At 57.5% G+C, this 116079-nt stretch overlaps 3 protein-coding genes across 8 annotated transcripts; 1 reads left to right on the top strand and 2 right to left on the bottom strand.

The window, feature by feature from the left end:
- The first annotated feature begins 8379 nt into the window (after positions 1-8379).
- STXBP1 (syntaxin binding protein 1) lies at positions 8380-33447 on the top strand. 2 transcript variants are annotated; one of them, XM_054220799.1, is made up of 19 exons: positions 8380-8483; positions 20601-20650; positions 20790-20871; positions 21638-21714; positions 21956-22034; positions 22149-22252; positions 23101-23249; positions 23669-23753; positions 23952-24082; positions 24483-24590; positions 24709-24769; positions 25352-25417; positions 25603-25683; positions 25808-25946; positions 26161-26270; positions 26445-26546; positions 27704-27789; positions 28561-28715; positions 31633-33447. In XM_054220799.1, exons 1-19 carry the CDS (start codon positions 8447-8449, stop codon positions 31713-31715), a joined length of 1785 nt encoding a protein of 594 aa, XP_054076774.1. In that variant the 5' UTR covers positions 8380-8446; the 3' UTR covers positions 31716-33447. The 2 variants fall into 2 exon arrangements, with proteins under 2 accessions (XP_054076774.1, XP_054076773.1); XM_054220798.1 differs by lacking the exon at positions 31633-33447 and adding an exon at positions 29801-30191.
- Positions 33448-34011: 564 nt separating this feature from the next.
- On the bottom strand, positions 34012-51265 carry AKNA (AT-hook transcription factor). 4 transcript variants are annotated; one of them, XM_054221065.1, is made up of 22 exons: positions 51131-51265; positions 44781-45083; positions 43679-44652; positions 43020-43094; positions 42392-42542; positions 41668-41825; positions 41525-41584; positions 41328-41428; positions 41072-41234; positions 40812-40939; positions 40541-40714; positions 40139-40346; positions 39934-40040; positions 39452-39705; positions 39048-39225; positions 38447-38620; positions 38088-38191; positions 37764-37922; positions 37578-37679; positions 36389-36550; positions 36028-36193; positions 34012-35693 (listed from the first exon to the last, which is right to left on the bottom strand). In XM_054221065.1, the coding sequence occupies exons 2-22, from the start codon at positions 44950-44952 to the stop codon at positions 35411-35413; spliced, it is 4053 nt and encodes a 1350-aa protein (XP_054077040.1). In that variant the 5' UTR covers positions 44953-45083; positions 51131-51265; the 3' UTR covers positions 34012-35410. The 4 variants fall into 4 exon arrangements, 3 of the variants coding, with proteins under 3 accessions (XP_054077040.1, XP_054077038.1, XP_054077039.1); XM_054221063.1 differs by lacking the exon at positions 51131-51265 and adding an exon at positions 45902-46264; XM_054221064.1 differs by lacking the exon at positions 51131-51265 and adding an exon at positions 45902-46263 and having other exon boundaries at positions 36389-36514.
- Positions 51266-52099: 834 nt separating this feature from the next.
- Positions 52100-109585, bottom strand: WHRN (whirlin). 2 transcript variants are annotated; one of them, XM_054220896.1, is made up of 12 exons: positions 108868-109585; positions 91799-92014; positions 79964-80089; positions 67409-67611; positions 66996-67032; positions 65409-65621; positions 64863-65075; positions 57830-57901; positions 56827-57424; positions 54575-54910; positions 53594-53716; positions 52100-52853 (listed from the first exon to the last, which is right to left on the bottom strand). In XM_054220896.1, exons 1-12 carry the CDS (start codon positions 109471-109473, stop codon positions 52738-52740), a joined length of 2859 nt encoding a protein of 952 aa, XP_054076871.1. In that variant the 5' UTR covers positions 109474-109585; the 3' UTR covers positions 52100-52737. The 2 variants fall into 2 exon arrangements, with proteins under 2 accessions (XP_054076871.1, XP_054076872.1); XM_054220897.1 differs by having other exon boundaries at positions 54732-54910.
- Between the last annotated feature and the right edge of the window lie 6494 nt (positions 109586-116079).

Genomic DNA, 116079 nt, shown 5'->3' with positions numbered 1-116079 from the left:
GGACAGGCTCCGCTGCTCCAGCTTGGGTAAAGGGAGTTTTCTGAAGGGGTTTGTCACGACAGGAGGCGTTTGGAAGCTCAAAGCTCCGCAGTGGCATCACCTTGAGCACTTCTCCACGTGCAGAGGAGATTGTCCCCGACACGGTCCTGGGTTTCCTCCATCCCCGCTGGCTGCCCGAGGAATCATAGAATCACAGAATGCTTCAGGTTGGAAGGGACCTTAAAGATCATCTAGTTCCACCCCCTGCCCTGGGCAGGGACACCTCCCACCAGCCCAGGTTGCTCAGAGCCCCATCCAGCCTGGCCTTAAAACTTCCAGGGACGGGGCTTCCACCTCCTCTCTGGGCAACCTGTTCCAGTGTCTCTACCACCCTCATGGTGAAGAACTTCTTCCTAACATCCAGTCTGAGGATGGAGGATGCTGGGGTGATGCTGCTCCCAGGGCTGGAGCTGAGCCCCTCGCTGGGTTTGGGAGCCCTCAGCAGCCCCGAGCAGAGGGAATCCAAACACAGCAGCTCTGGCGTCGCAGATGATGCTCAAATGGGTTTATCAAGCTCAGCCCCAGGTCTGCCCCATGTACCGGGGCTGCGAGCGGACCCAGGCATCCCTCCCGTTAGAGACCGTGCGGATACAGAGCTTTAAAAAAATCACACCGTGGTAAAGTCTAATCATCTCACATCTCTAATTACATCTCACTAAACAGATGGAAATAATGTTTATCTGCCTGGAGCTGGGCTGAATTATCCTAGCTTCGAAATGAAGGATTTCCCTCTGAATACAGGCGAGGAGAATAAACGCTCTCACGGTTGCTGGCAGCTGCCTGGGGACCGCAGCGATGGCAGCAGAGATCCGGGATTGTCCCCAAATTGTCCAAACCCTCAAAGTGCGTGTGAAGCCTGAGGCTGGTGCAGAAGTCCACCACGAGAAGTACTCCAAACTTCTCCTTCACCCTCCCGGGGACCCAGCACACCTCCTGGACCATCCTGATGCCCCAATCCATGTCTGTGAAGTAGCGTTTTTTTTTTTTTAATTGATTATCTGGGATATTTTTATACTCACAGCAGGCAAACCAAGCCTGCCAGCTTCTGTGTGCTCAGCTCCCTGCCCCTCCGGCCCCTTCAGCTGGTCCCCCTGGGTTCGGTACCCGTGGGGAGGATCACCCCTGCCGTGCTCCCCTTGGATTTTCCACGCAGTCATTACCACGGCGTAAAATCTGACCTCTCGGCAGCAAAAGTGGTTGATGCACCTGCAGAGCTTCCAGAACAGGCTGTTCCTTATCGCTTACCACCTCCAGGACCTGCTGAATTCCTGCAACCACTAAGCGCAGGAGTTAAGTCTCTGGGTAAAGCTTTCAGCCCAGTAAATATTTAATTCCCTTTCTCCCACGAAAGGAGCAATCAGTGGAGTTTTCGTTTCACTCTCATTGACCCCAGGGCCGAGGATCTGTTTTCCACGTGAGCCACATCACCGGGAAACCAGATCTTTGGGGGAAGAGCCCGGGGGTGTTTGCGGGCAGGAGGTGCAGCCCGGGGGGGTTTGAGGGTGTCCCTCACAAATAGAGCCACATGTGTTCCTCCGGTGGGCCTGGCAGCCAGCGCAATGGGGCTCAGGTGCCCGTCCATGGGGAGACACCCATGCAAACCCAGCCAGGGTCACCTCTGAGGCTTGGGAGGTGGACAAGCCTTGTCCTTGTTACGGGACTCTGCTGCGACGCAGGGTCTGAACACGCCAATGTTGGGCAGGAGGGAAAAGCACCCGGCAAACAAGGGCGTGAACGTGGCCTGGGGGCCGCTCGCCTTCATGCGAACCGGCCTTGGGTGCAATTAGCAGCCGTATAATTGCAGCCGTAAAACTTCCTCCTGCTGATAAAGCCCAGGGCAGCTCTGCCGGGCCCCGCAGAGCTGCGGCTGCCGTGCCCCATGGCTCCGGGGACGGGCCCCGTGGCTTGTGGCACCCTCAGTCCCACTGACTCCAGCGGGATTTGCTGTGTCGGAGCAGCGTTCCCAGATAAGGAGGTGATTAAGCAGCGCTGAATCAGGCCTGCCACCACCCCGGCTTTTGCTGAATCAGCAGCAATAACCTCCAGCCCCACATCACCCCGCCTGGGCACGCAGCCCCCGCGCAGAGGGACGGAGCGGACCCGCTCCAAGCCCGGCCTTGGCTGGGGAGCGCTGGGGACCCTGCAAAAACCCCCAAGCCAGTCCCACGGGGGGGTGGCAGGCGGCACAAGGGGTCGGGGCGTGCCCGGGAGGGTCACACACACACACACACACACCCCCTCCGTGGGTGAGCGCCCACCCCTCCTGCGAGCCCCCCGCTGCGGCGTCAGGGGACCGGCAGGGCCGGGGGACCGCAGCCCCCCCCCTCGGGGCTTGTAGAGGGCAGGGGTGGGAGGAGAAAGGTGGCTCGTGTGGATCACCATTCCCCTCTGCTGGTCGGGACTGGGATAACTGGTCGCCATCAGCCAGGCCTTGGCAGGGAGGCGGGGAGGGAGCGGTGCTGCCTGCGGAGGGTGCGACAGCCTGGCTGCCCCCACACTGCCACCGGCATGGCATGGGCACCAGTATGGCATGGGCACTGGCATGGGCATGGGATACCAGCATGGGCACCAGGATGAGCACACAATATGGGCATGGGCACCGGCATGGCATGGGCACCAGGATGGCATGGCACTGGGGGCGGCATGGGCATGGTCATGGGCACCAGCACCAGCATGGGTATGGGGTACTGGCACCAGCATGGGCACCAGGATGAGCACACAATATGGGCACGAGCACCAGCATGGCATGGGCACTGGTAGCAGCATGAACTTGGTCACCAGCACCAATATAGACATGGGATACTGGCACCAGCATGGGCACCAGGATGAGCAATGGGTATGGGCATGGGCACCCGCATGGCATGGGCACCAGCATGGCATGGGAACCAGTGTGGCATGGGCACTGGCAGCAGCATGAGCTTGGGCACCAGCACCAGTACATGGGATACTGGCACCAGCATGGGCACCAGGATGAGAACAGGGTATGGGCATGGGCACCAGCATGGCATGGGCATGGGCACCAGTGTGGTCATGGGGTACTGGCACCAGCATGGGCACCAGGATGAGCACAGGGTATGGGCAGGGACACTGTCAGCAGCATGGGGAATGGGAATGGGAACGGGAACGGGCATGCGCATGGGCACCGGCATGACATGAGCGTGGCAGACAGTCTATCTGCCTCGTGCAATGGCACCAACATGGGCAGAGGGTGTAGGAACAGGCACTGGCAGTGTCATGGGCAGAGGCAGGGGCATGGGGTACCAGCCCAGCATGGGCACGGGGTACTGGCACCAGCACGGGCCCTGGGATGAGCACAGGGCATGGGCATGGGCACCAGCATGGTGGGGGACATGGGAATGGACACCGGCACGGGGCATGTTTGTGGGTACAAGCCATGGGCACAGGACACAAGCATGGGACATGGGACATGGGGATGGGAATGGGAATGGGACACGGGCAATGCCTCCCCAGCCCCCCCAGCTGCTTGCAGGCTGCTGTGGGGAGCCAGGAGGGGCTGGGGGCTCTGCCAGCTGCCCGCCTTTCCCGAGGAGCCTACGCTGACGGGCACTGGACACCGATAAACACAGGAACGATGGTCTCGGCCCCTTTGGCTCCGGTGGCTCTTCCCGGTGTGGATGAGGGCAGGATGCGGCCCTGGCTCTGCCCCTCGCTGTGGGGTGCTCTGAGGGGTGGTTTTCTGACCTGTGGGTCCTGCCCCGCTTCCAAACCCTGAGCAGGGACCGGGCATCGCGTCATGCAAGACCTGGTGCTGGGACACCGCAGCCGCCGCTCCGGCATCTGCACCGGGGAAAGGAAAAAAAAAATATAAGCTTGAGCAATGCTGAACAGCTGGAAACAGTGGGAAAACCCAAAGCCTGGGCCCTGCTGGCACCCAGAGCAAGTGTCTCTGCTCAGCCACCCCCCCCCACACCGCCTCCGGGGAAAACACCGGACACCTGGAGATGATTAACCCCGAGTTTCACCCCAGGCAGCTCATGGGGACGAAAGCCACATGTGACGCGGTGCCCTCCCTGTCCTTGCAGCCACCTTCCCTTGGGACACGTTCCCGGCCTCGGGGCGAGTCGTTTGCCTTGTCCACACCAGTGTGGCTCTGCTGGCAGCGGCACCGCGGGTTGGGTGGAAGTAGCCTCCCTGTTTCACGCCCCCCGCCCCCGATGGATGATGGGGTCTTTTTAGTGTGGAAAAAAGACGACTGAGGGGGGATCTTATCAACGCTGATAAATACTGAAAGGGGAGGTGTCAGGAGGATGGGGCCAGGCTCTGTTCAGTGGTGCCCGGGGACAGGACAAGGGGTAACGGGCACAAACTTGAGCATGGGAAGTTCCACCTCAACATGAGGAGGAACTTCTTTGCTGTGAGGGTGGCAGAGCCCTGGCACAGGCTGCCCAGAGAGGTGGGGGAGTCTCCGTCTCTGGAGACATTCCAACCCCGCCTGGACGCGTTCCTGTGCCACCTGCTCTGGGTGACCCTGCTCCGGCAGGGGGTGGGACTGGGTGATCTCCAGAGGGCCCTGCCAACCCCCACCGTTCTGTGACACATCCCCCAGCAGGAGGAAGCCTGGGCGGGGGGGGGGATGGGTCCCTTCCCCTGGAGGAGAGGACATCCCCAGGGCTCACCCAGTTTTGCAGACACCCTGCCTGCGCGCCAGCAGCCCCAGGGGATCCAGGGATACGCTCACACTCTCCCACCGCCATCCTGAGCTCCCAAATGTACCCGGAGGGGGCCCAGTCCCCAGGGGAGGTGGGCAGGACATCAGCAGGAGCTGCTGGTGTTTCCCCCCAAGCCCCAGCCCCAGCACTCAGGGGCGTGCGGGCCATGCCCGTTTCTCCCAGTTAAACACATTTCCAGCACCTCGACAGTTTTCAACTGAACTTTTTGGGGTTGAAAGGTTGAAAAGAGCGAGGCCTCCCAGTTCAGAGGCCTTAGGAGAGGACCAGCAAGGAGGGATCAGGATGTGGAAAGCTTCTCCCTCGGTGCCACAGACATCCTCAAACTTGCCTTTCAGGAAAACCAGCTCCAGCCAGCTCCCTCCCATTTCTTGACCCTGGGACCGGTCTCTCGTCTTGCCTCCCAGCTCCCTCCGTTATTTAGGCGGGGATAAACCCCACGCCAACCGTCGCTACTCTCCACGGAGGTCCCAGCTGCCAGACCCGGCCCCCCCCCCAGTTCACATCACTTGGGCCAAACCAGCACGGGATGGAGCGGGAGGAGCAGCCACCACCTCTCTCCGTTCACCCTGAGGTTCCTTCTTGGCCCTACGGTGGAAAGAGCCAGGTGAGGAAATGCTGCTCCCCCTTCCCTTCTCTGTGTGCGGATGTTCCCACCGCATTCCGCATCCCCCCACCAGGGGGGTCCAGGCTGTTGGGCTCCAGGTCCTCACCCGGAGCCCCTTGCAGAGGAGGCAGAGGATCCTGGTGGTCTCCAAGGGTCTAAGGCCTGTGGTCAACAACTCATGGTCCCTGCTTGGAGGACCCACCATCCCAAGGTGTTTCGCGCTCCCAGTAAATGCCTTCCAGTGGGAAGCAGCCTCCAGCCCCAACGCCAGCAGGACCTGGGCTCACCCGCGGGTGGCGGGGCCGAGCCCCCGCCACCAGGAGGGCGATGTCAGAGCATCCTTCCCACAAACAGCCCCCTCCCCACCCCACCGTCTACAGGACCCTTCGGTCCCTGCCCTCCCAGCACCTGCCTCCGGGTCGCGACAGTCCCAGGTTTTGTTGCTTATTTTGCAAATAAAGCAAGTGTCACCCTTTATTTCTTTATTATGGTTTTTTTTTTTTTTTTTCCTTCCAGATGTGAGGGATGCAAGAGAACCACCCGCCTGCCGGGGAGTCGAGTGTCCCCGAGGGCGGGGAGGGGACACACGGCGGGGTCCCGGCTCACCTGCGCCCTCCCTACACGTATTTTTTACGGACAGACAAGCGATGCTCGGCCTCACCGGAAAGATTGACAGGGAGATGGGAAAGCAATATAAATACCTCCCTCTTAAATAGCCTGCTGGTATTTATAGCCCGTGGTTGGCAGAGAGTCCGGCGGCTCTGACAAACTCCACTCCGGCTTATTTTTAAGGAGAAGAGGTTTGAAAGCCAAGGATGGAGACGCGTGTCTGCCTGGCCGGGGGGCTGCAGGGATCCCAGGCGGCCGAGCCCTTGTCACCCCGCCGTCCCTCCAGACACTCCTTTGCTGTCCTTTGTCCCCAGGGACCCCCTGTCCTGCCTCGAGCGACGGGGTGAACATTTATATGGCCATATATATTATATACATATATCCATATATATCCATACCTGCGGGCAGAGTCCGTCTGGAGCCCGCAGGAGCTCAGGTTCTGCGCCAGCATCGCGCCCTTTCCCACCTCCTTTCCCATTTTTCCCTCTTCACCCCATCGCACCCTGCCCGGGATTTGGAAAGGGGGGAGCACAGAAGCCCCCACACACCCCCTCAGCGCGGCCCCACCCCCTCAGCGCGGCCCTGGGAGCCAGCTCGGGGGGGGTGGGGGGGTGGGGGGTGGCGGCCCCAGCATGCCCCCTACACCCCCGGTATGCTCCCTGCACCCCCGGCTGAGAGGAGAAGCCCCCCCTCCCGCAGCAGCGCCCGGTGCCAGGGTAGCCTTTAGCCCGAGATTGACAGCCCCGGCCGTGCCCGTCCTGGGTGGGTGGCCATGGGGTGTCTGCGCGGGGTGGGGGGATATTTGTCTGCATCCCCTGCATGGGGCAGGGGGGGGCATATTTTGCTGGGAAATAAGCCTGAGACACCATAGGGACACCCCCGCAACGCTGTTCCAGGCATGGCCTCTTGCCACAGGCCGATGCTGCAGTGCTGGCGGGGGGGGGCAGGTTTCCTACAGTCCCATGGTGGTGGTGGGGGGATGCTGGGTGCAGGGGGGATGGTGGATGCTGCAGTCCTGGCGGGGGGGGGAAGGTTTCCTACAGTCCCATGGTGGTGGGGGAATGGCAGGTGCAGGGGGGGGGTATGCTGGGTGCTGGGGGGGGGATGCCAGGTGCGGGAGGGGGGCTGGTGGATGCTGCAGCCCTGGGGGGGGGGGCAGGTTTCATACAGCCCCATGGGGGGGGTTGCTGGGTGCAGGGGGGTGATGCTGGGCCGGGGGGGGGTATGTTAGGGGTGTGTGTGTATGCTAGGTGTAGGGGAAGGATATGCTGGGTGCAGAGGGTTGTTGCTGGGTGCAGGGGGGGCGTATACTGGGTGTGGGGGCTATGATGGGTGCAAGGAGGGTGATGGGTGCTGGGGGGGCATGCTGTGGGGGGGGTATGCTGGGTGCGGAGTGGGGTTGCTGGGTGCGGGAGTGTATGGTGGGGGGTATGCTGGGTGTGGGGGGAGTAGGGGGGAAATGTTGGGGGGGCTATGCTGGGTGCAGGGGTAGTGCAGGGGGATATGCTGGGGGGGCTATGCTAGGTGTGTGTGGGGGGTGTGCTGGGTGTGGGGGGTATGCTGGGGGGCTATGCTGGGTGCAGGGGGGTATGCTGGGTGCGGGGGGGTATGATGGGTGCAGGGGGGGTTGCTGGGTGTGTGTGGGTTGCTGGGTACAGGTGGGGGTACGCTGGGGGGCTATGCTGGGTGCAGGGGGGTGTGCTGGGGGAGGTATGCTGGGTGCAGGGGGCGTTGCTGGGTGCGGGGGGGTATGATGGGAGGGAGGCTATGCTTGGTGCTGGGGGGGGCTGGCTAGGGGGCCTATGCTGATTGCAGGGGGGGTTGCTGGGTGTGAGGGGGTATGCTGGGTGCAGGGGGGGTTGCTGGGTGCAGGGGAGGTGTGATGGGGGGTATGCTGGATGCAGGGGGGGTTGCTGGGTGCGGGTGGGCATGATGAGGGGGGGCTATGCGGGGTGCAAGGGGGGGGTATATTGGGGGGGTTATGCTGGGTTCAGAGGGTGGTTGCTGGGTGCGGGGAGAGGGTGTGCTGGGGGCGGGGGGGGTATGCTGGGTGCAGAGGGAGTATGATGAGAGGGGGGGTTATGCTGGGTGCCTTGGGGGGCTAGCTGGGGGGGCTATGCTGGGTGCAGGAAGGGGGGGGTGTTCCCGGGTGTCGCTGCGCGGCGGCGGGCGGTCCCTGCGCTGCGGCGCGGGGCGGTGCGGGGGCGGTGCGGAGTGACGCGCGTCCCGCCCCCTCCCCGCCGCCGGTCCCGCCTCCCCTCCGCGCAGTCAGCTGAGCCTCGACGCGGCCGACCGAGCCCGCCGGCCCCCCCCCGGCTCCCCCCCGTTCGTGTCCCCCCCCCCTCCCCTCCATCCCCATCCCTCCCTCCGCATCCTTGCGCCGCCCGGCGCTGCGCCCGCCACCCGCAGCCTCGCCCGGCTGTGTGTGCGTGTGCCCCCCCCCCCTTCCCCCCCCCCCCAATATCCTTCCCCAGCCGCTGCGGACCCCCCCCGGCACGGAGACATGGCCCCCATCGGACTCAAGGCTGTGGTGGGAGAAAGTAAGATCCGCGTCCGGCCGCGCTACTCGCGCACCCCGCGGTGGGGGGGGCTGAAACTGACCGGCTATTTGCGCACCCCGCGGTGGGGGGGACTGAAACTGACCGGAGGTGTGTGGGGGGGTGACACTGCCCAGGCTCCGGCTCCCCTTTTCCGCGGGTGGGGGGATGCTGCGGATGCGCAATACGGACCCTCGGGGCGGCATCAGCGCCCGGCGAGGGGGGGTGGGACAGGACACAGGACACCCCCCACCGTGGGTCAGGCGCCAGGACGTGGGGACAAGCCGGCCCGGTGGGCTGGGGGGGGAGGGGGGGGGGTTTGCTGTCTCCCACCGGGTTTTATTTGTTTGGGCTTTTTTTTCTTGGGGGGGGGGGGTGTTGAGGCTGTTGGGATTTTTCTGCAGTGCTGAGGGGAGGGGAGGAGAAGGGGGGGCGGTGGAAAAAAGAGGGGGGTAAAGAGGAAAGCAAGAGGCGCTCGAGTCTTCCGCCCCCCCCCCGCCCCCGGCCTCTGGCTCCTAAATGACCGGGGGGCGATCGCCCCATCGCAGCATAATTAGGAAAGCCCAATCGCCCCCCCGCCACCACCCGATCGGGGGGGGTCTGAGCCCGGGATGGTGTCCGGGGGGGGCGCAGGGATGTCCGTCTGTGCAGAATTCCCCCCCCACACACACCCCCAGCGCCGCGGCGGTGACAGGCCGGGCGCCGCTCGGCTTTGTCTGCAGCAAATCCCCTTTTTAATGGTGGTTTGGGTTTTGGGGGGTTTTTTGTTGGTTTTTTTTTGGTCTTTTTTTAATTTTCCCGGATGTGACTTCCCTTCCCCGAGCCCGGGGCGGCCCTGTCCCGTATCGTCGTCGTCCCCCCCCCACCCCGATCCCCCCCAAACACACACACCCCCCCCTCCCCGGGGGGGTATTTCTGCGCCCTTCGGGGTGCCGATCCGCCGCGCTATTTCTGGCGGCCAAGCGGCGGGGGAGCCCGGGGGGGGGTGTGGGGGGGGGGAGGGAGCAGCCCCGGGTTCGCTTCCTCCTTCCCCCGGCTGTTGCAAGACGATATTTTCAACGTCTTGATGGCGGGTGTGTGTGTTTGGGGGGGGGGGGGGTTGGGGGTGTTCTCCGAAACGCCTGAGGCTAGAGGAAGGAGGGGAGGGGGGGAGGTGGCGGCTGCCTTCCCCCCTAGGAAAATTAAAGCGAAAAACTCCGCATTAAAAAAAAAAAATAGTAACTAAACCAAGAGGAGAAACGGCGGAAACTTCCCCCCCGGGCTCCCCGCAGCCATGAAAAGCCTTTCTCCTCCCTCCCCGCTCCTCTCGCATGATTTATTTCCGTGGCACCGTGGCTGGGGGGGGGGGGGGGGGGAATCTCTTTTTTTTTTTTTTTTTTTGTGGGGTTTGTGTGTGTTGGTGTGTAATATTTGGGGTGGCGGGGGGGGGGGGGGGGGGTGTCTCCGGCAGCCGCAGCAGCGGAACCCTCCCTGCGCTGCAGATGGTGCGGCCGGGGCTGGTGGTGTGATCGGGTGGGTGGTGATGGGAGCTGGGGGGGGGGGGGGGCGGAATATCCCCTCGGATGGATGTCCCTGCTTTTGTTCCCGCTCGTCACCTGCCCCGGCGACGGGGGGGGGGGGGGGGCTGCGCCATCCCTGGGGTGCTGCATTGGGCGGGGGGGGGTGGTTAGAGCCCAGCCCGCTGCAAAATGGGGGAAAAAACAGGGAAATGCCCTGTTGTTTCTGTGCTGCAGGGGTGTGTGTGGGGGGGAGGTTGGTTCTTGTGCTTGGCTGGGTTTTCGTTTTTTTTGGGGGGGTTGTCCCTTTGCCTCCGGAGTGGGGAGAAGGGCTGCCCCCAGCCCAGCTTGGGGGGGGGGGGGGGGGGGAGCTTGACCAGCCACCCACGCACCCCCAGGCAGGGCCCCATCCTGCTCATCCAGTGCCCTCGCCAAAGAGGGGACAGAGCCCAGCGCCACTGCGTGTCCCTTATTTTCATTCATTGTCTCTGCGCTGAAATGGGCTGGCAGAGAGCACACACACACACAGACACACACACACACCCCCAGAGGTTCCAGGCAGCATCATGGAAATCTGGCTCAATCCTTCCCTTCAGGGTTTAGTAACAAACTGCTCTTGCTCTGCTCTTCCCTGAAAAAAACATCATTCCAGACCGAAAATGGTAACCGGTAGCTGGGCATCAGTGCCGTAGCGGGGCTCTGGGGGGAGCGTGGGTGTCTGGAAGGAGGGAGCTGGGTTTGTGCAGGCAAAATGCTGCATAGAAGCGAGGGACGGGGCCCTCGGAGGAGCACCCTGCGGGGTCCAGCCCTCCCCTCCTGCCGGGGCTGGGGGTGCTCCTCAGGCTGCCATGGGAAGCTCCTGGTCTTGGTGGGTCGGTTTCTGCCTTGAGGTGCTGTTTTCAGACGGAGCTGCTCCCCTGGAGTTAGGAGCGATCTGCGGGGTGGCCACCTCTCCTTCCCTGGACACCAATGCGGCGAGCACAACATTTCCCTGGCTCTCCCTCACTGCGCCAGCCCGCTCGCGGGCAGGCGTTCCCTGAAGGTTTACCTGCGGGAGAAGATGCTTTTGCTCTTAAGGAGCAAGAGGTCCAAGCCTGGGGCTGACCCCGGGGCAGGGTATCTCGCCTGGGCTCCCCTCCCGAGGAGGGAGGGAGAGAGGGAAGGAAGGATGCTGCCGCGTTGCCATGGCTCGCTCTGCCAGGGCCCCCCCTCGCGGAGCTGCATTCTGCCCTGGCTTCCCTCCAGACCCGGATTATTCTTCTGACCAGCTGGTGCCATAGCAAGGCAGGTTTTGGAAGCCCCTGGAGAGGTGGGAGGAAGTGGGCAGGGGGACAAGGTGGGCGAGTGTTGCAGGAGATGGGCAGAACCGGATTGTCACCCCCGTAGAGCCGCGGGGTGCGTGCTGGGGGTGGGGAGGGGGCTGTCCCTGCACCTCCCCGCAGTACCCAGCAGCGATGGCTGCATCCCTCCGGGACTGGCGTTCATCTGGCTGGGGTTGGAGCTGAGTGCGCTTGGTCCCGGAGGTGCTGCCCGAGGAACAGGTCCTTTTGGGGTGTCTTCTGCTGCCTCCATGGCCACCTCCCAGGGCACCCCACTGGAGAACCACTCGATGGTTAGAAAAATCTCACCCAAGCGTGGGAGCTGGTCCCACCTCTGAGGAGCCCCATCCCCAAATCTTCATCTAACCCCCCCACCATGTGGACATTCCTCCCATCCTCTCTTGCCCCAGGGCCTCCTTGGATCTTCTCAGGGTGGTTTGCCCTGAGCTTCCCCTGCCCAGCCTGGTCCCTGCTCTCCTGCAGCACCCTGCAGTGAGGAGGAGGAGGAGGAGGATGGGTTTACTTCATTGAACCATCACCAGCGAGGCAAGATGGGCTGTGCTGCAAGGGTGACACCTGTGCAGCGCCAGCCACCATGGCGGGCTGGTGCGGGACACGGAGCTGGAGCATACGGAGGTGATATCCATGCTGGATCTGAAAACCCTTGGACCTACAAAAGGAGAGAAACCTCCCCGAGGGCTTCCTTTTGCTCGTGTCCCTGTCACGGACAGACGGGAGAAGCAGAGCAGCCCCGGGTTAAGGGAGCGCCTTGCTCCCTTCCAGAGACAGCAAACGAACACCTTTCCCCCAGGACACCAGCTGATCCTCCCACGGACCATCCTCGCCTGTACAGCATCCCGCAGAGCTGACCTGCGCCCTGCCTGCCTGCCAGAGCCACAGCGGGGAGCCCCGCGCTTAAATCCTGCCTAGATGAGGTCTGGTGGCCCCTCAGCACCCACATACAGTGCTCACTGCCGTACCGTGTCACTCAGCGTCCCCATCTGTACCTCCTGAGGGTCCACCCCTGCCTGGCCCACGCAGGGATGTGATGACTCAGGGACTCAGGTTCGCGCCGCACCTCCAGGGACAGGCAGGAGGCACAGGCAGGGCTGGTGGCCCGCTGCCAGCCTCGGGGCACGGCCAGGGGCCACAGGGACCTTGCTGCGTGACTCACCCAGGCTGCTTGGGGCACCTCACCGCTTCCACCACCCCTGGGCTGAGGGCACAGGGAGGCTTCGGGGGACAGATGCTGCCCGTTGAGGATGCTCCGAGCCCACCTCAGGGCCCAGGGTGTGATGCTGCCCCAGCGCCAGGCCTGGCAAGGTCTCTGCCAAGCAGAGGAAGAGGAGGGCACGAGCCCAGCTGGTCCTGGTGGGACCATTGCAGGGATGCTCGTTGCATCCTCCTGCCTGCACGGGGGCAGAGCCTCCAGCCCCACCATGATCTCAGCGTGCTGGCGAAGCGGATGGGTGAGGAGGAGAAGGTCTCTGCGCCCTGTCCCCCATGGGTGGGAGCAGACCCTGAAGCCAGTTGCTTCCTGGGCAGCCTACCCTCCCAGTCCTCAATTCCAGGGAATCCCAAAGGCGGCACAGTGCCACCTGCCCAATGTGTGGGTCCAAGAACGGGCGCTTGGCAAAGCCTCTGCTGCGGCCTTTAGCCCCATCACCAGGGTCTGTCTCGCCTCCAACATCGGCTCCAAGTGGGAAAAGCTTGAAAAAATACACGCAAAATTCAGGACTCGTCTTCACACACACCGCAGAGCAATTTCAGTCTCCAAACCGTGGACTGCGTCAGGGGCTGAGAAATACTTGCCCATACGTGACCGTGGAAGGTTACCAAGAATGACAAACCTCACTTTGGCAGCTCTACATCCACCCACCGGTGTCCGCGTGTGCAAGAAGGTTGAAAAAGCCACAGATGTAGAGGCCTCAGACTCTTTTCCCTTTAAAAAAAATACAAAAAAGAAAAGTAAGGTCTGGGTCTAATTCTCTTGCGCCTCTCAGGAAAAATGTCCCAGGAGAGATTCCCTCCCTCTGCCCACAAAATCGACACATTTCAAAAGAGAATCATCGTCACGTGGCTTTTGGTTGCACGCTGAGCAGCAGATGCTGCGGCCACCAACTCACGGCACGGGCAGGAACTTGGCTGCTGTGTTTCGGAGAGTGGAAAAATAGAGCAGGCTGAAGGTGCGTTAATTTGCGGGCTTCCCCATTGCCCAGGTACACACACACAACACAAATGTGTACACACACACGTTGACACCTGTGGTACAGGGTCATTTATGGAGCCCATCAGATGGTTTGACATTGTGCCACGAAGGGAACGGCAAAGACCACCCAGAGTTGGACCGGCTCAGCCACATATCAGCTGCCCTCCAGCCTGTCCCGGGTGTCCATGTGGACGTGGGGGACCAGCCCAGCCTGGGTTCCCACCACGCCAATCCTGAAGAACCCCAGTTTCTTAGTGTTTTGTTCCGTCTTGCTTCAGAGCAGAGAAGAACCAGCTCAGAAAGTCACAGCCACGCGTGTAGGAGAGAGGGTCACCTCCTCTCTGGGACACTGTGACACCCTGTGCGTGCCGTCCTGCTGCAGGAAAGCTCTTGGCTTCTCTTGGTATTGAAGCACCGCCAACGTTGGCGACACTGACAGCATCCACAGCCAGGTACACCACCTCCACTGGGGATGGAAACGTGTGGTGGAAGGGGACACGCGTTAGTGAAGGGTGATGCCCTCAAAAGTGACCTGACATGGTCTGTGGCCCAGTGACTCTACCCAGATGAAGAAGCTCTGCTCAACTCCTGGGTCCTTGCGCAGATCGGAGGAAACTCTGCCAGGAGCGATCCCACAGTGAAAATCCCTGCGAATTTTACCCCATTTCTCCATTCGTGGGCCCGTTCATGCATTTCATCTCCCTTGTTTCCTTTTGGGTGTGTTATAAAATTTCTGAGGAGCTCAAGATCTCCGTGTCTCTGTCCTCCTCCTCTCTAGGCTACGCAGGTTTTGGCCGGCAGGTATAAATACGTACATCCTTCACGAGAGCAGTGCAAATAGGGAAAGGAGGAATTAATCACGGGTTACTACGATTACCGTGACTAATCCGTGAAGCTCAAGCCCCAGCAGCGCCGCGCAGCTCCCCCGAGGAGCACAAATACCACTCGGCGTGGCTTCGACACGTGGCAGGTTTCCTCGGTGGCCGTGAGGGAGACGTGTGGTGCGGCTCTGGATGCCAGAATATCAAAGTTCACCTTATCCAGGGTTGGGGAGGAAAGGGTAAAGCCGAGCCTGGGTGATTCTGGCCATGCAGGGCTTATTGGAGCTGGACGGCACCTGGGTTGCACCACCAGTAGGTTCCTACTCGGGGAATGTGTCCTCCAGAAAGGCCGAGATCTTCCAGGTGAGCACCAGAAATAATCCAATGAGAAAAATAGGTGTTCAGGACATGAACTGCTGGAAGGCAGATGTTTGAGATTTGTTTGGTGTATGGACACAGTGGTCTCCAGACTCAAATCATCCCTGAAATGACTCTTAGCCACCCTGAAGGACATCAGCTGGGCTTTGTGTCCTGTAAATGGAGTTATTCTGTCGGAGCGGGGCCAGAGGAGGCCGCGGAGATGCTGGGAGGGCTGGAGCCCCTCTGCTGGGAGGACAGGCTGAGAGAGCTGGGGGGGTTCAGCCTGGAGAAGAGAAGGCTCCGGGGAGACCTTCGAGCCCCTTCCAGTCCCTAAAGGGGCTCCAGGAAAGCTGGGGAGGGACTCTGGATCAGGGAGGGGAGCCATGGGACGAGGGGGAACGGTTTTAAACTGAAAGAGGGGAGATTTAGATGAGATGTGAGGAAGAAATTCTTTGCTGTGAGGGTGGTGAGCCCCTGGCCCAGGTTGCCCAGAGAAGCTGTGGCTGCCCCATCCCTGGAGGGGTTCAAGGCCAGGTTGGACGGGGCTTGGAGCAACCTGGGCTGGTGGGAGATGTCCCTGCCCAGGGCAGGAGGTGGCACTGAATGGTCTTTAAGGTCCCTTCCAACCTGAACCATTCTATGATTCTCTATGTCCTGAAGGGGTTGATGGCTTCCCTGCCATCCTCTGGTCCATGAAGCCTATTTTATCGGGGACTGCTTGGGGATGGTCCACTGGCACCTAGAGATCCCTGACTGAGGATGTTCAGAGGTAGATATGTGCTCCACTACATTCAAACGTAGTTGTATCTATGTAACATTCACACTGTCTTAAGCAATTAGTTAATGAACCAGCACAAAAACAGTTGCCAAGCCAACCCAAAGCCAAACACGTTCGTCTCGGAGATGTGGGGTGACAGCTTTTTAAGAGAAGTGGGGTCTCGAGCAAACCTCACCGTGGATTTCTGTGATCCAGCTCTCCAGAGCTGCTCTGGGGGTTTGGATCCCAAAACGGAGGGCATGTGAGGAGAGGGAAGGGACTGAGCCCTGCCTGTGACAGGGAAAAGCCTACGGTTAGGGCCACCTGTCTCCTGTAGGACCTTGGGCAATTCCTCCCGCCTGTTGCCCATCCGTAAAGCAACTCCAGCTTCAATACCACATCAGGCCGAGGTGCCCGTGCGGTCCTGGGATGTGGCAGCAAAGGAGCATTTCTGAGCAGCAGGAGTTTGGCCTCCTGCGTTGCTCCAGGAGGGAAGGGCTAGAGCCAAAATATTCCCCGGTTGCAGCATCCCCCGCCCATCCTGGTGCTCCAGAGTACGGTGGTGGCCAAGACAAGGCTTTACTGCTTCCACCGACTGCTGGGCTGCTCATTGGGTTTCAGGATCTTTCTGAAGCAGGATAACGGGCTCGGGGCATCCCAAAATGAGTTTGTCTCAGCACAGGCTGCACTTGGCTTTGTTGGCGTGGGCACAAGCCATGGCAGGGTTGGTCCCTCTTCCCCCAGAACCAGTTGGAGGCATGGGGCTGGTTGCGTTTGCCATGAGCAAGCGAGGCAAGGCAGGCTTGGAGAAGGGCTGCCCGGCCAGCTCGGTGTAAATAACGCAGGCTAAGCCTCTTGGAGTGACGTATGGGCTCAAGTCCTACTAGGCCACCGTGTCACCAGCTTCTGGCCTTGCTTGAAAATGATGCAGTGGGTCATTTTCATGCTACACGTCACCCCGAGAACAAGCCTCACTGCAGGTGGTGGGCTGGGGGAGGGGGTTGTTCTCAAGCATGTCATCTGCATGGTTGCGCTTTTGAGACCATGTTACCCAAGAGGTATATATATATATACTGGAGGTCCTTTGTGGGCGAGACGTGCTTCCTTGTCCATAGGCACTGATGTTGTCTCTACGTTGGAGGATAAGTCCAGAGCTGTCTGTATTGTCTGTTCTCTGGTAGAAATTGTAATTAAAATTCTTCCAGCCTGAAGGAAACAGATGCAACGTGGTAGGTCCAGACAAGCCAAGTGCTGGAGGCACTGGATGAGAAATGCATATGCATTTTTTTTTCCCCTGAAACCTGGTTTATCTCCAAGATGAAAAGCTTGACTGTTAAGCGTCACCGACTGACGTTAGAGCCCAAAAGCTCTGTCTGGCCAGACCATGTGGAGACACGGGTGGCAACATCTGACCTGCTAGTGTGGGGATGTGAGAGCACCGCTTCCCAGGAGGTGTCCAGGCTTGACTTGAGGACCTGGGGGAACAGAGCTGCCATTTTCCCCGAGGTCTCTTGCTGATCCTATAACTGAGTACAAAATTGGCTCGAGGATGCCTTTTGTGCCATTGCTCATCCTGGAGAGCTCGTACGTGCTGGCTTCCCCTCTCCTGCTTAGACGTGTCCTTGCCAGAGAGGCTGCTCAGAAATTGCCCTGCTCTGAGGATGGGTCCGGGTGTCTTCTCAGTTCTGGCCTTGGCCAAGCCCTTGATCATATTAGCCAAAACAGCCCCAGGAGCAGCTGTATCGTCTTGGACTGTACCTTTTGACCTCAAAATTCCCACATCCTCCCCCTTTCTGTGCCAGCCCTGGCACCCGCAGCGCTTAGTGTCACCCTCCTGGTCCTCCCAGGTGCTAACAAACCACTCTGCCCTAACCTGGGGGTTCAGTGGCTGCTGCAAGGACACTTGGGAGATGCAGGTCGTGGCCACGGCTCCTCCAGACAGGACAGCGTGATCTCAAGCTTTTGCTCGTGGTTGTGTCTCTTCCCCTCCCACGCTTTTCCAGGGCCCCAGAGCCTCTTTGGAGGATGCTCTGTGGATCTGCCTTTTCCATGACCCTGCCTGGGCTCTGAGCTGGTTCTGGCACCCAGTGCCAGAGCAGACCTGGAGGCTACTTAACGTGACAGCCAGATCACAGAATAGAATCACAGAATGGTTCAGGTTGGAAGGGACCTTAAAGATCTTCTAGTTCCAACCCCCCTGCCCTGGGCAGGGACACCTCCCACCAGCCCAGGTTGCTCCAAGCCCCGTCCAACCTGGCCTTGAACCCCTCCAGGGATGGGGCAGCCACAGCTTCTCTGGGCAACCTGGGCCAGGGGCTCACTGCCCTCACAGCAAAGAACTTCTTCCTGATATCCAATGTAAATCTCCCCTCTTTCAGCTTGAAACCGTTGATCTGACCCATGGTCAGATATAGGATCAGCAGGCTGGGAGCAGGGCTGGCTCCTGGTGCCAACGGGGACCCGTCTCTGACCAGGGGATGGACACCCTAAAACCATAAAGCTCAGATCAATCGCCCGCAGAGGTGCCCAGTTTCTGCTCTGGGAGGCCCATCTTGGTGCCAGGATCAGCCCGGGGGACATGATGGCACTCTTGGCAGCCGGGGAGATGCCCCCCCCATCGCACGCATCCAGCTCAACCCCTACACACGCAAAAGAGAGACGGAGTTCCCACAAAGCCAGACGCTGAAATGTCCCCTGCAGCGGCTGCCACAGCGAGGACAACCTCAGGGGTGGCTGAGGCAGCATTTTGGGGAGTCCTTTTTGGGCTCCGCTGCCCCGGGTCCCCGTTTTGTCCCTTGCTGCTTCGAACAGGGGGGTGCCGGGAGCACCGCGGGAACCTTTGCACCGACAGCTCCTTCCCCTGGGCCCCAGGACGCTCATTCCCAGCCTCCTTCCTTCCTTCCCCTCCCGGCCCCGGAGCAAAGCGATATTTCCATTTCAGGGGCAGGATTTCTTTTCTGGCTGCTCCCAGCCAGACCCTGACCCCTTCCCCGCCGGAATCGCCATGCACCGGCACAGCCTCCCCCCCTCCCCGGCCCTGTGCTTCGCTCCCCATCGGTGGCGATGGCGGTTGTTGGCGTGGGACGGAGGGCGCGTGCGTGCCGCCTTGTAAACAGCACTGTTATTCCTGGATCCTTGCTCCGGGGAAGGAGCCAAACGTGAGTAATGAAAGGAGGAGGAGGGATGCGCTGGCACCTCCTGCCTTTCCCGGCCCCGCTCCTACGCCACTGAAGGAGCGGAGAGCAGGACCCGGGGACGCTGCCCACGGTGGGGGACAATTCCCTATCCGCTTTTTCGCTGCGTGGGCGACCTGGATTCGGACGGGCAGCGCCCATGGGTGCAGGCAGAAAGCCTTTCCCCACCAGCAGCGCCCAGCTCAGGTGCTCACGGGGTACAGACCCCACCCCAACTGTACCCAGTCACCCCCCATTCCCTCCCCATGGCCCTGAGGTGCCACACACCCCCTTTACCGATGGAGGGGCTAAGGGCAGGCAGGACCGCGAGGTCATGGCAGCATCCTTCTGCCCCGAGGCAGCCGTCCTTGGGAAGGAGATGGATGTGCAGCGGTAGGAACGGCTGCCTCCAAGTTGTACAGCAGGACAGACAGACCGGCGATGCTCGCAGGCTCCCCAGTTTGTCCCTGCTGGCGCCGGTCCCCATCCCGGTGCTGTGGCTCTGAGCCCCATGGGCAGCACCTCGGGGGGGGTGTTACAGCCCGGCTCAGCCCGTGACATCCCCCAGGGTGTTTGAACACGGTGAACGAGCCCAGTGGTGTGGGGAGACCACAGGGAGCGTCACCGAGCCGAGCCCGGCAGGGCCCCTCTGCTCTCCCGGTGAGGATGCTCCATGTGGCACAGGGTGGCCGCGAGGTCCCATCTGACCCCAAGCCACCCGTACCCATGCACATCCCCAGCGGGTGGGAGAGCTGGGGAGATGGGGTGGTTTGCCCAAATTCAGCATCACCCAAAAGCAGGCTGGGTTCTCCCAGGGCAACCCCCTCTGCCTCAATCCCTCAAGCCTTGTTCTAAAAAAGGGACAAATTTGGGCCCCAAACTGGCCCATATAAACCCAAGTCGAGCTTTACGTGGGGGACCGGCACCCTCGGGGTCAAACCCACAGGGAAGGGTCCCATGGCAGAGACTGGCAGGGTGACACCCTCACCACCGTCTCCCCACGCCTTTTCTAGTTTAGAACCATTTCTTAATTGGGTTTTAATAATGGGCATTTCCATCCCTGTCCCTGGCACCTGAAGGTCGGAGCAGAACCCTCCAGGGGGGAGAGAAGGGGGACACACGGCATGGCTGTTGGCAGGCGCAGACCCGTTCCCCTGGGCTTGGCCAGGCCGTTCCCCGGCGTGTCCCTGCTCTGCGAGGGCTGGTGGTTCATACACCAGGGCAAAAAGGGGACTTTTGGGGTTTTGGGAGCCCCTCATGTCCCCCACACCGGTGTTTAGGCAGCACGTGTGTCTGGCGGGAGGGACAGTACCCATTCTGGTGAGGCTCAAAACCATCCTCCTGCAACCCAGCCCCAGAAGGTGACATCCCCGTCCCACCTCCTCCACCCTGCACCCCACGGGAGCAGCCCGCAGGCTGGCCCCAGGTGAAAAAGGGGTGTCTGTGCCCGGTGCAGGGTGTCCCCAGCCCCACGGGGTCCCCAGGCGCAGAGGGACCCGGCGGTGCTGCCGTCCCGGCTGCTTGCATAAGCCCGGCAGCCGCGGGAGGCGAAATGGGATTGCGGGGGATTACAAGGAACAGGCTGAGGCCGCCTGATTCTTGTTTCTAAAAGGAGCTCTTAAGCCGCTGTTGTTTTCACGGTGCCTCAGATTAGGGCCGAGACGTGTGGGGTGGCCCCCAGGCTCCCCAAGGGACCCCCCGACCCTCTGCCAGCCCACAGCTCCCCACCGGCATGGGGTCCATCTGTTAGTGCCAAGCACAGGAGACGAACGGGGCTGGGGGGTGACCACCCCTCCCTGGGTACCCCAAAACATCCGACATCCCCAGGAAAGGCACTGGGGGAGCGGGGCTCGATGTGGCCCCACATATGGGTGGGGGGTTTGGTGCCCCCAGTGCAGACCCCGCCGATGGGGGCACCGGGGTGCTACGGGGCTGGGGGGGGAACTGGGGTGCTCACCCCCCTCTCCACGCTCCCTCTTTTGCAGAGATTATGCACGATGTGATCCGGAAAGTGAAGAAGAAGGGTGAATGGAAGGTGAGCGCCAAACCCTCGGCGGGGGGGCCAAGAGAGGAGGAGGGTGGGGAGGAGGGAGCAGGGAGCCCCCAGGGCTGGGGAAGGGCAGTTTCCTGGCTGTCCCCCCCCCCCGCCCCCAGCTGACAGCCCCTCTCCCCAGGTGCTGGTGGTGGACCAGCTCAGCATGCGCATGCTCTCCTCCTGCTGCAAGATGACCGACATCATGACGGAGGGCATAACAAGTGAGTACCGGCTCCCAGCCGCCTCTCCCAAACCTCGTTACAGGAAGGGCCAAACCTCCCTCTGTACCAGGGGACCCGCACAAAGGCATCTCCAGCCTGGCACAAGCCAGTCGGGATGGCGGCATGGCCCCCACCCAGCCCCGGCCCCCTTGGGATGGAGACACGCTGCATCCCATTGCTCCTGGCCGACTGTCGCGGTGCCAGGCTGAAGTTTCGCAGCCTCCCTCCCTGCCTGCTGGGAACACCTTGTCTCCTGGCAGTATCTCAGTCCGAGGAGGAGAGCAGATGTTGGTTTATGTCAGCCCTATAAATGGCTCCCTGCGGCACCGGGAAAGGAGAAGGAAACCCCAGGCCGTGCATCGGGAGGTGTGTGGGGTGGAGGGGGTTTGCCCCAGCCCGGGTACCACCAAACCGTCATCTCGGGGTGGTCCTCTCCAGTGGAGGGATGTGAGAATAAAGCAAGGCAACAGCAGTACTGGAGCACACAGACAAATCCACCGCCCCCCCCGCCCCCAGGACCTTGCCAGGCACCCACCCACATACGCAGCCCCAGTGGGGCACCGTGGGGCCGGGATGGGGTGGGATGAGGACAGCCCCTGCCCCAGCTCCTGGGTGGGCAGAGGCAAGGGCTGGGGACATTTTGGACACAGAGGGGTTTGGCGGGGCTGGTCTTATTTTGCCATGGGATATCCAACAACCCCACGTAGCCGAGTGTCCCTGCCCGCACCCATCCCTGCCATGGTCCCTTTTTTTTCCCCCCCACTAGTCGTGGAAGACATCAACAAGCGCCGGGAGCCGCTGCCCAGCCTGGAGGCCGTCTATCTCATCACCCCCTCCGAGAAGGTGAATACGCAGTGTGGGGACACGGCTTGGGGGAGGCGAGGGGATGCCCACCGGGGGGGATGCCCACCCTGGGGGATGCCCACCCTGGGATGGCATCTTGGCTCCAGCGAGGCCAGCGGTGCCGCCGGGGCGGCGGACCAGAGGTGCAGAGCTTCCCCCGTGCCAGGAGGGGGGACCCGGGGTGACCCTGCTGGGATGCCCGCGGTGCCACCCTGCCCACCTGGTCCCTTCTCTCTTGCAGTCCATCCACTCCCTCATCAACGACTTCAAGGATCCCCCCACCTCCAAGTACAGAGCTGCCCACGTCTTCTTCACTGACTGTGAGTACCCGGAGGGGAGGGAAAGTCCTTGTCACTAAAATGCATGCAAGCCAGCGGGGATGGAGGGATGCTGGGATGCCAAGCGCTACCCTCCTCCTCCTCCTCCCCTCGCAGCCTGCCCTGACGCCCTCTTCAACGAGCTGGTGAAATCCCGCGCCGCCAAGGTCATCAAAACCCTGACGGAGATCAACATTGCCTTCCTCCCCTCCGAGTCCCAGGTGAGGCCGGGCTGGGGACCGTCCCTGCCAGGGTGGTCCAGGGGATGGGACAGCTGGGGGGGGATGCTCCGAGTGCTTCTCCAGCCCATCAGGGTCTGTGTAACGGCCTCACACCCCTCTCCCCCGGCTGGCTCCTCGCCCCCTGCTCGGCTCTGCCTCCCTGTCTCCTTCGATTACTTCTCAGGGCTGATCTGCTGCAGATTTAGCCGGCGCCCGCGCCTTGGCCCCGTGCCAGCAGCCGCATTGGCCAGCCCTGTGGCGGCCAGCCCCCCCCCCAGCACGGCCCCCAGCCAAGGTCGCCGGGGACCCGGCCCCATGCCATCTGCCTCTGCTGGGGACATGGGGATGAGGGGTCAGGGAGGGACAGATGGTGCCGGACCCACTCGGTGCCATTAACCCTTCGAGCCTCAGCATTTCTGGGGGGAAAAACAGGTGGAAGATGAACTCTTGGCATCTCCACACACAGACAAATCAGCTTCTGGTCTTTGTTGGTGGCACGGCCAGAGAGCAGCGTGTCCCCACTCGTCCCCGGGTCTCTGGGTCCCTGCCTGGGAGCAGGTGACTGCTGTGGGCAGGGGGTCTCCTGCCTCCTCTGGGGGCTACGTGTGGGTAGGGACCGTGCCACGGAGCCGGGGCTGGGGAAGGCATCAGGGACCAGAGCTGGCAGCCGAAAGCCCAAGGGATGCCCCGAGCATCACTGAGCTCCAGCTGCCCGGTCCCAGGATCAGCTGAGGAACTTCAGCTGGGGCTGAATCTGGTTTCCAAAACCACCGGGGTGTCCCGTGGGGCCGCTCTCCTCCGGATGGCCCCTGCACCCCCTCTAACCTCCCTCCTGCTGCACCTCCCAGGTTTACTCCCTGGATTCAGCCGACTCCTTCCAAAGCTTTTACAGCCCCCACAAGGCCCAGATGAAGAACCCGATCCTGGAGCGCCTGGCAGAGCAGATTGCCACGCTGTGCGCCACGCTGAAGGAGTACCCAGCCGTGCGGTACAGGGGGTAAGGGCAGCGCAGTTGGCACCCCCCCCGGGGACCTGCCATCTCCCCCAGCAGCGCCGCGGACCTGGGGCCGTGCCAAGCATGGGGCATGGATGAGGCCCTGCTGTGTCCGGTGCTGGTGAGGGTGTGGGGATGGAGGAGGTGGTGGGATGGACAGGCACCTGTCCTCAGTCTAAAAACAGGCTCAGACTTGAAGATGCTCTATTGAGTGGGGGAGGTTGGGACCCTAAAATCCAAGTGGCACCAAGACAAAGCGGAACACCCCAAGGAGAGGTGGAAATGGGCACCAAAACCTGCTCAGGTCCCTCCTCTCCCATGAGCCAAGGACGTTGCATAGGGAAACCAGCAGCTCCTCCCCATCCTGTACTGGTAAGAGCCAGCTGCCCCAGGGATCTCACCTCTCCTCCTGCCTCCTCCAGGGATTACAAGGACAACGCCATGCTGGCACAGCTCATCCAGGACAAGCTGGACGCCTACAAGGCTGACGATCCCACCATGGGCGAGGTGAGCAGGGACGGTGCCGACAGCCCCGGGGGAGGATGCTCGGGTGACACTTCGCTCCTAAAGTCCCTCTCGAGCTCTGCCACGCGGCCGTTGCGGACCCCAAGTGGGGACCCCGAAATGGCCCCAGCTTCTCCTGAGCGCCTGCGGGGCTGGAGGAGCCCCTGACCCCGCTGCTGATGGCTCCCCCTGGCTCTGCAGGGTCCGGACAAGGCTCGCTCCCAGCTCCTCATCCTGGACCGCGGCTTTGACCCTGCTTCCCCGGTGCTGCACGAGCTGACCTTCCAGGCCATGAGCTACGACCTGTTGCCCATCGAGAACGACGTCTACAAGTGAGTGTGGTGCTGCTGTCCCCACGGCCCGCCCTTGGCCCCCCATGGGTCCAGCCCTCGAGTGGGAGTTGGAAGCTCAGCCGTGAAGTCTGAGCCTCAGCATCCCTCCATCCATCACAAGCCATCGGTTGGGAGAAACCATTCCTGCCTGCAGCCTGGTGGGCAGGATTGACGCAAAAGGGGCTTTTCTCACCTTCAACCCTTGCCCCTTCCCAACATTTAGCAGCTGAAGGGCTACAAGAAGGCGAGGTGTGAAACCGAGCTGAAATAACTTCACGCCGTTGCTAGCAGAGCTGAGAAGAGCACCCATGTCCCTCCATCTCCCTCAAGCCCAGGCAGCGAGGGGACCATGTGCCCCCCAGCCCCATCCCCACCGTGACGCTCCCTGTCCTCTTCCCAGGTACGAGACGAGCGGCATCGGGGAAGCCCGGATTAAGGAGGTTCTCCTGGACGAGGACGACGACCTGTGGGTCACCTTGCGCCACAAACACATCGCCGAGGTGTCCCAGTGAGTGTCCCTGCAGGCGGTTTGCCAGCGGGGTGGGACACTGGGCTTGGCGTTGCCACTCACCCCGCTGTTGGGGTCCCCCTCCCCGCTGACGGCTGTGCCTTCCTCCTCTCCCCAGGGAGGTGACCCGGTCCCTGAAGGAGTTTTCTTCAAGCAAGAGGATGAACACAGGCGATAAGGTGACCTGACTGTCCCCACCGAGCTGGGGATGGGCACCCGGGGGCTGGCACATGGTAGAGTCTCCTGGGGACACCTGATGGGGTCCCTGACAGGGGGCAATGACGGTGGGGTGCTGGCCCCACACCTGGGGCTGGGGAAGTGGGGTCCCCTGGGAGAGCACCACGCCACGGGGGTCAGTTTGCCCCCGGCACGGGGTCGGTGCCCATCCCACAGCGGCTGCCTCTGTCCCCGGCCGGTTCCCTTGTGGAGACCCCGAGTCGGTGGCCGGGAGGGGACCCTGGTGGAAATAGGATCCAGAAGTTGAAAGCAGCATCTCAGCCTCAGCCAGGAGCGCGGGGGTCCTAGAGGAAGGTCCTGGGTGGGATTTCTCCCCCCGGCACTCCGGTTTACAGAGCTGCAGACTCCCTCCCTGCCCCTCAGCCGCCGCGGAGGAGACCTGGCAATGCCACCGCGGGCGTCACCAAACCCCCACAAGGGGCTCACATGGGGACAGGAGTCCTTGGCAGGGTCATCCCTGCCCCCTCTCTGCTCACAGTCCCTAAGTCCCCAGGGGTGAGTGACCATGTCCCGTTCCCTCGCAGACCACCATGAGAGACCTGTCCCAGATGCTGAAGAAGATGCCGCAGTACCAGAAGGAGCTCAGCAAGGTACAAGGAGGGGGGAAAGGTTCCTGCAGAGCGGTGGTTGCTGAGCCCACTGGGGGAGCAGCCGATGGCAGCTCTCCCCAGAGGGTCCCTGGCCATGGGTCAGGGCTGAGGCTACGGTGGTGGCACGGTGACCGTGGGCTGCTGCCAGCACTGCAAGGGCAACTGCACCACTTGTGTCCCCCCAGTACTCGACCCACCTGCACCTGGCCGAGGACTGCATGAAGCACTACCAGGGCACAGTGGACAAGCTCTGCAGAGTCGAACAGGTACCAGCTCCCCCATCCCCACATCCCCTCCCCACCTCCCCACGGGGACAGCTGGGGCCAGCAGCCGGTGCCCCCCAGCTCAGCACTGAGCCGCGGGGTCAATGAGTACGTGTGTTCTCTGCAGGACTTGGCCATGGGCACTGATGCTGAAGGCGAGAAGATCAAGGACCCCATGAGGGCCATCGTCCCCATCCTGCTGGATGGGAACGTCAGCACCTACGACAAGATCCGCATTATCTTGCTCTACATCTTCCTGAAGAACGGTGAGGAGGAGAGCTGGGCAGGGGTGGGCAAGATGTGCAGGCACCTCTGGGTGGCCAACAGCTCGGGGTTTGGCCAACATAAGCCAGATGGAAAAGCTCAGCCCTGTCTCCCCATCCATCACCAAGCCGGGTGTCGTAAGGTGACGATGGAGGGGCCGTGTCCCTGCCGGAAGGCATTTCTCAGGAGGACACCACCTCCCCATTGCATTTCCAGGTATCACCGAGGAGAACCTGAACAAGCTGATCCAGCACGCGCAGATCCCGGCAGAGGACAGCGAGATCATCACCAACATGGCCCACCTCGGGGTGCCCATCATCACAGACGTGAGTGTCCACCTCCCGCTCCCCACAACCCTTCTATAGCCCTTCAGGAGAGCCATGGCACCCGCTCTGCTATGGGAATCGCATACCGCCCCCGGGATGTCCCCAGCACCCCTCTGGGGTGGCCCTGGTCCCACCGCCCGTGTCTCAGGGTGTCCCCCTGCTCTTTCTGCCCAGTCCACCCTGCGCCGCCGGAGCAAGCCGGAGCGGAAGGAGCGGATCAGCGAGCAGACCTACCAGCTCTCCCGATGGACCCCCGTAATTAAGGACATCATGGAGGTGAGCCAGCAAGGACAGGGACAGGGGACGGAGCGGGGACCTCAGCACCGCCCAGGAAGGGACCTGCCGAGAGCTGGCTGCTTCCAGCCCAAACCCTGGCACCTCTCCCCGCCTCGTGCCCCCCAGGGTGCTTGCTGCCTGCAATTGCCACAAGGTTGGGACGTCTGGGGAGGTTTTCCTGGCCCCCACATGCACGCTGGCTTGCACAGGCCCGGCTGGGCTTGCGCGGCATCCCCGCTCCTTGTGCCACACCAATGTGCCACGACGGGCACGGCTGGGTGGCCTCGTCCCAGCGTTGCCCATGTCCTGGCTGAGCAGGGGGACAGGGCAGAGGCAAAAAAGCGATTTTCTCCAGGCACTGCCTTCCTCCTGACCCGCTCCCTCCCGGCCACCCCTCGAACCGGAGCAGCCTCCTGGGGTTTGCCCAGAGCCAGAGGGATCCCAAGCACTGAGGCTGCACCCCAACATGGACATCCCCCTCCTGCTCGGGCAGACAGACCCCGGAGACACGTTTTGGGGAGCAGGGGGGATATCACCGCCGTTCAGTGCCGCCTCTGCTCCCAGGCACTGATGACAAGCAGACCCCCTGCTCCCATGATTGTCAAGATTTCTTACCTTCCCCTACCACAGCCTGTGCAAACCCTCCCGGGGTGGCTTTAGGTGCCCCTCAACCCCATCCCCGGGACCAGAGGGGACTCCGCCACCTCACCAACCTCTTACAGAGAGCATTAACCCCCCCCATACTGATGATAACGAGCAGGTCCCTTACCCCAGGGCTGGATCACAGGTGCGAAGCCTCCAGCTCATGCCCCTGAGCTTCCCAGGAGAGGGTTTAGCATCCTCCCCCCGCCCTTACCCTACCTCCACAGACACCCCCAAGCTCAGGATGAGCCTCAACCCTTACCCCCTGCTGCAGCCCCTGCCCCACAGCAGCCGAGCACCACCCCCCTCCTCCCCCCAGGTGCTCCCCACGAGGGGAACACAGCCGAATCACAGCCGAATCGTTCCAAAGAGTAAGGCCATGCAAATATATGCAAATGAGCCCTGCCCCGGTTGGGCCAATCCTCCCGGCCACAGCCCTGCAGGGGGGCTCTGGGGCCAGTGCCTGGCTCCTTGCTGACCCCCCCCCCCCCCGCCACGGGGCTCTCTGCCTGCAGGATGCCATCGATGACAAGCTGGACACCAAGCACTACCCGTACATCTCCACCCGCTCCTCCGCCTCCTTCAGCACCACTGCCGTCAGGTGGGTACCCTAGAGAAGAGCACCTATATATACGTTAGCACGTATATATCACCATTGGCATCCAGCCCTCGCCTATCCCGGAGGGGCCGTGTCCATCAGCGGGTGTCTGAGCTGCTCTACGGTTGTTCAGGCATGCCGTGCCTCGGTTTCCCGACCTGTAACAGCAAGCAGCGCTCCTGGCTGGAAAGCTGGACTTTTAACTGCTCTAGCAGCAATCTGAGAGCTAATTAATGTGTGATGAGGTCAGATTTTAGAATCGTAGAATGGTTTGGGTTGGAAGGGACCTTAAAGACCATCCAGTGCCACCCCCTGCCCTGGGCAGGGACACCTCCCACCAGCCCAGGTTGCTCCAAGCCCCGTCCAACCTGGCCTTGAACCCCTCCAGGGATGTGCCCTCAACAATTTCTCTGGGCAACTTGTTCCAGTGTCTCACAACCCTCGCTTCAGGAATTTCTTCCTAATACCTAATCTAAATCTCCCCTCTTTCAGTTTAAAACCGTTCCCCCTCGTCCCATGGCTCCCCTCCCTGATCCAGAGTCCCTCCCCAGCTTTCCTGGAGCCCCTTGAGGGACTGGAAGGGGCTCCAAGGTCTCCCCGGAGCCTTCTCTTCTCCAGGCTGAACCCCCCCAGCTCTCTCAGCCTGTCCTCCCAGCAGAGGGGCTCCAGCCCTCCCAGCATCTCCGTGACCCTATGAGATGTGAACTCAACCCGTGGTTTGTTGCCGAGCATCCTCCTGCCCGTCCTTCATCCCTCTCCTCTTCCTCTCCCTAGTGCCCGCTACGGCCACTGGCACAAGAACAAGGCCCCTGGTGAGTACCGAAGCGGCCCCCGCCTCATCATCTTCATCCTGGGCGGCGTCAGCATGAACGAGATGCGCTGTGCCTACGAGGTGACGCAAGCCAGCGGCAAGTGGGAAGTGCTAATAGGTGAGTGGGAGCCGGGGCCGGACCCTGCGCCCCGTCGCGCTGGCTGCTCATCCCACGCTCCCACCGCCATCCCGCAAAATTCCCGGCTCCGGATGACTGCGGGAGAGGGAGCTCTGCGGAAAGGTCTTCTCCTGCCGCCCACTGTCACCCCTGTGTCCCCCCCGCCACAGGGACAGGATATGTCTTTCCACCCATCCCCAGTTTTGCTCCCATTTTTCCTCTCCCTGGCTGGTTTTGGTCGGGCAGAGCTGGGTGAAAGGGAAGGGGGTTTTGCAGCTCGAATTGCTCCTGTCGCCTCCACGTTCCATGCTCGTCCTCGGGGTTGTTACAGGGAGAAAAAATGGAATAAAAAGGCATGTAACACCGCACGCCAGCCACGATGTGCCCTGGGCGTGCGACAGGAGATGCACTTTCCTGTTGCGCGTACACTGCGTGTCCTGCTGTACAGGCGATGCAGCAGGAGATGCATTTTCCCGTTGCACATACGCTGCGTGTCCTGCTGCACACGTAATTCAGCTGGAGATGCACTTTCCTGTTGCACGTACACTGCGTGTCCCGTTACACACGTGCGCAACAGGCCATGCGTTGCGTGCTCAGTCTCGGCACCCTGGCTGCACTCCCGGAGGAGCCGTGGGTCAAGGTGGAGGACACGGTGGAAACCCTGCCAGATGTTAGCGAGGAGCTTTTAGGTCCCCTAAAATTCCCCTGGGGAAGCACAGCTGGATACACACCTTGTAGGGCGGGGGCAGGAGCCCCTCACTGTCTCATCAGGTCCCTGGATTCTCACCCGGGACGCCTGGTAGAGCCTCTTGCCGGCATCTCCTCTGCTCCTGGTATTCCCCTGGGAGCAGCAGCCCCCTGTCTATCACCCCCTGCAGCCCCCAGCCGTGTCGCCCCCCCACCATCCAGCTCCATCCCGCCTCTCGCCCATCTCATCCCGTGTCTGTCCGTGGACCATCCCCTGCATGCGCCTACGACGCTCCGGGTGGCGACCACGTCCTTCCTCGCCCCAAAAAACAGGGGTGTTGGGGGGGGGGGGGAGCGGGTCTTGGCGCAGCCGTCAGCCCCGCTCTGTTCTCCTGCAGGTTCTACTCACATTCTCACTCCCACCAAATTTCTCATGGACCTGAGGCACCCCGACTTCAGGGACTCCACTAGGGTATCATTTGAGGATCAGGCTCCAGCAATGGAGTGAGCCAAAGAAACCAAGTAAAGGCAGCTTACTAACGAAAAAGAAACTCTTCCTCCCCGAAGGGTTTTCTTTGATTCTTCCGTTCCTCCTTTCTTTAATTATTATTTCGGGTTTCGTTTCCGTTGGGTTCTCTGATAAGAAAATGCTTGCAGTTCCTCCTTCCAGGTGGAAAAGCATCCAGCGCCGTTCCATCATCCTTCTGCCATGTCTCTTGGCCGGACCTGGCCGGCTCCTTCATGCCATGAGTTCCCCCTTATCGGGGCCGGAGGGGCCGGGGGCGGCGGGTTGGGGTCCTCCCTGTCTGGCAGAGGCATCCCGGGGACGGGCAGGGGGACGGAGCACCCCGGGGTGCTGCCCGCAGTGGGGCTGGGGGTTCAGTGCCTGGGGGACAGCGGGCACATGGTGCAGCCCCCCAACGCTTGTCCCCTCTCGTCCCGGACAGCTGGGCGCTGCTGTGACCCCCCAGCTCCGGGGTGCGATGGGGCTGGAGAAGAGAAGGCTCCGGGGAGACCTTCGAGCCCCTTCCAGTCCCTAAAGGGGCTCCAGGAAAGCTGGGGAGGGACTCTGGATCAGGGAGGGGAGCCATGGGACGAGGGGAAAGGGTTTTAAACTGAAAGAGGGGAGACTTAGATGAGATGTGAGGAAGAAATTCTTTGCTGTGAGAGCGGTGAGCCCCTGGCCCAGGTTGCCCAGAGAAGCTGTGGCTGCCCCATCCCTGGAGGGGTTCAAGGCCAGGTTGGACGGGGCTTGGAGCAACCTGGGCTGGTGGGAGGTGTCCCTGCCCAGGGCAGGAGGGTTGGAACGAGATGCTCTTTAAGGTCCCTTCCAACCCAAACCATTCCATGATTCTATGAGTTGCTGGGAAAGCTCAGGTTTGCTCTTGAGGCGCTTGGTGCCCTTGGGCGGGCAGGTTCCTCCCCCCGGCACTGCAGACCCCCAGGCCCCCTGCCGGGGTTTGGCCGATGGTGGTTTTGCCGGTGACATCCGTCGTGGCATCCCCATGAGCCACCACTGCCGTGTGTTGGCCCCGCGCAGAGCCAGGGATGCTGCAGGGGCGGCTGGGGGGCAGGAGCCAGGCTGCGGGCAGCGTGGCCAGGAGCTGCCACTGGTCCGTGCCGGGGGGCGGGGGGGGCTGCCAAGCAAGGGGCAGCAGAAGGCGAGAGCCCTTTTTCCTCCTCCTCTCCCACCCGTTCCCCTCCCAACCGCCTCCGTGACCTGGCCCTGGTCCCTGCAGGCAGGGGACGGGGCTGGGGACGCGCGGGAGGTCCCTCCATGCCCGTTGGCTGCCTGCCCACCCCGTGCACCCCCCTGGCTTTTTGGGGACGCCTCCTGCATCCCCAAGGGGTCCAGGAGCCACCCCGCCAGCCACGACCCTGCTGCACGGCCACCTCCTGCCCCCCCCCATCCCGCCCGGCTCCATACTCCCCCTTCATTCCTCCTTTTCCGTTCCTTTCCCGTTATCCTCACCCCCACAACCTTCCCCCCCCGGCCCCCCCCCGCCGCCACTCACCTCCCCATCGCCTTCCCATAGACGTACATTTTCTCGCAAGCATTTCCACCGGCGCGGGGGGGGGCCCTCACCGCCAGGTAAGGCCTCGCCGGGGGGGGACCGGGGACAGCGGGGCCGGCGGCCGGGATGCAACGGGACAAGGTGGGGGGGGGCTCCTGAAACCATCACTGATGCCACCCCCACCCCCCCTCCTCCCTTTCCTCTGCCCCCCGCAGGGTCCACGCACATCCTCACCCCACAGAAACTGCTGGACACGCTGAAGAAACTCAATAAAACAGAGGAAGAAAGCAGCAGTTAAAAGGAAACGCCGCCACCGACTCGATGCCGAATTCCCTTTTTCCCGGCGGGCGCCCGGCGCGGGCTGCGATGCTGCCCCCGGCCCCGGCATGGCCCAGCTTTTCTCTCTTCTTGTTCTTGTGTTGACCCCCCCCTCCCCGCCCCGGCCCCCATCTCCCCTCCCGCCGCCTTCCCCCTCTCATTTTATCCACAGGGAGGGGACAACAGCCGGAAAAAAAAAAAAAAATATATATATTAAGAAAAGAAACGATGCATTGTGTTTAAAAGAGGAAAAGAAAAAAAAAAAATCTATATATTTGTAGCTGCAGCAGGAGCTCATTGCTGAGTAACCCATCTGCCATTGCTAGCGAATGATGGTGACACAAAAAAAAAAAAAAAGACAGAAAAAATACCTTTTTCCAGAAGTTTTGCCCCTTGTTGGGGTCCTGTGTGGACGGAGGGACGGACGGATGGAGGGATGGACGCGCCGCCATCGCTCCAGCCTCTGCTCAGGCCAGCGCCGCGGGCTGCGATGGGCTCTCAGCCGGGGGGGGGTGTGTGGTGGGGGGTCCCCGCTTCCATCTCCTGTCCCTTGCCTTCTCGGGGTGGTGGGTGCTCCCGCCAGATGTGCACGCTGACATCTGGCACGGGGGGGTTGGGCGGGGGCAGGGGGGGGGCGAGCGCGTGTGCGTGCAGCCGGGATGCTTCACGCTGCGGCGATTCCCATGTGAAAAAGGGACCAAAAGGGTCAAAACCTGGGGATAGGGCCCCTTTGCTTGCACGGCTGCTCCTCTGCCCCGCTGCAGCCCGGCCTCCCCTTCTCTGGGTAGTCCTTAAAATACATATATATATATAAAAAATAAAAAAATATTTTTTTTATATATATATATCTATCTATCTCTCTCTATATATCTCTATGTCTCCATCCATCCCCACGGAAGCTCGGCATCCCCGCGCCCGGCTCCGCTCGTGTCGTCCCGTGGTGAAGCGTTTCTGAGCGTGCCGTCGCCCCGAGGTTTCCCCCCCCTCCTCCCACCCCCCCGCCGGACTCTGTGTATATTAATGACTGTGTCTCGTGACGTTCTTACAAGCTTGGTGTATAGTGATTTAACCAAACCTCTGATTTTACTTGGGTTTTTTTTGGTTTGTTTTTTTTTTTATCCCCCCCCCCCCGCCCCGCCAAGGATTGCCCCCGCCCTCCCCTGCCATTAGATGCACTGCAATATTTTGGGGTCCATTGTTTTGTTCTCTCCCCCTGAAGGCTGTGACCCCCTTTTTCCTTTCCCCCCCCCAAAATCTCTCTTTCTTGCCTCGTTGGTGGTTAGCCCCCCCCTTTCCCTCCCCGTCTGTTCCTTGCCCATAAAGTTAAATATATATTTTTAGGGCAAAGGCTGTATCATTGCACTGATATTTGTTGGTTCCCCCTTGGTCCTCCCCCCTCCCTGTTTGAGGTCCTTCTCGGTTTAGCAATGCAAATGCTTCAGGATCTTGTATGTTGGACATTATTATTTTTTTTTTTTCTGTTACAGTTATTTATATAAAAAATAATTTATCAAAAAGGAAAACCTAAAAAAAAAAAAAATAATAATAATAATAATAATCTAGTCTGTCTTGGAACTTGTTTACCTTGAAATTACTGGAATCTAAATGTTTGAAAGTGTTGAAGCACAAACATGTATCATCTCTGTATATCTGTTCTTCTGTACTAAAGCACTCGAGTGACTCAATAAAAGCGATCTCCATCCCTAGTGCAACCGGGGCTGTGCCGTGCTGCTGGCGCGGGGGGCGAGGGAAAGGCTCGGGGAGGCGGGGGGGAAAATATTCTCCCCGAATCCCAGGAGCTTCCAGGGGAGAGATCCTGGCGTGGCGAGGCCAAACCTCAGCCGGGAAACGGCTTGGAAAAAGAAAGAAAATCCTGGCAGCCGAGCAACCGCATTTATTTCCTTCAAAAATAGGCGATTCTCTTCGTACAAAATACCAGCCGAATGGCTCTGCTGGGCGTTACAAAATAGGAGAGAGGGGAAAAAAAAACAACAAACCCATCATTTTTTGCTCCCAGCTATTGCATTTGGGATAGTTAAATACGCTCCCCACATACCGTGGCTGGGCGGGGGGGGGGGCGTCACACCGGCCAGCGCAGCCGTGACCTGGCCCGTCGGCTCGCTTGGGACACAGGAGCAGTTGCCACCAAAGAGACATAAATCTTCTTGAACCCCCCCCCCCCACGGCCCCGCGTGCCCCCAACCCACCCCTCTCCCCCAAAAAGGGCAGGGGCAACCCCATTCCCAGCCCCTGCCTGTCCCCCCCCAGGCCCCGGGTTGGTTGCAGGATCTGGGCTCAGTGGCTTTGCAGGCGCTTGGGGAGGTTTTAGACCTGAGTTACTCACCGGGGGTGTTAGTGATTCCCGCCACACCCCCGCCACACCCCCAAAAAAACCTAGGGTTTCGTACCAAAAAAAAAAAAAAAATATTCAAAAATAAATAACTTTGACGCGGGCACTTTAGGTAGGTCCTACACATAAACACGGGCAGGGGCACAGCGGGCTGAGATGCTCGGGGAATGGAGGGGGGGGGGGTTTGGCCGGCCCCATGTCGGGGGGCACAGGGTGCAGGTCCCACATGGGTCCCCCCCCCCCACAGGGCACCTTGCCCTCCCTAAGGGCTGCCCCCACTACATCCATTTCATTAAAAAATAAGCATTAATTCATCATAAAACCAGCCCCTGCAGGTACAGTGGCTCTGCAGAGTCATCCGTCCCCCCCCGACCCCAGCCAGGGACAGATCCTGCCCCTGCCTCGGTTCACGGGGTGATTTGTCCTCTACCAGCCCGAATTCCCTGGGAATCCCAAGGAAAACCCCAAAACCTTCTTTTTTGTTCTGGCTGGATGACACCGTGGGTGGCCACGTCCAGGGATGGCCAAAAAAAAAAACCCTCGAATGCCCTAAGGATTAGGCTGGAAATTAAAAAAAACCCATATATATGTATCTCGCTATAGATACATATACATACACACCACACACACACACACACACACTCTCCATATCGCCAATCAACCCTTACAGAGCGATTTAGCTGCTGACTAGCTACCTTGGAGAAAGAAAAATTCACATAAACCCCCCCCAAACAAAGCGTTTTCCCAGGGAGGACCCGGCTGGGTTCAAGTCCAAAGGCAGAGCAGGGGGACACATGGGTCGAACCCCCAGCACTGAGCCCCCGGAGGATGCCCAAAGGCTGGGAAAGGGGATGAACAGGGAATGGCGGGTATTTCTGCCCACGCAGGTAAAGAGAGCTGCCAAGGTGGGGGGTCGACCTGTGTTGCAGGAGGACCTGCACAAAGTCGGAGCATCCCCAGAAGTGCTCAGCTGGGGGTGGCATCTGCCCTGGGGGACACCCCCTCGGTCCCAGGGGACGGTGGCCTCCTGCCGGGGCTGTGCTCACACCCCGGGGTGGGGGTCACGGGGACACCTCTGCCTCCCGTCTTGTCCCCCCCTTCCTGCAGCTTGTGTGGCCCTGAAAACAGACGGACAGAGGGACAAGCGATGCAGGTCTAGGGCAAGCGGGATGGGGACAGGAGCCGGTGCAGGACCCTGTGGAGATGCCTCCAACGCCGGTGTCCCCAGGTCTAGCAGGGAGCACCCAACGCCGGGATGCTGATGGAGGGGGACCATCCTCCTCCTCCTCCTGCCCCCGGTGAGGGCGGGGGGTGGTTTGGGACCCTCAGAAGAGGCAGGAGCCCCGCAGGTGCCGCGCTCGGCTGAGCTCGGCGCCTAGCGCCCGGCTCATGCGGGTGGTGGTGAGCCTCATGCCCTGGGCAGCCTCCACGGCCCGGCTCAGGGACCGGTTCAGCTCCTCCAGCTCCTCCAGGTCCAGCCTCAGGCAGCGGCGGTGGGCAGCGGCATGCGGCCGGGGGAGATGCTCTGCCCCCCCGAGCCCCTCGGGGTGTCGGAGGGGGACCCCGGCCATGGCTGGGGCTGAGGTAGGTACCGCTGGGGAGCAGTAGCTGGGAAGAAGAAGGGGACACGGGCTCGGCTTTGCTCTGCGGACTGTGTCCCCAACAGGGCTCTGTGCCTCCCCTCTGCCTTGTCTTTCATCCCTCTCCAACCCCCAGCACCCATCTCCCCCGGCTCACCCCGCCTTGCAGACCCCCCCCCAAAAAGGAGCTGAGGGGACCCGCTCCCAGCCATCTGCCACCAGGGTCCCTGGGGTCCATGGACAAACCCGTGGGTCCCTGGGGTGGGCACAGCCCCTCCTGGGTTCACTCTCCTCCCCCGGGAGATGCTGACACCCCCCCCCCCAACCCCCGCCGCCCCCCGCAAGCCGCAGAGCATCCTTACAGCAGGGGGGGTGCATAAGGCACGAGGGGGACGGGCGCAAGGCAGCCGATGGCGGGGGTGGCACCAGGGCTGGCCACCAAGTACCAAACTCCAGGTTGCTCCGGCTTCTCGGCGCGGGGACGGACGTGGGAGCTGGGAGGGGATGTGCCACCGGGGCCACGCTCCGCTGCGGGGAGGAAGGTGGTTAGATGTCCCTGGGGGGGTTAGATGTCCCCAAGGGGGTGCAGCCCCAGGTTATCCCCCCCGGCCCTGTGCCATGCTGAGCTGCCACCTCCAGTGGGAATACCCCATGCCCAGGGGTCTGAGGGTTGTTCCCCGTCCCCAAAAGCTGTGCCAAGCACATGCCACCCCTGTCACCCACCGTGTGTGGCTCCGTCCCTGTCACCAGAAGCGGGGGCACCCGTGGGTGCGCGGCAGGTGGGGCAGCGTGTCCTCCTTGGGGTGCTGTGCCGGGGCGGCCTCGTGGCATCCCCTGCCCGGGAGCCGGCTACGGAGAGAGGAGCGAGGGTGTCTGGGAACGTCCCTGCGCAGAGCAAGCCAGGGCAGTTTGGAAAGAGCAGAGAGGTTTGGGGGGGGCTGAAAAGGGGAGGGTCTGCAAAAAGGGGAGGCGTCTGCAAAAAGGAGGGGTCTGAAAATGGGGGGGTCTGCAAAAAGGGGAGGCGTCTGCAAAAAGGAGGGGTCTGAAAAAAGGAGGGGGTGTCTGCACGAAGGGGGAATGTCTGCAAAAAGGGGGGTCGGAAAAAGGGGGGGGAGTCTGCGAAAAGGGGAAGGGTCTGCAACAGGGGGGATCTGAAAAAAGAGGGGGTGTCTGCAAAAAGTGGGGTCTGAACAGGAGGGTCTGCAACAGGGGGGATCTGCAAAAAAGGTGGGTCTGGAAAGGGGGAGTCTGCAAAAAGGGGGGGGTCTGCAAAAAGGGGCATCTGAAAAGGGGGGGGCTCTGCAAAAAGGGGAGGGTCTGCAAAAAGGGGGGGGCTGAATAGGAGGGTCTGCAACGGGGGGGGTCTGCAAAAAGGGGGTGGCTTGAAAAGGGGGGGGTCTGCAAAAAGGATAGTCTGGAAAGGGGGTGTCTGCAATAAAGGGGGGGGGTCTGCAAAAAGGGGGGGGGTCTGCAAAAGGGAGGGAGGGAGTCTGCAAAGGAGACGGGGCCGGGGGGGGGCCTCTTCAAAACAAGGAGGTCTGCAAAAAGCGGGGGGTGCTGCAAAGCACTCTGCCTGCATCCAGCTCGGTTCCAGGCAGGGGACATGAGGGACAGAGGGGACATGAGGGACAGAGGGGACAGGGGACGGGGGGACACAGCGCTGTCGCCCGGGAACGGGGTGGGTTAACCATTATCTAAAGGACGGGGCTGGGGACAGGTTCCCGCTGCTCCCAGTGACACCAGTGGCTGCAGCCAGCAGCAGGGAGCTGGGCAGGCACCCCAGGGAAGGGGGGGTCTGGCCAAGGGGCAGCGGGGACACCCCCGAGCCTCTGTAATTAACGAATTGAAAGTCATTAGCAGGGACGTTAGAGAAGGCCAGAAGGGGCCGGGGGCTGTTCCCGGGGCCACTCACCCGATGGCATCCCGTTCCCGCGGCACCGGGGGCATCCCGGGGCTCCTGGCTCTTCTTGGGGTGCTGGGGGGGCGCGCGGTGTCCCCACCGGGTACCGTGTCCCTGCCAAAACCCAGCGTGAGTGCGGCCGGAGCACGCCGCCACCAGGGATGCCACCCCCCGGCACTGACCGCCGCTGGCACCCACCTGTGTACTGTCCCCGAAATGTCACCGCACCCGGGGGGTTCCCAGGGATGTTCCGCGGGGAGGGGGGGGCCCGGGGCCCGGCAGGCGAGGGGTCCGACTCGGAGGCTGCGGCGGAGGAGACGGATGTGGGGTGGGATCCGGAGGGTCCGTGCCCAAGGTCTGCAGGATCCGGCCACAGGCTGAGCGGTGCTGGGTCCCCCGGGGCCACCGGGACCTGCCCCAGCCCCGCGGGTCCCCCCGCTCCGTTCGGGGAGGGGGGAAGCGGCGTGCAGGGGGGTGTCCCCGCTGTCCCCTCCGTCCCCACCCCGGCAGGGTCCCACTTACTGAGGTCCAGCGCCGGCCTGTCCCGCGGCAGCGACGCCGACCTCCCCCTCCTCGTGGGTGCGACCCTGGGGGTCACCCTGCCCCGCGCCGGGGGGCTCGGCTCCCTGCGGAGGGGACAGAGCCACTGTCACCACCCAGACCCCTCAGTGTCCCCTCAGGCATCCCCTTGACCCACCGCCCTGGTGCAGACAGGCTGCCGGTCCTGCCCCCCCGCCCCCAAAGCCCAACCTCTCCCAGGTCACAGCAGAAATGGGACAAACTGGGGGGTGTCCCCAGGCCCATGGGACACAGTGCTGCCACCAAGCAGGGGTGGCTGCTGCCTTCTTCCCCCCCTCCCCGGGGTCCCTCTTGCCACCTACCCGGAGGGCGCTGTGTCCCTGGGGGACGATGGTCCACTGGCCGCCGGCTGGCTCCTGGCTGGGGGGGTTCGTGGGGCGGCTTTCCCCTCGGGATAGCTGCGGGAGCGGCGCAGGCTCTCCTCCAGCCGCCGCCGCAGCCGCCACACCTCGTCCCGCAGCGCCCGGATGGCCTGGCTGCCGCAGGACAGATGCCATGGTGAGGGACGCCTGCAGCCAGCGAAGCTCCCAGCGGTGCTGGCTGCGGCGGGGGGTGCAGCCCTGTCCCCCCCACCCCCAGACCCCATGTCCGTCTCCATCCCCACTAGCCAGGACCTAGCGGCTCATGCAGGGATGCTCCCCAAAACCGAGCCCGGGGCTCGCCTGCACTGAGGTCCAGTCTCAGCCAGCCCACACGTGTCACGAGTTTGGAGGACTCAGCTCCAGCTAGGTCCTGGCTCTCCGGGAAGGGAAAACCTGCTGCTGCCCGGGGGGAAGAGGCAGGTGCCTTTGGGGACTTTGCTTGGCGGGGGGGGGGGGGGGGGGGGGGGGGGGTGTCCCTGTGTCAGGTGGGGGGGGCAGTTCAGCCCGGTTTTGGGGAGGGTAGGGGTACATAGACACTCACTCGCGCTCCAGACGGGAGCCCAGCAGGTCGCAGCGAGCCGGGTGGAGCGACAGCGGGGTGGGGGATGGTGTTTCGGGGGACGCTGGGGGGCTGGCCGGGTCCCTGGCCATGGTGGGGGGGCGGCCGCCGGTGCTGGTGCAGCTCCTGCCTTCTGCCTCTGAGTCCATGTGAGCTGGGGCTGGGGGGGGGGAAGGTGAGCTGAGGGACGTGGGGGTATCCCCCCCCTGCCCAGGGAGAGACCTGGGAGAGCAGAGCCAGCAGGCGGGAGGCACCCCCGGGCCAGCACCCCGAGGGGGCTGGGGGACACCACAAACCAGAGCCCCCCCTCCCTGCAGAGCCAGGGCCCCCCCCCCCCAAACTCTCTCCCTGGGGACACGTCTCTCCCCGAAACGCTGCCTACTCACTGCCGTCACCGTCACTGCCTTCACCGTCACCGTCGGGTCCCGCCTCACTGCCTGCGCTCTCGGCCCAGCGGGGGGGGGAGCTGCTCTGTGAAGGGGTGCTGGGGGGCAGGCGGAGCCCCCCCGTGCCCCTCTGCCTGCCCGCGGGGTAGATGCCCATCAGCGCCGGCTTGGAGGGAAGCGGGGTCACCTCTCCCTTCCGCGGAGGACAGAGGGTCGTGGGGACGGGAATGGAGGGTCCCGGTGAGCCGGGGGTCCTGGGGATGGGAGGGGTCATGTAGGCAGCTCCCACTGCTCACCCCCTGGCCATGGGCCACCCTGCACATCTCCAACCCCCCCAGCACCCCCTCCCTGCTCCCCACGTCCTCGTCACCTCTTCCCCCATCCCTGCTCCCCTTCAACGCCCCAAATCCCCCCTGACAGAGCTGACAGCCTGTGTCCCCAAATCCCCACCCTGGGATGAGGGCAGGGACCCTGAGCTGTACCCGGTGCCGGGGGGACGGTGTTCAGGGGTGTGCACGGGGGGTGACACTCTGCTGGCCTCCGAGCCCACGAAGCCGCTGTCTGTCTCCGGTGACACAATGCGTTGCTCCTGCAGGGGCACCAGGGAGGGCAGGATTGGTGCCGCGCACCCCCCAGCGGGGTCCAGGGGTGCTGGGGGACGGGGACCCGCAGTCCCGGGGGACTCACCTTGCGGGGCCGGTGCTGGGTGGCAGAGCTGCCCACCCCACTGCTGCGGCGGGACAGGGGTGCCAGCGGTGGCTCGGGGAGCCCCAGGAGGGGCTTGGCTACAGCCGGCAGGTCCTCAGCGGTGGCAGGCGACAGGTGGCCCCGTGTCCCCCCTGGCCATGGGAGCTCCTCGGGGGGCAGCAGAGCGGCTCTCCTCTCCGAGGGGTGCCTGTGGGGGGAGGATGGAGCATGAGCGATGGGGCAGAGCACCCCCAAATGTGGGGAAATGCCCTGGTGCGGCCAGCTCTCCCATGGAGGCTGTTAACTCTGAAGCCTATCAATGCCAGTGAGGTAAAAGCTGAGTCCTGACGTAAAACCCCCCACTGGCCCTACCTGGGGCACTTGTCCTCCCACAACACTTACAGGGAGGAGGTCTCGAGGTCGGCCTCCTCTTCTAGTGACCGTGTCCTGCAGGGGACCTGGCTGGGGCCACTGTCCCCTGCTGCAGGTCCATCCGCCTCCTCCTGGCACCCGCTCTCTGCCACGCTCAGCTGCTCCAGGCTCAGCGATTCCGGCAAGGACTTGAAGTGCTTGTACCTGGGGGGGGGACACACAGGCAGGAGATGGTAGTTTTGGGAAGTGGCTCCCTGCCCATGTCCCCCCACCGGCCCAGCCCCACCGTGAGGACACTCACTGGGCCAGCAGGTCACCAAAATCCTCCTCCACTCGTAGCTGCTTGTGCCAGAGGCGCCGGGGCAACCCCCCCGTCACCGCCTCGCTGTCCCCCGCTGTCCCCCGGGGACCCTCCGTCAGCGCGGGGCTCTGCAGGGCACAGCGAAAGGGGATGGGAGAAGCATGACGCCCACCCCAGCCACAGCAGGGCGCCCCCACCCCAGCATCTATGCCCCCCACCCCCCAGCCCCGTCCGCCCCCCCGCAGCCTTGCCCAGCTCACCTCGGGGCGTGGGGAGGCGGCGGTCGGTGGTGGGGAAGGGGCTGGTGGGGAGCGGGGCTGGGCTGGGGGCTGCGGGGGGAGCTTCCCCCCAGCCCCGGGCTCCAGCCGCTCCTTCAGCTCCTCCAGGCGCAGCCCCAGGTGGAAAATCTCCCCTTCCACCGCCCTGCAAGACAGCGGCCATCGGTAACGGGGAGACACCGGACCCCGCAGCACCGGGGTTTGGCTGGGGAGGGGGCGGCGGGGGGCAAGCACTTACCGATCGGGATCGAAGTCCCCCGAGGCCCCCGGGTGCTGGTGCCGGGCTCGCAGGTACGCCCGCTCCAGAGCGTCCTGAGCATCCTTCAGCTTCCTAAACCTCTGCGGCAGAAGCGCAATGTCCCAGCCTGGTCCCCGCCACCCCCCCGGCCTCACCACGCATCCCCGGGCTGGGGGGCTGGGAAGGGGCTGACCCACCTGGAGCTGCTCCTGAGGCGTGGGGCTCCCTGCCCGCATCCAGCCTTCGAAGGATTCCACCTGGCCGGGAGAGAAAGGGCTGAGCCCCCCCACTATTGCTGCCCCCCACCCTGTGTTCCACCCCCCAACAACCCGGGGCTTGCCTGTGCCTGCAGCTTGTGGGTCTGTCCCACCAGTGTCCGTGTCAGCTGGGTCCCCGGGCAGCGGCACGGCCCCGGGCAGGTGGGGCAGCCCCCCCCGGGCGGAGGGGGGGAAGGAGGCTGGAGTGATCCTGCCCGGTCTGGTGGTCCCGGTGCTGGAGCTGTAAGAATCACGGAATGGTTTGGGTTGGAAGGGACCTTAAAGCCCACCCAGTGCCACACCCTGCCCTGGGCAGGGACATCTCCCACCAGAACAGGTTGCTCCAAGCCCCGTCCAACCTGGCCTTGAACCCCTCCAGGGATGGGGCAGCCACAGCTTCTCTGGGCAACCTGGGCCAGGGGCTCACCGCCCTCACAGCAAAGAATTTCTTCCTGATATCCAATCTAAATCTCCCCTCTTCCAGTTTAAAACCGTTCCCCCTTGTCCCACGGCTCCCCTCCCTGATCCAGAGTCCCTCCCCAGCTTTCCTGGAGCCCCTTTAGGGACTGGAAGGGGCTGGAAGGTCTCCGCGGAGCCTTCTCTTCTCCAGGCTGAACCCCCCCAGCTCTCTCAGCCTGTCCCCACAGCAGAGGGGCTCCAGCCCTTCCAGTGTCATCATGAGAAACACAAGAACAAGGTGTCCCCGTGCCTTGGGGAAGCCGTGGGTACAGGATTTCGGCTGAACACCCCCCCACATACCGGAGCGGGAGGGTGATGAGCTGGATGGGGGAACACGGTTCAACCCACCTGTGCCCGGTGAGGATGGCGGGGCCGGGGCCATGCTGAAAGCGGCCGTCCTGGCCTGCGGGATGCTGAGGGCCATCACCCGGCAGCCGGTGCCCACGGTGCCCACCGAGAGGCTGCGGCTGGGCTGCGGCGGGTCGGCGTACAGGCTCACCTGGGGGCGGCAAGAGGGGATTGGGGGCGCCCACCCTGCACCCCAACCCTGGCACTGCCCACCCTCAACGCCTGCCCCCATGGGGACGGCAGGCAGCCAGAGGGGAAGGCGGGGGGCACAGCGTGGGCACGGGACACAGCTGGGCACCGGCCCTGCCTCAGTTTCCCCACTCATGCAGCGGTGCAGGGCGGGAGGTGACACGGGGACACGCTTCCGCCCCGCTCTCCTGCCATGTCGGTGACGTGCCCGGCAGCCACCCCCGCCATTTCGGGGCTGTTTCGGCACAGCGGAGGGGAACCCGCTGAGGGGGGACACTGGCTTTGCAGCAGCCTCACACCCTCCCCCCCTTCCCCGGGCTGGGCTTGCTCAACCGCAGCTCCCTGGGAGGAGGAAGAGTAGGGCCGGGGGAGGAAGACGCCCTGAATAACCCCGGGAAGGGGGGAGCAGAGCGGGGTTTCCCCCCTCCCCAGTACCCACCCTGGCGCCCAGGCGCAGCTGGTCGATGGTGTTCTCGGCCTCGGCGTACTTGGTCAGCAGCTTGTGGTAGTCGTCCTGCGGGGAGGGGACACGCAGCGGGTGACGGCACCCGGTGTGGGGACAGGGGCTCGGAGGATGCTCGAGGGGAGGGAGGTAAAGGGGGATGCAGCACGCAGGGAGGCAGCCCTGTGTGGGGATGACAGGGCTGGGGGTGGGGGGGGGGTGTCCCACGAGTGGGGGACACCGTGGGGTGCAGAAACCCACCCCCCAAAGCAGCCAGCCAGTCTGGTGCAGATGTGACCCCCGTTTCTCTGCGTGGGGGACAGCCTCCCGCTCCTCCCAGGGGACAGGAGGGCATCCCAGGGGACAAGCATCCCGGGGACAATGAACATTGGGGGGGGTGGCACAAGCTTACTGGGGGGGCACACGAGCATCCCTGCCTTCATCCCTGAGAGCCACCCACATCCCTGCCTGGTCCTTCCCTCCTCGCCATGAAGGACCAGGAAGAGGTGACCAGCGCCAAACCCCCCATCGGTGACACAGGGCTGGCTCATGGGGCTGGTGACGTCTCCATTTCGCCTCCACCCCCTGGTCCCCCCCAACCCCGGAGACCCTCCCAGTAAGGCCTCTCTGGCTGAACTGGGAGAACTGGGCGTTACCTGGAGCTGCTGCACCAGCTGGGTGGCTTGCCTGGGGGACCTGAACTCCTGCGGCAGCCCGGTGGCGGTGGGGGGCTGCGGGGGGACGCCCTCCCCGCTGCTCAGCAGCACCTCCCGCACGATTTCGGCCGGGGACTTGAAGCCCACGGGGCCACCCGTGGCCCTGGGGCGAGCGGGCAGGGCTCGGCCCCGCGGCGGCCGGTAGCTCTGGTCGAACTTCACCCGCGCCTCCACCTTGGAGAGGTCGGGCAGGGGGTGGTTGAGCCGCCCCCGGCCGTACTGGGTGCCATCGCCCGTGCCGGTGCCCGATCCCGAGGGATGTCTCGCCTGCTTCCCACCCGCGTGCCGCTGCCGGGGGCTCCGGGATGGCGATTGATGGCCGGGTTTGGGGGCCAGCACCGCGGGCGCCACTTTCTTGGGCAGCCGGGACCTGGGGTGCAGCTGGGGCGCAGGGGGGGTCCCGGTGCCCCAGGGCTCCCGGGTGGGTGCCGAGGCAGCGGTGCCGGGGGCAGCCCCAGCCGGCTGGGGCTCGGGGACAGGCTGGGTGCTGGCGGTGGCATCACGGAGGTCATCGGTGGAGAGGTGCAGCAGGAGGCTCTGGCTCGGGGTCCAGCCCTGCCCGTGCCCCCCTCCGGCATCCCTGGCTGTGTCCCAGCCCCGGTGACGGCGGGACGGGGTGGCAGGGCCAGGGCTGGCGTCCGACAGCCCCGAGGTGTCCCCACGGTCCGTGCTGCAGCTGCGGGGCTGGCAGAGAGCCTGGCCGTCCTGCGATGGCTCAGGGCTGGCACTGGACCCCGAGCCCCACCGGCCCTCGTAGGAGAGCTCGGGGTAGGGGTCCCCATCGCTCTCTGCCCCCCAGGGCCCCTCGTCCCCCCCGGAGCTGCCCCGCTCCTCGTCCTCCTCCGCCGGGTCCCGCCAGGGGTGCCAGCAACCCTCCTCCGCCGGGGACCCCTCCTCCAGGTCCTCGCCATCGCCTGCAAAACACCGGCGCTGCGGGGCTGCTGCCAGCCAGCCCGTGCCCCCCCCGCAGCCCCCCTCCGCTCCTGGGACCCCCAGCACCCCCCCACAAGGGTCTGTGGGCAGCAGGGAGGGGAGGACTCACCCCACGGTGGGCTCCCAGCAGCCTCCCCCAGGCCGATGACCCCATCCTCGTCCATCCGCCTTCCAAAGTCGTCCTCTTCCTCCTCCTCCTCCTCCTCCTCCTCCTCCTCCTCTCCCTCCCAGCGCGTCAGCTCTGTTTGTGTCCAGCGCAGCCATGGTGCCGGGCTGGCCATGGCCCGCAGGCACCGCGTCCCTGTCACTTGCGCCGCTTCATGGCCCGGCGGCGGCGGTGGTGGTGGCAGCGGGCTGGGGACCTCCTTGTCACGAATGTAGGTCACATCATCGCCGCCGCGTCCTGGGGGGGCTGAGGCAGAGGGAGGGATGCTCAGTGGGACACAGCGGGCTCTGTTCGAGGTGTCCCTGTCCATCCCTCCCCTCCACTGCCAGGGCTTCCCCTCTCCCCCAGACCCTGGAGACAAGAGCAGTCCCCCCATGACGGGGGGGTGACATCCTCGGGCCACCCCCCACCCTGTGTCCCACCATCAGCACCACAAAGCCAGAGCTGCTGCATCCCCCATGGCCCCCAAGGTCCCTGTGGAAAGGAGCCCCCCAGGGACACCCTAAAAGGCTTTTTGCCCCTGGGGTGGCACCGGGTGACACGCAGACCATGCTGGCACCCTCTGGACGTCACCCCAGCCAGGCAGCCACAGCCTGGGGACCGTCAGCAGTGCCATCACGGTGCAGGACGGTGCCGGGGGAGGCAGGAGCACCCCGAGGCCCCTCTGGCTCTGGGGGGCTGACAGCGAGAGGGATCACAGCAGAGGCCCGGCACACTCATTTCATTGATGACCGCAAAGCAGGAGCTCACCCTCACCCCTCTCCTCCATGTGCCTGAATTCCCAGAGCCGCAGCGGCAGCTCGAGAGGCGCCGGATGCCGAAAACCCAACCGCAGGGCCGGTAGCAAGAAAGGCCCACGGGGTTTTCCCAGCAACGTCCCCTCAGCTGGATTTGAGCCCCCGCAACCCAATTCGGGCCACAGGGGGCTGCTGGAGGCGGCAGCTGCCCCGGTCCCGGTGGCTGGTACCGAGCACCGCGTGGCATCCCCCGCGGCCACCCCACAGCATCCCCAACCCAACGCCGGAGCACGGAGGAGCAACCAGCCCCACCAGGGATGCACTCACCCCCTACCAGCATCCCTGCGACATCTCCATCACCGCCACCCCGCTGGGGGTCCCCGAGGCACCATCCCTCCGAGCGCCCCAAAACCTTCCTGCGCCTGCGGGGCAGCCGGGCTTTTGCAGAAGTAGGAAACGACGCTTGGGGTGCTTCCTGCAACTTTGCAGCCGCAAATTTTTTAACCCCATCAGGCCCTGGGCGGCGGGGGCCGAACCCTCCTCCGGCGCCGCTTTTCATCGAAACCTTTATTTTTTTTTAATCCGGTTCGGAGCCAAACGGCGAAGCTAAACCAAGGGGGATCCCTGGGACCATCAGCAGCTTGCAGCCTCCAAAAGTTAGCAGGATGAGGGTCTTCCAGGAGGACGAGCAGCCCCAAAATTCAGCCGCACGGCCGCAAAATTCAGCCAGGCAGACCACCCCCCTTGGAAATCCGGGATATGGGCAAAGCCCATATCCCGGATTTCCAAGGGGGGTGGTCTGCCTGATGCCCACCCTGAGGTGCTGCTCGCAGCCATAACCAGACACCATGGAGCATCCTGGCACATTTGCTGGCAGGCAATTAATCCAGCTCGTTACCGTGTAATTAGCGGCACGCGGAAGAGAGTTTCCACGAGCTGCCGGCTGCTAACGAAGCCACGGCAGGATCCGTGCGGTGGGTGTATTTAGCCGGAGGGTGCCGCTGGCCGGGGGATGGCGGTGACGCAAAAGTACGGCACCCAAATGCTCCGGGAAAAGTCCTCTAACCCAGCTCCGAAGTCTCAGATCTGCAAATTCTTTGGCTTAAATCCTGCTGTTAGTGGGTTTTTTGGGGTTATTTTCTGGTGCCACCCGGCATCAAGCTCCTCGGGCATCATCTTTGCACCGTCATCCTCGCTCCCGGCCCTGCCTGCATCCTTAGGGCTTTATGGGCAGGGAACAAACCCCAAAGCGTCCCTTAGGGTGTTGCAAACCTCCCGGGGAGTTTGAAGGAGGTTTTTCCCCTTACATCAACCAGGAAAATCCACTTTCTGCACCTGGAGATGCTCCACAGCTTCTCCTGCCCCCGGGGAGGATGGGGTTGCCCACGGGATGCTTCCGGCTCTGCGGCTTCTCAACGCGGCTAAAGAGCGATTTTGGCTTTAGCCCCTTTCCAAGTGGGGTGTTCCCAGCCCCGTGCCCTGGCCCACAGCCTGGCCTGGAGAAGCAGCCCACCAAAATGTCCCCCCGGTCCGCCTCGAGCCCCGCAGCATCCCCGAGAGACGAGGAGCCCCAGACACCAGCCCCGGGGGGGGTCCCAGCGACTGGGTGGTGGTGAAAGGAATCACAGAACCACAGAGTCGCCCAGCTCGGAAGGGACCTTTCGGATCATCGAGTCCAACCATCAACCTAACTCTGACAAAACCCGTCACTAACCCATATCTCTGAGCTCTGTGTCTGCCCGTCTGTTAAACACCTCCAGGGACGGTGCCTCAACCCCTTCCCTGGGCAGCCTGTTCCAGCGCTTAATAACCCTTTCAGTGTGAAAATTTCCCCTAATATCCAATCTAACCACCTAGCGCAACTTGAGGCCGTTTCCCCTTGTCCCATCGCCTGTTCCCTGGGAGCAGAGACCGACCCCCCCTGGCTAACCCCTCCTTTCAGGGGGTTGTAGAGAGCGAGAAGGTCTCCCCTCAGCCTCCTCTTCTCCAGGCTGAACACCCCCAGCTCCCTCAGCCGCTCCTCACAAGACTTGTGCTCCAGACCCCTCACCAGCTCCGTTGCCCTTCTCTGGACGCGCTCCAGCCCCTCAATGTCTTTCTTGGAGTGAGGGGCCCAAGAGGACCCCCCTGTGGCTCCTCTTGTCTGGGAGCAAAGAGGGTTAAAAACATTTTCTAGGGGGATTTGTCGGCTGTCCCCCCCACCCTGCCCGAGCGGCAGCGCCCCGGGGTGCAGCAGCCGCAGCCTGCAGGACCCGCTCGCAAATCCAGCCGCGTTCGTTCGTCGCTTGCCCAGAAAGTCCCTCCACCGACGGTCACGGCGGTAAGAGAGAAAAATCTGGGATTCCACCCCCCAGCCCCGGCCTTTAAATGAGTTGAGAGGCACAGAAAAGCTCGGGAAATGATGTGGCTACGTACTCAGGAACCACAAAGCAAACGCAAACAATCCCATATGTGTATAAATATATATATATTATATATAATAATGTATAAATATATATATTGCGTGTGTATATATGTGTGTATAAATATATATTTTTTTCTTTTTTTTTTTTTTTTAAATTTTGCTCTTTGAAAGCCAGGATTTTGCAACGGAGTCAGCGGAGAAAAGGGATGAAAAGAAATTTAAAAGCCTCAGCTAGGAAATGCCTGGAACGCCTGAATTACACTCTGCCTGAGACCCCCAGCCCCTTTACCCACCCCCCCCCCCACCTCTTTGCCTCCTCACCAGGGGGTGTCCCACGTTGTGCCTCGGGGTTGGAGGTGTTGGGGTGAGGGAGGGGATGCTCAGGGCGGTGATGAGCGCTGCCAGGTCTCTGCCTGTCTCCACCCTCAGCTCCTCATCTCTGACACCCCCCTCCCCGCCCTCCCCAGCCACAGCGATCCCATCCCTGTGTCCTCCCACCCCCCCCCCTCCCCGCCCGCCAAACCCCCGTGGGACAGAGCGGAGGCGGGAGGCTGAGACCGCCCAACTCATCGCACGCGTGTTGAGGCAGAGGAAAAGCGGCGCAGTGAGGCCCTTTTGGGTTTTATCCGCGGTGACAGCGGAGGAGAGATGTCACATCCCCCGCCCCGGGGCTCGCTCGGTGACATGGAAGGTGGGGGGGCGCGGCGGCGCGGGGGGGACACACACGGGGCCGCTGTCGCTCTGCCTTCGCTGCCTCATCGACCCACGAAGATGATGTTCCCCAAGCGATGGGGAGTTACCCTCCCTGTACCCCAAAATAAAACAGCCATCCTTTGCCTGGGAGGGGGGGTTAAAGCCCCCCCTGCGTCCCAGACGGGCACATTCGTGCCCGTCTGGGACGCAGGGGGGGCTTTAACCCCCGTCCCGGGCAGAGGACAGATATTTTATTTTCCTAAACCTGATGTCCAAGAGGTTTCACCCGCATCCCCCCAGGGATCTACACCCCAGCCCCCGCCTCCAGAGCCCTCCCTGCAGCTGGGGACGCCCCCCCCCGGAATTTTTTCTTTCAGCTAAAAAGCCCGGCAGCCCAGGGCTCGGCAGATAAAAATATACCTTTTTTCTGCTCGAGCGTCAAAAAAAACGGAGGTTAAAAGCAAGCGGGGTCTGAGGTTTCACCCTGGTGGCCAGCAAGGGGCGGGGGGGGCTCGGGAGGGCTAGTTTTTACGGGAATGCAGGTCTCTCGCAGCTTCCCCGCTTTCCCCTTCCCCTCTTCGGCTCGTCTTTTCATCCAAACCCCTCGCAGGATCGGCGCTGCCATCCGAAAACCTCTCTTTTTTTTTTTTTTTTTTTTTTTGGGGTGGGGGGGTTGTGTGCGTGTGCGCGGTTTGAAGGAGGCCAGAAGAACAGCCTGGGGCTGAAACTTGGCAAGAGGCTTCTGCACTCCAGGAGGGAGGAATTCCTGGTTTATAAACCCCTTCTTTTTTTTTTTTTTTTTTTTTTTTTAAAAGCCCAGAGAGTCCCATTTCATGAGCGTGAAAGAGGGCAGAGAAGCGGAAACGCTGCTTTCTTGCTTCCCACTATTTCCCATTAAAACAAGGGAGAAACCACCATAGCGAGGAAGAGCCCGACAAACCCCTCCTCGTCCTCCGAAAGCACACCCCCCTCCTACCAGCGTTCTAAAACCCACCCGTCCCCCCAGTTCCTCTGCCCGGAGGGGGCACGTCCCCCCTCGCAGGTCCCCCACATGGGCACATCCCCACGGAGAGGTACAGAAACCCCGTGGAAATGGCATCTCTCCATCACTCGCACCGAAGCGAAGCCCCGCGGAGGGAGAAGGAGCTGCTCCGGCGGCCGCTTTCCTGCCTCCTCCCCGGCACACGAACCCTCCTTCCCTGGACGCAGGGCCCTGTCCTCCCTGGGGACGGCCTTGTCCCCTTGTCACCGTGCCCCGGAAAGCTGCGCATTTCCACCCCGGGGCTGAACCCCAATGTGCCGGGGGGAGCCGGGGGCTGCCGATGGCCGTAATGCCGGCCAAGGGCGGCCTTAATCCCCGTCTGGAGAGAGCTGCCACCGCCACCGAGCCGGTGGCACAGAGATCCCTTATTAGCAGAGGACAGGGAGAGGCGGCGGGGGATGCGGGGGGGCCCTGAGCAAACGGGAACATGTGATGGGGTTAACGAGCAACGGGATGGATCCGGGTAAACAGAGCATCCACCGCTATGTTCTCCGGGGAGTCCTTAAAACACGCGTGTCTGGGGCGCTTCGGAGGAGTGCTGGGGCGTGAGGGAAACCTGCGACCCCCCCCCCCGGCACCCACTGGCTGCAGGGAACTGACTGTAAGGGCGAGCTCACGGCTGCCCTTTAAATAAAACAAGGAACTGAAGTTGAAGGCAGCCCGTGCAACTTCCTCAGAGCAGCCGCAGGCAGCGGCCGGGCCTCGCGTCCCGCAACCTCCGGGCGAGCCCCGGCCTTGGCTTCGTGTCCCCCTCGGTGGCCTCGGCCACGCCAGCCTGATGAAACCCTCCTGAAATCCTCTGGCACAAGCTGGAGGATTGATTCAGGCCCGGATGGGGACAAACCGCCGGAATAAGGAAAGTTATGAGAAGTTTCCTCAGGGCGGTGAAGGCGGTGGCGGCGTGGGGCGGCGTGGGGTGGCATGGGGCGGCATGGGCAGGACAGGGATTGGTGACAAGTGGCGCAGCGGCGTGTCCCCCACCCTCCCGCAGCATCCCCTCGGCTGCAGGGACCCCAGCGGGGCAGGCATCCCCTCCTCCGCCCCGGGACCCCAACCGGCTCCCAGCTGCCACCCAGAGCCAGGCTCAGCAGCGCCGGGGGGTGCTGCCTGCGGCCTCCGGGATGGGTCCATCCCCGCGGGCCCCCAGCTGCGCATCCAGCTGTGCATCCAGCGGTGCCCCCGGGGCCCTCTCCCTCCCTTCAGCTGCAGCGGGCGGCTCGCAGGGAGCAGCCGCGCCGCGCTGTCCCCACGGCCTGAGCCGGCTCCGGACACCGCCCCGGGGTACAGCTTGGGGAGGGGGGACACATCTGTCCCGGGAGCACCGCTGGGGACACACACACACATCTGTCCCGAGAGCACCGCTGGAGGAGACTCCCCGCCCCCCGCACGCAACAGCTGCCCCGCGGCCGCTGCCCACCTGCAAGGAGGGCCCGGCCAGACCCTCTTCGCCCGGCGCTGGGCGGCCCCGGTCCGCTCCCGATCCTGGTCCTGGTGCTGGTGCTGGTCCCGCTCCCGATCCCGGCCCCGCTCCCGATCCCGCTCCCGGCGCCGCTCCCGGCCCGGCCCCGCCGGACAATAGCGCGCGCCGCCGGCGGCGGGGGGCGGGGCCCGCGCCCTCATTTGCATCCCCGCCGCTTCCCGCCAATCCGCGCGCGCCGCCGCGCCGGGAGCGGACGCTCGTTAGCATCAAGCCAGCCCTCCCCGCCCTATTCGCATAGCCCGCGGCGGGCGGCCAATCAGAGCCGCGGAGGGTGGTGCTCATTGTCATAATTTATGCAGGGAAGGCACCCCCTGGTGGGGCGGAACGGGACCGCCGGGGCCGGGGCCGGGGCCGGGGCCGGGGCCGGGGCCGGGGCCGGGGCCGGGGCCGGGGCCGGGGCCGGGGCCGGGGCCGGGGCCGGGATAGATCAGGATGGGGACAGATGGGGATGGGATGGGGATGGGGATGGGGATAGGAATAGATAGGGATGGGGATAGATGGGGATGGGATGGGGATGGGCGTGGGATGGGGATGGGGATAGAGATGGGATGGGGATGGGGATAGATGGGGATGGGATGGGGATGGGCGTGGGATGGGGATGGGGATGGGGATAGAGATGGGATGGGGATGGGGATAGATGGGGATGGAGATAGGGATGGCGATGGATGGGGATGGAGACGGGGATGGGTGGAGACGGATGGGGACAGGGATGGATGGGGATGGGATGGGGATGGTGGACCTCCTCTCTGCGGATGGGTCAGTTTTGCCCATGGCCACCGCACCCCTACCTGCCCTGCTGGTACTGGGGTGCCCCATAGGCATCCCTGCCCCTCATCTCCCTACCCAACCCCCTGCCCCAGCCCCCAGGAAACCCCCACAAACCCATCCTTTTTCTAACCTGATAGATTTATTGAAAAATTAAAAGCACAAGCTCTGTATATATAAATACGACGATGTTGCCAGCAATTTACAAGGCCTCCAGTTGCTCTCTCCGCATCCCCACCCGTGGCCCATCCCACCTGCCCGGGCACAGGGGCCAGCGCCCAAGGGAGCAGCGACCGCCTGAAAACCCCTCCAGCCTGAGCCACGGGCCCACCTTCCTCTGCGTGTGGCACTCAAATGACAGCGGGGACACCCAGACCTCCGCCATCCTCCCGCCCCGCTCCCCAGCCTGGCCGAGGGGGGAGAGGGTGTCCCCAGAGGGCAGCCCCCCCACCCCAGAGAGGACAGGGATGAAGACTTTAAGGGATGTGCGCTGAGTTCTGCCCGTTCTCAGCCTGCCCTACCCAGGCAGTGAGAGTCTGCGGTGGGTGGGGGGGACATCTGGGGACGAGATGGGGGTGTCTGTACGTGCAGGGTAGCGCAGTGGGCGAGGGTTCTGCGTGGTGGGATGCTGCTTTCCCACCTCGGCGCTGCCTTTCATCCCCGTTCGGGTACTCCCCCTCCCAAGCCACGCTCCCAAAACCCAGTCGGGTTCCTAAAGCGCGACGTTGAATTCTGTGACCAAGAAATCGATGTAGTCCTTTTCCTTCAGCTTAAAGGCTTCAGCAATGATACGGGCGGCTTCCCGATGCTCTTTGCCCCGCAGCCCCGTCCCGTTCACCTCCAAAATGACGTGGCCCACCTTCAGCTTCCCGCAGTTGTGCGCTGAACCTCCGCGCTGCGGGAGAGAGATGGTCAACTCATGGTCCCAACCGCCCCCCTGGCTCAACCCAGGGATGAAATAACAGGCGGTTTGGGGAAAATGTGAAATGTTTCATTTCCATCGTGTTTACCCTGCCCCGGCGTTCGCCGGGGCAGGGTGAACACGATGGAAATGAAACATTTCACATTTTGGAAAGAGGGGATGAATTTGGCTTCCCTCCTGCTTGCTCCTGGAGCGCAGCACCAGCTGGGATGGCCAAGAATAACCAAGGCGCTGTCAGCTCTGTTTTTCTTTTGCTGCAAATCACTTGAATTTTGCCCCAAGTAAACAACAGAGGAAAGAGTGCGGGGAGACAGCACCCGAGGGCTCGGTTCCCCAGCTATCATCCACCATTCCCCCTTCCCAACCCTCTTATCTGAGCAGAAAAAGGGACTTTCCAGACATCTGGAGACACCAGCCAAGCTTTTGGGGCTGCCCAGACTGCCCCCCTCTCCGAAATGTCTGCAGCAAATCCTTGGCTCCCAGGACATGCTTTATGGTATGGGATCATCCACGGGACATGAATGCAATCCTCAGCAACCCCCCCCCGGCAGAATGATGCCTCTGATACCCAGGGAGATGCAGGGCTATTGAGGAGGAAAGCACACCTCCAAAATCCCCCATGGTCTGGCCGTGGTTGAAGGGCTTTCCTGATGTCCAGGGAGGAGAAGTATGGGGATATGCACTGAATTCTTCCCATTCTCAGCCTGCCTTACCTGGATGGTGACGATGCGGGGCAGCGGCTGCCGCGTGTTTGCTCCACCCTCGATGGCGATCCCCAAGGTCGGTGCGCTCTTGGACACTCGGATGAGACACGACGTGGGCTCCAGGAGCCCTGGCTGCGGGGAGAGACAGCAGTGCTGCCAAGGGAGGCCGGGCACTGCGCTTCCTCAGCCGGTGCCCCACGGCAGCTTCCACGGGAGAGGGACAGACACACGGCCTGCAATTCCTCTAACTCCTGACATCCATGGCCATGATCCCAACAGTGTGCAGGTCTGGAAGGGCTTGGGGAGGAGTGGAGCAGCGCTCCGACTGCCTCCCTACACCCCTAACCGCGCCACCATCAGAAACCTTCCAATTTACTTCTGATGCCTGATGCCACCTTCCAGGTGACGTGGGACGTTGTGCCCTGCAGATGTCCCCTCGGAGCCAGGAACGCTGCCATGTGCTGAGGGAGCTGGGGGTGTTCAGCCTGGAGAAGAGGAGGCTGAGGGGAGACCTTCTCGCTCTCTACAACCCCCTGAAAGGAGGGGGTAGCCAGGGGGGGTCGGGCTCTTCTCCCAAGGAACAGGTGATGGGACAAGGGGAAACGGCCTCAAGTTGCACTAGGCAGTTAGATCGGATATTGGGAAAAATGTCTTCACTGAAAGGGAAATTAAACATTGGAACAGGCTGCCCAGGGAAGTGATGGAATTGCCATCCCTGGAAGTATTTAAAAGATATATTGATGTAGCGTAGACATGGTTTAGTGGCAGTGCTGCGTTAACGTTTGGACTTGATGATCTTAAAGGTCTCTTCCACCCTAAACGATTCTATGACTCTATGTCCCAAGCAGCTGCCTGCTGGAGCTGGGAGGGACTGGATTTACTCAGGATGGGGTGAATCAGCCCCTCTCAGCCGCTCCCGGCTCCCTTCCCCACAGCTCAGCCCACCAACGAGCTGACTCAGCTCATTGAACAAGAGGATAAATAACCCACCAGAGCACACACGAGAGGCTGCTGCCCACAGGCAGCGGGAGCAGAACCGGCAGATGGCTGGACGAGGCAGCAGGGACCAGCACTGCCCCTTGGCACCCCCGGGTGCCCACCTCCCACCCACGGCAGCACCTCGAGGCCCCGGGGCACCCAGCCTCACCGGCTTGGAAGCCCCTTCTGCCGCCCCCTCGTTCCTCGTCGCCTCCTTGAGGCTTCGGCTTTTCCCAGGGACCGGCTGCCGGCTCTTGTCCTTGCCGCTCATCTCCACCTCCCCGATGTCCACCCCGCTGTCCTCGCTGAGGGTCTGCCCGCTGTCCGACAGCTGGGAGAGCGTGGAGGCTGGGGAGAGACGAGGGCTGTTAGAGGCTGGGCAGCACGGCTCTGCGGCCAGCCGAGCACCCACAGGGCCACCTACCAGAGGGAGGACATCTCACCCGCTCCCAGGGCTGGGCAGGTTCCCTGGGATTTAGACTTAGAGCGGGGTTCCCCAGCGAACCCCGCCTGAAGAGCAGAGTTGGGCCCAGGGAGGAACAAGCAGCCTCAAACCCATGTCCAGGATCCAACCCAGATCCTGAACTGGGATGGGAGAAGAGGGTGATGAGCTCAGGGATGCTGCTAGATGCCAGTTTGAGCCAGCCCATACTCAAGACCAGGGTCTGGGAGGAGACGGAGACAGAGCCGAGCAAAGAGGAGATGCCAGGAAGAAGCTTCCTCCCCTTGGAGGACGAAGACTCTGGATCCAGATCGAAACTCTGGCAATGAGTGTCAGGAACAGCAGGACCTGCAGAAAGGGCTGAGGGTCTGGAAAATCACTCTGGGACTTGGAGTGGGTGAGGAGTTGGGGGTCACACTGCTGGGACCCCTCGGGCGCTCCAGCCCCTCATCCATCACCCCGGCAGTCGGGAACTCATTGCAGTGGGAGGACAACAGGTAACGGGCACAAACTTGAGCATGGGAAGTTCCACCTAAACCTGAGGAGGAACTTCTTTGCTGTGAGGGCGGCAGAGCCCTGGCACAGGCTGCCCATAGAGGTGGGGGAGTCTCCGTCTCTGGAGACATTCCAACCCCGCCTGGACGCGTTCCTGTGCCACCTGCTCTGGGTGACCCTGCTCTGGCCGGGGGTGGGACTGGGTGATCTCCAGAGGGCCCTGCCAACCCTATGATTCTATGATTGTGCCACAGGAGGGCGACAATGCCACTCGCATCGGGTCGCACGGAGCCTGGATGCAAATCGGGCATTTCCAGGGGGGTGATGGGGTCTCGGGAATGCTGGGGGTACCCCCAGCCCCAAAGGGTCTCAGCCGAAAGCAGAGCCCATCCTCCTGGGCACCCTCAGGGCTCCAGGGCCACCCTTCCCATGCCCGCTGGACCAGAGCCGTTTGCCAAAGGACCTGTGGAGCCCAGCACGTTCATCCCTCATTTCCACTCCTTTTTCCTCTGGGATGTGCTCAGGATAAATCTGACCTGCAAGCTCTGTGTGGGTACAATCATTTTTTTTTGGCAACACCTGGAGTTAATGGGAAAATCCCAGAATTGTTTCTTTTCAAACCCCACTGGAAGCAGATTTTATTAACTAACACAGCAAAGCCCACACAAATAAATTGCAATCAACTGCCTCACAGAGCTTGGTCTTTAAGTAAATGCCAGCCTGAATGGCGCTGGAAGCCCAGGGAGGCTTTGGAAAGCTTTGGAGAGCATCCTGAATGCCGATGGGGAGCTGGCTGCTCTGGCCCTGGGCTTCACAGGTTTTCCAGCGTTGCCAAAACCCAGTGCCGAGGGCTTTATCTCCGAGACTACCAACACTGCCGATGCTAACACTGCGGAGGCTTTTATACGTTTCCTGGATTTTCACTTTTTTTTTTGGTCATGAGGCTGTCAAGCTGTGTTCTGTAATTGAAAATTCATCTCGGGGGGGGGGAAAAAAGCAAACCGACACACAGCTACCAAACGCTGCCACCAATCCAGGCTCTGTGGCTTTTTACCCTACCCTACCGACCTGCGGTTTGAACCAAAATCAGGACGCTTGCTCTTGTGACCCCTCCCTGGCAGGCGGTGCCAGCCCAAATCCCTGCCAGGAAGGGAGAGGCCCTGGAACCAACCTGCTGCTCAGGCAGGGACCTGCAGCTTGACACAGGTCTCCCTCTTCCAAACCTCCCCCCAGTTCCTGCTCTTGAGATCCTTCTCTTCTCCCGTTTCTTGAGGAACACCCCAGAGAAGGTTTTTTTCACCCCACGGCTGATAACGTTGACACCCACCTCTGGCCTGGGGCAAAGGCCTCACTTCATTGACGTCAGGCTCGCTGTTGGGTTGGTGCACCTCTACCATGATGAAATGCTGGTTGGCCACGGCCTGGGGGCTGCCCTTGTCCGGTGGAGGGGGTGCCGGGTGGGACGGGGGAGGAGGAGGGGATGGGGAAGGGGGGCTCTGAAGCCCACCGGCTGCAGGGCCCTCTGGGGATGGGCTCTTCAACCTTGTCGGGGACTGAACCCTGGGGAAGGGACCAATGGGGTGCTGGTTGACCAGGGAGAGGTGGGCATCCATTTGCCTCCTGGAGCCATGCAGGGCTGGGGAAATGGTAGCATAGATAGCGCTTGGGGCAGAATCCTCGGTGGACGTGGTAGCAGTGGAGGTCACGCTGACTGTGTCCTTCTCGGGGAGGCTGGGAGGGGGCGTGGGGTTTCGGGGGGCTACGAAGAAGAGGCCTGACTGAGAGGACTCGGAGGAAGGGCGCTTGGGCTTGTCTTTCCCTGGGTTCCTGTGCTGGGCAGCGGATGGGTCCAGCATCTGAGGGGCTGAAGGAGGAGGCGGAGGCTTGAAGTTGGGCGGTTCATCTGGGAGGGAGGAGAGATCATCCTGCCAAACCAAGAATAGAAGCCTTTAGGACACCACGCTCAGCGGCAAAACTTCCCCAGACCTGCAGTCACCTGCATCTTCCTTCTCACAGTGACCACGGCAAAATGAGCTGATTTTTATAGAAACGCCTTTCTGACCTCATTGGCACTAAGAACATGACTCACAAATGAGGACGATTAGAGGACAAACTACCCAACTTTTGCTCTGGTTCGCACAGAAGCTACCCTTATTCAAACAGCCAGAATCCTTCATCCTAACCGGTCTGATTAATTCCCTTCAGTGACTGCGGTGACATCCAGGGGCAGGTGATGTAGCAAAGAGCTACAGAAGCTGAGGCAAAACTCGGCATCAGCAATTTGCCTCCAGCTCCCACCCGAGGCGCAGCAGCACGGCGCAGTGTCTTACCAGGGAGATGTCCGGCAGGGTGTTGATGCTACTTTGGTGGCCATCTCCACCTCCCTCCAATTCCGACGTGTTCTGAGAGGGCAAAGAAGGAAAAGAAAACCCGGTCACAGCAGCAAGGAGCAACCACCACAGTGCCAGCACGATGGGGAACATGCAGAGTGATGCATTGCCCAAACCCCCCACGCAAGGCCAGCCTTTCACCCCAAAGGTTTTGGTTTCCTGGGAGGTTCCCTAGAGACTCACATGTATGAGCAAAGCGACTTGGTTGGGAAAACGAACTCTCCCAAGCTAAGAAGCGTGCTCAAAGCGTGCTGTGAACCTGCCCTACCAGGGTAATTTCCTCTGTAGCAGAGGAGCATCCTCCTCTTAACCCAAATCCCAGCTCCTCTGTAATTTGGAAGAAGGGGAGGAACTCGGTGGGCTGCAGGTTCAATATCTGGATCTTTCCCAGGGGAAGGGCAATGAAAAAGTTTAAAACTTCCCTCCCTTGCAAACCAGAGCAGTTGGTCTCAGATGCGAACAGAAGCCACCGCCACTGCCTTCCCTTTATGAGTCAAAACGTCATTAGAAAATGTCACGACACAGCTCTGAACGCGTCACAGCTCTAGAAATCAAGAAGGGCTTCGGGAATCTGTCGGTTTGTCTGCGCAGGGGCAGCTGTCAATCAGGATGGACCCAAGGAGAGGACGCTGGATGCTGTCAAGCCGAGCAGAGAGGCACCCTGGCTAAGTAACAGAACTGGGCAGAACCGGGGGGTCGCAGTGGAGGCTGGGTGTGAAGCTCTGCCCTGGCGAGCCATGCCTGGCCTGGCCCTGAGCAGGGCTGATCCCAGCCCGTCCCGAGTCTCACCCAGAGCCATGGGCTAGACCTGCTTTGTCCCCAGCAGGCACCAGGTACAGTCCCAGGGGATGCTCTGCCCACAGGGCACAGTCTCAGCTCCGCCTGGATCCCCTGCAAGGCCCCCTAAGAGCAAATCTGGACTCAGCACCCGCCTCCCCCAGTAACTCCTGATCCGGAGACATGTCTGCCGCTGCTCAGAAAGGGTGTACTTCATTTCCATCACGTTCACCGGGATGTTTGTGTGTTTGTGCTGGAATGGGCAGGGTACAGTTTGTGTTTAACTGTCTGTTATTTATTGCAGGGTAAACAACTGATTAGTTGAAACGCTGGTGCATCTGCATTTCCCCCATCTGCTGGAGGCTGCTGCTGCGCCTGTAAGATGTTAGCGTCCCAAAATAGACATGGGAGACAATTAAGAGCATTAGAGAAGCAGGAAAAACATTGATGGAAAGTGCTTTTATCTCTGTGGCTTCAGAAGGAACCCTGGAGAACGAGAACTAAAAGAAACGGCTTGTTGAGAGAGCGACAGGGAAAGTATTAGCTCAGGAAACCTTTGATGAGGGTTGATTTGATCGTCAATTAATCCAATGTAAAGGCAGGTGGCTTTTGAAGGGGAAAATTCCCCCACCCCTTCTTGGGTTAGTGACTGTGTGTCCAAGCCAGGGCAGAAAATTTGGCTGAAACAGAAAGAAAACTGAAACAAAAATTTGGCAGCAACAGAAAGACTGGGCTTCAGCTAGACCTGATGTGCCACACGACTGCGCGGGTCCAAGCGCTGGCAGGAAGGACGGGGCGATACCACATGTCTGAGCCTAGAGAAGAGGCAGGTAGGGCTATTTCAAAAGCAACCTGCCTTTGTATTGATTAAAATGATCATGAACTGCTCCGGGTTGTGCACGTGTGGGCAACAGGACTTCAAATTTGATTGAAGTGCCAATGAGTTTAAAAAGCTCAAGCGCCACCGTGTCCCTGCGTGACGCCGAGGAGCGGAGATGCTCAGCTGGACAAAACCCAGCGCTGGGGAAATTGCCCCAAACTGCACCAGTGCGCTCGCCGCAGAGCTCCCCCCTCCTGCCCTCCTTCCCTCTAAGGAGAAAGCTGCTCTGCAGAACCCTGCCCAAGCATCACCCTCCCGCCCGCACCAGCCCACCTCCAGATGCTGCCCAGAGCATTTAATCCAGCCAAATGGCTGCGTGCACAAGGAAAGGAGCCAAGGCGGAGATGGCGGCATTTCAGCACCGGCCTGGCCGCGTTTGGGAGGATCTCGACTGTGTCCCTACCTCTTCCCTCTCCAGCCCTGCCCCTGCCAGCCTCAACCTGCCTCCGAGAGTTCGCCGAACTCCGGGCAAATGCACGAGGAGCAGCGCCCTGCAATATGACCGGGAGCAGCCTGCTGTCGAATAGTCGTAGTTACGTTGCTACTAAAGAGAGAAGAGTCTGCCCCACGCCCCCGAAAAATCTGCCAGTGTCATCTCCCCCCGTCCTGCCCCTAAACTCTGTGCCCATCACCATGACACCAAGCCTATCGCAGAGCTCATGTGCCATGTCCCAGCCCCAGCCTCATAGCTAGGACCAGCCTGCACTGAGATTTGACTCCTCGTGGCAAACGGAGGGTGGGCACAGCCAGCTGCGCCCCGTGTGCCCCTGCCAGCCCGGCCAGATGGCCCTAATCCCGCTGCCCCGGCTCCGCTCTCCCGGAACAGCCAGGGACACTAATACTGCTCATCTTCTTCAGGGCACTTTTTTCTGCTGAACTGTGCAAGCAGGAGATTTGCCTTTCCCCAAGCTTAGGACTTTGGGGGCAAAAGCAATTAAATAGAAATTGCTCTGGGCTATAAAATGTAATGGCTTTTAAGCCGAGCACATTTGCTTTCATGAATTGGCTATTTTAAGGCTGTGCTTTCCTGGATTTCCCTTGAAAGACCCATCGAAGCCACGTGCCACTGCTCTGAAAAAGGAGTATTTATTGAAGCTGCTCCCTCCTACTGACTTTCTGCTCCTTTACCCCATTTATTTTCTAGTTATTTATAGAAATTGGAGGCCAGGCGAGGCCCTTCCAGCCCCTCCGCAGGGTGCAGCTGGAAAACTTTTGTCCTTCCTATCTTACATGGAGTCCATGGCACGAGCGATGGAGCCGGAGAGCATCTTTCAGACAGGCAGCCACTTTCCATTCGCAGATTAAGTGGTGGAGAAACTGCCACCTCCCTGGGGAATATAACTCAACCTTTAATTAACCTCACAGCTCCAAATGAGTCCCTTATTTTCCAGTTACTGCTAACGAGAGCTTTGCAGAGCTTCTCGGCTGACTCCCACAGGGTTTAAATTTTGAACAACTGCACCAGCCTGAGAATAAGCCCAGCTTTCCTCCTCTCCCTTCTTCCCTCTCCCACCCCAGAACGCATCCGTAGGGCTGGAGGAGCCCGACAGCCCCCGGCCCTGCCCCAGCCTGAGCACAGACCTCTCAGACTTCGGGGGGCTCTGAGGGTGACACAATGGTGGCCATGCGGTGGCTTCACTGTCTCCATCCTCACTGCCTGAAAGGATCATGCCGAGTGCATGGGAACCCTCCACATGGGATGTCTGTGCCTGTCCCGGGGGGAAGGGGGGGACAGAGGACAGCTGGGAGCTGGAGCAGCTCTGTAACGGGGGGCATAGATAAGGAAGAGGTCCCCCGTTTCTCTGCTCCCCCTCTGGGGACACAGAGATCATCTGCCAGCTGCCAAAGAGCTCTTGTGCTTGTGATTCACTTTCCAAAGCGAGGAACAGCTCAGTGCCATCCTCTTCTTACTTATACTTCTTGTGAAACAGAGACCAAGGGCAGACAGGGGCTGGCAACTCAACTGGGCTACCACACTGGGCCGATTCCTGCAGCTTCAGGGAGCCAGAAGCAAGTCGGTGCCTGTGGAATCAGGCCCTAGGAGGAGAAGGCACCTTTGGATGGCAGCGTCTTTGCTAGGAGGCAGTGGAGAAGAAAAATGAAATCAACAGGGATTTCAATTCCTTAATCCTAACAACGAGGGCTGGGCAGGAGGCAGGGACAAAGGAAATGCCAGACTGCCTTGCTTGTAAGCAATTAGAAATTTGTACTGCTCTGCTCAGACAAGTTGCTTCTGGTTATCGCAGTCTACAGTTAACCTCTGCTTTGCAGGACTCATCTTGAGATCCAAGATTTATAAGAGGTGACAGCGACACTTAGGCAGACACATATCATCTGTGGAGGGCACCATCAAACATGGCTTTGCCTTATCTCCGAGTATCCTTCAAGCATCCCATAGCGGAACGACTTTTCACATGGCAGGTCCTGATCAGTCTCATACTGGATGTTTTTGGTGTAAGTTCACCCACCGACCCAGGGAGAGCTGATGGGACAGGGGGCCTGGCCTAGTGTCACTGCCTTTGGTCATGAAGCCGAAGAAATCTGTGTCCCACGGCTCCGGGTGCCTGCGATAAACTCACTCTGGGGACAGAACAGCCATCCTCTGCTGGATAAGTGCCATTCCCAGAGGGAGGTGGCTTTTGGGCCAGGTTCACAGCTACCAGAGGTCCTTCCTCCCAAAGCAGTACTAGGAACTCTCAGCTCCACCACTGCTGTGTGTGCTCAACACACTGACCCCTGTGATTTTCCCCCCCGACACGGAGGAGGGAACACTCTCCACGCCACGGAGCTGCGCTGCGGGGCATAAACCTGCAGCTCTTCTCAGCCTCCTCCCGACCAAGAGCTCTGTTACGCCAGAGGGATTTCTGAGGCTCTCCCCACATCCATGTCCACCCTCTCTAAAGTCTGTGTGAGGATTTCTCCAAGGCTGAACACGCACAATGCGAGTACTCTGACTCCTCCTGCCCTGGAGCGCAGATTTTTGTAGACCCAAGGCCCCTAAGGAAAAATTCTCCCCCCATCCCTGAGGATGGGTGACAGGATATGACCAGCCTACTGGTATTTAGCCAGGGTGCGCGTCCAGCGAGACAGCACAGCAGCAGGTAGAGCAGGTAACAAGGGAGGAAGGGCAGGCTGGGGTCCATCAGGCATCAACGCTGCTGGTCCTTCTAAAACCCCAGTGTCAGCGGCACTCGGGGGTTCAGTGCGAGCGGGACACTGGTACCAGTTGGGTTTGGTTCAAGGCTGGGTCTTGTCTGCATTGCAGCACCAAGGCCTGCAGCCGTGCCGCCGAGCTGGGGAAAGGGACTCTGGACCGAGCCAGAAGAAGAAAAGGCAGAGATGGGTGAAGAGAGGCGGCTGCTCACGTGGCTGAGTCGCATGCTGGCCCCTGGATGGCCTGTACCCCACCGCCTCCCGCCCGACGCACGTCCGCGCGCACTCCCAACCCCTCTACTATGGCAACCGCAGCACTCGAGCTCCCCGTCTCGCTCACAGCCCCTACCTCCATCAGGTCTATTAGCCACAAGAGTCGCTCCTGGGGATGTGCGAGGGGGAAAAGCAGATTAAAACAAGCATAAAAGCCAAAACATAACATCAGGGAGGATGCAGAACAAATGAGCGAGACAAGCAAATCCCAGCACAACGCATCCCTCCCCCCTCAGAACCCCCCCTAGCAGAATCTGCACCCCGTGCCGGATGGGGAGGCTGGAATGAGCTCGTCCTGCGAGAGGGGCTGGGGAGGGCAACAGCAGCGGGGGCAAGTGGTTTGGGAGCTCTGCCCCTCTCCTCTCTCTCCTGCTGGCCGAGATAAGCTCCCGTCCACCACGAGCTGGAGCTCTTTGCTGGGCAGTGGTTTCAGTGGTGACAACTGTCTCGGGTGTTAGTGTTCCCAGCACCCGGGGTGGCTCACAGGGGTGTGCGTTCTCACACCCGTGGAAAGAGGGAGGACCTGCAGTGTGACCGAGGGATTGATATTCTTGAAGGAAGCTCTTAAAACAGTGGTGCCCACTCCCTCCTCTATGCCAAAACAGCATCCTGGTCTCCCTCCCTGACCTCTGGGCTCACGCGCCAGGTGGGGCTGGGCCATCGCTCACACACCAGGCCATGAAGCGACGCTTGGCACGTGGTGTCATGGAGCTGGAGGGAGAGAATGGCGAACCCGAAGCAAGAGGTACAGCCCCAGGCACGGGGATGGCATGAGAAAAGGGTGTCACGCTCAGCACACAAGTCCTGGCAGACCGGTGTTAGCCCTCTGATACTTCAGAAAGATTTTCCCAGCAGGCCTTCGGAGAGCAGAGCTAAACTCGCTTTCTTTATCCTGATCCAGAAAGGATCTCACCGCTTATCCATTCTGAACAGAGCAGATGGCTTTCCTATGGGTTATTTGTGAAGTTAATGGGACAGCAGCACAGCTCTGATGCTCTGAACTTCTCCGAGGCCTCTTGGGAGGGTGGACCGAGCTGCGTGGGCTCACACAGCCCCAGGAGCCCCCCCGCCGGCTGTGTTGCCCGGGCATCCGCAGCACAATCCCACTTGCCTTGGCCATGGGCTGCGTTGCTCGCTGTCAAACTTGCAGAAAGCCCATTGTCATCCATTCTTTTCATCAAGATTTTAATTTCCAAGGTTGCTAATGCATTTATGATGAAAGGCATTTTACGGCTAGGAAATTAATTTCGGGACTGTGTGCTTGCACGCTCTGAGGTGATTACAATAACTTAATTAGAGGGTGAGTGCAATGAAGGGCTGGCAGAGAGATGTGGGAGTGCTGCCGTGTAATGCTGGGGAGTGGGCAGGGGCTGGGAGAGGATGCAGCTGGCCTGGCCGCTGCGGTCCCCGCTGGGACAGGGACAGGCAGCCAGCGTCTTTAAGGAGGTGATTTAAAAGCGACAGCCAGAGCTGGTGAATGGCGGCAGGCATGGGGTGGCAGTGCCAAGTCGCTGGGATTTCTGTGTGGAGGCAGCTCCGGTTGCGCAGTGGAGGTTCTGTAAGGGAGGCAGATGTCCTCCCTCGCTGGGGACAAAGTGCCACTTAGCCCCAAGCCCAGCCCCCATGCAGAGGACAGCAGCATCTCGGTCTCAGGGGCACAGAGATACCAAGCACTTGTCACGGCATCACCTTATTGCACCTACAAATCATGCTACTGCGCCCAGCCCGAAAGGAAAAATAAAAAGCTTTGGGGGAATCCATCGGGGAAACAGACTGAACAGGGCTTCCTGTGGGGTGAAATGCCTTTATAGCACTCGGGGGAAATAAGTTTGTTGTAGGTCTGCCAGGAGCAGGCGTTGAAAGAGAAAGGAACAGCCAGGAGGGACTTACCCGGGCCGAGCTGACGGTTGTGGCAGTGAAGTGACTGCTGGAGGAAGAGACGGTGTCGCTGTAGGACATCATAGAGTAGGAGTCGGTGCCGATGCTGGGCCCCGAGGGCTGTCGAGCCTTCATGGACTCGATCTCTCTCTTCAGCACCAGGTTGTCGAAGCGGTCGAGGTCTTGCGGGGAGATCACACCCCGCACCTCTGAAAGCAGTGAGAACTGGGCCAGGCAGACAGACAACCAAAGAGAGGTTGGAGCACAACCATATTCCTGGGTAGGTGAAGACCCATCCTCCCACACTGCTCAACAGTGGTAACGAGATGTACCGGCAGGTAACGCACCAGGAGGTTTGGTCCTCAGCTTTACCAGAAGCTCCTCTGGCACTGAACACCAGCCCGTATCCCCCATAATGTCCTACATTTAGATTTTGCTTTCATCCCCTCACCCTTGACGCTGAGCTGGTAACCTTGGAGGCACTGAGCCACACTGACAATGGCTCTGCTCAGGCCACCGGGTACGAGAAATGGTCCCTGAGCTTAGTGTGGGCCTCACCTTAGCATGTGTGTTGAGTAGCTCGAAGAGCGCCATGACCAGAGCATCCACGGAGATGTTGCCTTCCTTATACTCATCAAGGTAGTAGCCCATGGTCGCCCGCTCCTGTTCATTCAGCAGGTGCCGTGCCTGCTCCTCCAGCATGACTCGGGTCTGGTTCACCATGCTGCTCAGCGTTACCTGGGAGCCGGCCAGCCCCCGGTAAAACATGGGCTGCAGAAGAAGACAGGAGATAGGGCTTTGGCCTGGGATGCTGAGGAATCAGCTGCTGAAAGGAGGGCAGCTGTCTCTCTGCTGAGACAGCTGGGACGCACAGGCAGGATCAAGAATTGTCCCCTTGCCCTCAACAATCAATCAAGAATTGCCACCAGCCCAAGCTGCCTGCGTTTCAGCCTGCTGCTCTCACCCACCTACCTGTGGCAAAGCTGGGAAGCGGGACTGGAAGGTGGACGCTGAGAATGACTGGAGGCAGCTACCCCCAAGGATTTACCGGCACGGCTGCTCCCTTAGTGTCACTGCTTGTCTGGGTAACTCCAGAGCCATGAGATCACGTGGCACCAGTTGAATAAATAAAACCACTTCCCAGCTCTGCCCAGCAAGCGCAGGCGCTGCCCCTTGACCAGCTACTGATTTAACAGCAGCCCGTGCTGCTGCCTGGCAGACCTGGGGGAACCGGGGCCACGAGAGGCAAGCTTCCCATCTTGTGGAAAAGGCACTTTTCCCCCTGCTGCAAACTCGAAGCAGATCCTGGTGAAGAAAGAGCCACTGGCAACCAGAGGAGTCCTAGGGAGAGACGTGTCTGGCTGCAGATGAAAGGCTTTTTCCTTTGAGAGGGATTTCTAAGAGGAGGTCCTTGCTGTTCCCCTCCCAGGCAGCGTTGGCACCGTCAGCGTAGGGCTATGGAGCAGACAAGACCCTGACTATCCCGGAGACACTGGGAGGAGTTGAGGCTGGGGAGCATGTTTTGCCAGCAAACTGCGCAAAGCCGTTATCAGCGAGAGCCACCTGTGAAACCTCGCTGCTTCATTTCCATTTAAAAGAAATGCACTTTGCAAAGAGGCGTTAGGGGAAGACACTGCTGGCACGGAGCTACAGTCCCAGCACTGGGTAAGTCCCTGCCGCTGCTGCAGCCCTGCCAGCGGCTGGTGTGCTGGAGAGGGCTGGCTCAGCTCTGCTTCGGGCTGGGAAAGATCCCAGGAGCTGTTAGGGTTGACAGCCACCATGTGGAAGGCATCATGGTCACCTCTGCAGGGTGGAGGGGGTCCTCATGGTCTTTGCCCACGTGTGATCACTGCGCCTTGCCCGTTAAATGTGATCATTTCCAGGCTGCAAGGTACCAGATGTGCTGCAGAACTGACCCACCAGCGGCACAGGAGAGGGGACACCCAGTGTGTCACTGCTTGTAGAAACACAGCTGGGAACACGAGGTGGGGAGGAGAAAGGCTAGAGCCAGTTAAAACCCACCAGTCCTCATAAAACTAGAATCCCTTTTATAATCAGGAGCACAAAGCCCTCTCTCCCATGGAAAATAAGAGACAACAATGGTGATTTTTTCACAAGGCATCAGGAAGGCCTGGTATCTCTTACCCTGGCTGTCGCCTCCGCAGCATGGTTGCCCACTGCCCTGCGAGGAGGGAGAAGATCAGTTAGCACTGAGCGCCACATGCCCATCACCAGAGGTCTGTTACATCTCCCCTCTCTCCGCCTGTAAGCTAAAAGCTTCTGGCCTGAGAGAACAGGGAAGGGGCAGCAGTGTTTCGTCCAGACCTGATCCACCTTACAGGCCAGAGATGCTGTCTTCTAAGCCATGGATATGGGAGCCACACGCCCGGCACTGGGGGTACTCCCAGCGACAGGCTGCACATCACAGTGCATCAGGCTGCCACCATTGCACACGCTGGGGCTCCGCACCCACCCTGGGTGACTGCGTGGCACCACAGAGGAGCTCTGGGTTGACAGATCTACACAAGCAGCTTGCACAGGGTACATCAAGCACATACCCTGCTGAGTTGACGAGGGTCTCTCCGATCTGGGAGCTTGCTATCCACCTGGTCTCGTCCACGGTGGTACGGGCATGGGGCAGCCTCCCGATGTCCTTCACCGTCATGATGAGGTGGCGGGAAGACTTGAGCAGCTTCACCGCCTCGTCGTGGGGGATGCTGAGGAAGCTCCTGCCGTTCACCTCCAGGATCTGGTCTCCTACCTGCAGAGTGAGGATGAGGTGAGCCTGGCAGGCCCTGGGGACTTTCCTGTTGGGAATATAATGCCTTCTCCCACCAGGGAGGAGCTAATCAATCTAACCCACCACCAAGCTAGGGACACAGCAATTGGAGGAACCAAGAAATATGAGGGAGAGGGGCCAAGTGCCGGTGGCTGGAGACCAAGCACTCAAGCCAACAGCCAGTAAAGGATCAGGCTGTGAAGCCTGGAAGAGCCTGTTTAGGATCCCAAGTCAGACCAATCTCCCCAGTCGCCTCCATTAACTGGATGTGTCGACCAACTTGGGTATAAACAACCCCCAAAGAATACCAAGACTTCCAGCCCCAATCCCTCCTGCTGATCTGGGAAGCCAGGAACCATCTGTGGAAGCCTCGAAGCTCTGGATCTCTGTGTGCAGCAGGGAGGGTTCAACCTGAGTGTCTCACCAGAGCCTCCAGCTCTCTGTAAACTGTGGGATCCAGGACAGCTGGATTTCATCTCTCCTCTCCTCCCATTTCCTCCCCAGCTGCTCCCAAAAGCTTTCATTTTATGGCCAGGCTTTTGCTGTAATCAGGAGCTTCCCAGACAGCCTGGCCATGCTTAGGACGCAGCACTCATCCGGCATTTCCCCCTTCATCCCAGGTCCTCTTTCTCTTTGCTTCTAGGGCATTCAGTGCCACTCCTCCTCACTCCCGTATCACAATTCATCCTGTTTCTGATAAGCCAACTCTTTGAAACTGCTCTTTCATATCTTTGCTTAACCACAGGCTTCTGTTCAGCTCTGTCAAAACACTGTCTCAATTTCTTTATGCTGCAACGCAAGCAGAATGAGACACTCCTTTAAATAGCTCACCTCCATCTTGGAGGAGAAGAGGAGAAAAGAGGGAGGGGGGAGAACTTCAAAGTCTAAGATAATAACTTGGAGAGTCAATATGATCCTTTCAGTTCAGCCCATCTCATTCTGTCGCTGGGTTAAGGAAGCCTCAGAGGCCTTGGGATTAATTCTCCAGACTCTCACTCCAGTGAGGAGCCATGATTAACCACTGCCAAGTCTACGTGGTGGGCCGTGACTCCGCTTTTTCCCCCAGTGCTACCCAGAACTTTGCTGGCATAGAAAGAGGACATCAGGAGCAGCACCAGGAAACCTCAGCTCAGCATAAAGCCCGAGAGATCCATCCACTGCTCCAGCAAGGAAGGGAAGCCAGTTGCCGGTCCGAGGAGGCAGCAGGTGATCCCAAAACCACAGTAGAGCCCCTGCACTTGGACGTCGCCTCTGTTTTATGCTACAGCCGTGCTGAAGATGACAAGAAGACAGGGTCAGAGCTTGCATCAGCTACTCTCCAGGCACAGCGTTGCCAGCTGAGATGGAGGAAGGCCGGGGGCTGCGGCAGTAGGACTGACGCACGTATGGGCAACTTGCACGCACACTCCCACTCTGTTTCTGCCAGCCTGCGCTATCCAGATGGTCCATACAACCACCGTTGAGGCTTCCAGGCTCACAGGACCCCTGTCAAAGCATCCACTGCTCTTACTTTGTCTTTCTGGGACAATGTTTCTCTTCCACTAGTGCAGCCAGTGAAGGGCTGAGGGGAACTGAGGGCAGAGTGGCCGTGCCACGGCATCAGATACAGCGCTGATAAAACCTGACCATGGCTTCTCTGGACATCCCCATGAGGATGTCCTGGGCAGAGAGAGCACAAGAATGGGGAAGAAAAGACAGAGAGAAATCCTGCTGCTTGGGTCAGAAGAGACCCCTGATCACAACCCTGGCTGTCTTGAGGTCTGTGGTGTGATGGACACCATTCAGACCACCCAAAAGGTGATGTTTGTGAGAAATCAGGTAGAGAGAAGGAGAAGAGCGAGCTGGTGAAGAGTCCCTGGGGAGCAGAAGCGAACACAACAGGGATCCATCAGAGGTGACAGGGGCAGCAGGACCCTGGCTCTGTGCATATCTCGAGAGCCACTGACCCACCTCAAGCTGTCCTGAGAGTCCTCCTGGGATGAGGGTGTTCTGTGAGCAGGGCCTGACCCTGCCAGCACCCACACTCAGTGACTGGCCCAGCTGCAGTGTAACCAGCCAAAGGTGCAGGGCACAACCAGGAGCATAAGCCAGAGTCTCAACGGGAGCATGACTGACCATTTCAGACAGAGGGTTTTAGGCTGGGAGCTACCGTCAAAGCAGAGGCCGTGGTCCAGCCCCATGTGTCCCCTCATACTCTGCACTGCTGTGGTCTCAGCATCCTTTTTCTGCCAGGCTTTTTGTATTCCTGGGGCACCAGGGCACCTCCCGGACAGACTGCTGTAGAGTAAAGTTGTCTCAATAGTAAAGAAAAACACCATTGCCTTGAATTACGCTGCTCCCAGCAGCTCTCAAGGGGAGACTGCAGCAGTTCGACTGTTATTACATTTTGGTTTGTTTTGAAATGAGTCTTAAAGAAAATTCCAGGTGTCTTTTACAGGGGCCCTGTGCTTGCTCTCCCAAGTGGTGCCAGGCAGCAGCCGCGCCAGCCCCACCGCAAAACCAAGCCAGGACACAGGAGCCTGGAGAACCTCTCGGACCCGTGATCCACACAGAGAGGCCGCAGAGCACTGGGGACTCCCCTCCATACAGGAGAAGACTGTCAAAGCGTTAGCTGATCAACACAAGACTTTCCAGGATGGCTGTTCCCATCCAGCTCAGCTCTCACAAGCATCCCTCCCTCCGCTTGTCCCACACTAGCGACCTGGCTCAGTTAATGGATCCGACAAATGGCTGCTTCCTGCAGGGCTGGCTTTCAGCTGGTTTAGCTCTCCCATCCAACTCTCCACATGGCTACAGGATCAGGCAGCCACTGCGGGATGGCAGGAAGCCCCAGGACTGTCCTGGACTGGTGGGTGGCCACCATGGCAGCAGAGAGGTGGCACGGCCTCAGAGCAGCACAAAGCTCCAGGAGCACTTCCCTCACTCCAGCCTGCTTTCAGGGAGGGCAGAAGAAATCCCCCAAATCCACTGCATGGCACTTGGGCAAACAGGTGTTGCTCAGGCTATTTAAGGGATTTAAGGGATTAGAGAGGCAGAGTTTCCAAGTGCCATGGAGGCACAGCAGCTTCCCTCCCTGGCCACTGCAGGGCCATGCAGGGTCATATATGGAGACCTTTGTGCCTCGCAAAAATAGATGAAGAGGGAGAGATGGCACAGGATCTCCCTGAGAAGCAATAAAGAGATGCAAAGGAAAGGGAGAACCTGAGGGTTATTGAACATCCAAAAGGTGGGGAAGAAAATCCTAAGATCCTTGCAGCAGCAGTGTGAGAGTCAGCCTAGGAGGGAGTCAAGATCTACCAGCAACATTCAACTAGTTCAGACTAGAGGTGTCAGAAGGGGCTGGTAAAGGTGTTTTGAAGAACCAGGCAGGACTTTGCAACTGGCTGAGGTGTGACTGATGCCTCTTGAGCAAGGACACAGGCAAAAGACTGTAAGCAACAGCTCATGGACCACTTTGCTCAGGGTGCAGCTGTGACTGGAGAATGATCAAGGAAGCCTGCAATAAAAACACGTGATGGGAAACCATGGTAAGAAACATAACAAGAATAGCTCAAACTAGTCTAATGGCAATATCCAAGCGAACGCGTGACCGTGCTGTGAGTGCACTTCCCTGGGTACTTCTCTGCCTGCCCAGCAAGGAGACACAAAGAGAAAAGTTCTAGAGAAGGGAAACAGAAATGATTAGTGGCAGATGAAGGTGCCTGCGAAAGGACAGATCGAAAAGATTAGGCCTGTTAAATTTAGAGAGGACATAATGTGTAAGGAGCTTGATGGAGCTATACAAAACAATGCTGGCAATAATGAGAAGCCAGAGAAGGGCTCCTGTTTACCCTTCCCTCTGATGAAAGGACAGAGGATGCTCAGTGAGGCTGGAAGGACGCTCCGAGTGGCATCGATAGGAGAAAAGGACCTGGAGAAAAAGCAGCTCGGCTGCAGCAGAGCTCGGTTCTGCATTCAGCTCCATCCAGTGACCTGGAGCAGATCTGCCTCATTCTTCTGGGGACCGTTCCTTCCTCTGTGACAAACAGAGGGGCTGGTGGACGGCAAGGGCTGTGGCAGCACAGGAGAGCCCAGCCCCCACCAACACCGCTGCCAGGGCCCCCTGAGTTTTGTCCTCACACGGGGCAGCCAATGCCCTCTGCCTGCTGTCTTCATAACCACTGTTAACGGGGCAGCAGCACAGCTAATGAGGCAAAAGAGATGGCGTAGGTAAGAAATAAATCCAGAGTCCTATGGCTAGCCAAGAGGAGAGCTGATTCCTTCAAGCTGGACTGATGCAAGCCTGCAGCTGGAAGGGAAGAGGGAAGACAAGACAGACAGGCAACAGCCTCTGCGAGGCCCCGGTGTTGGCCCAGGCCAGGTCCTGCTGTACCATCTTCTGCTTTGGCTCCAGTGAGGTGCTCAAAGGCCCTGCAAACAGAGCCACCTGCTCTTGGCTGGCCTTCTCACTCCTTCTGGCTCCTCCGCCTTTCCCTGTGGAAGGACGAGAGACAGCACTGGGCAGGGGTTGGAGCTGGCGGGTCAGGAGCAGGGGACGGCTGGCTGGAGGGGAGAGCACGGAGCAGAGCTGTGGCAGGATGGGGACTCACACCTAGCCCAGCAGGCTGCGGAGCACGGATCGGTTGCCAAAATCATGCGCCGGGGATGTGAAACTTGCCTGGTTTGAAAGATAGAGAGCCTGGAGCCAACTTCAGCTCTGCCAGCCAGCCGCAGAGAGGGAGCCAGAGGCAGCCGGCTCCACCCGAGCTGATCCACAGAGACCAGGAAACAGGAGCGGAGGGAGCCCAGGGGAAGGCAAACGACACAAACTACCACATTCCCAAGCATCAAACACCACAAATATCTCAGGTTCCCTTCGAGCTCTGTCAGCTTTAAACCAACAATACAAAAACTGCTGACTACCAACATAACAGGGAGGGAAAATTATACAAGTGCCTGAAGTGCCAAGAGAAAGGCACGTTCAGGTGTGATGAGCATCATCTCTCAGGTCTGTCTAATTCACTGGGCAATCCACTGGAGTGGATGCTGCCGCTAAAATAAGGAGCACCGGGCTCACTGCAGCACCCAAACAACGAAAATCCAAATTTGATTAGATAGTTTTATTGCAATTATGAATCTTCAATAGTTTTTCATATCAGGTATTAAACTTTCATGATTTTTTGGTGTGCAAGACAGCTATACAGATTTAATAAACTTTCTTTAGTTTCTCTTTTCAAGGGTGGATCAAAAGGAACCTGGCGAGCCCTCGCCGTACCAGGGAGACCAGAGGGGCCCTGGACAAGCTACATTTATCCACGTCTGTCCTTCAGCGCTGCCTCGATATTCATTCGAAGTCCTTTACGGCCTTCTGGTCTCTTGTGCTCTATTAGTACGGTGCCCAGCGCAAGCCCACCTCTATCTGGTGCTGCCGGAATATTAACACGGGGTGACAATAACCAGCCACAAAATACTTGGATAAATTTGAGCACCTCGGGGAGGGGGGGGGGGGGGGGGGGGGGCAAAAAAAAGACCTTGCAAAAATAATTGCTGGTGAAAGGCAGATAAGGGAATCGTCGGAAAGCCCAAATGCCTGCAAATCAGCCTATCTTGATGATAGGCGCCTATTAGAGCTAGAAAGGATTTTTTGCTAATTAACATAGATAATAATTATTTTTTTTTTTCCCCCCAAAGTCAAGGACAACTGGGAAGGTAACAAAAGACTGCAGAGATGCAAAAGCACCATCTGTTAAAACAAACGTTGGCCCTGGCAAATTATTTGCTGTATGCAGAGCTCTATGCCAGCACAGAATAAAAGAAGTAATAATAAGACACAAAATTTATAATAAAACACAGGAAAATTATTGCCCTGGGTATTTCAGGAACAAGTTTTCAGTTGTGCTCAGCTAATGGTGGGCGGACACGACAGGACCCGCTGAGTGCCTGGCCACTCCTGAAAAAGGGATTATTCTCATTTCCGAGGAAAAAAGCTACCCTGAAGCGCAGGGACTGGAACATGACATGGAAAAGGTGACAGACCGCAGGCAAGAAGCAGTGTTCAGAAATAACACACCTCGATGAGGGGCTTGGCTCCTTCTCTTTCTGGAGACAGGGAATAACATGGGAAAGGGAGGCGCAGTGAAGAGAAACTTCATGGGCTTAAAACAAGGGTTCTACGCACCTAAAGTCTCTTAAAAATAATCAAAATTGACTCCGGGAGAGATTCAGTCACACGGACAGAAGAATAGGTGTGAGATTTTAAACACGAGTTAATGTTAAATGACACCAAATTAAGCTGGGAATAACAGGGCTAATAGGATGCCAAACGGTTTGGCACTAGCACTAGTCTTATTTAATGCCACTAATGTGCTAGGAGAGAGGTTAAATTACACCCGCGGATACCCCTAAAGTAGAGGGAGTCTCTCTCTAGCACAAATAACTACCAAAAGCAGACCTTAGGAAATTAAAAACACGGTCAGGAAAAAGTATGCATCAATTTGGAAAGGGCTAAATTAAGACTCGGTGAAAAATAAGGAGGTACTCGGCTTCCCCAGGGGGGAAGGAGGTCAGGGCAGATGATCCACATCCAGTGAGGCCAATGCAGCCTGTTGGAAGGATAAGAGACAGCTCTGGGAGCAAGGCGAGGGAACGGAGGTGCCAAGCGCTGTCGGAAAACATGTTCTTTTCCCCAAACACCTTGCAATACAAATACGAAGAACAAATACAGGCTGGAAATGAAAGCACGCAAGGAGAGAAGGTCGCCTCTTGGGGTAGGCGGTGGTTTCGGCACTGCTGCGGGGAGGTTTCTGGTGGCCTCCCAGAAGAGGAACAATTTAAGCACCATCTGTCCCCAGAAAGGTGACATGGTTGGGAGGACCGCTCCACGCTGCCTCCAGTGGAAAGGGCACATCTTGGGTACGCAACCACGCACCTCCTCATTGCATTTCTCACTGTACAGCTTATTCCCCAGACTCCGAGGCAGCCACGAAGCTCTTTTTTTCAATCTTCTCTTTTTCCGTATCTTTGCAGACTTCAAAATACAAGCCAGTTTTCAAGAGGCAGCTTCCTGACTGCCACTGATGACGTAAAATCATTCACCTCTTCCTATTTACAGTCTCTTTTTGTCTGCTTCTCCTGTATATGGACACACACGCATTGTGGTAGCCTCTTTTTACCCCGGCCTTTGTGCTGGGAACTCAATATTGAGTTGTTTGTTCAAAGAGAGATACCTGAAATCTGTTATTTCTGATGTAAAGGTCAAGGAGAGGGGGGGGCAAAAAATAATAAATATTGGCTTAAAAAAATATCCTGACAAAATACACCAGCGGAAAAAAAAAAATGAATGAGGAAGAAATCAGGATGAGCAGAGCCAAAAATGCCAGCACAACAAGCTCTGCGCCCGCACAGCATCGCTGCGAACGTCATGAAGGATGCAGGAAGGACGGAAGCCGAAAGCAAACAAGACCGGCTCCCGTCCCTCCTTTGCAGCCCTCCGCTAACCCCCGCTTTTTCAGCCTGCGAACTTACACCGAGGCAGCACGTTTTCAAACACGCCCAAAGAACACACCGTCAGAAGCGTCACGAATGAATAAACATCAAGAGGGCCAAGGCCAAGAGTATGAATATTTAATTACGGACTGGCTGAGGAGAACCAGCCTGTTCTGTGCTGGCCCCTGCAGAGCGCTCTGCCTGGTGGCCGTGAAGCCGGAGGGAACAGAGCAGCCGTTCCCAAACTGGCATCAGCAGGGCTGGATCTCCGCTGGGACCCACTTCTCAGCACCGCAGCCTCCAGAGCCGCAAAAAGCCAGTTGAGCTTTGGGGCCGGAGAGAAACTTCCTTGCTTTTGACTGGCTTTCAATATCACACTCTTCTCCCTTCAGTTAAAATTTAAGGGAAATGTAAAACGTGTTATTAAAACACTCAAAAATTCCGATTTGGTGCCATAGATGCAAGAACATTTTCCTTAAAAATGTCTGGCAGAATCAAGTCAGAAAATTCTGGTAAGAAATTCAGTGAAAGCAGCAAAACCCACAAAAATACCCACTGCCTGGGAAGCCAGCAGGAACTTTCCCATCCACCCAGCAAGGCTGGATTGAGCCCACATCAAAAAACCCATAATTTTTTTGTTTTACAGAGCAACTAATTCTCTGGAAATCACATTTATCCATCAGTTCGTCCCTCCTCGTGGTATCACATCCCTTCCACCACCACCTGGAGCAGCATGGGGATGCAATCAACACGCGACCGTCTCTCACAGGGGAACATAAAAGGCCTTTCTTCATCTCCAAACCTCCGAGCAGTTCTCAATTTATGGCCTGCAGCATACACAAATCAGGGCAGGAAGTGTCTGTGTGTATCTGAAATCACATAAAGCCTGACATTCAGAAAAGCATCGGCCTGCTGGCACGCACAAATCAGCTACTAGAAAACAGAAGAGCAAGGAGAGAGGAGTAAAGAATCAATAAGCAGAGGCTCCCGTGTACAAACACTTGGCCCCAGTGTGGGAACCTTGCTTGGCCGGGACGGAGAGCAGCAGCACACACCGCTCCATGGGCTTTGGCTACAGCACGTGTGTACCAGGCACCGGTCCAGGTTAGCGGCTGGACCTAACTCTGCCGAGAGAGACCTGGGAGTCTGGTGGACAACAAGTTGCCCATAAGCCAGCAGCATGCCCTTGTGGCCAAGAAGGCCAATGGTCTCCTGGGGTGCATTAAAACGAGCGTGGCCAGCAGGTGGAGGGGGGTCATCCTCCCCCTCTGCTCTGCCCTGGGGAGGCCACAGCTGGAGCTCTGGGTCCAGTGCTGGGCTCCCCCGTTCAAGGACAGGGAACTGCTGGGGAGAGTCCAGTGGAGGCTGCAAAGATGATCAAGGGACTGGAGCATCTCTGTGCCGAGGAACGGCTGAGAGCCCTGGGGCTGTTCAGCCTGGAGAAGAGCAGACCGAGAGGGGATCTCATCAATATCTAAAGGGCAGGTGGCAGGAGGATGGGGCCAGACTCTTCTCAGTGGTGCCCAGGGACAGGACAAGGGTGATGGGCACAAACTGGAACATGGGAAGTTCCACCTCAACATGAGGAAAAACTTCTTTCCTTTGCGGGTGGCAGAGCCCTGGCACAGGCTGCCCATAGAGGTGGGAGAGTCTCCGTCTCTGGAGACGTTCCAAACCCACCTGGACGCGTTCCTGTGCCACCTGCTCTGGGTGACCCTGCTCTGGCAGGGGGTTGGACTGGATGGTATCCAAAGGTCCCTTCCAACCCCCACCAGTCTGTGATTCTGTGATTATTTTCTTGCCTTCCTGGCAGAAGTGAAATGAGAGATGGAGGGATAAAGCCCTGTGTTATGCTGCTGTGACTTCTCCTGTGTGCGCGAGTTCGCAGTGCGGCATTAGCTGTGCCGAGCTCCCCGGTGGCTGGACTGAACCACAAAAAGCAGCAATTTTCCCCCATGCAGTGAGGAGAGGGATTTGGAACAACATGGAAGCACTAAACATGAAACAAACAGAAAGAACCTTAGGAAAACAATGCAACTTCTTTTTCTGTTCCTGTCTTTAACCCTTCAGGCTTCTGGTGTTTACTCTGGTGATCACCTCCCTGTACTGGGCACTGGTGAGGCCCCACCTCGAGGGCTGTGTCCAGTTTTGGGCCCCTCACTCCAAGAAAGACATTGAGGGGCTGGAGCGGGTCCAGAGAAGGGCAACGGAGCTGGTGAGGGGTCTGGAGCACAAGCCTTGTGGGGAGGGGCTGAGGGAGCTGGGGGTGTTCAGCCTGGAGAAGAGGGGGCTGAGGGGAGACCTTCTCGCTCTCTGCAACCCCCTGGAGAGAGAGGGGGGGGGGTCGGTCTCTTCTCCCAAGGAACACGCAATAGGACAAGAGAAAAAGACCTCAAGTTGCACTAGGTGGTTAGATTGGATATTAGGAAAAATTTCTTCACTGAAAGCGTTATCAAGCATTGGAACAGGCTGCCCAGGGAAGTGATGGAATCACTATCCCGGGAGGTATTTAAAAGCTGGGCAGACGTGGTGCTGAGGGACGTGGTTCAGTGGTGGTTTTGGCAGTTTCAGGTTAACGGTTGGATTTGGTAATCTTAAAGGCTCCTTCCAACCTAGACGTTCTATGAGATGGAACCTGACACTCCGGCACAGGGTCAGCAGGCGCTGGGGACAATGAGGCTTGCTTCAGATGGCAGGTCCTCTGACTCAGCAAAGTGACCCGTGTGACAACCGGGGCAGCTCGAGCCAGTCCCTCTCTCTCCAGCTCTATTAGGCAGAAACAAATTGTCCTGTGACTCTTATCATCCCTCTGTCTTGAAATCCCCGCGTCCCAGAGCGCTGTCCCTGACACCCCTCACCACGACCCTGCACTAACGAAGAAGCATGCGTTGCCATCCCCGGGAGACAGCTATGTCCCCTGGCCAGGCGTGCAGTCAGGGCGTCTGTGAGGTTGCCAGCCCGGAGGAGTGATGGACACGCTGGGAGAGAAGGATGGTCTGCAGGGAGTTTCCAGCAGCAGCTCTCACTTCCTGCTGCCCTGAAAACACTCCGCCATCTCCCTTGGATGCTCCCACAGCTCCTCGTCCCTAGTGTCGAAGTGACCCTCTCATATATCAGGATCCAAAATGCCATTTCCCAGGGACAGAGAGAGAGATTAAGGTTTGGATTGATCCAAACCTCCAAGTTCAGCACTTTCGTTCTATGTCAAAAAGAGTCCGCAGAGAGAAACAGGAGCCTGCAGCAGAAAATTAAGTTCAGAAGGGGTTGCATTACCCCCACAAACGTCTCCTTGTCTATAAAGGGAACTATAAAGGGACTGAGGTCACCAGGTTAGATGCAACGTTTTGTGCCACAGCAACTTGAGGGACAGGATTGCATCTGTTCCAGCCCAAATCCCAGCCCTTTACACCAGACTGTCCACCCACTTCATGCTCCCAGCCTTTATAGATTTAAGTGATGTTACGGGGCCGCTGGAGCAAAGCTGAAGGCTTAGCCCTGACCTCTCTGGAGTTGATCAAGGGAGAAACACATCACTTCACAATACAGGGAGGGGATCGGAGCAGATTACCCCTCGATCCTCAGCAGCCCAGCACCATTTCAGGGGATTGAGAGAATGTGATGGAGTTTAACATCCATCAATTCTTGCCTGACAAAAGCAGCAGGGAAAGAACTGTCTCTCAGAGCCCATGGAATTGCACTGGAGGAAGCAAAATGGATACAATGTGATTGAAGGAGAGAAAATCAGAGAGAAAAAAACAAACACCAAAAAAAGAAACTCTGAGTGATGAAGTAAACACTATATCCTGGGAAGTTTGAGTCTCAAACATGCCCCAACCATCAGCAGCACAGAGATGCTGCACCCAAAGGTCCAATAGCTCCCTTTTCAACTTATTTTACTGGTGTATGTCCCAGAACGTATACAGTTTTCCCCCCAAATGTCCCTTCCAGAAACAGCCGAGGTCCCAGGATGTCCCATCCTGTTCTGAGACCTGGCACAGCAGGAAGGATGGAGGAGCTTGGAGGTGACATGTGTGCGCGCGTACACGGTGGGATGAAAGAGATGTGGGATCTCACTTTACAAGAAGTTTGCAGTAAAACCATAGGACTCTGGACCACTTCAGCCTCAGAAGGGCTCAGCCAACACACAGAGATTTCTTTAGGAACCCGTCTGACTACAGAGAGAGGCTGACATAGCTGGAGGTCACACCAAGTTAGGCTGATGATAGATGTGCTCTAGCCCCGAGGGTGATCCTGCTGCTTCTGCTTGTTAAGACACGATCCTTGCGAGTGCCAATGCTGCAAGAGAAAACCAGCACACACCTGCTCCCGCTGCAGCAAGTCCTGCCTCCTCTCATCACGGCAGCTAAACACACTCCCTGCAGGCAGGCTACAAGCACCTTGTGTGAAACACTAGCTCCAAACATAATGGGTTTGGATGCGAGATGCAGGAAAAGGGCACAGGACCAGGAGCTTTAATGGAAAACTCTTCCCTGCCAGCACGGGGAGGTGAGAGTGACTTTCTTCACCTGCCAGGTCTGGGCTGTGCTCTCAGATACCTACACCAAAAACGCCCCCAGGCTATCTCAAGGAGGGGGGGGAAATCAGGCAGACGGCAAGTACAACCTCCTCCAGCAGCTGTAAGGCTGTATTTCTCTCTGCACAACAACCTTGCTCCCTCATATCCAAAATGTCCAAAGAACCTGCCCTGAAAAGCCATCCCCAGAAACGCAACACTCACCTCTCCACTGAGAGCCCCGCTTGGCCGGGGGCAGAGGGCAGGAACGGCAACAGTTATGTGTCGACGTGGCCCTGCAGCCACCATGCGTGAAGCTCTACCTCCCGCCCCAGCCCACTCTGGGGTCATTCTTACCTTCAAGCCAGTGCTCTCTGCTTCAGAACCTTTATCCACACCGGTGATGTAGATGCCCAGGGAATATTCTGCCCCTCCTCGGATCATGAGGCCCAGGGATTTCCCTTCATTCAGGACCAGATTCACCTGCAGAGGAAGAATCACAGAATGGTTTGGGTTGGAAGGGACCTTAAAGAGCATCCAGTTCGAACCCCTGCCCTGGGCAGGGACACCTCCCACCAGCCCAGGCTGCTCCAAGACCCGTCCAACCTGGCCTTGAACCCCTCCAGGGATGGGGCAGCCACAGCTTCTCTGGGCAACCTGGGCCAGGGGCTCACCACCCTCACAGCAAAGAATTTCTTCCTCAGATCTCATCTAAGTCTCCCCTCTTTCAGTTTAAAACCATTCCCCCTCGTCCCATGGCTCCCCTCCCTCATTCAGAGTCCCTCCCCAGCTTTCCTGGAGCCCCTTTAGGGACTGGAAGGGGCTCGAAGGTCTCCCCGGAGCCTTCTCTTCTCCAGGCTGAACCCCCCCACCTCTCTCAGCCTGTCCTCACAGCAGAGGGGCTCCAGCCCTCGGATCTGAGGAAGAACAGTCATTTACATGATGTCTGAGCACTGCACAAAACCAGCCTCTGCTCCGTGCTTCTGACAACAGCCATGTCCCCCCACCCACCACCACCAGCTCTCCCACTGCAGTGAGCAGCGCACACCCTGGGACAGAGCCACTTGTGGGGATGCCTCCAGACAACTGCAGCCCCAAATGGAGCTCTAAGCCAGCGACGTCCCTGCTGCAGCTGGCTCCTGTAGCCATGCAGAGGAGCGGGAAGAGCAGGTCTAGCTGCTCCTGTGGCTCCCTAGGCGCGTCCGTCGCCCCGTGCCCAGGCAAAGGGTCAGTGCTGGCGGTGGCTCGAAGGATGCTTTCAAGGTACATGGCCTGCAGGGTGGGCAATGTCCCCTGCACCCCCAGAGAGCAGCACGGCTAAGCACAGGCATGGGGGGAGACACACAGACAGGACGATTCTACCAAGGGGGGCATTTTCCAGTGAAGTGTGGAGAACACACAACATCCATGATTTGGGTTTGTTTCATCTTTTCCTGTTTTTCAATAATTTAGAGGCTCAAGTGGAGTGAGAGGGCAGATGACGTTGAGAAGGTGTGGAAGTCTCACTCTTTGAAAAGAAATCTTGGAAGAAAAGAGGAAGAGGATGTAACGACTTCTAGGACCCAGGTGACAAATCCAGAAGTAAAGCACTGGCACGGAAGGAGGTTAATGCCTCAGGTGGAGCAAGTAATGTTATTTCAGGAGGGGTTTGGGCCTCAAGAAAGGAGACGCAGCTTAGGCAAGGGCCAAGACCATTCTGCAGGCTGGAGCCCAGCTAAGGTGTCAGCCAGAGACGGGACTGCCGGAGCTCTGCTGGATCCTGCCCTTCTCCTGGCTGTTCCACTGAGGCCCAGCCTCCGGTATTAGCAACTAAAACCAGCAACTAATAAAACAAGCTACAGATTTCGCTCTAGTTTACGGCAAACCCCCTCAGGGTCCAGCCGGAGCTGCTGTTCAGCTCTCTGGCTGAAGGCCAGGCTGCTCAATCCCACTGCACCTCCCCTGACACCAGCCCCAGGTGACACAGGGTGACAGAACAGCACCAAAGGGACCCTTCTGTTCCTGTTTTGCAGTCCTCAGAAAGACGAGGAGCAAACCATGCAGGTGAAGGGAGAGGTAGGATACAAGCCCAGCTGGAACACAGGAGAGCTGTGCCCCACCGTGTCCCTTGGTGGGACAGGGGAGGCAGTGGGGGACACGAGAAGGAAACGCCAGCTCAGGAGCTCTGCGAGGGTCCAGCTACGTGAGGGGCAGCACACGCGGCCTGGGAGGATTACAACCATAAACCAGAGGAAAAGTCAACCTGTGGCAGTTTTCAGGGCTCTCCTTTTACAGCGGCATCTCTGGGCTAGACAGTCAGCCGAGAGAAATCCCCAAAGCCCCGCGGACACGGAGGGATCAGTGCCAGCCAGCCCCGGCTGCGCATTTCCCCTCTGCCTGCCCCCGCGCTCCGCAAACACGTGATTACACAGCAATTAACCAAGCCATCCAGACCGGGGAAATCATCAAATGATTAAAGTTGGAAAGGACCTTAAAGATCATCTAGTCCAAACCCCTGCCATGGGCACGGACACATCCCACCGGACCAGGTTGCTCAAAGCCCCGTCCCATAGAGACCATTCCTCTGCCCTTCTTATGCAGCGGTCACTGCGAGGGGTCACTCCAGGGACCCCCGGAGAGGGAACAGAGAACAAACAACAAGACAAACAACACAGAGGCACAGGCTGCAGTGGGGAAAGATCCCGACAGAGCCCAGGCTGGCCCTCAGCCCCCCGCCAACCCGGCCATTGTCCCCGCGGTGGTCACTGCCCTGCGCAGATGGCAGCTTTGCAGGACACCCCACCCCAGCACCCCGCCTGCCCAAGGCACAGAAGAGACTCGGGACTCCTCTGCACAGCCGTGTGCCTTATTATCTCTAATTAATAATGCTAGGACAGCTTTTCCATCTATCCTACCCAGAACACCTACTGCGACAGATGTTTAATATTTTCCACAAACCTCTGACAGGCTGAAGGACCAACGCAGCACCTGGACAGATGGTTTTCCCCTGAAAACGCTGGCTACGGGGCTGATTTTTGCAAGGTAATCCAAAAGCTCCCAGCCAGCTTCCCATCTGCCTTCTCCCACCCCCTCCCTACTCCCAGGGCCTGACGATATATGGAAGTTCAGGTGAGAATTCAGACTGAACGAGCAAGCCTGTGTTTAGCTCCCTTGAGGGCTCTCAATTTAAAACGGCCTTTGTTCACTCGCTGCACGACATTTTCTAAATGAATAACTCTGGGGTTGTGTTGTGTTTTTTTGCTTTTGTCCCAGGTTTTAAGTCCATTCCGGAGAAAAGCCGACAGCGGGAATAAAAACAAATGCAAAAAGTCAAAATGTGCTTCACACTGATAGACTGTTTGCGAACGGCTTTTATATTTAAAACTCTTCATTGCAGTCAAATCAAAAGCTTGCACATCTACCTGGATGGAAAAGTCATTCCTAGCTTCAAGTCACTAATTAACCTGCCTTTCTAGAGGACGTAACATTACGCAGGGAATTCAGCCCAGCCTTCGAAAAGCTGGTATTGAAAACCCATTTTCTATCTCGGTGGTGGTGCAGCAGGAAGACAGAAAGCAGCAGCGGGACATAAGTCTACCTAAGGATGACATACTGCAAAATTTTGTACTTTAAGAAATGGATGTCAAAACAGCTCCTACTTTTCCAAGTCTGGCAACTGCATTAATGCCTGCGTTTTATGGATGCATGAGCTAAAGGCGGGGTGATGCCCGCAATGCCCCACCAAGGCAGGCAGGATCCCAGCACGACACCGCTGCCCTCTGCTCCCTGCGCTCCGGGAATGGCTGTACTGGGAAAGCTGGAGAGCCAGAACTGTTAGTCCCTTCCCTGCTTTAAAGCACACAAAGTGCTGGAAACAATCCTGGGACTGAAGAATTATAAAGGAACCATAAAGAGACCTTCACGCCTTGGGCTGGAGAAGAGCGCTGGGTAGTTTACCTAGCCAGTAGAACGTTTGCCTGTCAAAACCAAGGGCAGTTTAACGTTCTCTTTACACGAAAACATCATTCTGGACATAGAGGGATTACTTTATAGAACATTTCACCCCTTTTTTTTTAAAGCCAGAAAAATGCTCGGCACTTCCAAAGTCCTTCTGTTTTCTCCCCATTTGTCTAACAACGTTCAGGGTTTCACTTCTACTGTAGCTTCTTCACCACACCGTGGCCACCCCTTTCAAAAATTCCCCAATGTTGGGAAAAATACAAGTAGGAGAAACGTAGCAAAGCACATGAAATCACAGATCAGGGTCAAAACAGACTGGTAAAGGCAACACTCCAGCCCACGAGTCCCTGAGCAACTAATACACGTGCCAGCGCTTCACTGGGGTGACCAACACGAGGGGTAGCTCCATATCAAGACATTTCCATTTCCCTTTAACATTATCCCGACGGGCTGGTAAACCAAGAAGCTGCTCTCCCTACCCCGATATCGTCAGATGAGTAAGAGATACTCCCTCTCCCTATAAACCCGACGTGCTGCTGGTTTGTTTACCCACACACCAGGCAAACCCAGGCTTCAAAAAGCAGAAAGCAATGAATACAGCCTCGAGCAATGCAGGTCTGAAAGACCTTCAATGCAAACCCAAGCTCCGTGGAAAAAAAAACCAAACAACTAAGCGCTACTTAAAAATATGCCGCTGCTGGCAATCCCAGAAAGTTGGGTTGTTGAGGGCTTAATTGCATTTCTTAATCAACTAATACCTACGCCTCTCTGAATAAACCCTGCGGAAACGGCAATAGAAACTCAGGCTGCTGAGAAAAGCGTGGCAGCAGCAGGGGCCAGAGAAATAACCGCTCCGGGAGCACTCGGCTTATTGCCAAACTGCAGATTTAGGGAAAAGTTGAGAAATACGGCGAGCGCTCGCAGGCAGGGGGCTCGGTTTGATCAGGGTGGGGAGGGATGAGGGAGGCAGGAGGGGAGGGAAAGCTGTCGGGAGCCAAACCCAGAGATAAGCTGATTGCCGGGATGAAGCAAAGGCTGAGTCACTCCACCTTAAGGGCTTAGGGATAAGAGGGGAGGCTGTTTTCACACTATTTTCCAAGGGTCTCCTGCCCCCGAAGGGCCGTTTGCAGTGACGGGGGACACTGCAGGGATGGCGTTAGGTGGCTGCTCCCAGCACAGCATTGTCCACACCCGCTGCCATCCCCAGTCCCTCCCCAGCGAGGGCACAGTGTAAGCCCAGGCTCCAGACATGGCTGTAGGGTGGGAGGGAGACAGCAGGATGACAGGGAAGCATAAGCTGTCCAAGGAGGTAGCTAAACATGTCCACTGCGACCAGGCTGTTGTTTCCAGTGGTTCCCACCACTGGGACTTGATCCTGCCACGATGCAAAGCACTGACTCTGGACCCCACTGGGAACCGACCCCCAACACACCATTTCTAGGACCAAGCCTTTCTGCTTGGGCTTTTCCACTAAGGCAAGCAGTCTGCACACATATTATTAACGCTCCTGTGCAAGTCTTGTCACAGAAAAGGGCATTTTGGTTACATTTCCACTTTATGTTTCCTCCCTCCTCAATTCTACCCATGTTCTGCCACCAGGCGGAAGCTCGGAGTGAGAAGCTGTAACGTACCTCCAGCGCCAATATCAGGGAGAGCCGGGATCACTCCAAGCTGCTAAATGCACAGCTGTCCTAACATCATCCGAAAACAGCGGCAGCAAGCAAGGCTGAGCAGGACTGCTATTATTCCGGGGGGGGGAGGGGGAACCAAGAACATCCAAAGGCAAGGTGACCCCCCACATATTCCCAGGCCCAGGGTAGCACTGAGGTGGTCCCCACCTCCTCCTCTGCGCTGTACCAAGGCTGCGTCCAGCCCCAGGCTACTCCCGCGGGTACAACACAGAAGCATTCGGAAGACCAGGGTCACAATTTTAATTTCTATTTCAACACTGAAACATCTACCGCCTCCTGGAGCAGGAAATGAAGGAAAAAAAAAAAATATAAAAAATGCCACCATCAATAAGGCATTTGCTCCGAGTTGATTCTTGCATGGGATTTCTTTTCTCTGGGTTTATGAAATTACCTGTTGACAGATTCAATTTTACCATTAGAAAAAGCACTCTCAGACAGGAATTACTCTGCATCAGTACAATTCAGCACACAGCTGCATGAGCGGCTGGGGCTTCACCCATGCCAACAGCTATTTCCATGCCATTACTGCTGCCATACACCAAAAACACCACTTAAGGAGGCTCGCGGGGCTCATCCTCCTCCTGCTTCCCAAGGAAGCCCCACTGGCTTATGTCTAGACCTCCTGCAACCGCACGAGCCCAGCCCAGAGGGACACAGAGCCAGCTCACGACACATGAACTGAGGTCCTGGGAGCTGCAGTCACAGCTGGCCGGGGAGCTGGATCCACCACAGATGCCTCAACATCAACCCACCATCCAGGACAGGCTTTGTGAGGCCACGCTGGGGACTTTGCTGTCACAGGTACGCTGGCAGCCACCTCCAAGCGTGTTTAATATTAGCGCAGCTCCAGCGCTGCCTTTGGCTACACAACAAGCACGTGCGGGGCACTGATTTGCAAACAGGGTCTTCTAGGAGGTGCATGCCGGGGCAGCGAGCGTGTCCCACGGCTGAGAGGTGACACTCCGAGCAGAGGGACAGGCAGCCAACCACAGAAGCAGCACAGGACAGGCTCTAAACCAAGTCCTCTCCCACGGGGCCCGATTCCCAATTCTCAGCCCCATTGCTACCGCCCTACTGGGCGCCGCTCGACTCACGCAGCGCTCCAGAGCTCTGGGGCACAATTAGCACTTTTGGGAGCTTTCTCCACTTGAAATAACTCCAGCGCTTCGAGTAAGTCTCCTGGGACAGTGCTACAGACAGCCCCAGGCAGAAGGATACCTTTTATCCCCAGGGAACTGGGGGACCAGTGGCTCACGTCACATGCTCCATTCACCACAGGAAACCTGCAGGCAAGTGGGGAGCTGATCACGTACCCCCCAGTAGCCTGGAGAGGCTTCTCGCTGGAAACCAAGGCGAACCCCAGCAAGGTCAGAGCAAGCAAACGGTGAGAGACACGGGGAGCTGTATCGCTTCACACTGAAAATGTCATTACAATCTAATAGAAATAAATCCTTCCTTATCTCTCCTGCATCTCTTATCCTTCATGCTCAAGTAGTCACCATTAGCGTCTCAAACATTCAAACCACGCGATGCTATCACAGATATATTTTTTTCTTTTTGTTTTTATTATAATAATTATAGCTATTTTTGAATACAGAACTGCCCAAAGGCAAGTTGGCACTCTCTTCTTTATGTATATTCTCTTCCTTCTGCTGCACCAAAAGCTTAAAGGAATAAGCAGCTCCCCTGGCAATAAGCACATTAGAGCAACGACTCAGCTGATGAAATGGCGTTTCTCAGAGAATTAGCAGTCCGACCCTTGCAGAGCTTTTTGCACAGTTCATCTTCTTCCCAGCTCAAGAGCACCTACGAGTTTTTGCTGGCTGACGGTTTCCAAAGCGCTTTAATGAAATAAGCTGTTGATCCCAGAAGTACATCAATGACAATTCACAGCACAAACGGTCCTTGCCGTTGTGAAAAATCTAGAGGACTTCAGCCTGATCATAAAAATCAAACCGCCGTGAAGCACAAGGCAACCACTGGCAGCAGGTCCCATCTTTCCAGCAAGAAGGCTACATCCTCTGTTGGGATGGCACCAGGGGACTGTGACCTGCTGCTGGAGTCAGGTGGCTCCAAGAACGTTTCACCAGAACTTTGCACTAGTGCAAGCCCTTCGTTTCACACTTAATACTGACCACCATTCACTGGCTACTTCACCTACAGGGAAGATCGGCACAGGGCTCTGAAGAAACATTGGATCCACCGATTACGACTACAGGGAAGGCTGCCCTTATCGCAAGAAACTCATCATAGCAAGACTTAGGAAACGCATCCATCTCTTCAGCCTGCCACAGGCAACACAGATACGGAAAGCGATTTGCAATAACTTGCACAACTGCAGGCGCGTACATGCCAGCACCTCCTTCATCCTTCCATTCCCTTTAATTCTCACATCCCTTCTTATGCCTTCTCGTGAGATATCATTTGTGTTAGGTCAGGTCTACACTGACTAATTGGCCCGGATCTTAGCATTCACCTCCTGCTCATCCGCACAGAGTAGCCTCTGACCCACGCTTGGTGCAAGCTGGACTTTGGCCCAGAACCCCTGACTGGGACAGAATGGTGAAAGCAAAGCCGGTGGACAGCTGACAGTCCACCAGTAACTTCCCAAAGCCCCATAATGGCTTCTTCCACAGCTGATAGCACAGGAATCCTAGTGCCCACACAAAAACACGATAGAAAGCCAAGGGCAAGGAACGTGCCAGCCCTAAGCCAGCAACACCAGTTGCCTTCTGCACTAAACCTCTGCTACAGCAAAGCTATCCAAGGAGGTCAGAGTGACCCACCAGCTGAAAGCCCCACCATCCTGGTAGCATACCAGTCCAGCCCATCTGCTCCACACCTCCACCCCACCACCTGGGTGCCCGCTCCAGGAAGGTACGCAGCCATGCGCCAGGTCCCTCCTCTGCCAGACAGATCGGTTACACTATCACACACCCGCCCCGGACAGCAGCGGTTTCCATTTCAAACCTTTTGATAACGAATGCTTCTGCCTACAGATAAGCAAACTTGCTAAACTATGCTACAAACCCTATCCTTTCAGACATACAGAACAGATGTGCTGGAGGAAAAGGCAGCCAGAGAGGGATATCTCTCTTGCCTGATGGATGTAGGATGCCTCCACCAAACTCCAATTTAACCTTGCAAAAGCTGGAAATATCACCTTAACTACAGTGGCATTGTATGTTTGCTGAACTGTAGCAACGCATTAACAAACTTGCCGTTTTACATCGCTTCAGCCTCCCGCTGTAGGGCTGAAGTCTGATCTTTGCTGTGCTTTCCCAAACAGTGCTTGTTTGAAAGCTTTTGCATATGTATGCCAGGACGTTCAGATCGATTAGAAATAGGAGAGAGGCAGGGGGGAAAAATAACCAACTAATCCCCGGCCCTTCCCTCGGAATGTAAAACCATCCAGAAATCAAATAGCCCTCGGGAGTACCTGTCAGTTCCACTTGACTGGGCTGAATTAACCAGGGATATGTTGCATTTATTTGCATGATATTTGTGAACAGAATAACCCCAGTTTCAACAGTTAAATATATAAATATATCTACACATACAAATAAAAAGAGAAAAAACTAGAGGGCAGGCTGTTGCCGTGTTCTGGGACATATTTTTATCTCTCGACGGTACACAGTAAGTCAGGACAAAGCGACTCAGCTAATCCATGCCCTGAAGCGTGCGTTCAGACAAATGACACGGGCAGTCACACCAAATAACCCCTCCCAAACCTACCGCCCAGGTCAGGCTCCCCTCACCTCCTCACTGCCAGCCAGCCTTTGATCATGGTGGGCCTTTTCTTTCCCCATCAGCTGGTAACACAAGGTACCTCTGGAGAGGTCTTGGTTATTTTAAAAGTTGTATCCAGTAATTTTCTTTCGTCGGCCTTACAGATGGGAAGTCAGGAGCGGAGGTTATTGCAACGTGCATAGCAAGCCCTGTGCATCGACACCAGTGAGCAAGGGCAGCGAGGAGGAGCTGGGTTTGGAGGCAGGCTCAAGGCAGTGCAAGGAGTGGAGGGGTCAGGGTGCTGTTTTGAGCAACCTCGGGTCCCACCGGTGCTAACAGCTTCTGCTGAAAGCCCTTCTGGACCACTGAGCCAGCAGGCTACGGAGAAAGGTGCATCATCTTTGTGGTCAGCAAGGATGGAGGCCCATTAACAGGGCAAGGAGAAGGCCTGCAGGCAGCGCCGAGAGCTGCGCTACAGCAGAGCGGGAGGCACACCGAGTGACACAAGAAGTCTAAAGGAGCAGAGGGAGCCAAGGGCCATCACCAGAGCGGCATGGGGATCCCAGCACTGAGACAACACCCAGCTGATAGCTTGTTAGAAGTGTGGTACACGGCCAGTGTGGCAGGACGAGACCAGCAGAGCGACCAATGTCACTGGTGACACGCCATGGAAGCGTAGTGCCAGGATAAGGTTGAATACTGCCTGTTCTCAGCATCACATCTTTGCATTCCCATTTCTGTGAGCTTCAAATAGTTCCTGCAACTGTCATTGACTCTCCCCAGGTTAATAGCAGGGCCTTCAGCCCCCTGCCCCGGGTCAAAGCACAATCCTCCACTACCAGCAATTAAAGGGCTGCCTGATTGTGTGAAGCAGCACCAAGGAATGGAAGAACAAGCTGAGATTTTGGAAGAGCCAGGCAGAGCACAAGGCTCTTCACCACTCCTCACACCCGGTCAAAAGGTCCTGAAGCCAGCAAGCCATAAGCTGGTAGCACCACAAAGACTGGGCATCCCACCCAAGGCTGGCAAATCTACCCAGTGGCTCTGCAAGTGTGCAGCGAGGCGTCACAGCCATAGCACCAGAGAAGCACAGCTCAGAACAAGGGCAGCCACTTCTGTGAGCCAAGGTCCTGCAGCCCTGCCCAGCCGGAATGGTGCCACAGGGGGCAACTTGGAGCTGGGACCCCTCGCATCTTGAGAGTGAGTGTATCCAACAGCAGCCAAGCCCAGCATGGACGCTCTTCGAAGTTTAACGTGGCCTTCATTCAACTCGGCTTCATTCCCTTCCAAAGCAGATTAAGCTACGGTAATTAAAGCTCTTCTAACTTGCAAAATTCAGTTGGATTCATTTTCCTGGGCAGCCCCCAGGAGCCAGCCCTGACGAGCTCAGGAGCAGCAGAGAGGAGGGTGCTGTGGTCTGATGACGGGTCCATGCAGCAGCCGAGCTGCCCAGAGACAATTAGGGCACCTGTAATCGCATCTCCCTGGGGACTGACGGGAAGGGGCTGTCCAGGGCCACGCGAAGCTCAGGCACTGGGCAGGGATGCCCACAGCTGTAGGCTTCTAAGCATCTCATCTTGATACACAGCAAGGAGTAAAGGAACGATACGCAGAGAAACACCTCCTACCTACAGCTTCAAGGAGTGTCTGCCTGCTGTATCAAGGTGACACTGAGTGGTAGGGGGTGGGGGACACCAGCAAGGCAGCAGTGGCTGCTTTTCTCTTCTCCTTAAAGTAAAAATAATGGGCCCTTCTCCCTTGTGGCCCACATGAATATTTCATCAGCAAACTGCCTCATCCTCTATTAGATTTTTCCCTCTCTGGCTGAGGCGGGAGGCTGTAGCTTACGGATCCCTCCACAGCCTTTCCAGGCGGAGCTGAGGACGTTTTGGGCATACACTCAAAACGCTGGGGACAGCCAGAGGCGTCTCAGGATAACATGGTGCAAATGTGTCAAGGCTCCAATCAACTCTGTGCCTTTGGGAAGCAAGCACCCTGCTCACTCATGACAGTATTTAGATATCCCATGAATGCCGGTGAGGCAACACCATGTCCTGCTTGTACTGGACAAACAGGTTCCCGATCCATCCCCACCAAGAACGAGCAGAGCCTGGCCCTCCAGCCTGCCCCTCACCACAAGGGCATCTGAGCACCGCTCCTCCGCATCTACAAGTCTCTAGGTCTGTTTGGGCACGGGAAGCAGGAGGGAGAAGAACCACTATATTCCTGAGATCAGATACTGCAGTTGAACATACCCTCTGCTGGCTTCTCTTATCATAAGGCCTGTTCCAAAGGAGGGCAGGCTCGCAGTACGAGGAGAGGACTGGACTCAGACGTGCTGATACGCTCTCCTCCCCGTTAAAGGCCCGATATCCAGGCCCTGCTGGAGTGACCAGCACTGGCCACCACCAGCTCCCCTGGGTACCGTTATGAAAGCCATTCCATTTCCTTCTCTGCTCCAGACATTTTATTTTACAGCATTTTGAGAAGAGAAAAATTGGTTTTTCACTTTGACAAAACTTCTAAGAGACCCAAGAAAACCTCACAAAAACACCTGGAGGAAAGACCTGAAACGCAGGAAGAAGGGCAGTAATGCACTCTGAGATCTGGCCCTCCAAATCCACGAGCCCTCCTGAACGTAACGTAACATCTATATCAGCCTCTAAACGACCGAGGGAAAGCTACAGACGTAGGGAGAAAACCAGGATCCAGAGTATCCTAAAGGAGAGACGGGCCACCCCAACAGAGGCCAGAATCACACAAAGATCATTAAAGTAACGAAGAGGGTGACCGCAGACAGCCCCCCAGGGCTGTGGCTGCCCTCCTCGCTCACCTTTTTCTCATCTCCCTCTTGCAGGAGCTGGAGGTGGCTCCTCTTCTCGCTGTCCTTGCGGAGGGAGCTGTTCTGGTGGTGCGGCAGGCCCGTCGGCGGGGACACGCTCCGGCCCTGCGGGTCCACCCAGGTGTAGATGTGGTTGGTGACATAGCCCCCCGGGATGCGTCCCACCGAATGTACAGACAGGTTCAGCTTCTTGCAGCCTTTCAGTACCTGGAAGACAAGCCAAGGAGAGGAGGGGGTTAATGCCTACGGAGGGAGAAGGACAACCTGCCTTAGGACTCCGGGGTGACATGGCTTTGAGGTTGAAAGATCTCAAGCTACTCTGCAACCACCAACTGAATGACTGAACTACACAAAAAGCTAGTGAAAGCTGGAATTTTTCTATTCTCTCCTGAAAAGCAACAACTGTTTTGGCAGAGCTGCTGCTGCCAACAGAGAAAAGGCGCTCTCCCCATCAGCCAGGGAAAGAGCAGAGTGAAGCAGAGTACGGGGGACAAAGTGGGTGGTGACATGCCAGGAGGAACCCCAATACGGACGGAACTTGAAACTGAGCAGTTTCTGCAGCTTTGGAGAGGACTCAGAGCAGGACGGGGATGAATGCTGGAGAAGAGCAGCAGCACCACCGGTCCCTACAGCTCGGCCCCAAACTCTGCCATTGGAAAAGCTCCGGATGTCTTCAGGGAACATTGACAGAGCTCCCAGAAATTCAGCCTCTGTTGCCATCTCAATACCAGCTGCCTTCCCCAGCACAAGCAGTCAATTAATGAGTACAATAATTATTAAATATATACATATATTTAAAACAGCATGGACAGAGATGATCTTGGCACTCGGGTAAGATGATCTGCAATTGCTCCTCTGCTTCTCCAGATTCCACTGTGAGAAGCTGACATATGCTTTATACTAAACTTAAACTAACATATAGTAGTTCTCCCTGGGGACAGCTGTAAGCTCTGATCCCTTCTGAGGCCTCAGGAACATCAACACGCCAGATCTGCTCTCACAAAGGAGGTGCTTTGGGTTTTTTTCCCCTATATACATCCTTTTGATGAGTTGCTCCCACAAGGTCTCCTCTCCCCACTGAGCAGAGAAGCTGCTGAGCAAAGCCTGTGACCGGGAAGAACTAATACCGACAGCTCTTCGGTAAAGCGTAGTATCGGCAGTAACACTGGGCTGGCTGGATCCCAGGTCTGACCTGGCAACACTCCTATCCCTCCCTGCCAGAGCGACAGAGAATCCAGCTTGCCAGCTCCCAGTTCAGCATCTCCATCACATATAGCTATTTGGCTGCAAATTTGTCACTTATTCCCAAGGTCATCACGTGCCTGGAGAACTTAAACAAGGATTGCGAAACCAACAGCCCCATCAGAACAACCGCAGAGCACTTCAGCATCCTGGGGTGCTCACTAACTCCATTGTCTGTCCCCTTAGCTTCCCCGGTCCCTCAAGCACATCACCTGCTGCCATGTCTTCTCTCCCTGCGAGCCCGTAGAGCCCAGCCTGACCAGCAGACAGGCAGAGGTGCTCACCACACTCCAGTCTTGCTGGCATTAGCCCAAGTCCCACTGGATGGAGCTATTTCTGAGCCCACTGTCCACCCCAGGGTACCGCTTTTAAATGGCCACCATGGCGTAGGGGCCCATCCATGCTTCAGGGCACAGTTCAGCTTCCCGACCCACAGTCCCTCCATCAGCCACCAGGCAGACAGGCTCAAGATGATCCGAACTCTACGGCAATGAGTTGGGGGTGGCAGGGAGTCTTCTCACCTACCCTGGAGCTTCCAGTGCAGAGTGACCCCTATGAGATAGGGTAGAGCCCCCTGCAAACATTCTCCATTCAATCAAACTAGAGCCATCTCTATGAAAACCTCTTTTAAACCTGCATAACATCATTTACTTACCTAGGTACTGAGACAGCAAACAACACTGGCAGTCCCACGAGCAGTCACATCTCTGAATGAGGCTGCAACTCCTCATTAAGCACAGGCAAATGATGAGGATAATCAGTAACTCGTCCAACTGTACAGGGTTACAGTCCTCCCTCTGCCACAGAAACTCCATGTGATCCTAACTGATGCCTGCATTCCCACCCCTTTCCTCCTCTCAATTGAAAGAGCTGGCTCTCTTTGCACTGATCCTGAGCATTCCTCACCTGTGTGTGTTCATACGACGCCTCAAAGCCAGCTGCTGAGTGTCACTGTCATTTAAGGAAGGAGTAAAGAAAAAAACTCTGAGCTGAGGCTGGGTCACGGGCACGCACAGAGCCCTCCCTGAGCTGCTCTCTCCCCTGTCCCACTGCATTCACTGCCACCCTGTTCCCACACAGGTCTCCCGTTTCCCCCCTCACTCAGAGCATCCATCCTGGCAGGGGAGGGGGGACCAAAGATAACTAACTCTCCAGGGTTTCTAGCATGCAGGAGACACCAGGTGAGGAGAAGTGACCGTGCTCCGCAGTGTGAGGACAGGGCATTGGTGGTCACTGAGGGCTGGCAGCAGGCAGAGCGCTGGCTGCTCCCGTCCTGCCTCAGCTAAATGTCATCCCCTGCAGGAGCAGGAACAGCAGCAGAGCCGCTATCTGAGGCACAGTAAAGTACCCAGGGATGAGAGGCCAGAGATTTACAAGGGATGTTTTATGTCCCCCTGCAGCTCCCTTGACAAAGCCACCAGGAGATGGGATCTCAGTCAAGAGGGTGATGTTTTATGCATGAAGGTGACAGCAGAGAGCCAGGAGGCGAGGAGAGCAGCCGTCTGGCTCGGGGCAGCAGGCTGGGCCAGGGCAGCCTCGGTACAAGAGGAGACAAGATGAGGGAGTGAACAGAAGCCGGCAGGGCCTGTTGGGATGTTGCTGGTGAGAGCATCTCCCTGCAGCGACCAGGCTGGTGACACTCTGTGTATCCCCTAATGCATTTACTGAGGCTCCTCAAGGACTCAGTGAGCAAAGCAGTTTCCTGCCCAGCACCGTGTTTCTCTCCCAACACATACCTGCTGCTAATTCCCACTGAAGAGCTAGCACAGGACTGTAGTGGTACCTCCCAGGGGTCTTCCCTACACTGAGGAGCCCTTCAGGACACAGCTCTGCCGGTCTCCAAGCCACCTGCACTGGCAGGTAGGTGACCTCCACCTTTTGGAGACCTTTTGGGCGATCACAGGGAGGAGAGTGACACCCACAAAGGACTTATCGTACCACTGTGAGGCAGAGTGGGACCATCCACACGGCTCAGCAATGGTAAACCATTGATATCGACCTCAGTAGCGGGGGATTCCAGTTGCCTGCCCTCATGCTAAGTGCTAAGCACACTCAAAGGGATGGTGCTCACCTCAAACACAAGTGAGAAAGAGCAATCAGAAAGGGGAGAAGGAGGCAGGAAACCCCTCATCCAGAAACGCCCAAGAAAGCTGGTGAAAGCCTCTCAGCATGGTGTCACATCTACTCGGTGACACTGTCCCTGCCTGTGGCTGTCTCCATGCCTCCCACTGCAACTCTGACCTGCTTTTCAGCACTCCATTTCACAAGTCAGGCTACCCCTCAGCCCCCGTCTGCTCCCACCCTGCCCCAACTGATTCCCAGCCTGCAGCAGTTGGCCCCTGCCATCCCAGAGACAGCTTCTGCACAGCCGCCATCCTCCCCTCATCCTCTTCATCGGCTTTATAACCCACGACCCCAGCAAACCCTTCACCCAACTACATGCTGGCAGAAGAACTACAGGCCATTGGGCACCCGCAAACCACATACTGGCACGCAGATGGACATGCTGTACACAGATGCGCAACACACCATGGCAGGTACCACCGAGACACACACACACGTGGGTAAAAAGCAGTAGCTGTTTAACAGGACACAGCAACACTATGGGACCATTTAAGAAAGTTAAACAGCTGATTTTTTTTTTTCCTAGAAGATGGTCTCCAGCAGCCCTAGTTCAACATGGCCTTCAGGCATGTGTTTAAATGAGCAAGTGTTTAAGCCTCTGCCTAGAACATGCTTAAGCACAGGTCTGAAATTCCGCTGGTGAAGCCCATTTGTAAGCTGAAGTCTATTTATAAAAATCAATTTTTGACTCGTGAGCTTGCATCAATTTGAACAGATCCTTTATTTTTATTAATTTTAGGAGAAGCCTAGGTTTGTATCAGCTCAGGGGGTAAATCTTTCTTCAACCACGAGCACAAAAGAGCCTGAGGACTCTCTGCTTTTAACCTCCACCAGAAGCACGGCTGCTCCAGTAAGCCCAAGTACGGCCCCTGTCTGAGGAAGGGACCTAGCATGAGCGCCAGGGGTTGAGGAGCACAAGGCTTGCTCAACACCACCCACATCCTCGCTCTGGCCACCTCAATCTTGTCAAAAATCACAGGATGGTCAGCACAAACCGCTTCCCCAACCCCATGACTACTAAAGTCAGTTTTGTTCAAATATTCGAGCTTCCGTCATTCATTAGGCAGCCACCCGCTAGTTAAACTAAAGCTGACACAGCTACGAGAGGAGAAGAGAAGCAGTGTTCTCCCTCCGATAACGGCACCACGCACGCTCCATAACAAAGCACGGCAGGCACAGGAACGAGACCTGGCCCAGGCCTATAAAACCTTTGTACATCCACACACCGAACCAGACTTTTAACACAGCACTTGGCACGTGGAACTGCAAAGTCATGAGGCACCAGGTGAGCCAAATGGGAGAAGCATCCACTGTACATCCAAACAGAGACAGAAATCACCATCAGCTGCTTCAGTGAGCTCCAAGTGAGCAGAGCTACTATCCATTTCCCTGCGTGGGAAGAAATGCTGCGCTATCCCCCTCTGCGGGTTTTTTCTGGCTTTACCGAGGCTGGTGTATCTGTTCACCTTCTGGTTTCTAAGAGTGTCCCTCCTGGCATCTGGGGAGATGAAGTCTGTTACCTCTGGGGGAAAAACAATGGTCCCAGTGGTATTAGAAGAGATTTCTGGAACAGGAGCTGCTGGGAGAAGGCTGTTCCCTGGAAGCGGTGCGGTGGCCTTGCGGGGACGCGCTGGGTCAGGAGCCCATGGGAAGGGCCCGTCTCTGCACTGCACAGCCTTTGACTCACCTCTTCCACTGAGGCCTGTTCCCGTCTGACACACAAAATCAAACCCTCTCTGACCTGTGGGGCTTAACCCGTCTCCACCCAGCTCCCAGAAGCCTACAAGCATCCGCTGGGATCCCCAGCACAGCCATCATGCCAGCAGAGCCAACAGCCTCCACTGCCTCTTTCTACTTACCATCCCTGTGCTTTAACAGCATGTGGCCTTTAGAGCAGGAGCCAAAAAACCTTCAGCTGTTACAGATCGTGCCATAGTAAGTAGCTTCCCATTGTTCAAGTGCCTCAGTTTCCCTGTACTGAGGCTGAAAAATCATCCTCTTCGGGAAAGAATGCACAGGCAACCCCAACAGCAAGTCCCCTCCAAGCTTGTTCATCTGGATTTTCCACCCAGGCACAGAAGACAGACCCAGAAGACTTTCTCACCAAACCTGGGGCACACGAGAGACGGGTGCCCTCAAGCAGCTCCTCCCCATTGCACCCCTTCAGTTCTGCTAATACACCTGTTCATCAGGCTCTCGGTAGCTTTCAGAGTCTGGAGGAAACAAGGTTGATTTGACATCCCAAGGAAGTTTCCAGGCAATTTTCTCACCCGCTGAGCACGATTATCCAGCACCTCTGGCAAGTTGGCAGCACACAATGACTCTCTCCTGCCAGCTGTTCTTCAGGTCGTTATGAAGTGCTTTGGGAGAAGCCTCCCTCAAAAGGATGCTCTAGCCCCAAAACTGGCTCCTACGACAAATCCAAGCGACCAGAGTGGAGCGTTTGCCATAAACTTCTCAATACCATCTTGGTCCTGACTATTTTTATTGCTACAGCACTGGGATACAGAGTAGATTTAATGGGGTCATTTGTGCCTGCTACTTTATGCCACTGGGCCAGGATCTTGCCCCGCCACTTTCCAGCTGAAGCAAGGCTGAGCCTGGGTAAGCCAGAGAGCTGCAAAGGCTCCACCAGCACCACTCCTCCCCAGTTCGGTATGCAGCTGGGTCCTGGAGTACCCAAGGAAACAACTTCAGAATGAGAACTGAGGTGGAAGTCTGGCCTCTAATAAAAGAAAGTGCTTCGAGTGTAGAGGTGCTGCAAAAATGGAAATCATTAATAGCCATCCAAGGAGGCAAGGGCAAAGGCTAATGGGCTGAGCTGGAGAGGCAACGGGTGTCTCTGCAAGACCTCGGTGCCACATTAGTGCTAGGGGACGATGGCAACTGCATTACAAACAGGCGACTCAGCAGCTCGGGCAGGATGGAAGGTTTTAAAGCCAAGGATGCAGCAACAAAGCCATTCATCACAGGGAGAGGAGGTGGTCAATGTCAGGGCATGGGAGAACACAACAGCCACTGCTGCTCACCAGATCCAGCTCTGCTCGCCTTAGCCCCCTCCTCAGCAAGAGCAGAGCCTTGTTCTCCAGGGACACGGTGTGGAGAGGAGTCCTGGCATCACCTGGGAGCAGCCAGTGGCCTGGGCAGCCTTTGTGATGATGGCCAGAACCCAGACACAGCCCCTGGCTGGAGCTCTGCACTGCCAGGAGCACTGCATGGGCTTCACTCCCCTCTCCCATGACGGGGAGCTGGTGCTGGCTCCCCTAAGCCAGCTGGGAGCCCCAGGACACGGGTGAAACCAGTGCTGGATGGGCAGATTCAAACCAGTACCCAAAGGTAGATCCAGCCCTAAGAGTCCTCATCCTCGTCCAGCTGTCCCAGCAAGCAGGATTATTCTCTTCTCCATTTCATTTTAATTTAGTTTCTCAGGACTGGTGAGAAGGGGCTAACCGACAATTAGAGGTGCTAAGTACTGACAGAGCAGGGACCCACACAGGCAGCTTCTTCAACACATCTCCCCCTGCCATCGCACAGGCACTTTGGCCAGCAGGGACCACATCTACAGCATTTTCCAGCTGATCTCCCTGAACATCGAGCAATCAGCAGGAATTACTTTCCTGCCCTATCACGTTGACTTCTCCCACACTGCATATCCACCCGGGCCTCCTGGAATGTGTTCGTAGAGGGTCCCAACACCCATCTGAGCACAGGCTTTTGGCCAGCTGCACTGGCCCCTTGGTGGAAGAGGTTTCCACCACTGTACCCCCGTAAGCCTTCAGGCTGCCGGTCCCTGTGCCTGGCAGCTTAGCTGCTGCTCGAACATTGAGCACTTTGCTTTTCCCCCGTCCCAGTGAGGTTCCACCATGCCAGCAAGCTGGCACCAGGCCACTGACCTCGATTTTGCTGTCAGCCCTACTTACACGGCAACAACAGCACGCGAGAGGGCCAGCACCTGCCCACATGAACAATGCACGTCCCACGAAGCAGGTCATCTCAACAACCTGGGACAAAAGGAAAAGGTTTTCAGGCCAGAGTTTTCACCTAACATCGAAAGCGTGGGACCATGGAGGCTCTGGATGGGAACACTACACGGGAGAACTTCTCCCTCACTGGCACACAAGTTGTCTCGTGTCCAATGACTGCAGAGGTATCACCGCAAAAGCAACAGCATAATTCACCCTGCGAGCTCTTTGGAAAAACGTGTTATTTGGCGGGCATGCTAAACCTAACCCATTTGCAGCGGACCATTAAATAAAATAATTCCACCTCCTTAATCCCCTCTGCAGAGCTGGGCAGTGCAGACCGCATCTCCATTGCCTCTCTCAAACAAACCATTTCAGGGACTTGCTCCGTGTTCTTCAGTGCTGCTGTGTTTCGCTCCAGACTCAGATAAAATTTGGCTTTGCCCCATCTATAATGCATTTGAAGACAGTGGTATGAAACGTCTAATGCTGGCACCACAGTGTGCGAGCATACCTGCTAGAAAACAAGCTTAAGGAAATTATTTAGTTGAATCTGGGGATCAGCACCAAAACATTTAGCAGAAAACCAGTCACCAATTGCCTAGAAATATTATTAGAAGAAGCAAGTGCCAGAGAGAAGGGCAGATTGATTCCATAAGGCCACTGATCCCCTGACAACACGCTATTTAATTATCTATCAAGTCCTTTGAGAGTGAAGTAGCTTGCTTAAAATAATAATAAAAAAAAAGGAAACGCACATCTCCTGTACCCACAGTTATCACCTTTGAAAAAAACCAAAACCCAAACCAACACCCAATACAGAATGTTCTTTGCTAAGATCAAGCCCGACAGCTGCCACCCTTCCCGAAACCTGCCTGCGCCAGGCCATTCTTGCCCAGCACGTCTCACATTACCGAAGCCTTTCCTCTCCTGCCTTCAGAATTTTCCCCTTGCTCTTTCCACTTCTCGAGGACGCTGAAAGGTTGAAGCCTGGGTAAAAGCACCTTCCAGGCCTTCAAAAATCCCCCCAGTAGGAACACAGATGTCAGAAATCAATGGCAATTAATCACCAGCATTATTCTGGCAGCCTGAATAAAATATGCGTCTCATACGGATACAGCCCACTCACTTACCTTCGCCGCTAATGAAATGAGCAATCTATTCCAATTCATTCCGTTAGTGGGTAGATCACAGTTTGATACAAGAAGCATTAACTATGAGCCATCCTCCCCCTTGCTACAGACGCAAGCTGTTTTCTTCCGGCAATAATAGACTCGCCGGAGCTGTTTGGCTTCTCGGGCTGCTCAGACAATGGGCAGCCCAGCACCCGTTCCATTTGCAAGCTGCAAAGGTCAGCGTGGAGGTTATCCATCATCGAAGTACCACGCAATTGTGTGCCAAGTCCTCAAAAAAAGTAAGGCACAGAACTTGGGGAAAAAAAAAAGCTGCAAAACAGAAAGAAATGTGGAGATACCACAGGAGGGAGGCAGAGGGAGCTTTTACAGCACGCTCCAGCACCATGGAAGGGAACGATTCACAGAATCATAGAATGGTTTGGGTTGGAAGGGACCTTAAAGATCATCCCGTTCCAACCCTCCTGCCCTGGGCAGGGACACCTCCCACCAGCCCAGGTTGCTCCAAGCCCCGTCCAACCTGGCCTTGAACCCCTCCAGGGATGGGGCAGCCACAGCTTCTCTGGGCAACCTGGGCCAGCGGCTCACCACACTCAGAGTGAATAATTTCTTCCTCAGATCTCATCTAAGTCTCCCCTCTTTCAGCTTAAAACCAGCATCCCTTGTCCCATGGCTCCCCTCCCTGATCCAGAGTCCCTCCCCAGCTTTCCTGGAGCCCCTTTAGGGACTGGAAGGTCTCCCCGGAGCCTTCTCTTCTCCAGGCTGAACCCCCCAACTCTCTCAGCCTGTCCTCCCAGCAGAGGGGCTCCAGCTCTAACAAACTGGCAGAACTTTGTCTAACCACTATTTCCCGCCCTATCCTGGAGAAAACTCTGCCCAATTCCTGCTGGACCCAGGTAGTTTTAAGCACATGGGCTCAGCCAGCCTAAGCCACGCCATCTCAGTGCCAGTGGGAAGGACGAGGCTCCCCGTGTCTATGGAGGGGAAGGGGCTGCAGGGGCAGGACTGCGAGAGCTTTTCAGGGAGATTGAGCCCTATCGGCTAAACGGCTCCTCTGCCAGCAGAAAGGACAGAGCAGAAGACAAGCAGAGGCAGTGCCCTGCCTGTCCCCAAAGGCTTACTCCAGGCATCCTCCACAGGCAAGACAAATATAAGACTATTACAGCCCCCACTACACACCTTGGTTAAGGCTGAGTTTGCCAAGTGCTGTACAAACGCATAGGGAGAGACTGTCCCCAGACTGCAGCCTGTACCTGTAAATAAAATGCTTTGGATCAAGCATATCCCCTCCCCATCCTGCCTGACAAAGACCGGGAATTGGCTTCTGTGCCGAGGAACCAGGACCCTCGTCTGCACCAATGTACGCCAATGGCTTGTCCCTGTGCGGGGAGGAACACGTGGCTGGGGCAGGCAGGAACGAAGAAAACTGGTACAAGGAAAAGGTGACGCGGAGGCAGGTGGAGAGAGAAATAGCTAGAAGGAGGGATGAAGGGAAGCGGCGGCACTCCAGATGGAGCGCTGGGTGAGAGAAACGAGGGAGGAAACACAGCGGAGGGGATGGAGGGTGCGAAATGGCCCCCCGGCAGGGATAGAAATGGGAATTGCAGGAGGCACAGTCCAACCTCTCCCCATCTCCCAAGGCAAAGGTGACAGCAGTTTGGCTTTCAAGTAGTGGCACTTATGCAAATAAATGCAAATTGATGCATAATTATGGTGATTGCACACATTTAGCCCCAAGGCATCAGGAAGCCCCTGTCCCTTTCACCTGGAAAGGTCAAATGAAATCTTAGCTCCCAGGCCATCTTCCTAAGCCACCCGAGGGCTGGCACCCCATCCCTGCTGCAAGACAATGGCCCTGTCCCACCCCCTCAACGCCGGTCACTGCTCTGTGTATCCCTCAGGCAAGTCCAGGACCATTTTAAAAACAGCAGAAAACTCCACATAGCTTTATTTCAATGGAAATCTGTTATGTGCTTTATGGGAGGTTGGAGGGGAATCTAGATTAAAGCATTCCCCTCCTGCTTCCTCTTATCTTCTCTTTCCCCTCCACACCAAACAGTGCTGGAAAACTATCATGAGAATCACCATCAACTAGATATGGTTAGTTACTCGGTGGAAAAGCTAACTTTGAAAGAAGCAATGGGGGGAAAGAAGCAAGACACTTGACTATGCACTCTGACCACGCTACCATCGGTGCGTAGTCAGAGCACCAGCCCTGCCAGCCTTCCCTGCCAGCACAGCCCACCCCAAGAGGCTGGGATGCAGTTTCTGATCCAGCAACAAGAAGCTGGCAGGAGCAGAGTTCCTCCAGGCTGCCCGGCTCCCTGCTTTGCCTCTATTTACCAAGCCTTTGGCGCTCCACGGCAGGGAGAATTCACAGAGCACCCAGTCAAAAGAAACTAAGCCAAATCATTTTAGCAGGCACATTGTCAGTTTAGGCGAGGGGATTTAAAGCCAAATAATTCTCCGAGCAGACGTGGCATTGAGGAAAGTGTCAAGAAAAATCCATTGTCTCCCCTGAGGACAGAAGAACCGAGTAAAAGATATTTTAACTCACCAGCGATGCTGCACACTAACGCTTCTGTTTTCTTCTAATTGACACTGGAAGGAAAGATGGGCTTTTATCCTTCAGGTCATCCTATCTATTTCTCTACTGAGGCAAAACTGTTTATTTACAAGAACTAAATAACATTTATGCTCCAAGAACTCAAGGATGCCCTAACAATACTAACCCTGATGAACAAGCCAATACTGATGCTGAGCACCATCATCCTTGCATTATGAAAAGAGGAGAGATTAAGGACCTCATTCTAAGCTTTCGCATCAATATAATGTCATTTGATTTCATTAGGGCTGATTGTGATTTGCTGGTGTAATGAAGGGAAACAGATGACTAAGTAAGTTGCCCACTGAGGGAAATCAGTGGCAGAGCAGCAAACATAACCAACTCCTCGCCCCAGTGCGACAGCTAAACCCCCATTCCCACAGACGCGCTCTGCACCTGCGAGTTCACCCCACTCCAAGTTACACGTGATATTAATTTGATCAGCCCGGATTAGCTCGCAGTGACAATGGAGCATCACCTCTCAGCCTGCAGTCGGCCCCTCAGTACTAGGCCAGGTCCAGCACTCGAACCTGGTTGTCATCAGATCCGCCTGTGACACCAAGATCATCACATGCCAGACCTACGCTCTGTCACCGCCATGAGCCCTTCCCTTTAAGGAGCATTAAAACTAATTTCACATGCCTCCAAGTCCAAGAGTGACCCTTTTCCTAGGGAGAGATCCTGGTGACTTTACACTTCCCACCCTCTCCCTCTGAGCTCAGCTGGCAACCAAAGTTAAAATGGAAACTGCTTGCAGGACAGAAAAGCAGAGCAGAAGCCTGTGACATCGCACAGCACCTGCTTTTTAAGCTGTAGGTGCTTTTTTTGTGTGCAGTTTTTGTTTGTTTGGTGTTTTTTTTTTATTTCTAAGCAGAGCCAGAGACCAAGGAATAGGTGACCACTCTAACTATTGGGGGAGATGCTAGTCACATCCTTCTTTGCCATGCTCCAGCTACCTGAGATCCCGTGGGAAGGGGAGAGATTCCTAGCTTCTGGATCAGCCGGTTACTTCTAAAAATACAGAGACACAGAGATAAGCAAGCAGGCGTTTAAAGAAACAAGCCTGATATCTTTACAGAATCAGGGGATCGACGTATTGCTTTCACTCCTCGTTTATCCCAACCATGACTACGTGATGGTCCACAACTCAAGTACGTGGAAGGGTTAAAAACCAGCCAAAGAAACCAAGCTGCATTCATTGCCGATAGCTGTTACAATGCCCGTACAGTACAGCGGTGATGACTGACTACAGCAAATCAGCAGTCTCAGATAATGCTATTCAATTAATCGGGCATCACAAGAAACAGTGAAATGAGATTTGCTTTCTTGTAAGCTGCCTGGAAGGTAAAATTGCTCTAAATACGCTTCCAAGGCTCAGGGCTGCATGTGCCTCCTGTCATTTCTCAGCGGTCTTTTAGCAATACCCCAGGCACCCAGAGCACAGGCAGCTGGAGCCCTTTCTACCTTGTATGAAATATTACGGTCTCGGAAGAGATCACCTTGTTTGCCATCATTAAAGTTCAAATGAAGAGAACATAAAAAGAATTTTAATCGCCTTTTAATTCTTTTTAAATGCCCACTTGACACTATCAGAGCAGGAGATGGAAAGGCTGGTTTGGAAGGAGTGAGCAGGGAGCTGGAAGTGGCTGGGGATGCAATGCGATGTCCCTCCACGGCAGGCGAGCCTTCCCGGGCTGGGCTGCAGCAGGGACGGAGAGGTGGCAGAGCACGGCACCGAGTTCTGGAGACCTTTTCCTTGTCCATAACTCATCTGCCTCATAACAAGCTTCCCCCTGCAGCAAAACCCTCAGCTTCTCTCCCAAGCCACTCGGAAGAACCCGAAACAGCGGACTGGAATTACCCCAGTTCCTTCAGAATAAACCCGATAGGAGTCTATTGACTTTGGCAAAGCTACCACGGATTTACACCAAGATGAAAGAATTATACTCCCTAAGACCGATGCGTACAAATTAGTCTAGTTTTGGTGATTTTGATCAAGCTCATCCAGATTCGCCCAGCTGTCAGCATGAACAGAAAGGCACAGCAGAACAAATGGTGGAATCAGCGCGGCTCTTCTGAGGCTGGCGTAGCTCATTAAACCAAATCCTCAATCAGGAATGATCCCTCAGAGTCATGATATTTTACACTTTCTCTTCTTCCCTTCCTCCCTGAATTATTTAAAGGGCATAAAAACCTACCGCAAAGGAACAAAAGTAAAGCGTGGAGGAGAAAGGGAGTGCGAGTTTAATACAAACCCCAGAACAGAGGGGAAATACCTCCCTGTGTAACATTTTGATGGTCTAAAACCACAAGCACCTCAATTTTAGCCACTCTAGACAAATTATCACAGCTCATCAATACAAACTTCCAGCATCACTGCTACAGTATCAACTGTGTACTATACAGCAAGGCTGACGAAAGCCAAGCAAGCTCTAAAAATATAAGAGACAATACAAACTTCTCCGCTTACACCGTAATTCAAATTACAGTGATCTTTTGCTAAAGTGCACTCTTGAACGCTGGAATGATAGAGCTATAATTGTAATGGAGTCATTTAATTTTGATTTGGATGAAACAGAGAGCACGAAGCAGACAAGGCATAAAACTTCGCCGCTCACATAAAGGTTACGAAGCTGGTCATTAAGTGAATTGATTTGGAGTGCTTAGGTAATCTTGTCATTTAAGTCAGAATTCTATTTTTTATCTAATTTATACTAAAATATCTGCAAACCCCATTGCACCGGTCACAGGCCACCACTCAGTTTTCAGCTGGGACAGCATGCAGCTCATTACTTTTGTCTTCTTTGCCCAGTATCGTGGCAGTTTTCATTTGGTGCCATGATTCCACTTTTGGTACATCATGGCTCTGAGCGATGCCTGAAAATACAAGGCAGAAGAGAGAAATTGCTCCCACCCCACAGGCAGTGCCTCTCCTCCTACAGAGCAGTGCTGGAAACGGCTGGGGTACTCCTGCATGACCAGACACGCGTGAAGAGAAGGCAATTGAGCTATCACGATTTGTAAAATGAATGCAATAACTACGGCGTGAACGCTCTTACAAAATTATACAAGTTAAGAGTGTGTATTTATGCGCTGCTCTATCTAAAAAGCTGCCTCACTGCCCATATTCACAGCTGGGCATCTCCGAGCACCCTGACAGCCACAAAGTTGATTTCTGGTTCAGTAAGTTTGTCATGCTCACCCAGGAGAGCGCGATGTGCCTGGGAGCAGTGGAAAAGCCTGCAATCGTCTTATGGAAGATCTCTGCAAACGTCTTATGCCCTGAAGAACAAGCTTTGACAACTTCTCTCACAACAACACATTCTGCATATTATGAATAACGACGCTGTCCTAGACAGACAGCTTCTTGCTGCAGGACAGTCAAGATGGAAGCACAGCACGGGAACGTGCTCCTGTTCAGACAGATGGAGAGCCAGCCCATCACCACGCACACAAATGGGAGCTGTGCTTTAATCAGACAGCTTCTGACAGAGAGTTCACATCTACTCGTCTGAAGCAGGCAGACAGCATTTAGGAGATCGAGCTACACAGCCGTGGTTTTGTATTAAGACTCTCTCTGCTCACCTTTGTATTTGCTCACTCTATATTTGATCCCAAGTAGAGCATATGCAAAAATTCCAGGACCAAACCCAGCTCTTGCTACAAGCCTGTTTATCCAACGTTTCCCTCTCCACTGATCCACTACAGAGCATCAGTGAAGATGGCAGGACACGGTGAGGTTTGCTCTGCTCGAGGAGACCAGATCACAGGCAGAGACCTTTGCAGAGCTGTTAACACTTAAATCTAGACTGAGCCCGAGATCCCGGGTTTCAAGGCGAACCAGAGAACATGGGCCAAGCCACCCCGTACATCACCCCCTCTTGTCCCTGCAGCTCTGACACCCTGCACGATGTCCAGAACATTAGGCTGAGGTGTTTGTATCTTCACCCCAGGGAAATCCTCCGAAGGCTGCCCTTCAGCATCGCTGCATGCGATCCGCTCTTCATTTCCCCCCCTCCCAAATGCAGAATATAAGGACAAATTAGCCCTTACTTAATTTTAAAATCTCCAAAGGAACTCTTATACTGTAAATCACCCTGCCACTCTTCCCAAGGAAAGCGTTTCTGCCACCACTACCTGGGTCACAAACCCCTTTCCCAGATCTAACGAGCGGAGGAGCTCTAGAAGATGTCAGCACAACTGGGTGGGGGATGAAACTGTTGTTTAAAGAAGTCCAGCTCGCAAGCCGACAATTTCTCAGCTTCTTTTTCCTATCAGGATCACATTAACAAAATATAGCTCTTGTCACAGAACAACCCCTTGGCAAACTGCAGCCTACAGGAATTATTTCTGTGCAGGAAGCACTTAGTTTCACTCAGTATTAATTGTGTCTAAAAGACAATCACGTACATTATATTAGAGAACAAACAGAAAGGGATGTGAATTACCAGCAGAGTGGGCTGAATTAGAGATGAAGTCATTGAGCAGACCAGAGAATTCCCCACACCTGGTTTCTACCCATCCCAACTCTGTAACCAAAATATGGAGGTTTTGGCAATCTTCAGGGCACCAAACTGCAGGCTAACTTCTAAAAGCTTACAGAATTGTTGTCCTATCATTATGAATGAAAAAAAAAAGAGAATTCCTACAAATATTTTCTCTGGTCTCAAGATTATTGGGGACTCATTTCCATCCTGGAAGACAAGCCCTTGCCTGGGGCACAGATTTGAAGACGGGGCAGGGAGCAGGAAGGTTGGCAGCGAAGATGCTCTTCAAAGCCGTGCAAGATTAATGCACTGGCAGAGGAACGCACCACACAAAACAGGCTGCGAACAGAAGTGCTTTAGCTTATTATGGAAGAATTAAAGCACAAACAGCTACAAAACAGTCTTGTCACCCCAGATCCCTGCTCTCCACGCACTGCCTACAAATTGCTGCCCTAAAAGTCTATTCTCCAGCTCAGTGGGTTTGTGCCGGGCACCACTGTGCCACGGGAACCCTCTGAGCTGAGCCCACCAGCTGCAAGATCATCTCTGTGAGTGATTTGGGTCACTCAAACACCGACTTTGGCTCAAAACAGTGAGCTTTAGGTGAAAACCCCACAGTTTCTGGAGCTCCCCCACCTAGCTTTACATGGAAGCTTTTATTGATAGTGCCCTTGCTGTCATGTACAACAACAGGTCTCTGGGGCACGTGGAAACATGCTGTGCTGCGGGAAGAGCCGGGGACGCTCCAGTTGTGTAACTGTTCTCCTTCTCCCCCGAGGCAGTCGGGGGGAATCTGGGGGCTGCTCCTGCTTTGGGCTCTATGCAGCCGTGGAGGGGGCTGTTCTGCTTCTCTGTGCCTCAGTTTCTCCACCTTTGGAAGGAGAAAACACGGTCTAGAGGCTGGAGTGTGTGCCTTAAAACCCGGCTCAAGCTGATTTCTAACTTCCAGAAGGCTCCCAGGCTGGAAGGAAGGCACAAGCAGCATCGCTACGTTTCAGAGACGTGATAAAAAACCACGGCTTGGCGCTGGGGCGGGGGGACGAACCTGCCGTGTCAAAAACCGCAGAGATGACGGGCTGACCGCCCGGCAGCCGGTTACCGCCCGTGCCAGCAGCCGGCACCGGGATTTTCACCGTAAAACTTTCGGGCTCCGCTTCCCGCACTGCCGGCGCCCGTCGGCCGGCGGGATGAGCCCGATCCCGGCGGCGGGACACTGCAAACCGGCGGCCGCTCCGCTCCGCTCCGTGCGGCCAAGGGGGCTGAACGATGGGTTCCCAAGGGGGATGGCAGACGGCGGAACAAGTCCCCGGGGGCTCCCGTCCCACCGGCTGCAGAGGCACAGAGCGGCTCCCGAAGCCGGAGGGGGTGGAGCAGGACGGGGCGCGCAGCGACAACACCCGGGGGAGGGAACGGGGGGAACACGGGACACACACAGCGGCCGGCCGCGGGGCGCACGGCGGACAAGCGCCGGGACGGGACGGGACGCACGGCAGCCGGTGCCCGGTACCTTGACAGCCTCGGCGTGGGTCACCCGGTCCAAGGACTTGCCGTTGACACCCAGGATCTGGTCGCCGACGCGCAGCCCCTCCCGCTCGGCTAAGGAGCCCGGTTCCACCAGCGAGACGTAGATCCCCACGCCGTGCTCGGCCCCGCCGCGGATGCTGAAGCCCAGGCCCTCGTGGGCCTTGCTCCGCCGCAGGGTCACCTGCCGCAGCTCACCGGGGACCACCGGCGGCGGGGCGGGGGCCGGGGGGGGTAGGTAGGGCCCCTCGGCGGTGTACTGGTCGAAGAGGAGCTGGTCGGAGCGCGGCAAGACGAGGCGGAGCAGCGGCAGGAGCTGCCGGCGGCGGGGCCCGTCGAGGAGGGCGCGGAGGGAGCGCACCAGGTCGCAGACGTTGCGGCGGCCGTGGTAGGCGTTGAGGCAGAGGATGAAGCGCTCCCGCTCCGCCTCGGTCAGCAGCGCCGTCAGCGCCTGGTGCAGCCGCCGCACGTTGGCCGACAGCGGCCGGGGCACCGGCACCAGCCCCACCGCCGCGGCCCCCGCCGCCGAGCCCAGCGAGCCCGAGGAGGAGGAGGAAGAGTGCACCGACACGCCGTCCAGCTCCGCGCTCATCGCGCCGCGCCGGGCAGGGCACGACCGGCCCGAACCGGTGCGGACCGATCCGAACCGGACCCGACCGGACCCGAACCGGTCGCCGGCCGGCGCCGCGCGCGCCGCTCCACCTGGACGCCCGCTCGTCGGCGCCTCGCGGCGGCTCCCCAGGAAGTGACGTGCCCGCCGTTGCCGGGAGACGGGTTATACAGAGCGGCCCCGGCGGCGGCCCCGTGCCCCGCCCCTCCCGCCACACCCACCCCCGGCCACGCCCCCGCGGCAATTAGCGCGGCCTCTCATTAACGCCTCGGGGGGGGCGGTACCGGTATGACGGGGGAAGAGGAATCAGCCCCGCCCCCGGCCCGCCCGGGCTGAGGCCTGCGCGCAGCTCATCGCAGGAGTGAGCCCTGTGGCCGCCTCAGGGAGCCAGGCCCGGGGTGAGGCGGGCGCTGCTTCGCCGGGGGAGCCGCAGATCAGCCGTGGCACAGAGTCTTTCCACCCTCCAACACGCACCGAGAACCAGGGAAAACAGCTTTTCCCAGGCCCAGCTGTCCCATCCGAAGCCTCCACAGCCACCCGGGGCCCTGCGCCCCATGCAGCAGCTCCATAGGGCCTGCTGGAAGGGAAGGCAGGCCAGCGAGCAGGAGGACACGGCTTGTAGCCCAGGAGAACCACCTGCCTGAGGCACACAGTCCCCGCTACTTGACCCCTAGGGCTGGTTTTCTGTTGCCCAGCGTGGCAGACAGTGGACTGTCATTAAGTTATAGCACTGGTAATTATAACTGGTAAGTTGTAACACTGGTAATTCAGCAGAGGACTTCAGCTCAGGCTTCATTTTAATGACAAGTCAATGGGATTTAGGCAATACTGAGAGGGCGTTGAAGCAATTTACGGTGTCAGGTTGGAGTCAGACCCAAACTGGCTGCAGTTAACCCACTCCATTGAGCAAATACAGCCGCCCAGAGAAGCCCTTCCCGTGGGACGGCCTGGTGGTCTCCATCCAGCGACAGCCAGAATTACACACCGCAGCGGGGATCCACAGGGATCAGGGGATCACATCCTCGCCTGGGACCCTGCCACACGCCCAGCCACCCTCTCTCTGCTTCCACACCCCTGGCTGGAGACTTCATATCCAAACGCAGAGCATCACGATGCAAAGTCAGAAATCCAGGGACTACTTTTCCAGTTGTTGGATGAATTATTTCTTACCGCACAAGGTTTCAGTTTCTTTTACATCTCTGGAGCACTGAGCAAAGACCATTTTCCATCTCAGTCATTTGAAATCTTTCTGTCTTCACTGAAGTGCTTTTATCCGCTGCGGTAGAGGAGGATTAAACCTTATTTATCATATGCATCTTGATAGCAATAGAATTCATTTTGTTCATGGGTATGATGGAAGAGCTTTAACAGCTGCATTACAAGTAGTTTTATGTATTAAAGCTTTGTTGGAGCTTTCAATGTCGTGTTTTAAACAAAAATAAACAAAGCAGATTGCTAATTGAAATTCGGGTTCTAACCGTGGGTGATAAATAAGCAGATGGAACAGCCAACATTACTGGAAAAAAGGGACAATATAGGACAGAAAAGTGAGTAAAAACAAAAATACGCCAGCCAAACAAAATGAGAAGAGCAGGCAAGGTACTGTGTGTCTTGGAATTGCGCTCAAACACAATTTCAATGCTCAGTACCCCGCTGAAAGCCTCCTCTATTTAAAGTACTACTGTTACCACAAGCACTGCATCTGAGCAACTCCAACCTTTTTTTATCCCACAAGAAGACACCGGGTATGTTAATGTGAGCAGACACAGACGGAGCTGCCTTGGCGAGCTCCCGACGGGACCAGCACATCGCTGTGGCTTGGGCTGGGCTGGCCACTGCGACCAGTGACAGATGGTCTTTTACCTCTCCCCTTCAGAGAAGAGAGAGCATCTCCCTTCAGAGGAGAGGAGAGAAAAGGAGAGAGAGACTTATGAGCTGAAAAGAAACTAAACTACTTTAGTGAAATATTCATAATAAAATAAAAAAAATCATAGAATGTGTTGGGTTGGAAGGGACCTCTAAAGGCCATCTAGTCCAACCCCCTGCAGTCAGCAGGGACATCTTCAACTAGATCAGGTCGCTCAGAGCCTCATCCAGCCTGGCCTTGAATGTCTCCAGGGATGGGGCCTCCACCCCCTCTCTGGGCAACCTGGGCCAGTGTCTCACCACCCTCAGTGTAAAGAGCTTCTCCCTCATGGCTAATCTAACCCTGCCCTGCTCTAGTTTAAACCATTGCCCCTCGTCCTATTGCTACATGCCCTTGCCAACAGCCCCCCCCAGCTTTCCTGTAGGCCCCCTTCAGGGACTGGAAGGCCGCTATAAGGTCTCCCCAGAGAGATAAGATTAATAAGAAAATAATGAAATATATACAATATATATAATCCATATTGAGCTCCTGGGATGATGATCACATCACCGTCTGGTGCTGGGAAAGTCCCAGACTGGACTCAGTGACAGACGGGAGCTGAACTCAGGAACGGGATTGATCCTGATCTGTGCATTCCTGAAAGACAAACAAACAGACAGGGTCCTCCTCAGATGCCGGCCATCGAAGAAAGAGCTGACCCTGTGATCCCTCAGCTTCTGTACTGAGCACGATGCAGATCACAGAATCACAGAATGGTGGGGGTTGGAAGTGACCTCTGGAGATCATCCAGATCATCCAACCCCCTGCCAGAGCAGGGTCACCCAGAGCAGGTGGCACAGGAACACGTCCAGGCGGGGTTGGAATGTCTCCAGAGACGGAGACTCCACCACCTCTCTGGGCAGCCTGTGCCAGGGCTCTGCCACCCTCAAAGAATGGGATGGAATACCCCATTTGTCAGTTTTGGGTCGCCTCTCCTGTCCCCTCCTCCCCACAGTGTGACCCCTTCACACGTTTCTGCTTCTGACCCTCCAAAGGGGCAAATAACAAAGGTAGCTGAGCTCAGCTCTTACAGCAATAAGTATAAGCGGGAGCCTCTCTGCATTCCATCCCTTGATACTCACTGTAAATATCAGACCTTATCTGCTAGAAGCGGACACTCTCTGAAAAACACGCCGTTAATTTCAGAGAGGTACAAGAGGCTTAACCAAAAAGTAAAACTACTGAAAAGAAAATTGGTTCTCTTTTACCTCAAACCAGGACACACATCCAGTTCTTCCCACTTTGGCAGAGCATGGCAATACCCAAACCACAGGGTACACAATGACCAAAGCTGCCCGTTTGGTCCCTGACATTTTGACCACTACTCTGGAAACTATCAATAAGCCAGTTTCCCAAGCTTAAGACAAGTTCAATCCAATGCTGCCCAGCAGAAACACGCACAACATCCACACGAGTAGCTACATTTGAAAAGAATTCTGTTTTCTCATTGCTGATACAGCCCTGCCAGGGGGGGTTGTTTGTCCTCAGGATGCCCCATCCAGCTGCCACCTGCCATAGGACAACCCCATGGCACCCCTCTGGAGCAGGGCTGGACGTGGCATTACTTCTAGTTTCTGCTCACGGAACACACACACACGAAGTTTTGATCCCCAGATGTTTTACAGATTTAGATTGCCCACATGTTGTGCAAGCTGGCTCTTCGTCATTAACTGTCCAGCCAGGGACCCCCACTGCTTTTCCTTTGGAGAAGAAAGGGATTGAGATCTTCTTGTAGAACCTCAGCTTTGAAGTGAAGCTGATTAATTTCTAGGGGCTTTATCCTTTCCACTGCTTTAAGCCCTTAAGCCATGCAGTTGAGAGCAGCACATGGCCTTGGGCCAGAGGGGAAAGAGGGGGTTCATCCAGCTCTGGGGCACAGGAGTGTTCCCAAACCCAAGTAAAACCTCTCAAAGCTTTCCCAGCACAAGTAACACCGTTGAACCAGCGCCTCGCACCTGTGTCGAGCTGCAGGGCTCAACGGGCCAGGTTCTCACTACTGAAATCAAAACAGTCCTTTCAGAAAGGGAGCTCTGCCAGCTGCGGAGGTGGCAGCGAGAGCTCAGGGCGGGAAGTCAATGGCAGGCACAAACGGCATCACTCTGCAAACATCCAGGTAAGCGGTCCTTTGGAGCTGAGGTTAGCGACCCCCGTCAACATTCAGAGAATGAGTCAACATTCATTCCTGGGGCAGCTCCTGGTCAAACAGGACCTTTGTTAACCGGAGGGGCTACACAGCCACCGGGAATGAAACTCCAGCACTCTCACACACAGCCGGGAGCTGCGGGAGGAGCTGGACACTGCGTAGGTTCAACCCTCAAACAGCATTTCACATCCAACACCCAGCTCGTGCAGCAGAGTGCCTTACGGCTAGCAAGAGCCCCAAAGGTGTTATTCATTTTCTTTTTTAAAATCAGCTTTGCAGCACAAAATAATCCGATGCATTTGCTAAGTGCCAGATGAATAAATTGCCTAACCTTTCCACTTTAATCCATTGTAATCACTTTCCAGAGCACTCTCTGAAAAGTGAGCTCCGTGTTTCCAGAGCAGCTGCGTTCCTAATTAAAAGGCACTGTAGCAGGAAGACAAGGAAAGGTAATTCTGGTTGGAAATGCCTTGCTGCGGAGTCGGAGCACTGGGCTGAACGGCGAGGAGGGCCAGGGAGGCGGCAGCAGCTGCCTGTGCTGCTTAAGAGAGTATTAGGAGATGGCTGGCGCTCGGGGCTGCCTCTTGGCTAAATCCCCGTTTAGCAGATTGGCTCCCAATCCCCTGTCCCTGGCCGGCTGGACTGGTTTGTGCGGCTTGAACATGTGCTTTCCTCAGCATGGGCGAGAATCGGCCGGGTGCCGCAGGTAAGCGGGCTACGGAAATAGCCAGCGCAGAGGGAAAAGCATCGTGAGGGGTTTCTAACAGAAATCCTGGGCTCCGCAGGCTCCAGCATCACCTCTTGCTGCAAAGCTGAGTCCAGCATAATTTAGGTGCAAGTTCCCCGCCGTGCTGGGTGCTGCACAAACAGCAGAGACGCATGCTCCGTCTCTTCAGCTCCAGGTATAACAGGCAGAAGTCGGATTTAAAGAAAAGCCCTAGGAGCAGTGAGAAATCATCATTTCAAGGGGGCTTTTCTGAGCTCTGAGTTATGAGCACAAAGGTAATCCACTCGCAACGGGGATGTTTCCAATTTATGGGCACTGCCGTGCTTAATCAGACCGAGTTCAATGTGACACATCCCAGCAAACAGCCAGTGGCAGATGCCTAAGAGCGCGGTTCAACCTGAAACAGGTTCAATTGAGGGGGAATTTGTTGTTTTCCATTGTGCAAGAGAAGACCAAAGGCAAGAATTTGAGCTCCAAACCACCAAGACATATTGTTTCCATTGGGTGGACACTGCAGGATTACAGTTTATCAGTCATTTAGACACTGCCCGGATTAAAACGTTAATCAATTCAAACAGAGAGCAATAGTTTCACCTATATGACCAGAAATATCTTGGTTTAATGCCATTGGAATGCTTTGATGCTTATTAAAACCTGAAGTCAAGGCAATTCAAATTAAAAACAAAGCCACATTTTGGGAAAGCACTTGCTTTAGATAAAATTATGTTTTCTGGTGGGAAAAAAAGCCCCTTCCAACTAAAAGAAGTTTCACACCCAGATTTGCCCGCAGTGATCTCTCCGCTTTGCCAACACCACTGAGTGTAACCCTGCATCACAGAGCCAGGCGACTTAAAAGCTGCAGTCCTCCTCCCCTCCCCGGCAATTTCTTGCACTTACGCTCTCTCCAGTCCTTTTTGAAATGCCTGGAAAAAAAAAAATGCCACTTGCGTCATTGTTTTTTTTTTTTTTTTTAAGTGCCCAGCACAAATCATCTGTAAGTCACAGTGCTGGCCTGGATGTTACGGACCGGCAAAGCAGAGACTTGCTGAGGATCAGTCTTTGTCCTTGCCTGGTCTCCAATTTGGGCACTTTGGCTGTTAAACTGGGTGTATGAAGGACACGGAGCCTGTTCACGAGGGCTGACCGTCCTTAGGTGTGAGAAGCGAAGGTTCTGGAGCGGTGGTGTAGCCACCACCTGCAGAAGGAGCCAGCCTTAGGGGTGCAAGTAACTCGCTCCACAGGACCGGCCTTATTTATATTAACTGTGGAAATTGTCAAGCAAATCCAATGCTCTCACGTAGATGAGCTGGCTGGCAGAGGGGGAACAGCTGGATTTGCACGTGAAGTTGCAGGATGCTTTGACGAAAGGGAGAGCACCGACCCTTTATCCTCGGTGTTGCATGATCTGGGGTCTACCTTGCACGTGGATGGTGCCGTGGTACAAATTTATGCCTCCAGTCCCAAATTCTCCTCCTGCTTGGTCCATCACTTGCCCACACCAGTGGTCTAAGGAGTCTCCACCCTTCAAGCAAGCGCTGCCTGTCACCGGGTGTCTGCACACCAGAGCCCTGACTTCTCTAGGAGCTGCCGTTGCGCCCACGCCAGTACAGCATGTCACACCTGGGCTGTGGTACCTACCTACAGCAGTGACTGTGGCTGGAGAGGACCGAACGAATTGGAGGGAAGTACAATCCCTTTCTGAAGAGTTTTCTTTAATATATCTGACAATTTCAGAACTGGCCGGAGCGTTGCAGAGCTCATTTGCACAAGTTCAGCCTCCCAGCAGGTGGGAAATTCTGGGGCTTCACTCAC

This window comes from Rissa tridactyla, chromosome 14 (assembly GCF_028500815.1).
Source record: "Rissa tridactyla isolate bRisTri1 chromosome 14, bRisTri1.patW.cur.20221130, whole genome shotgun sequence".
Classification (NCBI taxonomy): Eukaryota; Metazoa; Chordata; class Aves; order Charadriiformes; family Laridae; genus Rissa; species Rissa tridactyla.
This window is presented reverse-complemented; position numbering and strand designations above follow the sequence as displayed.

Bases quoted from the DNA above. Each gene is read 5' to 3' on its own strand.
- WHRN (XM_054220896.1), bottom strand. From the start codon at position 109,473: ATGAGCGCGGAGCTGGACGGCGTGTCGGTGCACTCTTCCTCCTCCTCC. The intron at 80,090-91,798 runs GTGAGCGAGGAG...CTTCCTCTGCAG, and splicing joins AAGAGGGAGATGAGAAAAAG to GTGAATCTGGTCCTGAATGA. The intron at 53,717-54,574 runs GTGGGTTATTTA...CTCTCCCCGCAG, and splicing joins AGCCTCTCGTGTGTGCTCTG to CCAGGGCTCCTGGAGCCCAC.
- AKNA (XM_054221063.1), bottom strand. From the start codon at position 46,133: ATGAAAAGCGGCGCCGGAGGAGGGTTCGGCCCCCGCCGCCCAGGGCCT. The intron at 39,706-39,933 runs GTACAGCTCAGG...TCCCATCCCCAG, and splicing joins CACCGTCCCCCCGGCACCGG to GACCCCCGGCTCACCGGGAC. The intron at 37,680-37,763 runs GTGGGTGCCAGC...GGGTTTTGGCAG, and splicing joins ATTTCGGGGACAGTACACAG to GGACACGGTACCCGGTGGGG.
- STXBP1 (XM_054220798.1), top strand. From the start codon at position 8,447: ATGGCCCCCATCGGACTCAAGGCTGTGGTGGGAGAAA. The intron at 20,651-20,789 runs GTGAGCGCCAAA...CCCTCTCCCCAG, and splicing joins AGAAGAAGGGTGAATGGAAG to GTGCTGGTGGTGGACCAGCT. The intron at 24,591-24,708 runs GTGAGTGTCCCT...TCCTCTCCCCAG, and splicing joins CACATCGCCGAGGTGTCCCA to GGAGGTGACCCGGTCCCTGA.